The following is a 121,896-nucleotide window of genomic DNA, read 5'->3' as shown; positions in this document are numbered from 1 at the left end:
ATTCTCTAGCTTACGTCACCCTGATGATTTCATTCACTTAAACATGATGACACCTTTTAGTTCAGTGAATCTAATGCTTCTTGCTAGTTCCTAAAGAGCAGTACTTGGATGGTCAAGATGAGAGCCAAATGACAGAAACTCAAATGGCAAAACCGAGAATGTGCCCTTTCTCCTCTTAAATGTTCAGACCAAATTTTTGCACACTTGGTCAAACAGAAAGCATCTTTTCAAATTCACTTTCAAGTGAATTTTCCTTTGTATCAACCTGAACAATGACTAATTCATTCCTAAAGCTAAGGTAAGGAGGACAGATTTCATATGCTACTTTGTATTCTAGTAGAGCTCTACACATCAAATATCTAAGCTACAAATATCCAAGCTATTCACCAATTAAGATAAAACAGTGATTTTCCAGGTGTTGTCAATCTACTTCCAGTGCTATGGGAAAAATTTAAAATTTGTATATGAAGAAAGGCTCCACCTAGTTACGTCTGCAGCTTTTAAATCATGGTTTTAAAAACCCACACTCTTTTCCTAGTTATTACCATACAAGCTTGTTGTAGTAACATTACAAACGATACATAATAGTGGCAAGGTCCCTGCAAGGCCTTCAAACACTGAAGAACCCTCCCACAAAGATAAACACTACATCTTACATACAGCTGGATTGCTGCCAAAAGGCAGAAAGCTGAGCAGTTACAGAAAGGACCGTAGTTAAACAGTACAGTTGCTAAGGAATAATTCTACATCATTAAGGGAGACAGAACATGAAGAGCAAAGTTAGATTTAATGATTAAATTATTACTGAACCAATCTCCTCTTTTCCTTTGTCAATAGTTACACAAAGCATCAGGTTTTGGTAATAGGCAATATATATGAACAAAAAATATATGCATTGCACAAAGATAAAAGAAACACTGAAATTACAAAAAAAATTAATGTCATGTAGGAAATAAAAATGGTGTATTAGTGGTAAAATGTAAATGGAATTATTTTAGTAGTCAAAATAAATATTTAATAAAAAGCACACATTCATGACAAATTATCAAAATGAAGTACTTAGTGTTCGGAAGGACCTTATCCAAATTTCCTTGCATTAAACATTGCTAAATTCAGTGGTTTAAATATTTTCAAATTGCTCTAAGCAATCTTTCTTAAGTTAGTGTCATAAAAAAAATCATGAGACAAAAAATTCTGTCCAATGAACAGTAAATCCATTATACTAAACAAAGAATTTCCTACACCAAGGAGTCAATCCACAGTCATTGAAACACAGTTCACAAGAACTACTGCATAGCATACTGCTTACTGTACCAAAAGTGCATTTGCCAGTATTTAATGAACTGAGGGAAAAAACAAACAAAAAAAAACCCCTTTTTTGGTATATATGTATATATATATTAAAAAAAAAAAAAAAAAAAAGCCAAACCTCAAACAACTAGATGTTTCATAGTTGAAGAAAAAACATACAGTTTCTTTAAAAGTAAAAGCAGACTCTAAAGATCTTAAGAGCACCATAGGAGTTATCAAGTAAAACCGTACAAAACTTTGCAGTAAGTAAAGAACAAATACAATTATTGTATCATTCCATATTTAGAACACAACTGAAAATTTTAGCATTGCTGCTGCATTGTCCAATGGTCTAATGGATACATACCATGCCAGTGGCATTTTACTGACTTTTTGCTGAGCCTTGGAAACAAATAACACATAGAAAAATGCTTTTCTATGTAGAACAAAGGTATAGAAAGATTTAAACTGCAGATGTGCAAACAGAAACGTAGAAAATGTTAATACAAACAGATTTTTATGGCAGCAGTGCCTGGCTTATCCCATTAGTCCTCCACTCAGTTCTTTTGCTGACTCTTTTAAAGTAGCATTCCTGAATATCCCTGGCTTACAAATAATTTTTGAGTCATTTTCTCAATTTTAAGATTCTGCATTTAAAATTGTTCTCAGCCCATTATCCTTCAATCCCCGTCCATCCCCCTCATATTTAAAAGTTGTAGTTTTGTTGCATAAAACATTACTGTGAGTTAAGTGATAGACAGTCAACATTTTGTTCTATCTGCAAAATACTGAAATCACTTTCCAGTTGGTTTATATATTAAACAGCAATTAAAAATAGTACACCCCCATACTCTATTGTGACATAATAAAGTCTATTCACCATTTAATATACGTTCAATCTCTTCTAGTCTTTTCAAAGCAGCAACTCTCTTTTTCTCAATATCTTTGATTTCTTTTGTGGATTTTTTGGGAGTCTCTTTTCTTTCCATACTGTTTTTCTCTGCTTGTTTCTTATTTTTTGAACGTCCTTTATTGTTACCAGCTGTTGTTTGGGAGGGTTTCTGCTCATTTTTCACTTCTTTTGAATTCTGAAATGATTTTTTTTTTTCTTCTGCAGTAGCAACGGCAGTATCACCTGCTGGAACTGATGACTGCTCTGGAGCACTAAGTGATGCAATTTTACTTCTAACTATGTTTAGATGACGTTGAATATACTCTTCATGAGGTGCCAGTGCTAGAGTTTCCACCAAACATTTTTCTGCTTTTATTAAGTCTCGTTCTTCAAAATAAACTACACATAGATTATGTTTCCCTTGCACATTGTTGGGATCCAGTTCCAAAATTTTTTCAAAACACTTTTTTGCTCCAACTATATCCTTCTTTTGGTTCATAAGGATATCTCCTTTCAAAATTAGACCTTTGGTATGATCGGGGTAGTATTTCAGTAAGTCTTCCAGAATGGGCAAAGCCATCAATTCTTTTGCTGTCTGAGAATAAAGCAGTGCCAAATTGAACAAAGCACTTCGAAAGTTCGGCTGTAACTTTATGGCTTTCTTCATCCATGCCTCTGCTTCTGTATCTTTTTTGTCATCCATTGCCAGCATACCCAAATTGAAGTAGCCATTTGCATCCTGTGGTTCTTCTTTCACATAATTTAACAGTCTTTGTTTAGCCTCAGGTCTAAGCTGAGCATTGCCTATATGACAGAAAATACATTTACGTTTTATTCTAAACACTTTTAGGCCAGGCCTATAAATTGCTGTTTCTACACAAATTAAAATGTAACATCTGTGAAAGGGAAAGCGTTTAAAATACTACTTTTTATTTGTGTTGTGTAACAGTAAAAGTAAATGACAGTTACCTTCTTTACAGAACAAAACTACTCACAATAGACTTGTAGCCAAAGTAAGCATCATTATCTTATCATCTGTTACATTATACTTAGATTCAGTGCAACGGATACAGAAGGTGTCTCTACAAGATTAAAAGCGGTTATTTTCATGTATGAGCAACTGGAATGCAGAGAAGTCAGTTCTAGCAAATCACTTTTAACAGAGGCAAGCTTAGAATAAATATAATTTTCTTAAAGACATAGAATCAAAGAATCACCAAGGTTGGGAAAGATCATCCAGACCAATTGTCTGCCAACTAGGAATATTTCCCATTAAACTATGTCCCTCAGTACAACATCTAATGTCTCTTGGACACCTCCAGAGATAGTGACTCAAACACCTCCCTGGGCAGCACATTCCAGCATCTGACCACATATTGAAAAGAACTACAGTTGACAGAGATCACACACAGTGATGTTAGATTCAACCAGGAAATATATTCTCACTATTTCACATCAAACATTTAGAAAAAATTAAAAATAACTTTCTGTCAGATAAAAGCAGCAGTTCTGGCTTGTAGTACGTGCTATTTTTGTCAATACTTCAGTGAACATATTTTAGTAAGGAATTACAGGCACAGGCTTACTGAAGGATGGGGGAATAGGAAGCTGATTTTAACTATCTTCTTCCACCTCCTCAAACAGTTCTGTACCTTCCAGTAGGAGTAATGCAAAACTAGATGTCTAATACTTCTGCTCATTTGAAGCCTATGTGCTACTTCAGACAAGAAACAAAGCGTTTCTTGTACTGCCTAACTTACTATGTGAAAAGAGATGAGGAATAATCCATTTGGATCAGCTCCAATCAATTCTATAATCTCATTTGGATGATAAATTATCCCTAAGAAAAAGAGAAACAAACCTTACTCATCCTTTGCTAATTATTTTCAACAGTCTTTTTTATGGCAACAGCCACACATTTTCTCATTAAGCTAGCAGCTGTACATACGAAAAACAAAACTAATGAAAATCCAACTTGATAATTAGAAATACTGCAGAGGAAACTGTGAAAATATTTCCCAGTGTTAGATTTAAAACCCAAAGAAATCAGTTAGATTTTTTAGTCAGTGAGGAATGGATAAAACCAAAACAAATTCAGAACATTAGTGTTATACATTTCACTTTTTTTTTTTTCTTCCTAAGATTATTGAGGAAAAATTCTGAAGATGAGTTTTGTATAACGCTATTCTTAACAAGATGTTAAAGTGTAAAATAGCTTTCAAGGTGTTAATGAATTACAATATATGTATACTTTGCATATTCCACATGCTACCAATAAATTACAAAGATGACTATTACTACAAATACTACTGCTTTTCAAGAACACATCAATTCATTAAAATCCTATAAATGCAGAGATACAATAATTGCTTAATGAGACAACTAACTTACCAGATTCCTGCATTAGCAGAGCTGAGTTGAACAATGCCAGCTTATGCATTGGGTTGAGTTCTAACGCTTGGTTAAAATTCTTCAGGGCTTCTGTTGGATCTTTCAGTTCAATGTAAACAATTGCCAAGTTGTACCACAAGTCTGCATTGGTACTGTCTAGTTCTAGAGCCCTAAGGTAAGCTTCCTTAGCTTTCAGAGGCTTGTTCATTTTTAAAAGTAATTCTCCCCTGTTAAAGAATCAAATTTAACCTTCAGCAAGTTTAACTGATAGAAGTACAAAAACAATTGACAGTGTTTATTTAGAAGTTTGTTTTCCTAAAGAAAGTATATGTGAAACATTATTATTATTATTATTTTTTGTTTAAAACCCAAAACAGGACTTTGTTTATATACCATTCCAAAAGCATACAGCTCTCAGAATTTTGCATTCAGGAGATGTGTGAGTAGGACAAAAACGCCTACAAAAAGAAACCCACACAGAAGTCATCAAGGACTCCCGATACAGGCCCAGGAACAGCTACTGTCAAGGCATCTTAGAGAATCGTAGAATCATTTGAGCTGGAAGCGAGCCTTAAGCATCACCTAGTTCAAGTCCCCTGCAATGAGCAGGGACAGCTACAGCTACATCAGGCAACTCAGAGCCCCCCCTTCAGTCTGACCTTTAATGTCCCCAAGGATGGGACATCCACCACCTCTCTGGGTGGTTCCAGAGCTTCACTTTCTTCATCATAAAACAAACAAACAAACAACTTTTTCCTTACATCCAACCTAAATCTTCTCTTTTAGTTTGAAAAGATTTTACATCTTTTCATACAAAATTGTATGAACAATATACAATTCCTAGTACTGTAAATAAAACAGGAGTATATATTCAAGAATACATATCTCTAAAATTAATAAAGATACCTGCTGATGTAAGCCTGCTTGAAATCTGGCCTCATACTAATTGCTTGTCGATACAATTGATCTGCTTCTTCGAGACGAGATTCATTAGCTCGAATTAAGTTTGCAAGATTGATATAAACATTCAGGTGGTTAGGAGCAACTCTTGCTGCGTATTTTTTACCTGGAATAATCTGTCAAAAAGAATATATTCCCAAATGCCAATGAAGGAAAACATGAGAAACAACCAGTAGAGATCTAACACTTCAGTCTGCTTCATTTGTTATAGGATACCACTGGAGATCATCTGTCAGACTCTTCAGTCCAGAAAAAAAAAAATCATACAAACATCACACTATGTCTCCTTAATTCTATAAGTACATATAACATCACCTTAAATTTGATACAGACATTATCTGTTAATTGATCTCTGCTACTTTGTGATGTGGCTCATTAACAGCCAAGTAGACCTTGTAAAAGGTCCTCGCTCATACAAAGATTATCTCTTAAAGACTAAGATGATATTCTATCAGAACACTTTTTTTTTGGGGGGGGAAGAGAGGGGAAAAGGAAGGAAGGAAGATTTACCAGCCATTGATACAGCAGATGAAAAGCTTTCATGAGATATGAAAATGCTATGGCACTTTAAGTGATGTATTGTTTACTAAAGTCTTCACACAGCAAACATTTTAATGCCATATTCTCTGCTCAAGGGACTGATGATTTTCCTGTAAGTCTAAGTTTGCCCTTAACTGTTGTTGCCGTCGTTCGTGATCTAAAATATTCTCCCCTTTTCTCCCGAACAGCTAAAATACGTAACAGTTGCTAGGTGCAAATACAACCTGACATATGGTAAAGGTAACAGAGCACATGTTTATAAAAGCATGTTTCAGCAAAGGTGTTCTTTTTTGTTGTTGCTGCTTCGACTGCCTTGTCTCATCTCTCTAACACTGCATTTAAGCCTTCCCCTATGAGTTCGAATACTAAACATTACCAATGTATTGACTGGATGCAAAAATCAAAATAACTATGATTAGAAACTGTAAATTTGTATTTCTAACTTGCTTTTTTTTTGTATCCTCAATTTAAGAAAAAATAAATCCAGAAAAGTATAAAAACTTTTTTTTTTTTTTAAACAAAGAAGGTCCAAGTTAGTATTTTTAAACAGCATATGATATGATCTTATTTAAGAGATTTAAGCTTTAATAATAAGGTTTACAACAACAAATATCTTCAACAATAAATACAAAAATTGTATCATGAATATAGGTCTGAAAAAGTTGCCCCCTTTCCCATGGTGATTACATTATTAATTACCTGTGGCATCAATGATTTAGCAATCATATATGATTTCTCAGCTTCTTTTGTTTTGTTTAAGTTTTTGTAAGTTCTTCCAACATTCATGTGAGCACCAATGTCATCTTGAAGAAAAGAGTGAAACTTCTAATTTTTCATGCATTCAGTAACGTGAAAAAATATCTATGCTTTGAAAGTAGTGTTAAGAACAGGTACTGCATAAAGATCAGCAAAAAAAAAAAAAAAAAAAAAAAAGAAAGCAATTCTAATTTATTTTTCACCTTAATTATGAAGTTAATAATTTAACCATAAACCAACGATGTATTACAAATATACTCGGCCAAAAATTAGAGGTCATACTTTGATGTAGTCGTCTTTAATCTCCCACTGTAGTAGAAGCACATTAAAGTTATTTATTAGGTTTTCAGCAGGAAAGGTTGTCCAGCACTACCCAGAACTCCTTTAGAAAGTGTGAAAAAAGAGTAAATGTGCACTTTGATATATCATAGATTGCTTTTCCTTAGCATTAAATGAGGAAATTAAATAATAGTTAATTATGCCTCAAAAGGAATTATAGGTTTGATGGCATTCTGTTTGGATGAAACTTCACCAATAGCTTTACATGAATAAGTCTTCATTTTTGTACAGATAGAAACTTCTATTGAGGATTTTTTTGGGAGTGAAATTTATTATCTCTTAAGAATAGCATTTATCATACTCAGGAACTACGGATCAAGTAAGGGAAGTGGTTTGCTGTTCAACTGGTGCAAAACCTAACATTTTAAGGAAGCAAAGTTTAATGTAACATTAGGAGAAGTGAAAAGCCACTCAATGGCACTTAGTCAAAGCTTTTACCTGGCTGCACTTGTGTGGCTTGTATGAAGAACTGCAAAGCTCTTTCAAAATTCTTTTCATTTTCTAATGCGTGCCCCACATTGTTCCACAGCTTTGCATTGTTCTTATTTACCTAAAAACAATGAAATACATTGAGTCTCAGTTATATAACACTTGATTTTCTTCTTACTACACATAATCATAGAATCAGGAAGCTTGGATCATCTAAGATCATCTAGTCCAACATCTCAAGGTTGGAAAAACATACAGCAAGTTACAAATCAAGCTGCTACGTGTAAACAATAACAACACTGTGTACAGAGCAATTGCATTTAACTTGTTGCTCAACATACATTTACCTTATTAGTCCCTAAAAATCTGCAGAATTTTAAAATTCATTATAGTTGTCACGGAAAAATGAATAGATGGTTGTTGAAATTGTCCTATCATGCCATATGCACATTAGGAAAAAATAAAATTTATTTTATGGAAAATTTTTGTAGATTTTGTATTCGAACATATTGTGCTAGCACCCAGATAAAGAGAACACATTCAACTGTTTTAACACATTAAGAAAAAAATATCTTCTGTTTTTTGCACATGAATCACGCTACTTTTAAAGCATTCCCAAAAGCAACTAATTGATTTAGATACTATCAACACAGAAATCAAAGTGGTAGAACAAGCATAATTTCTCTTCACTCTTACCATGCACTGTCAGTTTTTGTGAACATTAACATAAAATTTCATTTATCCTTTTCAATTAAGATACGATACCTTTAAAGCTGACATAAACAATGTGTACTCTGATTCCCAATCCCAGTTTCTGTGCAGTGTTTTCAAGGCATGTGTGAACAGTACCACAGCCAAACAAACCCAAGAAATTTTTCTTAGCATGCTATTAAATATAAAAAACAAAGAATTATTAAAAGCACATAAACAATTCTAATTTATATTAAATGAAGTGTCTTATATGCTAGAAGCCAAATAAAATGAGAAACAAAAAAAATCTAAAATATTACCAATGTTTTCCACGCTATAAAACACTTCTTATTAGAGAGGTCTCCTGTAGAGACCGCTCAACATCCCATAAGCAAATAAAGCTCGAACAAAAAGGAGAAAGATTTAGTATTTTAACAACTTATTTTTTATTATGAATCACAGAATAGTCAATGTTGGAAAAGACCAGTCTATCCAGTCCAACTGTCCACCTACCACCAGTATTTCCCTACTAAACCACGTCCCTTAATACAACATCTAAACATTTCTTGAGTTACTAGGAGCAGAAATCCCACTCTGACCAGACTATCAGCAATGATCATCTAGATTGTTTTTGCTGTTTATTTTCTGAAGTTTAAACATCATTTGGTTTAGCATAAAGTAAATTTTAACAGATGGATCAGATGGATCTAACTGAAAACACACACTAGATACCTACCTAGCCTTCCTCCAGTTAAGAACATCGCTTTATTAACAAGCATTAAAAACCTCATTCTCAAGCAGACATACTTCTGTTATTCATTCACCCTTTCCTACTATTTCTTGGTCTTTGCAAAAGCTGTTCACAGTCCTGTGTACTTCACAAAGGCTTGATAAAAAAAACACAAGACTTCCCCTCACATACAAAATGCCATACATTTGACCAGGACAGTGCTTGGTTGTACTGCTGTTATTTTGTTTTTTAAATAAATTAATATGTAGAACAACAGAATTATGAGAGGTATTTCAACATTTAAGCAAAGCAGTTAGCAAGAACTGATGCATGCAGTACTCCATATCCTCACCAGGCTCATAAGAAAGCTTTTTTCCCCAATCATATCTCTGAAGTAAGGAGCCTTTTCCACATCGGAAGACTTTTTAGAGCACTGACTGCCTATATTTTTGTAGTACGCCACGCTGCTACCTAATTTTCCTCCCTGCCTGTCCTCTCCTGGATCCTTGTTTTCTGTCACATCACTTCTATTTTTTTCACATCATAGTGGGATTGTGATAATACTTTCTCCTCACTCCCACAGGGTATCATGGATTTCTCCTTATCCAGTGCTGTCAGCTTCAGCAGTGCCAATTAACACAAGTTATCCTGCAAGGTCTCACATCTAAAGACAGCAGACAACACAGACTGGGAACTGCTGTCTTTCAGTTGTCCAAGCAAGCAGTAGGATGGCACTGGGATAACAAGGTTAAAGCATGCATGTCAGGGAGAAGCATTCACAGATCAATGTAGAAGACAGCAAAAACTGAAGATACATTTGAAATATGTTTTTGAGCAGAATTTCCAAGTGAGAAATTCTTATCTAAAACATTCTTTAGTTAAACAAATACTGAACAGCTCTGATATTCATTCTTAGAACTTGAAGTCTGAATGTTTTATCAGTAACTAAGATATTTTCATGCACTGCAGACTGATATACATGCAGTACCTAAACTGTAGTCAGTAACCATCTCTAATTGAAGTATAAATCTAATCTAGTCTACAATGTTTTTGCTTAATCCTTAAAAATGATTTCAAAAAGAGTATCACGTTTCTTCACATAAAAGAGATGAGATAACTAGGCAGTCCATTTTGTAGCAATGTGCAGCTTGCATTCTAAAATGTTCAGTGCCAGAAGTATTTAAAACGTATTTTCTTTCAAATTAACCTTCTAAAACCCTCAGAAAAGTAACAACAATGCCTCGTGCTAGGAAGGAATCTCAGTATTTAGTATCAAGACTATTTTTCTTAAGAGGCAAAGGATCAGTGCACTAAGGTGCACTTTCTATGATCCTTAAACTCATCCTGTACTTCTATTAATTTGGTTTATGTAGTAAAATAAAAATACAAAAAATCTTATTTTCCGAAAACTTTTCTTAAAATTTGTCTCACTCTCCAAATCCAACCTTTAACAAATTTTAAACTGACTACTTCCAAATAATTACAAAAATCTCTATTTGGCAAAATGGTCTGACCAACCATGGCAAGCTGCTATCCACTAAAATAAAAACATACTAAAAAAAAAAGATTAAAGACCATGAAGCCATGATAATGTCTGCTTAATCAAGTCATGAAAATTTCACAGTAAGCAATATACTTCTATCAAAAGTGCTGATCTTCAGTAAAGGTTTTAAGATTTTGACCTAAAATCTAAAAACTAGGTTGAATAACTGAATTAAATACATTTTCCTGTCATTTTACAAGCTGTACATCACTTTCACTTCACAAATAAGAATGTAGCACCAACTGAAAAGATCATGAAGTTACGAGTTACGATACTATGGAATTCACATAGAACAGCAACAAGTAACTTCTAGTGTACCTTCTTTGTAGCACTACACTCAGAACAGTTAATTTTTAAGTAACAGTACTTAACTGGATGAATAACTTAAGATGTCAAGATTCTGACTGCACATCCAACATGCACATGGACAAACTTATCAAAGGTACCTGCTGATGTAAAGCGTTTTTCCTAATAAACTGTCTAGCAAACAGCTATCCCTTAAAGCAGCACTAAACTCTTCTACAGGGAAAACAGCTAATCTACTGTTCTGAAAGCAACACTGATGATGATGCATGTGTGCTTATAAATTAAAATATCCACTGGTCTCCTAAGTTCCTTCTTGTCATCTGTTCACACGACAGCCAAGCTGTCACTACTCCACATTCAATAATAAAAACTTGACACAGTACAAGAGTTGTAATATAATAACACCACTAAAAGATCTACAGGGAGAGCTAGCAGTCATAAATAGGCTTATCGTTTATTAAGCAAAGAGAGATGAGTTAAACCAGTTATGGATATACCTACCATACCTTTTATTTGATAATTTCTTCCATCCATGTGCTACTAAAATGCAGAATCCCATGCTAGGAACATACAACACTCGTTCCGCTACTACAAATCCAACAGGAAAAAATAGGTTTGATGCAGGAATGAATGGCAGCACTATTAAGCAGAGTGCCTAGAAAGGAAATACAAATGAATTAGTAAGCAAGATTAGGTGGTGACAGACTATACTCATAACCAGATCTGTTTTACAGTGAGACCATTCTGAAAATGAAAACTTGGAACTTGCAAATGACACTCCTCCTTATTTAACAATCAACAAATGTATTTGGTTTTCCATACTACAGAAAAGAGCAGCTGTATGACCAAACACTAAGATGAAATTATCAAGCACAAAACAGGATTTTAATAAGTTACACATACAAAAACATGGCAGTCCTATAATCTTGGACATTATCTTCCATAACAGTAAAAATTTTATACCAGCTTACACAATGTAAAAAAGCACTTATTTTTACAATGAAATTAATTTTTAGTTTCTCTTAAAAATATGAATAATAAAAACCAGAATCAACCGCTGAATTAACATCTATGTTAAAATACCACGCTACAGGCACAAAAAAATATCTAAAATGATAATGAACTCATGAACTTCCTTAACTGTAGCTCTTAGGTTGAGTACAGATAGAAAACCATCTGCTTCAAAGAATGTGGATACAACCTTTTGCTTTAAGTTCTGAGTGACTAAGAGCTTTACAATCTCTGATATCATCAACAGGTTTAAGTAGTTATTTCTAAATACATGGTATCCAAGTTACAAATAACAAAAACAAAAAATCCAAACCCCTACAGAAACTGAGTACTTCTTTGAATAAAATAAGAGGAATTTTCTAGAAATCTGTAATTTGCAAATTTGTACAAAAGAAAATCAACAAAAAGCATCTTCCAAGCATACTTCAGCAAAAAAAGTGCTGCTGTTTTGCAGACTTTTTAAATGCAAACCATTCAGAATGCAGTATACTTTACAATCTATAAGACTTGTACGTTTGTTTAAATGAATTAACTCATTTTAAAACACTGATTTGAAGAAGTCATCTCTTAAGATTTTAAGAAGTTAGTTTTCCCATTATTGCTATTTTTTTTTTTAATGCAGTAAGGACATTGATCTCAAAGCCCCAAGGATAACAAGTGTACAGCAGAACAGTGGAATCCACTGTTTTCCAGTGGGAAGGATTCTGCAGCTCACACAGCAAGTGCCTGGTAGCATTGAGTGCTTACAATCTAGACACGTAATAAAAAGAATTGTCCCTAAGTAACAAAGGTCTAATTTTTCTGATAGCAACACATCAAACAATGTTTTACTGAAATTCTCTTTCAGTCCCTTTGTCTCTCCTTAGTATACTGTCCTTCAAATACGATTTGGCTCAAAGCTTCAGTAGATAAAAATGTCTTCTTTTCATTTACTCTCTTTATCAGTCTTTCAGCAGGTGCAGATGTTCAGTTCAGTAAAAAAAAAAAAAGTCCCAGTCAAGGCAACTGAAAAACCCAGAAGAGAAAGAAACATTTAGAGTATGCAGAAAGCACAAAGCAAATGACAAAACTCTGAAATATGACCATAAACTATGATGAATAAGTGAACTGCCAGATTATTGCTCACAAGGAAATATTTCAAAGACTTAAATGTAAGCACAGAATCAAGTATCAAAGAATTTAGAAGTACTGATGTCTTGGTTGTTACATCACTTAAAAGTTCTAAGACTTTCTCTGAGAAGCCTAAAGATGCTCTCTCTGCTCCTGGCATTCGCACAGTAGAAAGCCAACAAGTTTTTTGATTGAGTACAGTCTAAACATAAGAGAGAGATGAGGAAGGATAATAATAAAGCATCTTTATTAGGAACACTTAGCACTTATCAAGAGATAAGCTTTTATTAAAATTTTGGTAGCTAACAAAGGCAAGTGTATACCCAAAATACTTCACATCAAAAATAAAAGCCATGATCACACCTTGATTCAGGAACCTAGTGAGAAGACACCAAAGTAATTCTAGATCTGTGCTATTTTTAGTACTAAATATTTTCAGTACTTATACTGCAACTTATTTTAAAAGGTCAATCACTCTGACAGTAAGTTGTCTGACAAACAGCAAGTATAAAATACTTTAGTTGCTTAAGAGAATTTTGTTTCTATTCATGTCCTTCATTAATGTCAAAATAATTGATTATTTCAAACAGCATAATTACATTAACATGCCAAAGCACGAGTTCTGATTTGTTATATACAATTCCATTTTTTGTTAGTTTAATATTATCAGTTGAAAAAATAAATTAGCTACTCCAAAGAACCAATTTATCTGTTTAGAGCTCTCACAGTTCTGTTATTTTGAAAAGGCAATTTTAGGACTTACTGCAAAAATAAAAACATGACAAAGTAAAAGAGAATGCACCAACTTACCAAAGTTATTCTTTGTGGAGATGACTGGTTTTAAATAGATTATGGCTGAAAATGGGTCCTTCAACTTCCACATCTCTTGTTACTTCATCCTGTGAGAATACTTGTAAGGAACTGTGGGATGTCCACTGTCACTTGCGGAAGTAGGAGGAGGAATCCATTCTTCTGTCTTGTGTTACAAGAAGTACGACATCCACATCCATATCCAGCAAATACAGAAAGACATACTAAAACATGCTTGAAGTCTCCTTTCTGTCTTGTGTTTTGGATCTGTCTTGTATTTTGGATCTGTCTTCTTTGCATTTTATTTGCAAACTGTATGGGAACTGCTGAATTATGGCCTGAACCTCTGATTGAACACCTGTGGCGAGCAACGAGTCAGCCCTAGGAGCACAGGTTAAGGCAATTCACCTGTGCTGCCAGAAGGGGTGGAGCCTGGCTCCACCTCTCCTAGACCCCTTTAAGAGCTGACCACCAGTACGGAAGGATCTCTTTTGGAGATTGCTCCTGTTGGAGTCTTCTCAGTAAGCCCAGGACAAGAGTAAGCTTTCCATCCATTCTTCTTTAGCTTGGTAACCTGTTTAGCCTAACTTTCTTGTATATATCTAAATTATAACATCTGTATATTCATTGATTATACACAAAATAAAAATAAACACCTCTATTTTTCCAGGAGGCTTGAAGTTGTACTGTTTTCAATCTCATAAGCGAAAGTCACTTGCGAATCTACCTTAGGCTTCAGTATCAGACCTGAAGGTCACATGAGGCTAATGGAACAGCCAAAACATGCTAGAGACTGGTAAAGTTCTTTACAAAGCCCTTTATAACTCCATTGGAATGAGACTCATTAAGAGTTCAAAATAAACAGTATGAACAATCACACTTCAATTGTGACTTGTTGAAAGCACCTTTATGTTAGGAGGAATCCATGCAGACAACACACCATGCAGAACTTACACCTGTCAGGGCAGTAATTTATTTTGGCTAGCAGAAAGTCAAGTTTGTATTGGAAGAACTGAGAATTGAGTGTGGAAAAATGCTTTCTAAAAACAAACAAAAACCAGAAAAACAACAACAACAAAAAGCCCAACCAGTATTCTAACATGGTTATCTGGAAAACTGCTATAAACTGTGTTAGATTCAATTTCTTCATTTCAAAGATGGTATTACAAACTCTCTAATATGTAAAACAGACGATCCATAGTGAAGAAACCTTGTAACAGAATATCCTGTCCACATCAGGATATTAATGGTTAATTGTAAGACAATATGGCTTTCACCTTACAGTGTTGCTCAAAGTTATAAAAACTAATTTTTAATATTTTATATCTCAATTCCTAAGAAATTAGCTTTAAGGCACTTAGATATTCCGGAGAAAATCAACATAATGCAGAAGATTATATACACAACACACACTTATATATGAAAGGAAAAGAACTTCTGTTAAATGGTGATTGTACTATCTTAAGCCTTACTGTAGTTCACAGGCTTTACTTAAAGATCTCAGAAGACCTTTCCTGTAAAAAAAAAAAACACTTGGAATTTTAAGTAATAAATAAGCATCCTCTAACAAAAACAAACTAACTTACAACAATTTATGCTGAAAACACCATTAACCCTTTTCTCTTCTGATCTTTAAAAAACAGGAAGGAAAAAGCAGTGAAATAAAGAGTCTAAGTTCAAGAGCAGTCTTCTATAAAAGGGTGTTCTACTTCCCATACTGTTATCAGTGCACTGGATTAATTTTTTTTCAGTTTATGTAAATATGAAAGTTAAACTACTTACTTATATTTAGATGCTGAAAAACGATACCATCTTGAAAACAATTTAGTTACTTAAATATAAACTGTCCAACAGCATTAAATTGTAATTATCTGGGCATGCCATTTTACACATTTATTACATAAATAAGATAATGTTTTTTACTTCACAAGCTGTTTCGAAAGTCAGAATTACAAGCATCATCGGCTACTGATTGTTCTTACCAATTTTCTAGTGAAACAATTTGCCTCACTCCAATGACGAAACAAACAAAAAAATTACATTAGAACTGTGTTAGGTCATGACATGAATTGAAGTTCGTCTGAAGTCTGCTCATTAGCAGAGAAATTCTTAGTGTTTAATTGTGCATAAATATTCCCACTGATTTGAAACTTCTGTTGGCTAGTTACATATTAAAAAAAAAAGCACATTACTAAGGCAAGCTTAGATTATGCCTGCAGATCTGTTGCAAACATAATTGCATCACTGACTTAATAAGGAACATGCTATCAGCTAATCACTCATCTTATGAGATTCTGCAGTAGCAGCAACCAAAACCTTTACTTCTTAGATGAAAAATATTTTTCATTTGATCCATTTCTTCCAAAACACTCCTTCCTGAGAATCCATTTCAATTCCAACGTCATATATTACCAAAAAAAATGGAAGTGATTTTTTTAGGTTGACAAATCTAGTTTTCATTTAGAAAACAGAAAAGACTAAAAAGGAGTGCTTTTATTAATGCTAAAAACTCCAGTTTTCTAGCCAACTTCTGAATATTTCAAAACAGCCATAATACAGTTGGCAAATAAATAATACCCATATTTATTCTTGTTTATTTTCCCCCATCTCATCCCTGACACATGCTTAATTACAATTCAAAGGGTTTACTGCTACAACAATTTTTCTCTTTTCTTACATGTTCACTCTAGTCCAGAAGAAGATACATCATAGTGTCACCAAAGATTAGGTAGGTGATGAAACATCCTAAGCCAGTTACATTCAGGGAGAAGAAGGATAAAAAAAAATGAATGCATCAATCATACCATCAGTACAGTCTTGGAGGAATCCCCAGGATATCGGAGACTGAAGACAATCAAAGATCCCAGAAAGCAAAAGAATGTAAGGGTGGCAACATTTCTGACATCTAACAAAGACTCCACAAGTGGGATAGTTCCCATTGTCCAGTCACAGCATAATTCTGAGGGGTTGAGAAGAAGCCAAGCATTTACAGGGAGGAGGTAGTTGAAAGTCAGCTGCCTTGCTGGAGATGGACTTACAGCAGCTGGGTTATCAAACCTAACGATAAATAAGAGAACAATGAGCTTTTAATGAAAGCAAATAATGATTGATTTTAAAGACCAGAAGCAAGCAACTCTAGATCACAGCTAGAACTGCCAATTACAGTTACATACTTAGGTCACTTTGAAAGTAATGTCTCCTATTTATTTCTGTGGAAACTACAACAGATACAAATAGCACAGTAACACTGTTTGACAGAGACAATTCTCAGCCACAGAACACAGTTTTTTTCAAAATCATCACCACCATCAGATTTGCACGGATGAGCTGATCAAGACATTCTTCATTTTGTGGTGTGACAGTTGTGCATGGACATCTGGAAGTGGCTTGTCTTTCACACTTGTCACCACTGCCTCACTGTGCTCACATCCACTGTCTGATCTCCATAAATACTCAGCAAGTGCCAATGGGTACCATTTTTTCTGCATGGAGGAATTCAATGACACCTTTGCATTTATGAACTTCCGTGTCAGATGCCATTTTGTCACACTTCCCCTCTGCTGCCATCTGTCACATGGCAAGAAAACAGCAAAATATTGGCGGGAAGATTCAGCGTCTACTGCCATACTACCAACATTTGCCTCTGATATTGTGAGCCAACATAATAAAGTAGAAGGTATTAGTTTCAGAGCAGCCTTTGCACAATAGTTCTTGCACTAATCTTCCTGCATTTGTAAGGTGTGTACCCTGGAGACTCATGCATGATGTTGCATCTTAGCACTGCAGGAGAGAGCCTTCTCTGAAACACTTTAAGAACTGGGAATGTTTAGGATATAACCATTCTGTTTTAACAAACTGAATGATTGCTTAAGGAAATAAACATTTGTTTGTTGATTGATTGTTTCAACGAACAGTGATTTACAGCCCTCTTTCTGAGAGTTGCTCCATTTATCATTCTAAAAGTTTTTGAAAGTTCTTTCAAGGAAAAACATTACACTTTTATATTATTTCACATTTTCACAGTAAATTACAGTTTTTCTGTTCTACCAGTATTCATATACATTTATCCTAGATTCTGTATCTGAAGATACACGTTTTCTCCATAGTTCACATCTAAAACAAAACAATTAATCATATGTAGACAAGGAAATACTTGTTAAGAGTTCTAAAGTACTCAGAAAAGGTTCAGACACAAAGTCAAAAAAGAAAAAAATCCATAATGAAACTTAATTTCTATATCATTAGAGAGAATTAGCAACCAAAAGTTTTTTTGAAAATAACATCTTTTTAGACACTTCAGGTAATGCATCTTTGACCATTTTATTCAGATATCATTAAGTTACATCTTATGTATCAGTACCCATAAACAAGACACTTTCCATTACCTTGTAAACACTGGAAGTTGAGACTGGATAACCTGGACTCTGACAACAACAAGAAGCAGTGTACTAAACATTAGGACTATGAGCTTCAACAGTGTTTGGAGCATGGAGAAAGGAATACTGCCCTTTCCTCGAAGAATCTGAACAGCTGTATCCCACAGAACTGGCAAGGTATACTGCAAAGGAAAAGGTGTTTTTAATCAGTGTATTCATTAACTTAGCTAAATAAAAAATATTTCATCTTTTTTGACTTGTTCTTCTGTAAAAGCATGCTCCAAATACTTAATTCATGTTTGTATGTGTTTCACATGCCCCATTCCCTAAGTGCACCATTCTAATAAAAACAATCCTACCTAGATATTATTGCTAACACTATCATAGCAGAACTCACATTCTGTTAGTACTGCATTTTGTACTGACAGATGAAAAAATATGTTCCATCCTCAAGCAGAGAATTCATTAAACAAAGCATGACCATGAAATAAATTTTACAATTTTTTTTTTTTTTTAATTATTAGCCCCTTTGAAAATTTGTCCCATGAACAAAATATCCAGGTACAGTAGAAATTCCTCATTTCTGATTAGCCATGGCTTTCAATTTTACTCCTCTACTCCAGTAACCTACCTGTCTCTTATTCTTAAGTGTTACAATCTTGCACATTATGTAACCTGATTTCTTCCCAGTGCACCAACTTCTTTGCCTGTGCCTTCATGTCTTATGGCTTCACGTACACTGGCTAACTGAAGTACAGACATTGCTAGGTTCACACTACACTTATGCTCTCATCAGAAGTCCCTGTTTACATTTTATCTGTTCTACTCAACTGACTTGTTAAAAAATTTTAAAAAAATCAGATTTAGATAAAAAGTTTCTATGAAAAGCAGAGGCTTAAAAAGTATGGACGTATACAGATCATTCCTTTAGAAATCCAGTTTGAAAATGACATGCTTATTCATTTGACACATAAAGCCAAATAGTTGCAAACACTGATTTCTTCAAGCACAAAAATGTGTAATTTTAGCCTTGAGCATGCTAAGGTAGACAATCTTTCAGCTTTTACATAATAACAATTCATAATTCAAATAATTAAGGAATAGTACATTTAAAATATTTTCTTACACTATTTATATATATTTTTAACTGCTTATGAGTTGACTGTTAAAAAGCCAGTAATTCTTTCACTAAAAGAAAAACGTTTCTCTAAAGAAAAGTTCACGTATGGACTTAGCAATGCTCAGCATGAAGCCTTTTAGTTTAGAAACTCAAGTCATTCTTAAAGCAACAAATTTTATTAAAGTAATACTGACTCAAATTAGACTACTCCAAAACATGTGGTTATTCATAAGAAATTCATGAAGTGCATCTTCAGAATGTATGTTCTCTACTTTAAATCCTTTAGTTAAAAGATTTAAAAATCAAATCTCCATCTTTATGCACCTCAATACTTTAATCAAGACTGTTACATACAGGTCTTTGCAAGCCTTAATAAACTAAAACATGACATTTTCATAAGGACATGGGATTCCTTCCTCAAGTAATTCGGTAATATATATGTTTGCTATGTAAAAGACAACTTAGAAGACATATGAATCCCTGTCCATGATGAATGTATTTTAAACATCAATTAAGTCAAAAAGAACATCTGAAGATTTTAATGGAACTATAGAATTAGCTTGAGCTGACAAAATCGGTAATGAAATATTATGCTTCTAAATGTTTAATATCTTTTTACAGAATTTTTACAGAAGAATTTGAATTTCAACTGCATCTTACCCCTTGAGCAATAAATACTTCATAGACACAGCATATCCCCACCACTGTAATTCCTTGTTCTTTACACAGTGTTGCAACAGCTACTAGAAACACAGTCAATGCAATGGGAGTCCACACTGCAAATCAAGAAGACACTGTTGATACCGTTTCATATTACAACAAAAAACTTAGTAAGTTAACTTGAGAGATGAAGACTAATTCTTTATGTTTGAACGTGCTCTATAAATTTACCCAACGTGTCAGTTGTTACTCAAGGCAACATTCCCAGTCTTATTCTACAGAAAATTATTTACAAGTTACCAGCTTTAAAACTGCCTCCCTTAAACTGAAAGAACTAATTTAAAGGCAAAGGTTGGATCTTTTGATAAGAAAGAAAAAAACCCCAATCTTTCCTAACTCAGCAGCATAACTTTTCAAATGTATGTTTTAAAGGCAGTCATAAATTTTCACAAGGTCAAACTGACTTGGAAAAGAGATAAGCCTCCTACATCTCTACTGAAACTCTGCAGCTTACTTGGGACCTACTGAAGCATCTCAAAATACTTCCACCTGCATTCAATGGAGTTAGTACAAGAATCTCTGTCATTAGACAACTCAAGGTTTAACAAAACATTTTAAAAAATGCTTTAGTCTTGAAGAAAATAAAAAGCAATTTGCGACTGGAAGTACTGCTACAGGGAATTATGGGGTTGATGGCTTTTGGGACATTCTTTGATACTTGCTGAATAACCAGCATATGTACATTGCCACTTTAAGAGCTCTTTATCACTAATACAGAAATTTACACATATTTGGAGGTCATTTACCTATGGTATTATCTGGTCCTTTAGATTTAGTATATGATAAAAATGCAGCTAGAAAAAAGATAGATGATAAAAGCTCTGCTCTGCCCACAACTCCAGTTACCTAAAAGAGAAAGAAGAAAAAAAAAGTTCTAGTCAGCTTCTAGTATTAGACTAGTGCATGCCAATATGTTATTGGGATAAGAATAAACACAATCTGTAAACTAGAAGAAAAGTTTAATAAGAGCAAGACTCCTTTCAGTTCAATCACTGCTGAACACAATCACTACGATATGGGCATCTGTCAGAGACCTGATGTACCACTGCTTACAAGTACCACCATAAATGAGATAATTGAGAAATGCTATATTGTCTTATCTTCAATAATACCAGCTACAAGTAGCACTTGAGGCAGAATTTGAGTAGAATAATGACTTTATTTGAAGTAATACTTCAAATAAACTGGCTTTCATCAACAAAAATTGGAAGAAAGATCTTGTCACATTCACTTACATACACACCCTGCAAACAGTGGCATATAGAAACTACAATTGTTATTTTTATCCATGTCTTTTTAAACTGACTAAATAGAATCTAAAAGAAGCACTCACCTACCTGATGCTATGGCAGCTCTAATCCGAGCAGTCAAAAGTTATCTATACACTGATGTCAAACTGAGTAGTGAAGCTAAAGAATGGCTCAGGCTTTACTATAGGTTTGACAATTTTCTGAATGACAATTTTGCTGGCAATATTAACATTACAAGTACTGCCCTCTCTCGGTAGTTGGATGTAGAGAAAAGGATTCTACGAAAATGTGGAGAAGCACTACTGTAGTAGCCACTGTTCTAACCATAGTATCATTTAGGACTGCCTAAATGATAATGTGTCTGATTACTCTTGGGTTCTTTTTGAGCAAACGAGTTGAAAGCAGCATACTATACCAAGGTAGACAGTCAAATTTGGCTACAAAAACCTCATAGCTCATCATGTAATTATGATGATGCTCAAATGTGACTCTCAGCCATCCAGATTGTGCTAGAAATTTTTATAGCTAGGTACATTCCTGGTCAAGCATGATTGATCCAGCACAGCATTAAAGAGAAAGTAATTCAATACCCAAGGTCATGGTGTTAAAAAAAAAAAAAACATTCAAAACTGACTTTGAAATCACTCTCTGTTGCTTCCGTTGGCAGTACAGTTCACTAAGTTTAAATTTACCAAAGGACTCACTGAAACATGCACAGTCACAAAGCATATTACAAAACTGATATGGCATTAGTAATTGTGTCAACATTTTGGGCAGTACAAAGGTACTTGTTTCAAAACTGTTTGGTCTCAGAAGTTTCAAAGACTCCTGGTCTGCACCTCAAAATTGTCCAGCATGAAGTAGAATTTAGATCTGTTGAAAGAGATCATAAGTAAAGCAAGTGTGCTGGTGTGTCTCCACAATCCTGAGCCAACAAAAGAGAGACTATTTCTGGATACAAAGGTGACTTATGAAGAGAAGCATTTACAAGGTTACTTGACATCCCTTGAGCTCAATGGGTGGTCATCAAAATGCTTCTGGCCTGAACTAGGCAAGCTAGGTAGAATATCTGAACTGGAACTTCAGAGACAAGTACAAGTGAGACGGATGACATTTTTTAATCATTTTTCCTCAAAAAATGATATATTACCTTCCCAACAGCCCATTTTTTTCTCTCAAGTCAAGCAGAATTTTTTTTCCCCTCTATTTCTGCTGTTCCATTAGATTTTCCAAGACAAATCCCTTTGTTAACAGACAGGTAAATGTTTGACATTTGCATGTATTACATCTCCTATTTCAAACTCTTTTGCAAAACAGTAAGACTAAATTGAAGGAATTAATTTCAGATACATTTCAAATATCCAATAAACAAGAAGTACCACCAAATGATATTGAAAACTAGGAATGCAACCTTTCTAGAGTTCTTATTAAAGTCTGAGTAAGTCACTAGACACCCAAGTCTAAGATTCTAAAATACAGTCAGTTATTACCTCATTTCCTTATGCACAAACTACAACTTTCAAATACAAGAATCTTTTCTTAGTTGCACGTAACATGGCATTCTCCATGCAAACACAAGAAAGAATAAAATATACTATGTCTCAAAATCAGAAGGCTTAAATTTAAATGTGGGAGGAAGAAATTATTTTTCTGTTGAGTACCTACATACAACAGCAGTGGAATCTCAAGAGTATATAAAGGTTTTAAGTACAGCACAAAGTTCTAGTAATTGTGTAGTCTTAAAGTGCCCTCATGTGGCTAATATCAAATACTGCACACATTACTACATTATTTTGCTTCAACCGCACTTTTTGGCTTCGTAATATATTGCCTTAAAGAATAAGCTTGCATGGTTTCACAGGCTTTATGCAACTCTTTGGTAATTCTACTGCAAGGTATTAAAAGCAGTTAACTGTGTTACTGTTATCTCAAAAAGAATCTGACAGTTCAAGCAAAATAAACAAATGGATTCACAGAATCATAAAATGAAAGAAGTGAAAAATGTATTACTCAAACACAAATCAGTAATCTAAGTCACTAGCAACTTGCTAATACTCCTATAAAGATGCTATCACATTTACTATAAATAAGCAAAGCCAAACTTTGAAACTTCAGCATGTTTTTTTTCAAAGAAACAGAAAAGCAAGCAGAACTAATACATCATCTAACCCTTGCTTTCCCCAATAATTTATTTTTTTAGAAATTTAACTTTTGCAATTTTAAACATGCCTTTATTTTCTTATAGAAAGGACATAACAATAGCTCAGATAGCAGCCAATTATAAACACCGCGAACTTATTTTCTGTAAAGATTTGCTCGAAATACATAGATATAGTCTTCTGAATTTCTACAGAGAGAGATTTCTGACTTAACAAAAAACAAAGATTAGAACTCTGGACGAACACGTCCAAAAATAGGAACTTCTGTTCAAAAATGGCAAGCTGTGTACAACAGGGCCAAGAAAAGACCTCTACATTACTTCAATGTTGTAAAAGTTATAGGATTATTATCTTTATGAGATTTCACTCCTCACCAAGAAGGAAAGCCACAAAGGACAAGGTTTCTTCCCTGTGCTCTAGAGAAATTCATTCAAGAATTATGGGCTGTCCAATCTGGAACCCAAAATGGTATCTGCTACTTTGAATGGTGATGGGTACGGTGGTGATGGGTGAACAGTTGGACTCGATAATCTTAGATGTCATTTCCAACCCTAATGATTCTACGCTTCTAATATTTACCATTTTCTGAAAATTATGTAGCAATATAAGAGAAAAAAGAGTTTTTGAATAGGCTTTGCAACGAATGTGAAGTGAAATCTAGGTGAGTCAACCTACATGATATGGAAGGTACAACAGAAAATTCTATGTATCTGCTTTATCACAGTTTGTCCTGGAAACTTGATTAATCACACAAAGTTTTACTTCAAAATATTGTTAGAAGACTAGTTAAACATCAAATAGCATAGAATCAGGCAGTTAACATAAATACTGCTTTCCACTGCAGAGAAACACTCCTATAGAATCAATGGAAAGGTAAGTAAGAGGCATATGTATTTCTTCATTCTGATGTTGGTTCAAACAAAGATACTAAGCTAAATGTAGTATAGCAGTAACAACTCTAGCAAGAATCTTACTAGCAGGATATACTGGTATAAAAAAAAGGTAGACAGAACAGGTTCTGTGATTAGCTATAAGTAATGGCTTAGCAAATGAACTGAATTCATGAAAATGAATTGAGAAGTACTGATAGTACTTGTAAAACACTAGATGAAACATCACAAAACACAAATATTATGCAAGCTAAAGCAGTCATCATCATAAAAGGAAATGGTCACAGAAAAGTCTCAAATTATTTAATAGCTAAATTAATGTTTCTTTACTTATTTCTCATTAGTTGCATGGAATGTCAAACAACTCAGAGCATTAAAGTTGGTCATCTCCATCACAATTCACAAATAGCAGAGTAAACAGTGCATAGAAAGAAAAAAAAAAATCGCACATCTTTTAGATTTACTGTTTATAACCATTTACACAAAATACAACATCTAAGCTTAAAAAATGCAGTTTGAACAAACCAAGCACATAACAGGTTTACCTACCGCTTCAGTATGTATTGGGTGCACTGCAAAGAGCAGTGATGCAACTATGCTGCTCTGGTTGTCCAGGAAAAGCTTACAGACCTTGAGGAAGACTACACAAACCACTCCATGAAAGATGATATTTAGGAAGTGGTAAGAAACTGCATTTAACTCGCTGAACAAGTAGTTTAAGCGAAATGTGAGAACTGTGAGGGGTCGGTAAGATTTATGACTCCGCTCCTGAAAGGAAATAAAAAAATGAGTCACAACCGTCTTACAACAATGGATTTATTCCAAAATATCTTTTTAAAAATCTGTGCCTTCAAGATTTCCCCCTACTATTCTGACATCTACCTTAAAAATAAAGACATGAAAATTAGTAATACTAACAATGAAGTATAGTGAATGAAATGAAAACTAAATTGAAAATACAGCTGTCAAAACAGAGAAGTTAACTCTAATTATTTTTTCCATCTTCCCCACAATTTCAATGTATTATTCAGGTACTTTGATCAATCTCGCATTTTGTATTTTAGAAAATAAAAATTCTGGTGCACTCAGATAAATGTATTACTTACATATTCTTAACATGTGTACCAGTCAATGTGCACATATGAAAAGTGAAGTTGCACATAAATATGAAAAATACTGAAACTGCACAAGATGTGAAAAGTAATTTAAAAGTCACAAACATTCAAATTAATCTGAGTTTTATTAAGTTTTATCAGATTTTTGTTTGCTTTCGAAGTGCAAAATCAGAACTGGAGTTTCGGAGCCCATGTACTCTGAATGACTACAGGGTGTCTGAAAAAGTCTGGAAGCTTTCCTTATACAAAAATTACATATCAAATGTAGATCTAGCAATTATTATTTCATAATAAAATTGGTATATATTACAGACATGAAAAGGTGAAGATTACACGGTGGAAAGTCTTTTAGGCAAAACACGTATGATAGTAGTTTTTTTTTTCATGTCTCCACCAATGGTATCATGTGTGACTTTCTAAATTTTACGTAAACCCTTCTGGTACTGCTGTTCAATGATATTTATTGACAACTTTAATGCCAGTGCAGCTTTTCAAATAAAAATGTAGTGACTCAACATTGGCTACTAACAAAAACTCTCAATTCATATCAATATACTTACTCAAATAAACATAATAGATTAAATTCCTATTCTCCAAATCCTAGATTTGATGTTTCAGTGTTATCTTTCCTTCCAGACAGACACTAGAAATAAATAGTATTCTAAGTGAATGTGTATGTGGGAGAAGGGAAAATTGTCAAATTTGTCTAATTTCTGTACTAAAATTAGGTAACATAGAAACCTGAAGTATTTTCTTATGAGCTCTTTTACTGAACAAGAGGAAAAATTACAAGAGACATCTACTCCTAATCTGATAGTTCAAAATATAAACATCATCAAATTCCATCCAACTGTATTAGTGTGGTTAAAACCACACTAGGGAAAAAAGTGTAAAAATTGTATTTTTGTTTTCCCCTATTTCCTCAAAGAGTTCCACAGACAGTTTACCTCAGACATTGGAGTCCCCCAGAAGTCATTCTGAAACAGATTTTTTAATGGAGTAGAAGGGTGCAAATCTTTGTTGTCCAAGATTGCTGAAACATCATCAAAAACAAAGCCACAAAAGAGACTGTTCCAGTAGCAGGCTGCCACCACACCAACTATTAGAGCCACTTCCTTCAGGCTTATTTCAGCCATCTTCTCTAAGAGCTTTCATGGACAAAAGCTGCAATATACAGACAGATAAATGGGTAATTTCACTGAATAAACACTATACTTGATAAATAAAATCAAATTAATACTTTCAGTATTTTATAAGTTAACGATGTTATGTACATAACAGATTTTTTTTTCAGAAGTCTTATTCATTTTACATAATTCAGTGTTTAAAATAAATATTTTCATTAAAGAGTCCCACCACCTAAAAAGCCCTCACACAAACTAGATATTTGTATTTCATATTGATACTGCTACATTTCACGTTCTACTAATAAGACCTAAAACTGGAGATGACTTGGGATGTAATTTGTAGCAAGAACCTGTGCAACTGAAGTGAATGTTGCAAACTGGAGAACTGAAAATTAGGCACTCTAGAACCCTGAGTAAATTAACATGCTGATGGTTTACATTATCAGAAGGGCAGACAATGGGTTAATGATTTTTAGTTTAAAAGTTGTTTCTAATAAAACGTTTCAAATGCAATTAAAATAACATACTGCAAACATTCTGAAGGACAGGAAACCTATAGAGAGTAATAAATAAACGCATTCAAGAACTGGTACAGAGTAACAGTAATAATAACGAAAGTTAAACTTACCATTGAAGATCTCAGTTAGCTTTTTTGCATATTCTGTAGGAGCTCATGAAAAAGTCATTTTTTCCTCAACTGTGCCAACTTCTCTGATTTCAACGAATGTTCATGATGTTCTATCTTAAAGAAATAGCATGTAAAAAAGACATTAGAAATGAATTTCATGTTATCTCATCTTGCATAAACTTCCTAATCCCTTGAAATTATTAAATAGCAATATTATGACTATTTCATATATAATACATAGATGGCCAAGTCAAAAGTTGAAAGTGTTATTTATTGGGTTGTTTGAAAACAATAGTCTTGGGCATAGCAACCACAAAATGACAGATCTCTATTCTTGGTAAAGACAGAAGAGGGGGGGGTCAGCAAAATTGCTATCTTGGACTTCCAGAGGACAGACATTGGGTGGGAGAGTCCCTTAGGAGACAGTCCTGTAGGGCAAAGGGCTCCAGGAAGGTTGGACATTTCTCAAGAAGGTTGGACATTCCTCAAGAAGGAAATCTTAAGGTGCAGGAGCAGGCCATCCCTGTGTCAAGACAGCATGAAAGAAGACTGCCTGGCCGAACAGCGAGCTCTTGCTGAGATTCCAGGAAAAGAAAAAAAAAAAAAAAGAGTTTACCATCTTTGGAAGAAGGAGTAGACAACTCGAGAAGAATACAAGGATGTTGCTAGGATATGCAGAGGGAAAATTGGAACAGCAAGAGCCCAGCTAGAACTTAATCTTGCCACCATTGTAATAGGTAAGCAAAAGTGTTGTTACATTAAGGAGGGCCAAGGAGAATCTCCACCCTTTACTGGCTGCAGTAGGGAACACTGCCAAAAAAGAAGAAGAAAAGGTGAGGTACTCTATGCCTTCTTTGTTTATGACTTTAATAGTAAGAATAGTTATCCTCAGGGCACTCAGCTCTCTGAGCTGGAAGACAGAGATGGGGAGCAGAATAAAATCTCCATAATTTAGGAGGAAACTGTTAGTGATTGCTACTCCACTCAGAGAGTCACAAGTCCACAAGGGCAGATGAGATCCACTTGAGGGTACTGAGGAGGCTGGCAAAAGTGACTGCTAAGCCACTTTATGTCATCCATCAGCAGTTCTGGTGAAACAGGGAGATTTGCCAATGTGATGCCCATTCACATTGCCCATAAGGGTTGGAAGGAGAGGATCTGGGCAACTACAGGCTTGACTGCTTGACCACGGTGTCAGAGAAGGCTCTGGAACAGATCATCTTGAATGTGATCACACAGCACATGCAAAACAATCAGAGGATCACACCTACACAGTATGGGTTCATGAAAGGTAGGTCCTGCTCGATCAACCTGATCTCCCTCTATGATTGAGTGACCTGCCTGGTGGATGAGAGAAAGGCTGTGGATGTAGTCTATCCAGACTTCAGCAAAAGCAAATACCTCTGCCATGGTATTCTTCTGATGAAACCTGTAGCTCATGTCAGGTGTACTCTTCACTGGATAAAAAACTGGCTGGATGGAGGGCCCAGAGAGTAATTGTGAATGGTAGTATACATATAGGCCTACATTTCTGAAATATGATGTTTCAAAAATTAAGGGACAAAGTAATACTGCCATGCAGAACCAACATTAAGAATTATTTAAATTCAACATTTAAGAAAATGCATCTCTAGGTAAGCTGTTTTTAGTGATCTGAAACTTCCTTGTTTATTAGCAATATAAGTTTACTGTCTGGTTGAAGCAGCAAGCCTTTGTAGATACTGCTTTGAGTCTCAAAGAGTCGAACAGGTAATTCTTAAACATTCTTACTTCAGAAACATATAATGCTACTCAACTGGGAAGAAAATGAGATAGATTCTTAAGCAATCTCTGTCCAAAGGAATGAGTTCATCCAGCCGACTGTGAGCTCAACTACTTTTTGAAGGTTTTTACTTTTCTGTACACAGAATATATGTTAACACAAATATTTTACTCATGCCTTAATCTTAGACAATTCTGGTGCTTTTAAAATCCTTCATTTTTGTTCTGAACTTGTTATTTCTTCCAGCCAGAACTCACTCTAATTTTACACCACTACTGATCACACTGTTCCTGACTGCTACATTGACCTGCATGCAAACTATACAGAAAATAATGCTGTTTTCATCTGGATGGAAGAGAACTCTTAGGCATAGAGAGCTTAAGATTTTAGCTGCATCCCAAGCCTGGCTCAAGTGGCTTTCCGATCATCAGAAAGATAAGTCTACAAAAATTTTTAAATCAGAATTTTATTTGTCACTTGCCCTTCCCTATTCCTGCACGTTTCAAATGTCACTAATGCAACTATGTGCTGGCATTTGTTCCTTCTAAGCAACTATTCGACCCACAGACACTCCCAGATAATTCTTAACTTACTAAATTCACTGTAAGAAGTGAACACAACAAAATACATTTTAGCAACAAGTCACGCAAAGCAGCGCTTGAGCTGCTGCTAGCCTGGTAGCCTTAAACTTTTGCAGCGCGCAGAAGCACAGAAGCACCCTTGGCAGTCAAGAGCACATAACAAATCTGGAAGAACCCCCCATTTTCCAGCTTATAGGGAAGGTGAGAGAAAAATGGAAAAAGAAAGGTGATGAAAAAATGCACAAAAAATGCAGCGCATACTTAACTGCACTCTGACATTCTAGGGTCTTATTTTCTTGGGATCTGTACTAGAAAACAATTAAACCAAGGAAATTACTTTTTACATCTGGTCTGACTATAAGGTAGTGTAACATACTTGTTGAATTAAAGTGTAACTATGGAAAAGATGTTTTTGTGCTTCTCTAGTTAAGCATGACAAGGAAAGAAAGACTCCACATCAGAAAGGCTACTTTTTTCTACTCTACAACTGGGCCCATCACCATACTGTGAATACGCAATGAGTTGAAAATGCAAGACTAAAACTGAGGGAGGCTTAGGAGAGTTCAACTGTACTTGTAAGTCAGACAAAAGCACATCTGCCATTAATCTCAGAAGAAAATAGTAATTACTATCTGGCAGCCAACACTCTCCATACCAATTAATCTGTTGTTACATTAGAAAGTAAGAAGCCATATAAGGAGTACACACGACAAAGAAACTCATGGATAGCAGATGTGCATGAGGTTGCTGAAGTCTTGATATGACTGGGCTGCTCAAGTGAGTCATGGTGAGTAGATACATTCCCTTTCTCACTCAACAGGCATGTTGAAATTTGGAAGCAACCCAAGTATGGTCTTGCAAGTGTTAGTATTCTACCATTTTCAGTGATGGATGTATTGATAAATATCTGTAAAACATGCTGCTCAGCAACTAGTTTGTTAAGAAAGGCTTGCTGTGAGGGAGAATACCCTGGTTTCAGTTGGGATAGAGTTAATGTGTAGCTGGTGTGGTGCTGTGCTTTGGATTCAGGATGAGAATAACATTGAGAACACTAGTGTACTGACATTTCAGTCATTGTTGAGCAGTGCTTACACTAAGTCAAAGACGTTTCAGCTTACTAAGCTGCCCTGCCAGCCGAGAGCAGATGGGGAGAGTTGAGGGGGGGCACAAGGAGCTGGAAGGGAAAAGAAATAGGACAACTGGCCCTAACTGGCAAAAGGGATGTCCCATACCATATCCTGCCGTGTTAAAAAATAAAACCAGGGAAGCTGGCTCGGGGGGAGCTGCTGCTGCTTGAAACTAGCTGGGCATCAGTCAGCTGACATGTCCAACCTTTTGGCTTGCCTGGGACACATTGAGCAAACAGAAATTATCTTGGGCAGCATCACAAAGGTTGCTCCAAAAGTAATGCCTCCTGTTCATTTCCTTGTGTTCTTTATATCTGTTATAGTTTACAACAACACTACTCGATAAAGATCTCATTTAGCAAACACTATTTTGCAACACAGTCACCACCATTAACTATTCATTTTTCCCTGCTACAAACAAGAGCCAGTATGCTGCACTCAAAAATCTGCACCAATGGAGGAGACCCACTGCTGCTGCAGTGACATCAACAAGTATTTGAAATATTTTTTCTCTTTCTTGAAATGTGACTCATATTTCAACAAGCAAATTTGATTTATTCATTAAGTAACAGTATAAAGTATATTTACTTTTCTTATGTACTCCTTTACTACCTTAATGAGTTTCTAGAAGACAACAGAGTGGCTAAGGTTTACTATTCACATCCACACAAAGGCAGACAATAAATTATATTCAGAAAAAAATCAAAATTACAATCAAATAAAAATAATTAATTCTCCATTTCTTCTTGATTCACACCTACTTTCCAACTTTTACTACTATTATAATGTACATAGGTTGCTCCAAAAGTAATACCTCCTATTTGTTTCCATGGAAACTACAACAGCTACAAAGAGCACATAACAGTATTTGATAGAGCAAATTCTAGCTACAAAACACTATTTTTCGACGTAGTCACCATCACTAGCTATGGATTTTCATCAGCGATGAACAAGAATCTGCATGTCACTCTTGTAAAAAGCTGGATGAATGTTTGACATGTGGCTTGCCCCTCACATCACTGTCGCCACCGCTGAAATGCACCATCCACAACCTCACTGTACTCACATCCACTGCTTCGTCTCTATAAATGTCCAGCAAATGTCAATGAATGCCAGTGGGTGCCATTTTTTCTGCACAGAGCAAATCAATGGCACTTTTACTTCTTACACACTTTCACATCAGACACCATTTTGTCAGTGCCCCTCTGCTGCCAGCCATTATATGGCAAGAAAATGTAATGGAATATTGGTGTGATTATTCCATACTACCAACATCCACCTCTGATACTGTACTTTAAAATTAAACTTAATCTTCAACATTTTTTATTGAAACAGAAAAAAGACAGCAACAAAAATACAGAACTAGTGAAATATTTGACTTTGTTTTTGTGAAACTAGCATATCAGGCTGGTTTGATGGCAGTGGCTGCAATTCTCAGTGAGTTCATCAGAGATTTTTCATGACATTTTGTTGTTCCTGTATTTCATCCTTGAAAACAGTTATTCACTATTTGGTATGTACGACCAAAAACTGATTACATGAATAAGGCACAACTGTGAAGTAAAGAATGTTTTTCTCTGGTAAGATGGGGCCCATAAAAGTAAAGAGTACGGTCAGATTTTTCAGTTGAACATCTGACTGCAACTCTCAGCGCTCCATTTTAACAAAATGGAAAGCAAGGCATCATGTTCACAGGACTCTGTTTAGTCAGTGAATCAAAATGCACACAATTATCTGCTATAACTTGAGTTAGCACCACACTTGCCTCCCTGTGCCCTGGTTTCAGCTCAGGCAGTGTTAATAGCACACTGATGTTTAGCTGTCGCCAAACAACGGGTGTGCTTCCAGGGCTGGGCCAGGCCACAGTGCTAGCTGTGCCATGGGTTGGATGTGTCTGGGTCAGCAGATGGTGACTGACTGCATCATGCATCACCGCTTTTGTATATTCTTTTATCATTATTACTATTTTTTCCTTCCTTTTTCATCCTATAGTCTTTGTATCAGCTCAGATTCCCCTTTATGGGATGAGCTGTGAGAGGAGTGAGCAAAAGGCTGTGTGGTGCTTTCTTTACTATGAGTGGTGAGGTGCTGGAACAGGCTGCACAGAGAGATTGTGGATGCCTCATCCTTGGAGGTGTTCATGGCCAGGCTGGATGGGGCACCAGGCAGCCTGGTCTAGTATTAAATGGGGAGGTTGGTGGCCCTGCATGTGGCAGGGGGGTTGGAGATTTCTGATGCTTGAAGTCCCTTCCAACCTGAGCCATTCTGTGACTCAGTGATTCTGTGCTGAGCTGCCTGTCAGGTTAAACCATAACAGAAAAACCACACTATTGACTGATCCAATGTATGTAAACAGACTGACTGTCCCTTCAGGGGCTGTTTTTAACCTCACCCACCTTATACTTCCACAACTGTACATCTGATACCCAAATCAGCCCTTGGGCTGTACTACTATTAATTCACGATCTAAGAACAGCTACACAGTCCCCACTTGACTGGACGAAATGAGGACTGACAAGTGCCTCATTTCAAAGATTTCTGCTGAATGTTTTAATTTGCAGCAATATCCAAACATGTCAGGAAAAATATACAGATGCAAACAATAAGCAGCAAGTTATACTTGATGATTGTGAGAGCTAATTATGGAAAAATAGAATGCCAAAGCTGTGCACAATACCTGCTTATTAGTCTAATTTTCTCAAGCTGTATGGCATAGAAAAATGTGTCTTCTACTCTGCTACTTTCATGCACATACAGAGATGTGAAGCGAAAAGGACAAACAAGAACCAGAGCTCTCTGGCAGGCTTGGCTTATAAGGCATGCTACATTCCTCCACTTTGCTGAGAATCCTCTACAAGTTTATTCAATCTTTTTCAAGAATTACAAACAATAGTAGGATATTACACAAAAGCCAAAACACTTTTAGAGAAGTAGGAGAATAAGAAAATGTTTCTCCCCAGTCACTACAAAATCCATGACACTACAGACAGATGAGGATAGCACACTGCAAATATCGATGCTTTATACAATGCACACAAATGCACACGACAACCAAACTGAGATGCTTTGTGTCCTCACTTTGGAAATTTGGAAGTGAAGAAACTACCTTCTCAGCCTATGAAACTAAGATATATTTAGGCAAGAGTGCCGCTGCAGTCCCTAGATATGCAGCAGCTGTTTACCGCTCCACCATTATCTATCAGCTAAGTAACATTTTATTTGACACGTTACATCAACAGTAATTTCAGAAGCCAATATATTTATGTTTATCATATAAATCCTATGCCTAATTTTAAGAACTTAAACATACATTTAAACTTTTACTTCTATCGGGTAATGGTATTTACTTGTTTTATCCCCTGAAGGGCATTCATAACTATGCCTTCTTTCATTATGTCTAATAAAAAGAAACACTAAGTTTCTTTTTTTTTTCTGTTGGAAGGAACAGAAAGATAGAAAATTTTAAAGCCGTGGTACTTCTATATATGAAAAAGCCCATACAATCCACCTAACCCTCCTCACCATTTCCTATGAAATTGCCAGGAATAAGTACATTCATTAAAATTCATCTCAAACAGCTGTCACAACTGCAAAGTTACTATCTTTTCCAATTTTTGTGTGAGAGCTCTTAATGTTCCTGAAAATACTCAGCATCATGTACATACTATTGTTATTTGCAGCTTTTGATAGTATATTACAAGCCAGCTCAAGCTGTCAGAACATTAAGAAAAACAAAAACAACCAGCCAAAAAAAAATAAATTTACTGTCCATAAGAGAACACTGCAAATATATTCTGAAGACCCAATTTTATTATTCACATATTCAAATGTTTTCATTCATGCTGTATTAAATGCTCATGGATACAAAATAACACCGGGGACTTCTCAGTCACATCAAAACATCAGCATTTTCAACCATCATCAAAAAACACAGGTTTCCCTCTCTACCTTTTGGAGATCTAAAAGCTGCAAAGAGATAGATACAGGTAGGCAAGGTGCTGAGTGCAACTTAGTAACACTAGAGAAATGAACACTGGTAATAACTGAGGCCTCAAATTATTTAAAACACACACAGACAAATGACTTAAATTCTCAGAAGTGTAAGAAAACAAAGAACTGTTAAAACTGCTGCTTTTTATTATTATTATTATTCATTCTTACAGGTGAGCAACAAATTAATGCAAGACTTGGTGGCTAAATTGATGAACACCACCAATAGACATAACAGACTTCTAAAGTAAGTAGTTTTGCTGCTTGAAAACTTAATTTAGTATCTGAGGTTCCAATATTGCCCTCACTTGTCTTGCCTACTTACTTTCACTTTCTGTATTTTTATTTGACTAAATCTAATACTTTTTCTAACTTGATATCCGTGTTTAATAATGGAAAGATATCACCATTTCCTTTCCACTGTTACCTTCAAACACAACCTTTATCTTATCTTAACAATGTCCCTCCAAAGTAGAACTCCAGTTTTAACCAACTTAGACAGTTGAGGTGTTCATGACTGGGCTTGAATCACGTACGGGAGAAGACAAACAGTATGAGGAACTCAGGACAAATTCAAAACACACCTGCAGTCCCTTTCCTCTTGTTAAAGCCCAGAGCAGAACAAATACAAGAGATATTTCAATGTAGTAACCTCCTGCAAACAGTACAACATTAAGAGGAATAGGTCTAATCTGAAGTACTTTTCATTCCCTACGAAGAAAACTGCCCCCAGCCTTCTCTCAGCAAAGCTATGAAGTATCAACTAGATGAGGAGATGAGAAATGACAGTTCTGACACTTGCTCAATGCCAGAGGAAAGATTTCTCAGAGGGCAGAATGAGGAGTTTGGTTGCCAACAATTAGTTAAATCAACAATTGGACATTTTAGGTTATTCTGATACAAATGAAGATCACAGTATAAAACAATTTAAACATGGATAAGAGATATTGGCTTAGCTCGTGGTTTATTTTCAGTTTGTTTCAACAGTCAGATGAAATACAAATACCTGAAATACATAGGTAGAATAATATATAACTTAAAATAACAGGAACAAAGACTCCAGTAAGACTTACTTTTCCTTTCCCTCCTTCCGCCCTCCTTTTTTCTGGGGAGGGGCAGCTACCAAACTATTCATTCAAACAATTAACAAAATAATATGCTTCATATTTACGCTAAAAAATATTACTTGTTTTTCATAGGATAATGATGCGAAAATAGCATCTCTAAAATAATGCTCAAAATGGTCCATAGCCTGTGTTCCAGAAATATAAACAGTAGAAACTGCACATTCATTAACTCCAAAGAACAGATGAACAAAAGCTACATGGGCAGCATACGCTGAAAAGACTCTGCTATGCATGTTCTTATTTAGTATGCTTGGTCTGTGTATGATAACTTCTATTTGTTTTTGTTTTGGAATGACATTCCATTTGAATTTCCATAATGCAGTTTCTGTACAAGGCTTTTGAAATAGCATACTGATATCAGAAACGTGGCTTAATATGGATGCTTGCCTCTTCCATCAGGATAGGTCAAGCTGTGTAATAAGGAGCTAAAATATTTTCTGGCTCCAGAACAGTAAGAGTGTGTTCTCATCCAAAGGGAAATTGCTTATATAAACTTCATCACACGTTTACATGTTGTGGCAGAACAAAAGAAATATTACTTCACTTGTTCCAAGACATTCTGTATTTTAAACATTGTCATTTTTTGTATGACTAATATTTTATCTTTTTCCCCACTCATTTCATTTTCAGTTTTCATAGTTTTCATGTCTACTTCAAAGTCTGCTTTAGTCCCACATCAATCTTCTCCATGAGCTGCACAAAAAAATTACAAATCCAGATGTGGTTAAAACATACACAATGATTGATTTTGTAACAGAAGACTATAAAATAACTTCCAAAAAGTCAAGTACATTACCAGATTGCTAACATGAAGAGAATTAAAAACTAAAAAACAAACAAATATATATTGTTATGTGTTCCTATTTAGAAGTATCTAATGAGAGAATTATAGAATGGTTTGGTTTAGAAGGGTCCTTAAAAACCATCCATTTCTAGCTTCCCTGTTGGCAGGGACACCTCCTGCTGGACTGTTGCTCAGAGCCCAGTCCAGTCTGGCTTCGAATATCTCCAAGGATAAGGTGATCTGTTCCAGTGCCTCACCACCTTCATGGTAAGGAATTATTTCATTAAATTTAAATTAACCTTCTTTTAGTTCAGAGACATTATTCCTTGTTCTATCACTACACCACTACACTCCTAGACAAAGATTTTATTTCTAGCTTTCCCACTGGCCTCCTTTACACATCAGAAGACCCCTGTAAGGTTTCCCCGGAATCTTCTTTTCTCTAAGCTGAACAATCCCATCTCTCTCTGTCTCTCTTTGTAGGAGAGGTGCTCCAGTCCTCTGATCATCCTTGTGGCCTCCTCTGGAATCATCATAACAGCTCCATGTCCTTCTTGCGCCAGGAGCTCCAGGCCTGGACATAGTATTCCAGGTGAGGCCTCAGAAGGGGACAATCACCACCCTCACCCTGCTGGCCATCCCTCTTTTGATGTAGCTCAGGATATAGTAGGCTTTTTGGGCTGCAAGCGCACATTGCCAGCTCACAGCAAGTTTTTCATCAACAAATACTCCAAAACCCTTCTCCTCATGGATGCTCTCAATTTATTCTGGCCCAGCCTGTAATTTTGCTTGGGATTGCCGCAACAGAGGTGAAGGGCCTTGCTTTGACTTCGCAAAACTTCATAAACATTATCAATGGATACTTTACTCTCTAAATGACACAGGGATAAAGATCTGTTTCCCAGAACCTCATCATACAGCAAGACAGCTTTATACTCTGTATATCACCTGCCCCACCTATAAAGTAACTCTTGCCAAGAATTTTTTTTTCTTGTTGTTTTTTCCTTTTATTTTTTACACTCAATCATGAATAACTTTATTTTTAGCAACAGTTTCCATCTTAGAAATATAATCCAGCCTCTCCTTCCCTTTCCTAACCACAAAGGGTATTCTCTTACCCAACAGAGAGCTGTAACTGACCAGCCCCAAGCTGAGAGATAAAGTCTTTACCTTCAATCAAGAGTTAAGACTTACGACATGGCTGCAACGAGTTACGTAACTACCAAGCGTGCCAAACATCTTGCGTCTTGTCAGCCCTCATTAAATATCTACACCGATAAAGAGATAGCAAACATGAATAAAGCAGCAAGGAAAAAAGAAAAAAGGTAAATGCAAAAGCTTATCGCCTTTGTCATTTGGTTAAAAAAGTGTAAAAGAAAGCAATTGCAGCTCTTAACACAGCCAATGAATGAATATGTAGGATATAACACACTTCAAGTAGGAGCCGGTTTTTTTCCAACTTGACAAGATATGTTCATGCCTACTTAGGCGAAGCTCCCAAACTTTCTGGGCTACCCATACTCAGATTCTTCGCTTGCCAGCAGCGCCCGATGGATGCGGGCAGTTCACAGATACGATCCCCTCCCGTGCCGCCCTGCAAACCGTCCCTTGGGGCCGAGTACCGATACTTACACACCGAGGACGTGCAGGTAAACGCATACACGTGCCGGCGGTACCGCAGGCGCAGCCAGGCGGACTCCTGGGAAGAAGCGCGCAGCCCGCAGCGCGGGGGCACGGGGCCGGCTTGGGGCAGCGGGGGGCGACGGGGGGTGAGGAAGGAAGGGGGCTGTGAGGAAGGGAGCGGGCCGAGCCGGGCATGGAACCGCGGCCAGTACCGAGGCCGCACCTCAGCAACAGAAACAACTCATTCCCGCGAAACACGGCCGCGGTAGCGGCTCCACCGAGCCCGGCCCCCAGATTCCGTCAGCAGAGTACCGGCCTACGACTCGCCAGCACCGCCGCCCACCCTACCTGAGCCCGCCGCGGAAGCGCTCTCCTCGCTACCCAGGGCTCGCGCCGGCGCTCCCACCGCACTGCGCATGCGCAGACCGCCCCCTGAGTGCTACCGCCCCTCCTACTGGCGGAGGTTGTCGGGAGAACAGCTCCAGGCCACAGGCGCCAAGGCACGCCGGGAGCTGTGGTCCTGGAGGGCCGCACGGCATCCTGGGATTTGCAGTCCGCCGCCGGGGTGCGGGGCGGCGGCTCTAACCCGCTCCTGCGGTGAGCGGCCGTCATCTGCGCCGCTCCCTGCGCCGCTCCCTGCGCTGCCGGGTCCGTGCCCGTGAAAATCCGCTGTGCCCTGCGCGGTTCGTAGTACTGCGGAAGCGTCGGTTTTCTCCTCCCCTACGCCTACCCGGCTTCCTCAGAACGGAACCGGCGGGAGAGTTTGATGGCGTCGCCTAGCAGCGGCCTCCGCCGCCATCACCGTTCCGGCGGAGCGGTGAGGTCGGGGGCGGCGGCGACGAGCGGCAACGGAGCTGCTCTGAGGAGAGCGGTCCTCGGCGGGGGCGGCCAGGGGAGCCGCAACGCGGGCGGGGGCTCCGGTGCTGGGCGGGAGCGTCCGGGAGGTGCCCGCAGATGGTTACACAGCACACCGCTGCCTCTGTGCCACTGAGGTTTCAGCTGTGCCCCCTTACGAAGGTGGATGCAAAATAAGGCTTTTTGCTAGTTTAATAGCGGTGAAATGGAGGCAGAGCTGTCTTACAGCAGCATCCTGGAGGGATCCTTGTCAGGACCAGAGTGTATCAATCGCAACAAAATAGGAGCCCTGCACAAGATCCTATTTTAGTTGTGGTTTTGTAGTTCACATGTAGTGTGAACAAAGCACATCTCCCACGTGCCTGTGCTATTTCCTGGTATTTAATGGCAGTCGAGTACATATATAGGACTCAGTTACACATTAGATGCATCTTTATGGAAGAGGAACTGCTGTTGGTCGTGGTGCTTGATTTCACTGTGATGAAATCTGTATCACTGCATGGATCACTTGGCAAGTAAAAGCATGAATTCTACTGACGGGAAGAGATCAGCTACGTTTTACGAAGAAGAAATATCAGTTTTATTGTACTTTAAATACATATCTACAATAGAACATACTGTGTACTTAGTTTGTGCCACCTGTGTCTTAGCGGAGGTGATGTCCCAGTAATAAAGACTATTTTACTTACATACATCTCTCTCTCCCCATAGATATCATGTCAGGAGTGATACTTTCTTAAATAAGTTATTCTGTAAGTCAGGAAGAGAAAAAGAGAAATGAAGGAAAGTAGGAAAGGTTGACAGTAGTAAGGCTGTGAATTTGCTCTCAAATAGTTCTAATTAACAGTCATTTTACATCCATGTTTTATACATCTTGTTGCTTAAAAAATTTAAAATGTTAAAAAAACCGAGGATCTTGAAATCAAGTAACATAGGATTATCTGAAGTGGTGAGAATGCCAAAATCACGTACGTGCCTGCTTGTGATTTTCTTGTATTTTCTGTTGTCATTTATAAGGAAGAAGAAAAGCAAAAAAAAGTATATATATTTCATCATTACCAGATCATGGACTATACAGAGTGCTGATTTCCTTAAATATTTAACAAACATTGAAGACTTGCCCAATGCTCTGAAGGACTTAACATATTCAAAGAAGATGACAAAATGGTGATTTTTGTCGTCTGTTAGGAATAAGGCTGGATTTTAAAGATTTAGAACTGTACTCTCAGATTGCTCAGGCAATGGGAATGTAATACCTGTTCAGCCTTTCATTAAGGAAGGAAATTTTAGTTTTTGAGTCTTTAAATGATGTCTAGTGAATGAGGGAAGTGATCTTGAAATATGCTTTATAATAAATCTTTGTTACGTATATTTACTGAACTTGATTTTTTTTTCCCCCAGATATATTCCCGTTATATCATTAGTTTATTGGATAATAATGAATTAAATGTCCAGCTTATTTTTATTTCTTTTTTAATTTTCTTAACCATTTATATCGTTTTAATAATGTAGTGATATGTAAGGTCTAATGACATTTTTTTTAACTTAGTAGAATCTAATTTTTTAAGTATTGACAATATAGGCCATAGATAGCTCCAGAAAACATTATGGATCATAGAATCATAGAATGGCCTCAAGGATCATCAAGTTCCAAACCCCCTGCCACAGGCAGGGTTGCAAACCACTAGATCAAGTACTTGATCAGATTGCTCAGGGCCACATCCAACCTGACCTTAAACACCTCCAGGGATGGAACATCCACAACCACTCTTGGCAGCTTGTTCTAGCACCTCACCACTCTCAGCAAAAAACATAATAATCCAAAGTTTTCAATCAATTCTTCCTTTTTCAGGTACTGTATTGTCTTCTGGGTGTGTGAGAAGTCATTGTGACCCACAGCAACCAGCAAGTAAGCTTTAGCATAAAGATCTGCATTAATTTGCATAAGGTTTTTGTCAGTTACTGGGTGGCCTGCTGTCCTTTATTCAGTTATTCTAGTCAACAGGAAAGGATGCTTAATACAAGAGTTTAGTATCCTACAGATGACTACAAAGAAGTGAATATCATAGCATCAAATGAAAGCGTTCGTTGTTCAAATATAATAAATAAGGATTTTGTGATTTTATGGAGGTTTTATTTTATGAGGTTTAGTTCAAAGAGCAGTAGAATTTAAGAAGAACCAAAGGAAATTTGGAAGGGAAAATTGAAGTTTCTCTTGTGTCCAGATATTCAACGTTTGAATTTCAAATTCTTTGATTGTGTATGATCAAATGTGTATGAGTTTTTTGTGCAAAGAAAAAATAGTTTTACTGTTATCTTCTTGTTTACAGTATGCTAAAATATGAACAGAAAATTAATTAGTACTAGAAAATCCATACAGTTATTAAAATAATTTTGTGCTTCACTGCTTAGCCTCCTTTAAATTATTTCACTGATTGGCAGCAACAATGTCTGACAATTGTTACTTCTATCTTTTGTTTCAGGAAATATAATATAAAATCAATATGGCACCCATTCTAGATTGGAAGAAGCTTATGAGAGTAGATCCAGATGCTCTGCCTCGGCAAGAAGAACTAGCAGACACATTGTTTGAGACTCTGTCCAAGGTACTCAAGGGGAAAGTGGAACGTACAGCTTTCGCTATGCATTCTTCCCTAACCTGATTTTGCTCTTTCTCATGCATAAATTATTTATTTTGTGAATTTCAGTGATATTTGTATAAAAACACTATTATCTCTTCAGGTTGATGGGAAAGACTTGAAAAATGAAACTCCTGAACAATTGATGCATCTATTTAAAATTACTCAGTCACTGATGAAGGTTTGTATTTGTAATTCTCACTTTCTCCAATTTTCTAGATACATTTGCTTTTTAAAATTTATTTATTTAAATGAAAACATTAATGATTACTCTTTTTTTTCTTCTTTTTTCTTGTGCATTGAACATACTGCTTACTTTTGAGATCATTTCATCAGAGGGAAGTGAAGTGAATAGGACAAGCATTGTTATGTGGTTAGGGAATCTTAGTTTTAAATGCAGAAAATGCAAACAATATCTCAGAAATGAGTTATTAATGATGGTTTTAACTTCAAACAAAGTTACTGTGGTGGGTTGATGTTTTGCAGTAGCTTCAACAGTGTCTATATGAATGGAAGAAACTACCCTAAAACTGATCCTATAAATCTGTCTCAGTGTCACACTCATAAACATACTGAAAACAAGAAATAAGACCTGCACAGCTCAGCACGTTGTTTTTAGAGAAGCTTTTTTTTTCCATTTCTTATTTTCAGCTGTGTGCTTTTGAATGTTTAGACAGCTTCATTGTAATAAATTACTAAAGAAAATATTTCAGCAATCTGAAGTTCTAAATTGAAAAAAATAGAAAACGGAAAAAAATAGAAGAGGTTTCTTTTTTTGTGGAAGAAACTTTTGTAAATGTTTCATAATCCTAAACTTGAGATCTGTGGGACACCCTCTTAGTTTGCATTAGTAGTAAATCATCTTCCTTTGCTTAGTGTGATTTTTTTTCCCAGATGAAAGCTCAAGAGGTAGAACTGGCGCTGGAAGAAGTTGAAAAAGCTGGGGAAGAGCAAGCCAAATGTGGTAAGCAAATCATATTATGCTCTTCGTAAAGGATTTGTTAAATTTATTTGTTAGGTTTGTTTGTTTGTTGTTTCTTTAAATTTAGGAAAATGAATGAAATCCCAACTGATTTGTAGTCAGTTGCTTCAGTAATACCAGATATTTAAGTTGATTAATATTGAGTTCATCATTGTTGCTTTGTGTACACTGCTGGGTAATTCACTGTACCTGTTCTATTTTAACAGAAAGTCTATTTAAAACAAAGATTATGAAGCTGGAAAGTGAATTACAGGTAATTTAAAGCATTTTAAAATGGTTTTAGTTTATAGAATGCTGGGGGGGGTGGTTCTTGATTATAATGTGTTTTGTTTTGTTTTTAAACACTACAATTTTAACCAGTTAAAGAGATATAATAGCCTTAAATTTTGGTTAACACTTTTTTATTGGCTTTTGAGTATTCACCAGTCTTATTTTTACAAAGAACTGTATATACAATGAAATTTATTTTAGTAAGTCCCATTTATTTTTAGCAATTTGTTTTTTTTTGTTGAAGGAAGCTAGTGAGGCCTTCGTCTTGTGTTTCCTGAATATTAGCCGTAGCATCTTTTTTTTTTTCTTTTTAAATGCATTTCTATTTTGAAGAACGGTTTGTTATGTCACTTCTATATTCTCAAGATGGCACAAAGTTCAGCTGGTGGTCGTGATACTCGTTTTTTGCGTGATGAGATCCGCCGACTGGAGAAACAGGTAGAACAGAAGGAGAGACAATTAATAGACATAGAGAAGGAACTGGAAAAAGAGAAGAAAGTGAATGAACAGGTAAGAAAGGCTTCAGTTTGATATCTCTAAAGCAGGTGAGAAACAATGTTTAAAAGTTTGACATTCTGACAAGAGCCTCTGGAATAAAAAACAGTGATGGAACAGAGTCACTGTTTTGTTTCTGGTCTTTGCTTTTGTAATCTGTGATGTTAGCTTTATATATTTGTATGTACATATGTATGTAACTATATACACAATAAAGGTTTTATTATCTTATTCTAGCTTGCTCTTCGAAATGAAGATGCAGAAAACGAGAACATCAAATTAAGGAGAGAGGTTAGTAAAGAATGACTGTTTATTTACTTAGTAGGTTTTACATTTTTAGTTTTCTATACAATTTTTTACATGATATGGTATTAAACTACATTCTATAGCATTTCCTGTTACTGATATGAAGAAGTTAGGAGATTTTAATCAGTTTTCACTGATTTTTATTATATATCTACTTGCGATCAGGATCTATGCTTGGGTTTACAGTCCTAAGATTAATGTTATTTGGACTTTGGTTATTTGAGTTTTTAGTATTTTTTAGTATTTTTATTAAATGCTATTGACAAATGTCTTAGATGGATAGCAGTCAGTTGTAGTTGCTTTTATACCTTTAAAATCTGTAATCTTCCAATAAATGGTAACGTGTAAAATTAATGTTCCGGTGCAAACTTGAAAATCATTCCTTAGGCTTTTTTATCTATGTGTGTGTATGTACATATACACATGCATGGGTATGTAGGGAATTCTACTTTGTTTTGCTTTTATGTTGATTCCTACTTAGTCTGTATAAAGCAAAGGTACTTTCTAATATTTTTCATGCTTTGTTCTCTTGCTCTTGTTCTCTCCTTTTTAATCAGAAGAAAAAACAAATAAAGAGAAAGGTGAGGCATTTAAATTTTTAAAAGCAGACTATAGGAGTTTAGATGAGTTTGACTGTCTTAGCCCTTTGTGTTAGCTTGCTAGAAAAAAACTTTGTTTTCAGACCTTCAAAACAGATTCATTGCTGGATTGCTTTCTCTGCAGAATGAACAGTTGCGTCAGGATGTAGTTGACTACCAGAGGCAAATAGATTCCCATAAAGAAACAGTTCTATCACGAAGAGGAGATGATTCTGATTACAGATCTCAGTTGTCCAAAAAGAACTTTGAGCTTGTCCAGTATTTGGATGAAATTCAGGTAAAATGAATGCTGTTGAGTATTTATTAGACTGTTACTGACAATATGTTTTTCACAAAAGCTATGCCAAATAACATGCCAAATCACGTGGATTAAGGGATTTTTCAATGCAGTTGGGTTCTGTGATGTATACATTTTCTATCTGTAAATGTTTGAAGAAATGAAGCTTAATAAACCTACTGACACTGGGATATGTTCAGCGCTTAGCCCATAGGATTTGTTGAATTTGAGGAACCAGAGGTGAAATACTCTATTCTGGGGTAATTTATACTTTAAAGAACTACATTTAAGGTAGCTTTCAGTTTCTGGTTATTCATTTAAGATGCACATTTCTTAAAAGCAGCGGATTCTTAAATTTTGCAGAATTTGACTGAAACTAACGAGAAGTTAGACATTCAAAACCAAGAAATGAGGAAGAATCTTGAGGAATCAGTGCAAGAAATGGAGAAGATGACTGATGAATATAATAAAATGAAACTAATTGTGCAACAATCTGATATTGTTATGGATCAGTTAAGAAAGGAGAATGAACAGTACAAATTTCAAGTAAGAACTAACGTTTATATTATTGAGTGTAATTTGTTTTATATTGCATTCTCGTATTTTAGCTTAATTTAAAAAACATTCAATATATCCAGTTAAAAACATGTGCTCTGCTGAAATAACACTTTCTGGAAATAATATGATCTTTAAACTTGATGCAAATATTTAAACTTGATTGCAGATCACAAAATACTTTCATACAGTTCTAGTCAGACCGTGTTCTTAGAGCCAGAATTTTACCTTACTTCTTTAATGCTGTTCTACTAAGTTGTATGTGTTTGGTGTAGTGTGTTTGTACATACGTGTTTTTTAAGTAAAGCATTTTTTTTTTATGTCAGATTGATCCAAATTACATTTCTAGGTTCAGGAACTTTCAGACCAGCTGAAAGCAAAGAATGAGGAAGATGATCCTCTCATGGCAGCTATAAATGCAAAAGTTGAAGAATGGAAGGTACTTTTAATACCTTTTTTTATTATTTTAAGGATTACTTCAAGCATTCTGATGGTATTTTATTTACCTTTTCAGAAAATCTTGGCTTCGAAAGATGATGAACTCACAGAATATCAACAAATGTTGTTTAACATGAAAGAGGAAATGAAAATGGCCCGACTTGATGTAAACAGAAACAGTATACTGGCCCTTCAGCAGGTACAGTCTATGTGATAAGTTTCATGCTGTCTTGCTCCAATTATAGAAGGGAGTAATATATGTGTACCCAATGGCAAGATTACAACACAACAGGTCAAATATTAGCCTGACCAGCTTATTACAAATCCTAGTTTCTTAGGGAGTTGGGAAGATAGATGATAGAAAAGAGATAGGAAATAAAAGCAAGGAGTCTTTGTAGAAAGCAAGAGAGAGAGTCACCATCAGGATTCCCGAGTTGTTCGTAGTTCAGACGTTGATTTTCAGTAGTGATGGGTCGTTAGAGTTGTGTTGTTCAGTTGATGAAGACTGCTAACAATGACAGTACAAACTTATTTGTAAGTCCAGTGTGGTCGAGTCAGCTCTTCTTGGAGTGATGGCTTCTGGCTTTGGCATCTTAGCAGGAACTCTTTTGTTCCTGTCTTCCAGGACATAAATCAGCTGATAAGGGGGACCAGGGAGGCTCCCACCTGTATCATGTTTTCACAAGATACAATGTTATCATTCCACAATCTCCTGTACCAAGCAAGAGTAATTTGCTTAAAAGCCAGGTCTTCCTTCAGTAAACTCTCCTGATCTTTCAAGTGTAAAATTGTCCACAATGAGATGATGTTGATTGCCACACAGCAACACCCACCACTCACCTCCTAGATAAGTCAGCCTTACCACAAAAAATGCCTCAGAAAGCGAGCTTTGAGCCAAGAAAAAAGAAGGGTTCAGATACGTGCGTAGAAATTACCATTCAGTAGGTAAACTACTGACCAAATAGTTTAGTCTTTCATAGTTTGCAAGTACTAGAATATTGTGTTACTCATGTTTGAGAATTATGAGGCAGATTGATTTATTCCACCACAAAATTACCTTAATCTGCACTAAGGAAATGTCTTTTTCTGTATGTACTGAGCTTTTGATAGTCAGTTCTATTGCTTTTATATTTATCTTTTCTAACTATTTGCAGAAAGATTGCTTTAACATCTGAGCATCCAGAATTTAGTGTTGATAAATTATAGTTGAGTTTATCTTCTAAACCTGTCAAGGAAGAAATTCAGCTTGTGAAAGCTAGCTGAATTTAAGTATCTCTTTTATTAATCTAAAATAAGATAATTCATTATAATTTTGAATTTCTCAATGTTCTTGACAAACTTTTCAAAATATTCAAAATAATCTCACTTCTCATTAGGAATTCTGGAATGTATATTATGGGCCTTTTCAGACTAAATAGTTTAATGAGATATAATTATGCAGTCTTACAGGACTGGGAACTGATAGCTTCTCAGTAGAAAATAAAAAAACTAACTTACGTTCAACTTATCCTCTGATAATCATAAGTTGAAAGCAGCTGAAGAAATATTTGATAAGCAGTCGAACATTCTGTTTCTAACTGATTAGATGGCTGTAGAATTTGATTTTTGGACAACAGTCACTAGCATGCTATTTTGAACAGTTTGTGGAAATAAACACATTTTAAAGAGAGTATATAAAAACTAAAGTTAATACATTGTGTTGTAACTCAAAATGGACTAAGCTTGTTGTAGTTCGGTGTATATGCAGATTTTAAAGGGTTATGTTTAGCTTCTTAACAACTTTGCCAAGCATGTGATATATTTTTCCTTTAAGAAACCTTGAAATTTTGTTTTTCATAAATTTGATGTTAAGCAAGTTAAGCAACTCTTGAAATTTTTATATCATATAATTATTTTCTGTAATTTTTTTTTCAAGTCTCTATTTTTCTTTTTTTTTTTTTTTTTTCCTTAATGACACCAGAAATAAAATTGAGCCTTCTGCGATATTTCTAAAGTTTGTGTAAAAGCATAGAAATAATGTTAATGGAACTTTTATAATCTATGTCTACCAATGTATACACGTATGCATGTTAAGTAAGATTTGGTTTGAAGTATTAAAAGTTGAACGATTGGTTGAAAGTTAGCCTGCAAGTTATGTGTTACATACGATGGATTGTTAGTCTTCCCAATCTTGAATATATAACTCTCAGTTCCTACCACCTGTTAATGAGGAGATAGTAAGAAATCTGTTTGGTCTAAAACTTTTTATCATGCACTGGCTTAACTCTTAGAGAACTGTTCTATGTAAAATTGATAAAATAGTGCCTCAGAATGTTCGTGTTATTCAAATGCTTTATTTTTACTCTTTCTTTTGTTCTCCTTGCTTTGCCTTTAAATATGCTACTTCTAGCTAATATCTGAACTCTATGCTGTAAGTATAGTATATATGCTTGTTGTGTAATTATTATTATTTTTTTTGTCATCGTTACTTTTCAGTTATCATGTACTTCTGAAGAAATGTGTTCTGTACAAGTAGTTTCTGTGTCAGTAAAGAGGGATTTCTTTCATAGAGCTTCTCTTTTTCTGTTTTTTTTTTTTTTTTTTTTTTTGAGTGTAGAAGAGTGAGATGGCCAGTAAAGAACTTCTTCAATTTTTATTTTTTTTTTTTTTTTGTAGGGTGTGCAAGAGCGAGATGCTCAGATAAGACTGCTTACAGAGCAAGTCGAACAGTATACCAAAGAAATGGAACAAAATGCATTTCTTATTGAAGAATTAAAAAATGATCTCCAAAAAGATAAAGGTAAGCTGAGCATGTTATTTTAAGATATGTTAAAAGGAAATTAAGAAGGAGTAAATGTTATAGAAACATAGAATCATTTCAGTTGGAAGGGACCTTTAGAAGTCACCTTTACAATTCCCATGCAATGAACAGAGACAGCTATAGATAAATGGCTTACTCTGGGAGAAAGCTTTAAAAGTCTCTGCACTCGTTCTGCTTTCCATATAGTCTCTAACACCGAAGATTTGTTCATTTTGCCAGTCTGGTTTTGCTAATCAAAGCACCACAGAAGAAACGTACCAACAGATTAGCTTAAAATTATACAATCATAGAATTTATTGAGTCGGAAGGGTCCTTTAAAGGTATCTGGTCCAATTCCCCTGCAATGAGCAGAGACAGCTACAGCTAAATCAGATTGATCAGAACCTCGTCCATCCTGCCCTTGAATGTCTTCAGGAATGGGGCATTTGCCATCTCATCTTGGGCAATTCATCCCAGTGCCTTACCACTCTTATTGTGAAAAATCCTTTTCCTTATATCCAGTCTGAATCTCCCCTTATTCAGTTTGAAACCATTTCCCCTTGTCTATCACAACAGACTCTTGTCTGTTTTCTTCTTTCTTACAGTCTCCCTGTAGATAATGAAAAGCAGCTATCAGGTGTCTTTGGAGCCTTCTCTTCTCCAGGCTGAACAGCCCCAGCTCTCTCAGACAGACTTCATAGGGGAGATGTATTCTTCAGAAATACCAAAAAAAAATTTGAAATATATAAGTAATATTTATCTCTTGATTTTTTTTTGTTCATTTCCATTTATCATATATGCAAGTATAGTTTAAATTACTTCACAGTATTTCAGTGGGCTTTAGAGGTAACATCAAAAAATAAATAATATTTTTATTTTATTTAGCTTTATTTATTTATAAAAGTAAACCTACTAGTCTTTATAGGTTAGAGTGCAATATACAAGAACTCACCTCTGTAAAGACCTGCAAATGATTTATTACATACAATTCAAAATAAATTCTGATGTCTCTTATATGCATACTTCTTATAAAGGCTGTTTTAAGGAACAATTGGAAAAAAAAAAAGCTCTAATATGTAGCCTTTTGTACTTGCTTAAAAGAACAGGTAATGAAGATCTCCTTTATAACATTATTTGAAGTGTTTCTTGATTAGGTAGAATTTCTAACTGAATTGTCACCAGATAATTGTTTTTCTTTCCAGGTCTCTCAACTGTTGCTCAGCAGAATCGCCTAGGAGAAATGCAAGAAAAATTAAAACTACTAGAAGAGAGAACTAAGGAGGCTGAGAAATCAGCAGATCTAGCAGAAGCAGATGCTAGAGAAAAGGATAAAGAACTTGTTGAGGCTCTGAAACGAATGAAAGACTATGAACTGGTAAACAGTTGGTTCAAGTGGACAGAATATTTCATCATAGTTTTAGCAAATCATTTTCTCTTTGCGTTTTATTGATTGGGTTCTAAATTAGAAATTAAATGAATGTCTTCCAATGCTATTTTTTTTTTCCTTTTATAATAACCTTACTGCTCACTAATTGCATGTAGTTTGTTAACTGTATGTAAAAACGTTTTCAAATTGGCCATATTAACATATGAACATTGGCTGAATGTGAGTGAAACCAATTGAACATTAATTAAAGAGTTATAGAATGATGACATCATTTGATCTTTTTCCTCTGATATCATCACTCCATCATAGAAGGCAACCAGATTGTTCAGGCATGATCTGCCCTTGGTGAAGCCGTAGTGGCTGTTTTTGATCACAGTCAAGATGGAATCTTTGAAAAATCCTATGATAAGTGGACTCAATTTCAAAATGTGCAGAGGCTGCTCTGTAATTAGAGGACAGATTTGTAGGATTTGCTTTTATTTGACAGCATGCTGTAATAAGCACATGTAAAAGAGTGATAATAACTGAAAAACATTTTCTTGTTAAGTATTTAATATTTGATGTAAATAATATACATATGTACATAAAAATCAGGTTCCTCAAAAATTACTTTGACAATTAGATAGCGTGCAAAAAGTGGCACCCTTGGTAAAATTTATATGCCTGAGGAATTAATTTCAAAGATATTTGAAAATTTCAACATTGAAAGTCTTGCTATCCTTTAATGCAGTGATGAAGAATCACTATGGCATGTTTTCCTGAAAATGTTTGCATGAAAGAAGTAGGCATTGCAGTTAGAAATTTGCCATATGCTATGGTCAGCATTTACTTTAGTGGACACTGAGTCAGCCCATCAAGAGAATGCACTCACTTGATCCCTGTAGTCTTCTGGAAGGATTTCTTCACTTGGCTATTGTCTTTATTTTGTTTATCACAGGTCTCTTGTGATTGTTAGCATAAGTTCTGAATCATAGCAGTTTCTTCTTGTTTTGTTTTCAAATAGTATCATCAACTTTGTTACAATGAAACACAGATTTGTAATTTTTTTTCTGAGAGCTATTGGAGGCTTTGTTTATAATTCCCATTTGGATTTTTACAGGGAGTATATGGTTTGGAAGAGGCTATTGCTGAAATAAAGGATTTAAAAAAGCAAATCAAAATACGAGATCACGAGATTGAAATGTTAATTAAGGAAATCAATAAACTTGAACTTAAAATAAATGATTTTCTTGATGAAAATGAAGAGCTTAGAGAGCGCTTAGGTACGTTATATTTATTACATTTTCAATTACCGATTGTGTAAGAATGTCATGGACTTTCTTTACTATACCAGGTAATTACTTGGAAATACTTATGTGTATTTTGCTAATAGTTGCAAGTAGTTTTAGATAGGACAAAATGAATGAATGTATACTTCTCAATTTATCTTACAGACTCCTTTGGCTGAAGAAAGGAGATTTTTCCATTGCCTTTTAGGTTTTGATTCCTTCTTGATTGTAGATGATTTATTGGCTTCATAATTTGGTATTTAGAAATCAAAACATTGAAATTGTAATTCTAGATTGAAAAACAGGAAAAAAATGGACAGGCTTATTTTTATATGGGTATATCAAAACATAAGTACAGAGAATTTTAGATGATATTTTATTGCAGTTTTTTGAGCAATTGAAGCAAAATTTTGATTTCTTCTGCATAATGTGTGGAAATGCATATATATTTAACCATCAATTTACTATTTTTTTATTCTCCCTGACTGTTATATTATTATTTAAATGGGCTATCTACTAATGACCATTAACATTAATATTCCTTCTTAATGAATGATTACACATTATGTGTGTATACTGTGTTTCAGGTCTTGAGCCAAAGGCAATGATTGATTTAAATGAATTCAGAAACAGCAAAACACTGAAACAGCAGCAGTATAGATCTGAAAACCAGATTCTTTTGAAAGAGGTAAGTGAAAAATCATACTTTTATGTAACTACTGCATTCTAATACTGTGAACAGAATGAAGTACTGATTTTTAATAATATGCAGATTGAAAGACTAGAAGAGGAAAGAATTGAACTGAAAAAACAGATTCGTAAATTGGCTCAGGAGAAAGGAAGAAGAGTTGCCACAACAGGTAGGATATTTTTTGTTACAAACTGTCTTGTGGGAACATTGTCTATAGTTAATAATGCAGCTCTGTTCAATTTATGGTGTTGATTAAGTTAGAAGGTAAAATACTTTTCCCTGAATCTATAAGATGAGGGGAATGGTTTTATGTTTCTGTAGTCTTACAGCCCAATAGATTTTCAACTTGTTGACTAGTAATGCATCACTGTCACTGGTTTGCACTTCTTATATATAGATTATCTCACCATGATTTCCAGTACGTCTTCCTAATAAATACATTTCAGAAATCTTAAAAATTTCTACTCTGTGCTACTTAGGCAAACATAATCCGTTTGAATGGAAAGGTTTACAGCTTCTTACTCTGCAGGCAGAAAAATAGAACTCGGATCTACTAACTGGAATATATTTACCTGTTTGAAGACCAAAAAAAAAATCATAGTCATTTATTTCTTGTACATTTACTTGTAATTAGCACTGGAGGCTGGTGATGTGCACATAACAGACAACTTCACTGAAGAGAAGCAAATGAGTAAGAGGGAATTTGATTTCTTGAACACCCATAATATTGCCGAAGTAAAGGCAAAGGTAGGTTTATAAAGCAAGCTCATAAGCGTTTACTAGGTATCTGTTTCAAATAGCAATAATGTTAGTTTGTAAATGTCTGTTTAAATATTTTCTAAAATCTTTTACTAACTACTTTTAAAAAATCCCAAATTACTATTTTTAAAAAACTTTTCTTTGAATACTAATTAACATTTTTTATTTTCTGTGAGTATAGGCTAGCAACACATATAACATGGAAATGAGAAACACACTTACAGATAGAATAGCATCAGTTAGCCTTTTGAACTACGTGAAAGATATAGCTGAAAGAGTGAGCCTGTGGAAAATCTACCCTGAAGAACTTCTGACAGGCTTGGGAATTTAAATAACTTGGGAAAAAAAACTAGAAATACTTCTTTGCTTCTTTCATTTGCTTCTTTGCTTCATTCACGAATACTTCTTTCATTTAAATTTAAAACATGTGACAAAGTTGCAAGTTATTAATGACAATTATAATTCAGAAACTCTTAGCATAAGAGAACTTTTTCTATCACCAGAACTACTGTTTACATTGGCATCAGGGATATTAGGTAATATAGAAATGAGAGAAATATCAACAAACTCAATATCAGACTATACAGATTTGTTTTCTGCATATCATGGAATGTGGCAGGCCTCAAAAGTAAATAATCAAAACTACAGAAATAAAGAAGTGTGTGTAACTTCTAATTCTAGCAAGGAAGATTTTTGTTTAGGGCCACTTCTTGGCCTATTCTTTTAGAATGACCAGCTATCCAGAAATTTGTTGGTTAAGAGTAAGCTAAGTAGTTATGCAGAATTACAGCTTGAGTAATAAAATAGCCAAACTGAGCAGGTAGTAGATTGTAGGTTTTTTTAAATTAAAAAAAAAAAAAAAAAAAAAAAGAGAAAGAATATTTATATAAATTTTATTTATAGTTTAAATAGCTTTTCTTGATGGCTTTGTTGCTGCCAGGCTATTTCTTTATTAGTTGCCCATGATGTAACACTTCATTTTGGTTCATATACTATATAATTTCACTGTTGAATGTAGTGGATTAGAATATTTTCAAATGTTTCATACTCACTTAACATTTCATAACTGCAGAGTCTTAGAATTTTACTGCTAATATTCTTAATCTGCAGTTTTAATTCTTTTTTTGTTTCTTTAGAATGAGTATCTTGCAAATGAGTTGAGAGAGAGAGAGAGAGATTTGGAAAAGAACAGGACTATAATAGTCAAATTTCAATCTAAATGTAAGTTGGAACAATGTATTTTAAAAAGTACAGAGTGTTATCAGATACCTGCAGATTGCTTGTTTGTTTATTTGTTCTATTTTTTGTGACTGTGACCACAAATATTCACCTTTGCAATTTCTTTTCAATGCAGTTTAGTTTGGTATCTTTCACAATGATTGAATTTGCAATGTACATAGAATTCTTTTATGCAATTTTTTTGATACCATTGTATGGAAATTAGGTTTCTGAATTGATCCAGATGTTACCACAGTGTTTGCAAACATAAATAGCATTTGTTAAATTAGAATTTCTTTGGATTGTCCTTAATGCCATTTTAAAACAAAAAATTGTGTTTATATTTATATGTGTATGCGTTGTCTGTTAATAATGCATGTATATTTCTAATTTTAAAATTAAACCAGTGGTAATAGAAGAAACATAGTTTATTCACACTAAATGCGTTGAACAAGATTCTCTTCTTTTTAAGAACTGGACCTAAGAAAATCTTTAAGTCTGTGAGAGATCTTATTTAAAATGAATGGCCATTTTCCTTGTTTAATTATGCTTTACTTCTCCAAGAAATCTTTGGGAAATTAAATCCAGTTTCTACTCGTGTACACATGTGTGCTATCTGAGGTGCGTTGCGTGCAGACTCTGAAATAGAAACAATGCTAATTTATCTATACAAGGATCTTAATGTTTCCTAGAGAGTTTGAATTCTAAAAATTCTTTTTGGCTTTTCAAAATAGACTTGGTGACACTACTGAAATTGTTTTACATTTTGCAGTTCACTTCTCAATTTTGCAGACAGTCAGGCATGTTTCAAGATGCAGAGAATCTCCTCAAGATTTTTTTGTGTTTATCCGTGTATTTATCTGTCTATATCTGTGTATTTATTTAATGTTTCTAAACAACTTCTTCCATGCTAAAGCTCTGGAATTTCACTTGAGAGACAAATGGTGGTAGGAAAACTGAATGATTTGAGAGTCCTTATTATACCCAAAGAATTTAAATGCTCTGTTTTACCAGTCTGTACCAAGAATTCAAGCAATCTCTCTATTCATCATTGTTACACACAAATATTTGCAAGATAGCTATGTTTCTGAATCTGTGAGAATTGATCAGACAGGCTACTAAAAAGCTTTAGAAAGTTTCAGGAAACATGGAATACTGAAAAGTTCATAAAGTCAGATGTCTTCCCATGAAGGATTTTCTCTATTGTGTTATTGGTATTTCTCCAGCAAAAATCTTCTAAGTTAGTTTTGTCTATATGTAATATGAATAATGTTATATATAAAATCAAGAGATATTATGAAATGTTCCAGTAAATAAATCATCTTATAGTGCTTTTAGACACATTAACAATATTTATTGCAGTAAAAGAATTATCAGAAGAGAATAAACATCTTGAACAAGGAATGAAAGAAATACTGCAAGCTGTGAAGGAAATGCAAAAGGATCCTAGTGTGAAGGGAGGAGAAACAGCCTTAATAATCCCTAGTTTGGATCGTTTAGTTAATGTAAGCTTACTCTCTTACTATTTCTCCTTATACGACTTTTAGGATATATTTCTGTCTTCGATTATTGTATAAATAAATAGTAGCTGGTATATACTTCCTTACAAGTAAAAGTGGGATTGCATAATGTGATTCCTCTGTGAAAATAAATAAATAAAAAAGAACAAAAAGATATAGCAATAAATAAATAAATAAATAAATAAATAAATAAAATTGATCAGATAGCATGAAACTAACTTGGATGAATTTACTGTCCTAGGCATAAAGCTTAAGATAAAAGTTAATTTGCATGTATTACATCTATGCAGGATCTACAGGAAATATCAAAGAACATTATTTAATCATTGTACTGAAAAATTAGTATTTTTAAAAGGAACATATGATCATTTATATCATAGTATATGGTACATATATCATCAGCAAAAAGATGAGTGGATTTTAAAAAGTTAAAATGTCTGTTTTTCTAATCTTTCCTCTACTTCTTCTCTGTTGTGTGAATTAAATGTTTGCTATGCTAGGCTATTGAGTCAAAGAATACAGGGGGAATCTTTGATGCTAGTGTGCACTTGAAAGCTCAAGTTGATCAGCTTACAGGAAGAAATGAAGAATTAAGACAGGAACTAAAACAGACTCAGAAGGAGTCAACAAATTACTCTAATCAGCTGGCAAAAGCAAATGAAAAGGTATACAGTTTATGTTTAAATGATTTATTTTGTACTCGAGGAACGGCTGTTTGATCATTTATAACAAAAGCACACAATGTCTAAGTTGCTGAAATTAGGTAATGTAAGCAATGTAATGAAACAAATCTTTATTGATTGAATTTATGAATTCAAAACATTTTAAGTTCAAATGTTACTGTTTGTAATGTTATTTTGGCCTTGGAATAACCCTATGATCTTGAAACACAAAGAGTGGCCTTGCTATCTTTTGGAAAGAGCTGTATCAAAAAACGCTTACAGATTGCTTTCTTCGAAAAGCCAAAACTGATTAAGTGTTCTAAAAATGGTGAATAATGGTCAAAAATGATTCTTCTGTGTCATTTTTTTGTATACTACATTCTTCTGAATTCGAGGCCAGGAATGAAGAAAGGAATTGTATCTTAGAAGAATACAAATTTAAGTTTGCCCTTGAGGATAGCTTTTGTAATGCAAAAAGATTGCAACTAATATTCTAGAATAATGTTTTGTGTACTGTTAGACTAGAGGACTGGAGAGCCTTTAGGAAATGAAAGAGTGAAGATTTGTTTAGAAAGAAAAATTTGTTTACATCAGATAACCACTGCAATAATTCTATCCTAAACTTTATCTTTTAAAAAGTTAAAATCTGCCCTGATTTTTGAAGTCATCGATCCATTTAGCTCAAGATACTATGCATTTAATAATATATGGAATCACATTATTTTTAAAAGTTTGCTTTCTATGAATGCTTTAGAATGTAAGTGGAATTGAATTACATAGTTAATGACAACTGACTTAAAAATATTGGCAAGCCAATATATTCTCCATCAGTTGGATATTTTTAATGGAATAAAAAGTGTTACTTTATTGGTTTTTTTTTCTTCTTTAGATTGCACAGCTGAATAATGAAATTTGCATATTACGTCAATCAGAATGTGCCAATGTTATCTTCAAAACAGTGAATCTTCCAGAAGGGATGGTTCCTTCAAGTGTTAATATGATTAATTCTTTGAATGAATACTTAATACATCTTATACAGGTAATGCATTTACCCCTTGATATTGAGACGTATAGCTCATTCCTCCAAAATCTACTAGCATGTCATGCATGGACATGAGAAAGATCTCCAAAATTGTTTTGAAGTTTGACATCTTGAAGCTCTTTGGACAATTCTGGTTTTGGGGTTTTTTTAAGCTGTAAAAGTCTTGCTGTGCTATAAACCCAAAAGATTGTAATTACGTATTTGACAACAGTTTAGATTTCTTGTGTTTAAAATCTGAATTTTGATCTAAAAATCTACTTTACAGTTCAACAGCTTTACTCTATGAGAAATTCTCTCATTGCTTTCTGGATTTCACAGCTGTATCTGAACGTGGAATCCCTATGATTCTTCGAAGAACAGAGTAAAAATAACTTGTCTTTTTACTATTCTTATTATTTTGTCTTTGATAACTTTACTTTTTTATTAGAGAATATTTCTTAACGTTGTAAGATAAAGTAAACATTTGTTTAGGAGTGTGAGAAGAGCATGGCTCTCCATGTATATTTTCAATTGGTGTTCTTTGTGAACCAAATACGTGGACTAACAACATCAACAGAACAGTTTTGCACCTGGTAATACATATGACAGTATTTATTGGACTTCCTTTTTCACCTGTTGCTTCTACAGAAAGACATTTCATATCTGCAATTCACAGAATTCATGTCAGAAGTATCTATCATAAAAAGTAAAAGAAAAAACTGTAATTATGACTAATGCTTTTATGTTTAAAGTTTGTAATAATGCCTTCCGTTTTTTTTACTTGGAAAATAATCTTTAGGAACTGGAAAATAAAGAACAATTACTTAAACAATTAGAAGATGCAGTACAGGACTATAAACGAAAATTTGCAGTAATTCGTCATCAACAAGGCTTGCTTTATAAAGAATATCAAAGGTATTGTTCTTCTCTGAATTCTTCGGTTCAAATATGTACATGTTTAATAATTTTGAGTCAAAATTTACAGCTACACTGGAATGGTTCTTTGGTTACTGTCAGAAATGCTGCTGATCTTGTAGCCAGATGTCCTGTATATTCTTTAGTCCTGAAAAAACAGAGAATTCATACATAAAACTTCTTCTGTATCTTTTTCTGCATAATCTAAAATGATAATGGCATTGTACTTTCTGCATCTGATTTCTGATATTTATTAGAATCTTGTGTTGCTGGCTTTCACATTGCATACAGTCTTAGCAGTTTCTTTGAGGGAGGAAAAAAAAAACAGAAAATGGTTATCCAAAGAGAGTCAGACATCTCTCCAGATTTCAGATCTTCAGTACTTTATGCTTGTTTCTCTCAATTCTTTCGTATGTTTAATTGAATCTAATTTCTATGAAGTTCTTCTTAAAGTCAAAGGACCCTAATTTGCTAAAAGCTTCGAGGTCAATCTGCTGATTTGGGTTAACAGGCTTCTAGTTGAATGTGTTGTATCCTTTCTGTTTTGGGATTGGAATAGCAGTGACTGGATGACTTTTGGAAAAATAGTGTTTCATCTTGTAGGAGCCTCTGTTTGTTTACTGTTAAGATTTCCCAGATAATGTTAGCATTGAGGCATTAAGGCGTATTATATATTGCCTCATTTTGATTACTTGATCAACTTGATTACATACCTCAGTCACAGGGAGGGACCTGCAGATAAAGACCTGGGTGTCTGTTGGACAGCAGGTTGGCCGTGAGCCAGCGGTGTGTCCTGGGGGTACATTAAAAAGCAGGTCAATGGAGGTGATCCTCCCCCTCTACTCTGCCCTGTTGAGGCCTCACCTGGAGTATTGCATCCGGTTCTGGGCTCCCTGGTACAAAAAAGACAGGGGTTTCCTTGAAAGAGTCCAGCCATGAAGATGATCAAGGGCCTAGAGCTCCTCTGTTATGAGGAAAGATTGAGGAACCTGAATCTGTTCAGCCTTGAGAAAAGAAGACTGAGAGAAGATCTGATCAATGTCTGTAAATACCAAGGTGAGGGAGACAAAGCAACGAGGCCAGACTCTTCAGCAGAGCGTGGCGACAGGACAAGGGGAAATGGCCAGAAATTGATGCATAGGAAGTTCCGCACTAATGTGCTAAGAACTTCTTCACAGTAAGGATGATGGACCACAGTAAGGGTGGTGCCCAGAGAAGTTGTGGATACTCCTTCTCTGGAGATATTCAAGATTTGCTTGGACACCTAGCTGTGCAACTTGGCCTAGGGAGATATCTTTGGCAGAGGGGCTGGACTAGATGATGTCATCTCTAGAGGTCCATTCCAGCCCCTACAGTTCTATGATTCTGTGATAATTCGAGGCACCTCTAAATGTGTTACAGGTTGAAATAAGGGGGAGGAGATTCTTTAATAGAGGAGAGTAATTTGGGCCACTGCAAGGCTTAGTGGTTTTGTGTTTTTATTTTTTTTAACTGAAATAGAAAAGTTAGAGTGGGAAACGATGATGTCTGTGCATCTGAAACAAAAATGAATGCTATGGAAGGAATGACTTTGAGTTAAGGTTACAGCCATTGCTTGCCTTTTTTTTTTTTTTTTTTTTTAATTTGGACCTCTGATGCTGATCTTGGATATGAGGATTCTAAGTTTAATTTTGCCTATTTCCTGAGGGAAATTGTTAATCTAGCTGCAACCCAAACAGAGGAGATAAGTTTTCAGTTTTCAGTTATCCACCTATAAGTTATAATACCTTTAAAAAATTACATTATTGCTTTAAAAAGATGATAATCTTGGTTTGCACTATTTCAGTGTTGCTGGCTTAGATACAGTTTTGAAAATCACCAAGTGCTTCATGATTCTGAATGAATGTATTTAATTACTGTTTTAGAGAAAAGGAAAACTGGCAGAAAGAATCAGAAGAAATGAAACAGGAAAAGAAAAAGCTGGAGGAGCAAAAAGAACAAGATGCTACAAAAATAAAGGAATACTCTGTAAGTACTTTTGTTGCTTCCTCTTTAAAAACATATTGATAAGTAGAAGCTAATAAAGAGTGATTATAAAACAGTACTATCATTTATTAGAATAGCAAAATGTTGCACAGGGAAAATCTGCTCAATTCAAATCTAATCAGAAGGGAAATTATTTATTTATTATTGAAATGTAATTAACTGTCAGGGAACTGTATATTCAGTATCAAGAATACAAAAAGTAAACTATACTATTATATTGTTAAGACACCTATAGCATTTTACTGTAGGCCTAAAAAGCAGAAAGCATGCTAGTTGTTAGGAACTAGATTTTTGAATCGCTTCAGGCCTCCAGGAGGCACAAGAAGGACTACTCTTCTTCATTAGGGTTGGAGAAATCTGGGATTTTTACAGCTCCAGTTCCTTTTCCCTGTCTTCTTGGCTGATGTGTACAACAGTAAAGCTGAAGCTCAAGTGTCTTCTGTGACCTGAGTCACTGTAGTTTCTTTCCACAGCCCCTCCAGGATTTATATATGCGTACAAACATGTGCACACACGAATGTACCTATGAGAGCGCAGAGATCATGTGGTTACTTTACAGATCTTAGTTCTGAAAATACGGGTCTCAAAGCAGGTCATTATTAGTGTTTGTTAAGTACTATGCTAATTTTATTTAGTCTAGAAGATAATTCAAAAACATTTTATTATGATTAGAAATATATAAGGTTAGTAAAAGAATGAAAACAGATGAATCCGTAGAGAATTATTTTTATTCTAAGTTTGGAAACTATTCTTCAGAAATTAATGACTTCGAAGATTTAGATTTTTTCTTTCCTTGTATGTTTATGCATATATTTAGTCTGCATGTATATTTTACTACAAAACTAAATTATTTCAGATTAATGGAATTATTAAAATTAGTTTTGAAAATGTATTTTTACAAAGGAAACTTGTCAACATCAATGGATTTGAATTCTACCATATATCTGTACAAGATTCTTGTTAAAAAAAATGTATTTTTACAGAATTTACTCAGTGCACTTGAGCTGGATCCAGATGAAACAAAAAAATGGCTTGCAGAAAATAATAGAAAAATAACTGTTTTACGCGTTAATGAAAGGTCCTTAACAAGGCAGTATACCACTCTACTTGAGATAGAACGACGTCTTAGAAAAGAAAATGAGAAATTGAAGAGTGAAATTACACATATGGAGACTGCAGTTGAAGGGAAGATTGGACATTTGCAACGATTCAAGGTATATTTTACTTTTACAGTTTGGCTGTAAATATACTTTTTTAAAAAACTTGAGCAGTACTCGTTTGTTGAATACTTCATGTAAGTGCTTGCTCAATGCTGTTTTGTCAAAGCATTCTTTGTATAATATGAGATCTGTTTTCTTCTTCTGAAATAGCTTCAATAAGTTCTTTATATTGACAGTGTCATATGAAATCATATCACACTTCTTGGCCCTTCAAGTTGATAGCACCTGCATTAAGCCATCTTTATAAAGTATGTTTTTACAAATGTGTCATGATGTAGAGGTAACTAATGATAGAATCATCTGGACAGTTCTGTACCAGCAAAATTTTGTCAGTGTTTGTTGGAAACAGTGCATAAAGATGTATATTAATGTAGTAAGTTAAAACAGTATCGTATTCTAACATTGTAATAACTATTATTCTCTTTTTCTTTGAAGTAATTTTTATCTAGTAAATCTCATTAACTCATTATATTGATTATTTTCATAGGAAATGGCTAGCTTCAAGATTGCAGCTCTACAAAAAGTGTTGGATGGTAGTGTTCCACTGTCTGAACTAGAACTGGCTAATAAGCAGTATAATGCATTAACTGCTAAATACAGAGATATGTTACAAAAAGATAATTTGCTCGTCCAGCGGACAACAAACATGGAACACATGGAGGTAAAGTCTGTGTTACCTTTGAGCCTTAAGGTTCAAAACTACACCTCACTGTACTTTGATTCTGCTTTTTTTTTTTTCTGCTGGGTTAATAGAAAGACAGAACTTGTCTTCTGTAGCATTGCAAGTCCTAACACTAAAATTACAAGTTAAAACATTTCTATGATGAATATGAGATGTTGGAGCAAGTCCAATTATTACTATTTTAATTTGTTTACTGGTAATTTGTCAGTGTATTAAGAAACATGAAAAGTCCCAGCTTTCATTCCACGCTTAAAAGGTTCTTTAATTTGTTGCTGGTATTGTTTTTGATCAATCTCAAACATGTACTTAGGTGCAAAATGAAATATCCTCCAGAAGTACTTCTCCTCTTCCTGCTGGAAATGATATGCTTAATATGACAAACTTAGACCATCTAGAATTAGACATAGAAATCTAGGAACCAAAGTCACTGTAATGCTAAATATTTGTGGTAGTGGTAATTTGATAGTAAAATTCAACAGAAAAAGCTTATGAGGCAACTTAAGCTATTCTGTTCCAAAACATAAATTTGTACTTACGTAAAATGTGTTAATTTTAGATTTTATAGATAATAAACATCAAGTCTGCTAAAGTTTAATAGTTTGCTGTTATGTTGCAAATTTTCTGTCATGTAGCATGAAAATGAATCCTTAAAAGCACAGATAAATTTCTTGAATAAGGAACTGGAAATCACAAAAGAGAAACTTCATACTATAGAACAGGCTTGGGAACAAATGACTAAACTGGGTAAGTATGGAGGTCGAATTGCAACATTAAAAAACAAATGGTTCTGTTTAAAAGTTGTATTTTACAATGTTTTAAAATTCATGTATCTGTTTTAAGAAAAAAGTCAACATTATTTTGTATCTTGCATTATAATAGTCTTCATTTTTTCAAATAATTTCTGTGTGATTTTTTTTCTTCTTTTGTTTGGTTTCATTTTACTTACCTATTCTACCAAACCCAGATTGTTTTCTTCCTCTGGAAACTATTTTGCATTGACTTTTGGATAGTTGGGTCAAGAGTTTAAAAGACAGAACTTGCAAAGCTATATCTACTGATTTTATTTTTTTATTTTTTTCTAACTCAGTTGTCAGTTAAAGTACTTCATTGGTGGTCAGAAAATGATCTCTTTTTTCTGGATTCATGTTCTGAAACAAAATGTTTTTTCTTAATTATATTTTACATCTGTTCTCATTATTCAAGAAGAACTCATTCAGTTATTTTTCTTTCAAAGATTTTTAATTAAATTTCTTGAAGATTTACCAGCTGAAGAAAAACGAAGTAAACGCTGAAAGCAGTTGTTAGTTTTCTAACCACAGTTGCAGATACACACATTTAAAATGGATAATAATATTTTATCCTAATCAGATATTTAAAAAAAGTAATAAGGCAATACTTTTTAAATAGCTGTGCCTCCAGTTTAAAAATCAGTATAGCATCATAGAATGGCTTGGGTTGGAAGGGACCTCAAGGATCATCAAATTCCAACCCACCTACCACAGGCAGTGTTGCCAGCTGCTAGGTTAGTACTAGACCAGGCTGCCCAGGGCCCCATCCAATCTGGTCTTAAACACCTCCAGGGATGGGACATCCACAGCCTCTCTAGGCAACCTGTTCCAGCATCTCACCACTCTCTCAGTAAAACATTTCTCTGACATCTAATCTAATGTATGTTTAGATAAAGTTTATATAAGAAGGATAAAGAGAGACTCCTTCAAGATGTAAATAATTTTCTTAGTTGAATCAGCCTGTGTATTCTGTAATGTAAATATTTTTGAATATAGGGGATGACAGTGCCATGGACAAGGCAACGAAAGCAATAACCAACAGTGAGATTTCATCAATTTCTAAGAAAATTGCCATGTTAGAAATGAAGGAACTAAATGAAAGACAGAGAGCAGAACATTCTCAACATATGTATGAACAGTTAAGGAATACTTTAAAGCAAGTAGAAGAACGCAATTTCGAATTGGAAACAAAGTTTGCTGAGGTAAGTGTGTTCAGAATTAACAACATAATTTGACACACATTAGAAGCATTTACTTGAGTTTTTTGAAAAGTATTACTCAGTTATGTATCATTTTGACTGACAAATTTATGATGCAAAATACAGATGCCTTTTATGAGCTGCAAATTTGCATGACTGAACATCTGTTAAAAAACATAAATACTGACCGTTTATTTCAAATAACATTTGTCCTCTATAAAATACATGATGAGCAACTTGACATAGTTTTCTAGTTTATCAGGAGACTCACAGGAAGAAGCCTATTCTTCACCCGTTTCTTATGTCTAATTCATACAATCTTCTCTGCTAATTTTCCTCTTATTATTGATTTCAATTGTTAGAGCTTTGTAAGTGAATGTCATGATTCTTTTGCAGACTATGTTCTTATGTGACATGCCAAGAATTTTCTGTAATACAGGCATAGAAGTAATGTGCTGTTGAAGCTGATGATCCTTATAATTACTTGTTACATCAGATTTAATCTTGGTGGATTTCTTTGTCTGCAGTATTTCTATTTAAAGTTTGTTTTATAAATTCATTATTTAATAGTAGGAGACTTTATTCAATTTTTTAAATTCTAATTTTTCTGATATTCTTAGAGCCTCTTGTGATGGAATAATTTCTTCTTTTTCATTAATAGCTCAGGCATTTTCTCAGGTAATTAATGAAAACTGCGCTATCACTTTGAGAACAGGAAATCTTCACATTCTAAACTCATAAATCTCTTTCAATGTGACCTTGTTTTCTTACCCTTTTCACAGTTCCCATAAGAACATCTATTTGAGTAGTTTGATTTTTTTTCAGAGTACTGCCTCAAATATATGAAATCCAGATAATAAGATATACCAAATGGTTTTGTTTGTTTAGGAAATTAATTATTTTCTTAATCATAGAATCACCAAAGTTGAAGAGACCTCCAAGATCACCTACTCCTGTCCACCTACCACCAATATTTTCCCACTAAATCATGTCCCTCAGTACAACAACTAAACATTTCTTGAACACTTCCAGGGATGGTGACTCAACTACCTTCCTGGGGAGCCTGTTCCAGTGCTTGAACACTCTTTCAGAGATAATTTTTTTGTAATATCCTACTTGAACCTTCCCTTGGTGCAACTTGAGACCATTCCCTCTTGTCCTATCACTAGTTATACTGGAGAAGTATCAGATCACCACCTTACCGCAACCTCCTTTCAGGTAGCTATAGAGAGTGATAAGGTCTTCCCTGAGCCTCCTCTTCTCCAGACAGAACAGTCCGAGTTCCATCAGCCTCTCTTTGTAAGACTTGTGCTTATTATTTTATTGATGAGTTGTATCAAATTAATCTGCCAGAACTGTATTTGGTAAATTAATTCCTAAGGTTCTGTGTGTCCCGTAATGTTTTTCATGTGCCCCATCTTTCCTAATGCTCTTTGATGTGATACTGTGTTTACTCAATATTTAACAATCAGGTTGTTGATAAAGGTGTCTTTAAAAAAGAACAAAACAAATATGGTATTAGGACTCTGAACAGTTATTGCCAGTATTTCTGTTATTGATCCCAATATGCTGCACAGTAAATTAAATATGTAAGTAAAACAGTTCATTTCCTAAAGAGCTTATAGTTTTACTATTTTTTTTTCTTTTTTTTTTCTTTTAAAAGCAAGATCTTTGTTGGAACGATTTTAAGAAAATTCACTAATTAAAATAGGGTTTAATTTAGAAATCTGTTCCACGCTGATCTGTATATCTCCCCCTAAATGCATGCAGTGCTGTGAACAAAAATATATTTAAGCAGAGAGAAAATAAACTAGTTTTCAAATGTGGCTGAACAGTGTTTTGTAATGCCTTTAAAAGAAGTTACTTTGGGCACTTTGTTTTCTTTGCAGGTTTGGGATCAGTTGTGTGCTTACAATATCGTTCTCTTTTTTTGCTTCTTTTTTTAAGCTCACCAAAATCAATCTTGAGGCACAGAAAGTGGAACAGGAATTAAGAGATGAACTGTCAAATAGTGTAAGTAAGTCAGTGAGTGATGCAGACAGACAACAAATCATGGACCTAGAGAAGCGTGAGATGGAGCTCAAGATGGAAGTATCGAAGTAAGTGCGGAGGTAACAAATAAATAATGCAGTGCTTGGATTTGTGAAAAACAACTACAACAACAAAAAACTGTACTGGCTCAAATACTTGCATATAACACTTTTCAATGTTTGATTTTTTTTTGCATTTATATATGCCAAATTTAGAATGGAAATTAAGTGTTTAATTCATTTTTTTTGACTCGTGATTTGAACAAGGAATTAAATGCTGGCCTGGATAGATAATCATAAGTGTGTCCTAAAATATTAATTGCTACCATGTTTAAACAAATTAGTTAAGGTTTTTTTCCTGTTTCTATGCCACAACCATCCACAACAAATAACATAATCCTGCTATCTTCCTAAATTAGCAAAGTCTGTGGATATGTGCAGTGATTCTGATGCTGAAAATGGGGCATTAGACTTGGGGAAGCAGGGAATGTAATAGAGAATGAATCCTGGTGCGCATTTACATCTTGAACTGGGAGAGAAACAGAGAAGGAGAGAGGTACTTCAAGGAAAAACCATGACTTTGTTTTCTTTGAGAAGATTACTGGTAGGAAACTTACAGGAAAAATCCATCATAAAAGGTGAGAAGCAATACAAAAGAATTTTTCTAACAAGATTCCTGAGCAGTAAAGAAGAGTGCTGAAAAGCACTGAAAAACAAACTTCAAATATTTGATAGGAGGGTACAAAATAAACATCTTTTCTTAGCATGTTCAGTGTAGAAAAACTAACAAGTTATTAGGTGGTTTGAAGCAACACAATGCTCTTGTTTTTCCTGTAAGGTTGAGAGAACTGTCTGATGTTGCAAGAATGCAAGTTGAAGCTCTAGAGGCACGTCAGCAATGCAGAGAGAAGGAAGTGGAATCTCTTAGAATGCAAGTTTTAGACTGTCAGGTACAGCAATATTAATGTTTATTAGCACTCTGCTTTGAATTTTTTTTTTTCTCGGGGCAAGGAAGAAATGAAATAATTTTACAGTAAATGAGGAACCTGTGAAAGTATTTCAGAAGGATCTTACCAAACCAATCCTTTGTTCATACCCTTTCAGGAATTTTGTGTATTTACTTTCATAATTGTGTATATATTTTTTTTCATTTCTAGTTGTACAGCTAAAAAAAAAAAAAAAAAAAAGATCCTGAGCTTATTTCTGTGTTATTTACATATATTCCTATATAATTAATAAGGGTCAATTTTTAAACAGAAAATCAAGAGTGTTGGTAGTGTTTTTTTATGTTTTTATTTTTATGAGACAGGCTTTGACTTGTGAAGCTTGAAGATAAAGCTCGCTATCTTTTTCTGTTACAAGCTAAAACAATTTCTTGGGATTGCCTCTGTCTTCTAGAATGGTTTCAATCCCTGGATATAACACTTCTGCTGGCTTTTATGTTATTATATTCGGTTTGCTTTTCTTCCCTACTCCGTGGTATTTTGGAAGGAAACAGTTTTTAAGATTGGTATCTGAAAAAGTTCTACTTTAAACATATGGCTGTATTAATAAGATTGGGAAAATAAAAAGTTTTTTTTAGAGGCTTGTATCTGTGGAATAAAAATCATGCAATATATAAAATACAAAAGGTAATAGCTGCATTAATACACTCCATTAATATACCTGAAAAATTATTTTGATCTATAATTTTTTTCTTAGGCACAGTCTGATGAAAAAGCAATTATTGCTAAACTGCATCAGCGTATCATAGCCCTTCAAGACAGTGAATCCATTGCTATAGGCAAGTTGGAGACTCTAAAATTGAAACTAAAGAAAGTGGAAATCCACAATCTGCATTTAGAGCAGAAACTTAATGACAAAGAGCATGCCTTATATTTTGCCCGACTGGAAGGAAGGAATAGAGCAAAACATCTACGACAGACAGTTCAGTCTTTGCGGAGACAGTTTAGTGGGGCTCTACCTTTAGCACAACAAGAAAAATTCTCGAGGACAATGATTCAGCTACAAAGTGACAAACTGAAAATCCTAGAAGAAGTCCAGCGCGCCCAGCAGGACCGTCGAAATGCAGAAAACAGAGCACTGGAGGTGGAGTTGAAGCTGAAAAGTTTGGAAGAGTTATTAAATGCATTGAAGGATACGAGAGGAGCTCAGAAGGTTTGCTTTCTTACAGCTTTGAGTAGCAATCTGAATCTAATTTAGCATTTATGCTAAATTTCATTTCAGTGTGTTTCCTGAACCTCTGTTTAATGTAGAGCTTCAAGATCTCAAAATGTACTGTGTCAGAATAAGACAGCTGTCATTATTGTTTTTCCTATTTTAAAAAAGTAGCAACATGATTAGTTATTTGCTGTGTAAAAGTCAGTGCAGTCAGAGTTACTAATTTTCTTTTTCTAATTAAGTGGCATAGGAAATAGGGTCTTACTGTGAATTAAATTGCATTAAATTTAATTAAATTATGAATTAAATTAAATTATGCACTAAATTAAATTAAATGCAGAGTAATATTCTGAAGTTCTGTTACATGAGCTTGTACTGAAATCTTTGCTACAAATTCCTGACTTCTAAATAGATCCAAGGGAAGTATGCTCAGAAATGTTATTATAGCCATATAATTCTACTCAGCCATATTTTGCTATTGTAAAAATACTGCTTTGCAATTTGAATAAGGCATTCTCACTTCTCTTCCAAATCCCTGTGTAGTTGGTTAGGTCATTTGAAAATTATTTAGAGAGAGGTTTTAGTCAGCGTGGGTGAAACATTTTGCCTATCCAATTGTCTTTTGTGCTTTTCATAATTCCTTTTGCAGTTCATAATCTTACCATGGTGCCTCATTCAAAGGAAGAAACTTAAAAAGGCAGAATATTTCCCTTGCTTAGATAAATGCTGCCCTTCCTCAAAGTGTAACTGCATCTAGGTGGCTTGTAGGCTTGGTAGATGATAATACTGTTTCTCTTTCATTATTAGGTAATAGAATGGCATATGAAGATGGAGGAACTCCATCTGCAGGAACTTAAACTCAATCGAGAATTAGTCAAGCAAAAGGAAGAGATGAAGTATTTGCATAACATAATTTCGGAATACGAATGCACAATCAATAATTTGGAAGAAGAAGTTGTGCAGCAGAACAAGGTATGCATTTCTGCATACTACTTGAAAAACAGCATATTCTTTAAGTGATTTTGAAGTTATTCTTGGTAGTAAGATTTGCAACAGATGTTTTTATCATAGTTCTGTAATAATTTTTAATAGCAAATGGGCTATTAGAATAGCACTTCATTATTTTTTTTTCTGTTTAAGTTGGTTATAAATTCTCCATTGCCTTTAATAAGTAAAATGCTTTTATCAAACATTTGTTACAGTTTCACGAAGAAAGGCAAATGGCATGGGACCAGAGGGAATTAGAATTGCAGCGCCAATTAGATGTATATGATCAGCAACAGAATGAAATACTTAGTACTGCACTAAAGGTACACGCATTGAATTAATTATAAATAAATTAAGAAGCACATTTTTCAGAGCTGTTGTATAATATGAATACAAATTTTTCTGTACAGTGTGAAGAGGCAACAGGATCGGTTCCAGACCCTAGTTTGCCCCTCCCACAACAACTTGAGCTGGCTTTGAGGAAGATTCAGGAGCATGTTCGAACAATTGTGGAAACAAGGGCAACCTGCAAATCACTAGAGGAGGTAATTAAATGTGTAACGTACCATATAAAGGATAAAGGTTGTATTTCTATGTCCATAATTATATTTCTCTAACAAATACCTTTTATGAATGTCCATCAGATGTGTTGATTCCCTTAGAAACATTTTAACTCAGAAAAAATGTAGATAATATATTTATTTGCAGTTATGTAGTTCTTTCAGTTGGGACAGATTATTGGGGAACATTTTTGATTAATTTAGATTATATCTTTACTAGGATAGGATGTTCTTGTACAGCATTCAGTTTATTAATTTCAAAAACACCACCACATTAGTTTTGATAGTACAAAGTGGGACAGTACAAAGTATGTAAGCAGAAGATACCCTGGAGCTTTCTTGATCTAATAGTAATTCCATACAGCCAAAATTACATACAGAAAACCTTTTGATTGTAAACCCATTTAGACAAATCTTGTTAGATTTTTTAAAATATAAGCTCTTTTTTTGCAGCATTTGAGTTCTGTGAATTCAATAATTGTTTTCTGTTGTAGAAATTAAAAGAAAAGGAAGCTGCTCTGTGGAAAGCTGAACAAAATGTTTTATCGAGGGATAAAATTATAAGTGAACTTAGACTTCAGTTACCTTCAACGTCAGAAAAAGAGAAAATAATAGCTGAATTATGCAAAAAAGAAGATGATCCAGAGTACCATCATGCAATAAAAATTGCTCATCAAACTATTGCAAATATGCAATTACGATTAAATCAGAAGGAGGAAATGTTAAAAAAATACCAAGATCTGCTTGCTAAAGCAAGAGAGGTATTTATGTTTTGCATAAACTTTTTTTTCCATTTGTAAGGTTTTTGTTGACCTCACTGCTAGTGGAAATTTTTTTTTTTTGTCTCAGAACAGAATACTGTTACTTGTTTTGTTTCTTTCTTTTTCTGTAGAAAGTTCATGTATAATTTATTAACTTCTTTAAATAAGAGGTTTGCTTAGTCAAGAGGTTTATGTATATGGTCTATGTCTAGGAATTAAATTAGTATGACAGGAAGATAATAAAAATTTGCTGTGAGAAGTGGACTCCGTTATTCCAGAGACTTTACAAGTATTTGCACCAGTGATCTGTGGACTGCATCTTGTAGTAAATTTGGAAGACATATGAAAGAAAAGCATTTATGGAAAACACACTTCTTAAATATGCTGACATTTAAAATATACTTTTAAAGTATAACCTTGTGTTAAAGCATATTATTGTATTCTTAAAGCAAATTCTATAATTTTTAGATTCTTAAAGCGTATTTTGAAACAATAAACCTTTTGTTTAGGAGATATTTCAAGACTAAAGATGCCTCTGTTTTAGTGTATTTGGATCAGAAGCACATATCTGAAGCATCATTGTTTAGTTAACGTATATAGTTATTTTATCTGAGAAAGATCAAGTTCTAGGATAGGAAATAAAACAGAAGATGCAGTCTTAAGAATGAACCTACTATGCTCTGTCAGCTAGTAGACATTCAACCCATAGCATCACATTAAAATTAGTCTAAACAGCCCTGAAAACTATATAGTATGAATATCACTACCCATAGTGAGACACAGTTGGCGAGGAGCACAAACAGCTTTTGGTGTTTGCTTTCTAGCTCCTGTTCTTTTGCAGTACACTACTTACAATATATTTTAAAACTGTAATAGTCCATTTTTTTCTAGTAGTAAGTGCTGAGAAAAGGGAAAAAAAAAAAGAAAGGTATAATCATTAACAAGATGAGAAGTCTTTTGAAAAACAGAACTGGAGGAAACGATACTGAGCAATAACTGAAGAATCTATGTGGAGGGTACTTCAGTTCCATGTGCATCAGTAGAATCACATTTTTATTTTGAACTAACAGGAACAAGAGGAAACAGCAAAGAAACATGAAGAAGACATTAGAGCTCTACACCAGAAGTTAGATTTGTGTACTGAGAATTCTCTTAATAAATTGAAACAGACTGCTTTGGTGAGTTATGTGTATTTGTGGGATTAGTGAAGTTGTTCCTATATTTTGAAATTGGTTACTCAAAAGAACAGTTTTATAGTCAAAATTAAGTAATAGTGATGATGAAAAATAAATAGATGGTCAATACAGAAAGAACTTAAGATATTCCTGAATTTGACATTGATGAATTAGAGGACAAGTGTAAAACACAAAGTTTCTGCTTTAGACTATAAGATCATTGTTCTTAATCTAATCTATAGATTTAAAGGGGAAGAAGGGAGGTTTATTTTTTCTTTATTGTTTTCAGTCAGTTGCATTAATTTCATTTTAATGCAGATTTTCCTTTGACAATTGATGATAAGGTGACAGCCATATGTAATTGGTTATTCTGTAGATTTTTCCACCTGCAAAATTCTTTTCAAAGTAGCATAGGAATTGTATCTCAGTAGATAAATTGCTAGATACTAATGTTTGGTTAGAACTGAATTTAAAATGCATCACTAACCTTTGATTTAAAGCGTAAGGTGTTTATCACACACATTTGTTCTTTTTTACAGGAGTTAATGGAAGATCCTTCTTTATCACTTAACAGCAACAAACACTTCCTCCGTTTAGCTGAAATGGAGCAAACTGTAGTAGAACAGGACAGTTCTCTTGCTTCGCTTGTTGGTAAATTAAAGAAAACATCATCTGATTTGGAGAAACAAAAACAGATTACTGTAATGAAAATCAAAGAGTTTGAGACCATCAGAGCCCAGTAAGTTTTTAGACTGTCACCATTAAGTCACTGTTGGTCAGCTATGCATTGCTGTTACTGAAGTGGTCTGTTGAATTGAGCGTATTTTAGCTGATATTTAGGTTTAGCTGAAAAAAATGTAAGAGTTATTATGGTTGGTAAATGTAAACTATTTTTGCTTTGAAGATCTTCATTAAGGCTGATATTGAAAAATGTAGCTTGAGAAAATGTATTTCAGTTGTAAACTTCGTGCCATCCAATCAAAAACAAAGTATTTAATTAGTCTTGGTATGGGAGTTGTCTTTAAGGTATTGTTATACTTCCTCTGCACTCTCTACCACCCATTTGAACTTGCTGCCTGACAAGTTTAAACACATGGGAATGTAAGACTTGTTAAAAAGAAAAAAGGTTGATGGTTTCCGTAGCAGTCAAGGACAGGAAGAATTAAACTAGAACATTGTTACAGATTGATTTGTCAATTTTTCTTGAATAATTTCCTTATTAAGTGGAGACACTCTTTGCTAAGATTTTTTTTATTATTATTTTTTATTATTTTTTTAAATTTTTTTTGCTATTCTCAAACTGTATACCATTTTTTTACTCATGAGATGGTAAGGCACTGGAACAGGTTGCCCAGAGGATGGATGCCCCATCCCCAGATGAATGCAAGGCTAGACTGGCTGGGGCCTTGGGCAGCCTGACCCAGTGAGAAGTGTCCCTGCCCATGACAAGTGGGTTGGAAATAGATGAGCTTGGATGTCCCGTCCAACCCAGCCCATTCTGTGTTTGTACAATGATTTGTTTTAACAACACAAAATACAACATTGTTGTTTTATTTGAAGTTTGCTAGCTAATAATTAAGCAGTGTGCCCTATTAATGCTTATTTTACATTAGGCTTCAGGAAAAGCACACAGTTGATGTGGAACTACTGAAAGATGAAGCAAATGGATTGAAGAAAGTGCTGTCTCACGTGGAGAAGGAATTAGCCAATGTAAAAGCTGAACTAGAGGCTCAAAAAGAAGCAAATAAGAGAGCACCTACAACAATAATGAAGAGCTTAGTGGAACAGCTGAAGAACCAGTTAGCCCTAAAAGAGAAGCAGCAGAAAGTCAGTCAACAAAAATTACATATCTAGGTCATAAACAAAAATTAATGCTTAAAGTGGCTTAATGTTTAAGAATTATATGTATGCTACAGCAAGAGGTGAAATATAATTGCATAATTTAACATAAAATACAGTTGCATTTTGTTGTTTTCTGATGTTCATATTAGCAGCTTCTTCTGGTATTAGAACTTGCATTTTTTATTTTCAGGCTTTGAGTAAAGCACTTTTGGTACTTCGAGCAGAAATGACTGCTAATGCTGAACAGCAGATAATTTCTGCAGCGTCACAAAAAGAGGCATATATGAACGTTCAGGAGATTGTTGACAGAGAAACAAAGAGGCTCATGGTGAGTACAAGCTAATGTCTTTGTATTCTATTATTATGTATCTGGTATATCTTGATGGTTTGTGTTTGTTTTTTTTTTTCTCTAGACACAAATAGAAGAACTGAATAATCAGATTTCAAAACTTACAGATAACCTTAAACTAAGTAAAAACAGGGAGAGTGCTTTGTTAGATGAAAGGGATGAACTGAACCAAGAACTTCAGAGGAAACAAAAGGCACTTACTAAAATGATGAGAGAAAAAAATGAAATCGAAATGGAAAATGAAGAATTGAAGAAACGGACCAGGAGGCTAACCAGTGGTATTCAGGTAGAAGAAATTTTTTAAACTGTATTTCATCTTGGTCAAGCTTTTATACTAGATGGGCTGGCTTGATGGAGGGTTAACTACCTTTGACAGGCATTGAGACCAATACTCAGTTTAAAATTGTATGTTTGCTATCAGCTGGGTTACACATGAGCTTATTAGTTTTTCCTGTTGGAAGTATGTCTCAAATACACTGAACAGGCTAAAAAATATGTTTTCCTTGTAACAAATTTAAGAATCTGAAGAGATGAATTGCCACTTTTAAAGCTGCTAAGAATGGCTAGCTTGAATTTTGTGATCTTCCTGTCTGCCCTCACTTCTCTGTTCGGAAGTATAACTGTCTCAATTTTGTTTTTGAACTCAACTACTTACTACTGAATTAAGTTTAGAATGCATTTGTTGAACGAATTGTTGAATGAACTGTTGAAGTAAAGATAATTTTTAAAGGATCATTTAGGTTGTAAGCTAATTCTACCAATTGGAATTCAAGTCTTTATTTTTGGTGGGGAGAAAAATACTTAGGTAGTGGTCATTAAACTTTAAGTTGAGAGTAATTTTTCAGAACAGAGTTGGTGAGCAAAATCTGATTGATGAACTTCAGAAGAAAGTTAAGAAATTGGAAAATGAACTTGAGAAGAAGTGTGAAGAAGTAGAAAAAAAAAGTATAAAAGAAGACAAGGTATGTGATGAATACAAATACTGTGGCTTTGAAAGATATCATCCTAAATGTAGGCAGTTCAGCTCTTTCCACTGCCTCCTAAAACAACTGTGAACTAGCCAAACTTGATAAAATCAAAAGCAGTTACATGTCAGTCACTTTTTTGTATTCTGTGTAGAATACAAACAGTAACAAAAGTTACTGTTTGTTGCTTAGTACTAAGTGCTTCTACTTTAATGCTTTCCTGCCCTTTTTGTAGAATTAAAAGTCCACAGGTTGTAGAAAACTAAGATTTTATAGATAGCAGTGAAATTGAGTAAGTAAGTGAAGTTAAATGTTCATTTACAAAATCAGTGCCGTGATAGAAATGTGAAGTACTTGAGGAGCAAAAAGTGTGAAGTGATTATGTGTCTGTAAGTGGTTATTCTTCACAAAAGCAGTCTCCGCTTCCAGGAAGTTATGATCTTCTGGAGATGTGTTCATTTTACAATTTCTCTGCTTGTTATTTTTCCATTTTCAATTACTGGCTTATCACAGTAATCATTCATACTCTTTACAATATTAAGTATGATTTCAAGACTAAAGTTATGCTTCCAGTTAGTTTGAGATTTTTTTTATATACTTACTGCTTAGTGTTTAAAGACATTTTTCAAAATCTTTTTTTTTTCCTCTTTGCAAGAATTTACTTTCTGTCTTTTAGTAACTGTAACTTTAGAGTGAAGACAGGACAGAAAGTACAGGAATGAAATGAAGGAAAGGAAAAATCCAGTGACACAATAAAAAGGTTGTTTACAGGATGATTTTTCAGTAGTCATTTGTGATCACATACATAAAGGTCTTAATTGATGCGTATTTTATAAGCACTTAATTGTAACTGTAAGAAAGTACAGATGAGCAGCTTTGCAGCAGGAACATAAAACCTCCTAGTGAGCTGCAAGGAAGAGGATAGCTGTCCTGTAAATTGGCATAGAAAAGCCCTTCTTTTTCTTTAATTTTACAAACTTCTTTACAAACCTGTAATTTAAATTAAAAGGATATATTTCACAAGTTTGTGTAAGTTTTTTAAAATCTGCCACTTTTTTTTTTTTTTTTAAGTGAACATTAAAACGTGAAGATGAATTTGATAATATAACATTAAATTGCATCAGCCTTTTATGCCAGTTACTGCAGCAAGTTTAGAGTATCCAGCTTGGACTGATTATAGTTTGATGTTTCAAATTTAAAAATGTAAAATATGCTGTGCATGGTTTTCCAATCTGTTTGTTTGCTTTAAGAAAACAGTTTGAAAAGAAATACATAATTTGTGTATGTGCTTCACAGACCTCGAAAGAGGAAATAATTAGATGGGAAGAAAGTAAAAAATGGCAAATCAGAATGGAAGGGATGCGGAACAAACTTAAAGAAAAGGAAAAGGAAACCGATACGTTAGCTAAACAGTTCACTACATTGAAGGAACTTTATTCCAAGTGAGTTGTTTTTAATACATTCTGCTACAAAGTGATGGCATAGGAGAAATCCAAATATTTTTGCCACATAATCATACCAGCTCATTACAAGATGGATGCCTACATTAGATACTGCTATTGAGATTAAAGTAATTATTTAATTTTCAGGCAGCAGGCCACTCCTTTAAGTATCCTTTCACTTGCAGAGAAAACACAAGGTTTCTTTTCTTCTACACCTATAGAATTAACTGTCTATGAATGCAACTAATTTATGTGCCTTATTATGCTTCTTGTATATGGTGTTCTGTTGTTTCCCTGTAACAAGTAAAAGTTTCAGCGAGACGGACTGAATCTTACCTCAGTGTTATTGAATCAGACTATTAGAATTGGATAGTGTGCCACTGTTTGTTATGCTACTGCAGTACTGACAATTATAGCATGATGAGACAGAAACTTTTTTAAAACAAAACATAACAAAAAAAACAACCACATTTGTATGGCTTCCATGAAAGTTAAGTTTACTTCAGTACAGTAATGGCAGGATTGCAGTGATGATGGTTGGTGATGACCTCCAAATGATGATGATAGATAGCAGTGAAATTGAGTAAGTAAGTGAAGTTAAATGTTTATTTACAAAATCAGTGCAGTGATAGAAATGTGTAACTGTTAGATTGTTGATTGAAATTGCTTCAAAATGGCATTTGTCTGAGGTTAGAGCAAATCTTTCAGAAATTTAAGATAAAACACAGTCAAGAACAACAAATGACTTGTGACATGTCTGCTGTTAACTTCATGGTCACTATTTTTTCCAATATTTGTGATTTATTTATTTATGTAAAGCAGTCACTATTTGTATGGTAACTTTAATTAACGAAAAGGGTGGTACAGTACAGTGACAAAATAAATTACAAGAATTATTTGAGGTAAGAAATAAATTTTCTCCCAAAGAAAGCAAGTCAGCAAATACAAATAACATTTTAGCTGCTATTTTACTGCATCTTGCAGGACTGAAAAAGAGAAAATTACTCTTCAGAAGAAACTGAAAAATACTGGTGTTACTGTTGACCGTGTTGTTGGAGTAAGAGTTTCTGAGACTGAAAAAGAACTGGAAGAACTAAGGAAACGGAATGTAAATTTAGAAAATGAAGTTGCTCACATGAGGTGAGAGGCATTTCAAGAAAATCTGTAAAAAATATGAAATCATAGAATCATAGAATTGCTCAGGTTGGAAAAGACCTCATAGATCATCAAGTCCAACCACAACCTAACCATACTACCCTAACTAACAGCCTTCTGCTAAATCATGTCCCTGAGCACCACATCCAAATGGTTTTTAAACACATTCAGGGATGGTGACTCAACCCCCTCCCTGTGGAATGTATTCCAGTGCTTAACAACACTTTTGCAAAGAAGTTTTTCTCATCAAAATGAGAAAAGATCTGTGTAAAGATCCATTAGTTCTGTGATACAATAGTGATACAATTAGGAAAAAAGAAAACAAACAAACAAAAAAACAGACTAGGTTGCAAGAGCCCTATGAGTCTATGAGGAACAAACTTAAAGCTTGTGCATGTACAGAGATTATACAACATTGTTTCATTATTTTAAAAGTGAAACAGTTTAAAAAAACATACCACTCCTTTTAAGTAATGTTGTAATAATTTCTAGTTGATGAAAGATTCTGGAACTTAGATGTTGTAGTTATGCAGTGTATTCCTAATCATTGTATCCATTATTGCAATGCATAGTGTACCTCAGTAATAGAAGGTGCACACATCTCAAAAGAGCAGATTCCTTTTCCCAAAGTAGGTACTCTTGATTCAGGGGATTAGCTGAAATAGTGTATATGGATAACACTGATTTAGTATGACTAGTCCATTAAAATTAGAAGTTTCAGTCCAGTAATCCAGAATTTCACGTTTGTTTTACATAAAGATATGCTCTTCTGTATTAATAGCCATTTTTTATTTTGGCTTGATTCATTTTTGGATGTAGAACACAGCAAGCAATTCCACGAGATTCTGTTGTAGAAGAATTACATTTAAAAAATCAATACCTTCAGGAAAAGCTTCATGAATTGCAGAGACAGTGTTCAAGAGAGACATATTCTAGGCCCTCGGTAAGCTAATAATATGATTCTATTATCACTGCACCTACTTAACAAAAATATTTATTATCTGTTACTATTCTGTATCATTTGGGAAATTTTATTTCAAATAATCATTGTTCTAAAACAGAATATGAAATACTCCATTTCTTGTATAGAAAAAAAGAACTAGTTTCTGAGTTCTGCAGGTAGAAGCTGAAATTCTCCATTTCCTATTGTGGAGAAATAAGGGATATATATTGTCAAAAATATGAGTCTGCAACTGAGTGACTACTTTATTCACCACGTTGATTGAAAAATGTGGCACGCAGAGTTTGAGGAGATTTTTAGCTGCGTTTCAGTTACATTAGATGTGGTTTGTTCTGCTTTGATTTGTACAAAGTTAACTATATTGTGAATATTGGGTTACTACATTTTTTTAATTCTTCAGGAAATAAATTCAACAGTACAGTCTGTTTCTTTATTTCTTCTTTTGTTTTACTGTCTTCTGCTTTTCTTGCATGCTTCATTCTGTCCTCAACTTGAATTAGAGTACATATTATCAAACTGAACTGAACAAGTCTCTTCCTGTCAGTATCAATAAAAAGAAGTATTTGAATTACCTCCAAAAGAAATCTGTTTCAAATAGGGATGAAACCAAACATCAGACTAATCTTAGCACTTCTGATAACAATGAAATAGATGAGGAAGCAAGCATACAAAGTTCCTTTGTGCATAATGAAGGCCATGAGGCTACCAGGGATGCAGGCACAGAAGTCAGTCCTGAGCAACAGCATCCTGAAGATAATGAAAAGTGCGAAGACACAGATATTTCTCGGGAAGGATTGAAAAACAACAATACAGCTGAAGATAGTGAAGAGAATTGCACTAATAAAGAAGAAGATGTAACCCAGCCTGAGAATGGAAAAACTAATTTGGAATTTGAAGAGGAGGACAGAAAGCAAGAAATATGCAAGCAATCAAATGTTGATGAAGAAGAAAGTGTAGAAGAGCTTTATCCTGACAGAAGGAGCTGCAATCACTATTATTCGGGAGAACCTTCTAATCAAGTTAATGATGATGAAGGACAAAGAATAAATGTGAATAATGAAATGAATCAACACACCGCAGAGAATAAATGTGAAACTTACCAAAGTGATACAGAGGGAGTTGAAACAACCCCAGAACCCTGTGAAATGCCTGAGGTTTGATACTGTAGCAATCCTCTTGCATTTTTTCTGTAGAAGTGACATAGAATAGTTCTGAATGATCTGCAGTGATATTGAAGTCATTACCAAATGGTCCATAAAAACAAATCTTACACTTTCACAATTCATTTGTATGTCAGTTCACAACTAAGTTGTCAATTCTATAGTTTTGATGCAAAAAGCTTACAAATAATCATAATGATGCATGCAGCCCAGTGATCATTCTTTAGAGACATATGGTGTGATATTACATACATTTAGAAAAAAATGTCCTATATTGAAACAGTACATTATTCATATAATCTTAATAGTGCATTAATAAGTAATATGGTTAATTCCATAATTACATAAATAAAACCTACAGATTATTGTATCGTCAAAAGGATTTCCTCTTTACTAATATTGGCTAATAATTTTTCATATACCTACACTTGCAATTGGCATGCAAAGTACTTTTTATGTTATAGCCTCTGTGGGTAAAGTCTTAAAATATAGGAACTTATTTGTTCTATGATCTATTTGACCTCATTTAAATTCTTACGCTATATGAAGTATTTAATAAACATATCAGAATATGTCCTTAAAATTAGATTTTGTTCCCAGGTAGTGTCACAGCAGCTTACTATACTCAGCACCTTTTGTGTCTTTTAGAAAAGACAAAAGTTCATTTGTAACCAATAGTTTGATAGCTAATTGTGGTTTGGCAGGTTTTTTTATGAGTTTATGCTCATTTGTAAGCTTTTTGTAAAGGCTAAGAAGTTTAGAAAATATAAGAAAAATAGTTAGAATCACAGAATGATACAGTCATTAAGGTTGGAAAGGACCTGTAAGATCGCCTAGTCCAACTGTCAGTGCATTGTCACCATGCCCGCTAAACCATGTCCCTAAGACAAAATAGGTTAGATATTGTTCGTTGGTGATACAACTCAGATCAGTTATATATCACAAAATTTCTGTGATGAAAAAATTCCAAAAAGATGGCAAACATTTTGTTTTGATTTTTTTTTCTGTGAAAAATACTAATCATCTCTTGCTGTTATCAGCTACAACTGGTGCAGCAAATAGTGTCCTATGATTTAATAATAATATTTTTTTCCTCTGTTTTCTGAAGACATCAGGTGTAGGATCAGATGATCAATATCGAAGAGAACAAGAAGTTCTAAAGGAAAATCTAAGATTATCATCTGAAAACTTTGAGCTAAGATTCCAGCTAGAGCAAGCCAACAGAGATTTGCCAAGACTTAAGGTAACATCTCTTTACTATATGTCCCCTTTAACCTGGCACAGGTTAGTGGATTTCTTAAAAAGAAACTGATGTTTTTATATTTTCTGTGTTCCTCATGTTCTTATGTAAGATAAAAGAAAGCTTGATAGAAATTATTAAAAATTTCATTGTAATGGGAATTTTTTTTTTTTTAATAAAACCAACTGTAACTTTGTTACTGTTAATCTCAAACTTAAATCTAAATAAATAAGTTCCTTATTACTTTGTTCTATTAGGACCAAGTAAGTGACTTAAAAGAAATGTGTGAACTTCTCAAAAAGGAGAAACTAGATGTTGAAAGAAAACTGAGCAGTGTTAGAGGGGTGAGTATTGCAACATTTTTCATCACAGTTACATTAAATAAAAAAAATATTTCATTTAAGGTAAATTATTTTGAATGAACTGAAAGCAAATGGTGAATGTTCTTGTTTAGTTTACTGTTGAAGTGTTAAATAAATTAATAAAATTCAATCAATAGGACCATTAGAATGAATAGAGCTACTATATTAAATATTTGCAGTATTGAAGCTGTTTTGTCATTTGCATTAAACCTGTCTTCAGAAACATGTTTGTATGAAAAAGAGGAGTTACAGCCTTTGTAATATTATAACAGCTTTTTTTTTATTTGATGCAGATGTTAATGTAACTTGTTAGTGAAGGTATTTTACTATGCATGACTACACAAATTTTACGTTAGCCATTGTCAGCTGCTTTAATAGAGCAATATTTGAAAAGTTACAGGAAAAAAGGCTTCAGTAATGCTGAGTGCCTTTCCTTTTGCTGACTTCTCAGATTTATTTGTGTGAAGCAGAAATGAAGCAGAATTAAGCAAGTGCCTTGAATTATACCAGGAGAATGAATTCTGCTTTGGGGTACCTGAAAAGAATTGTATCTTAGGCGGTTGTAGCTTTTGGAAAAGGCAGTTCAGTCTGTAAAACTGCTTCATTCAAAGATTCTGAGGAGGCAGCAAATTCTGAAACTTCCTTTTCAGGCCCAAAGATTTGTTAGGGGTTTTTCTCTAGTTCTGTGTAGAGACACAGCACTCTGTGCTGTGTACAGACACAAAACTTTTAATCTCTTCAGTGCTTTTTGAGAAGAAAGAAGTAATTTTCACTTCCAAAACTTGCCTCACTATGTTATGTTTATGTAGGGCTCCTAAAATCCTTCTCCATTTTCTGCTCTACTGTGGTTCTTACCTCTGTGGAAAGGAGGTACTTCTGGCCCCAAAATTGGAAACAGCAGCATTTTTAAATCATTATTGTTGAGGAAGTCCATTGCTGCAAAGAATATAAGGAAATAAAGGAATTTGAACACTCTTTAAATATTTTTTTACCTCATAAGTAGAATGTTTGAAGAAAAATAGAGAAAATAATTGTGGATTGCCTTTTTTTTTTTTTTTTTAATTTACTTATGCTTTAAGCTGTATTTTTTCTGCCACTTTAATTTGTAGAAGTATGATTTAAAAAAAGCCCTTTTTTGGTCCTTTAAGCTCACAGGTAGTCATTACTTTCTCTTTCCCCTTTAGATAGTGTTGCACACTCAGTTGGATCAGGAAACTGCTCTACAAGAAAAACAGTTAAAAATATAAAAAATCAAAACCAACTAAACAAAAAGAAACTAACAACAAAATAAAACTTACTACTTTGATTTATCTTTTTAATGTTTTATTTTATAAAATACATAAAATTTTGAGATTTCACTGCAGCTTTTTTAGATAACAAATTGAGGGAGCTGATAATTTGATTTGGAGGTGAATGACTTTTTGGAAAGTTAATTATGCAAGAATCTTGAGGATTCAAGTTATGCTAAACTTTAACAACTTTATAATGAATATAAAACAATGGAAAATATGCCATAAAAATAAGAATTGAAGTATCTTAGAAGGTTGTATTTTAGCTTTCCTTTTTCTTCTGCACAGGCTGGCAGAAGTGGAAAGACAGTCCCAGAATTGGAAAAAACTATTGGTTTGATGAAAAAGGTGGTAGAGAGAGTCCAAAGAGAAAATGAAGATCTGAAAAAAGCTCCAGCTGTGGTTTCTAATGAGAAATTACTTGGTCTTGAACAGGAAAATGAGAAGCTAAAGGTACTGATTTATCTTAAATAGTATATTCAAATAGGAGTTCATACACAAATCAGTAGGAAAATTGAACAGCAAGCCTGTTGTTGATGTTGACTAGTACAAAAGTGCCCAGAACTAAAATTTCATTTTAGCATAAATACTGCATGATTTATGGAAAGATAATTTGTATGTTAAGATACATTTAAATATGTGATGAAATGGTCAGTCTGCAGTCTGTACTGTACTGTAACTATCAGTTACATTCAGTGATTGTAAGTGATGTACTTCAAAAAAGGAAATTTGAGGTAATTTAAATGTTTTAACAAACTATTTACTATTTAGTCTGAAATGAAAAAAATGAAGCTTGATCTTGGGGGCCAGCTGAGTATGCATTACGAATCTAAAACCAAAGGAATGGAAAAAGTCATTACTGAAAATGAGAGGCTACGTAAAGAGCTGAAAAAGGTATGATCATTGCAATGATTATTTATATTATGATTATATATGATGATATTTATTTATATATGATATGATTTATGATAATTTATTTCCATTAGCTACTTATTGTGCTAAGTATCTTTTTTCTTTTTAAAATGGTCGATGTGGTGGATAATTTTCTAAGAATTTTTATTGCTACTTACAGAACTTTTAATTTCATGTGGAGGGGAGACATCTAAGAAACAGGCTGAGACAGAATTTGGAAGCTAGTGGTCTGGTATACATGTATCTAGGATACACTGTCAGCTCTATCTCACCATCTTTTTAGGTAATGCAGTGCTTCATATAAGGTTAAGTATCATACAACTTTTTTTTTATTGAACAACAGGAAGCTGACAGTGGAGAGAAGCTACGAATAGCAAAGAACAATTTGGAGATATTAAATGAGAATTTAACTGTACAGCTGAAGGAAGCCATTAAGAGGCTAAATTTGGCTGAAAGCACAGGCTCTCAGCTTGATGAAACTGACAGGAAAATCTGGAAATCAGTTGCCGTAGCAAGGTATGGATTAAAATTATTCTTCATTTCTCAAATATTATAAATACATATAAATAAAAATACATACTTATATTTTCATAATTTTTCTTTCCTCTTTTGAAGTTGTTTGTAATATCATGCTTATTGTCTGACTCTATGGTTCTGTAATATCAGTACAAAAATTCACCAGAGATCTACTGTCCTTAAGTATTGGCCTTGTTAGCTGGTTCTGTAGAGAAGCTGTGTTCTTCCTTCTTCAGATCACCTTTAGACTCCGGGATAGCTTTGACAAAGGAAAGATTTTGTGTTCCTTTCTACTTAAATGTACTGAATGTGTGTTCAGCATTTTTGCTGAACATAAAAAGCACGGACTTTAGTATCTTAGCAAAAGGATAGCAATACGAGTGGGGAAAAAAAAAAAAGATCAAAAACAGAGGCCTGGAACCTTCATTTTCCTAGCTGCATTTGTGTATCTACATTTAACCATGTGGCTGTGCAGAGGTTGTTTGTAAGCCCACTGGGATTTCTGTGTTCTTTGCGACACGTACACGTAGGTGTTCTGAAGGCCCTAAAATGGAGTCAGCCTGGTGGTCCTGTTATTCGTAGTAGAAGGGAGAAAAATTGAGAAACTAGAATTGGATCATGTTTTCCAATGTAAAAAGAAGTGTGGAATCACCCTTTCCTAGATTTGTAGATAAAATTCAGACTTTGAAAATCATCATAAAAAATTACTGTTGGTAATAATAGTGAATGTCTACAATTCTTTACCAATCACTTCTGAAACTGAGGTACTACTTGCATCACAGTGTGACACCAATTTCTGCTCTACAAGTTAGACATACATTATTACTTTATTGATACTTCTGCAGATAGTGCCGATGCTTTTTCTATGACAAGCTACTTATACAGACTGGAGATCTTAACTCAGTAGACTGAAAAACTTTTAATGGCATTCATTTCTTTGATGGAAGCAAGTTGCTTTGAACTGTTTTGTGGTTTGCTTACAGCAGGTATTTTAGTGAGCAATCACTCCCAAAAGCATTGCTAGTCCAAAAACATTACTGTTAACACCTGCTGTCACTAATGAGCTGCATACAAAGTTGATATTCAGGTGTCTCACTTGCATGTTTAATGATGAACAGATTGATACAGAACACTGATATAAGATACATGTGAAAATGGAGAACGAATAATTTTATTCCTCTTTGAGGGAAAAGTTTTTAATTGGGTATTACCTCTTGTACTTGGCACATCAAAGAACAAGAAATTGAAATAGTGCGTATGCTAGAGGGAGAAAGAAACAGCATCTATCCTGCAGAGGCAAGGAACAGAGCAGGTTTTCGTGGAAAAATACTTAGCCCTGGACTTCTACATGATCTAATAACAAACTAAGCTCAGGCTGCAAAAATACTTCAATGTTTACAGAGATAGAAAGTATCTGCAAAAAGTTTATCTACCTCTGGCAGCAACCTTGTAAGGGCAGAAGATTAACTCTACAGGAGAGGCATCTGTCTGATTTCAGACAAGGTCAGACTGCTGTTGAATTTCATTCTCTCTAGTCTTCCATTCCTGTGGAATCCCCTGGCAGAATTTGTAGAGCTTCTCTGACACACAGCTGAACCATTTCACTTCACTGAGACTTTAGAAAGCTGTTCCTTTATTTCTCCTTCTACCTAACTACATAGTGATGTAAAATGTCTATATGCAAGGTCAGATGACTGCTATATTTAATGCAAGCAAGAGGGGAATAATGGCTGCCAGCCACAGGAGGAAGAAGAACACGTATTGAAGATGTAGACCCTTAAGGGCTTACGTTACCAGCTTAATGTTTGAGTATAGTTTTTCTTTTAATTATTCACCTTTTTGAAAAAAATTTGTATTAGCTTCTTTTTAGTTGATCTACGTAGTTGTGTACAGTAATGTGTATACGTATGTGTATGCATGAAAACTGCTCCAAAAGTAATGCCTCCTATTTCATTACATTGACCCATGACACCGGTGGCAAACAGTGGTGGTATGGAAGTAGAAGCTGAACCTTCTTGCCCATAGTCTGTTGCATTTTGTTGCTATGAGACAGATGGCAGCAGAGGAACAGCATCTGATATAGGAAGTGCATATGAAGCAAAGGCATGTAACTGAATTCCTCTGCATGGAAAAAGTTGCACCCATTCACATTCATCGACATTTGCTGAACATTTCTGGAGACCAAAGAGTGGATGTGAGCATAGCGAGGTGGTGGGTGGTGCATTTTAGCAGTAGTGAAGTGGGTCACCTCCGCTGGTACAGATTTGTACAGCATACAATGCAGGCTTTTGTTCATCACTGGCAGAAAAAATGCACAGCTAATATTGGTGACTATGTTGAAAATAGTTGTTTTGTAGAACAGAGTCTCAGCTGTCATTTAGCATTACTATACTCTCTACTTTCCATGGAAATAAACAGGAAGCACTAATGTATATACATATGGCATCATGATTAATTATACTTGACTATTTCAAATGGTGTGAACAAAAACTTTTTATTTAACATGGTTTAAGATTAACAACATTTTGAAGTAAATAAATAGCATCAACCTAGAAAAGCTCACTGGAGCACTTTGTCATGTAGTCCACCTCACGGACATATTGTCCAGATCAGGTAAGTGGTAATAAAAAGTCCTTGGGCATCACCTACATGATCTTTGGGATTTTACTGTTTGGCATGTAGGAAGAGGTTAGAATCCACATCTGAAAAGCCTCTTCAGCAGGAAGACTGGATTAGATATCTCTAGCAGTGTCTTGCAATCAACATTTCCATGTTTCTACCAAAACAATTCTGTAGCAGGCTCAAAGCAAAATGGATTCTTCCTCAGACTCCAAGACAGAACATCATTTCTCGTAGAACACTTTTTGAATACTTTTTCTGTTCAGTTTGCATCTCCTGCATCCGTATTAAGCTTTTTTTTGTACTACATTGATTTATTTTCCACACACACAATCACAACAAATGAAGTAAGACCTGAACAGTGCATCATCCAACTGAATGCAGCAAGAGACATGCATGGTTTAGTAAGAAATAGCCTGGTGTATACATGCAAAACCATAGAGGATTCCAGTAACTCCTTGTTAGAGTATAAACACGTAAGGTCAGCAATGGTAGAACATTTGGAAGAACCTTTATTCTAAAATAAAAAAATACTAAAATGTTTCATTATTATTATGCTAGGAGCTTCAGCTCACTTATTAAATAAGATCAGTGAATATTTGAAGGTCTCTGCTCCAAACATATTTTAGGGTGTCTTTTACATCTTACCTGCTTTGAGAATATCCTGATTTCTATTTTTCGTAAATGTGTTAGCATTTTCTCTTATCTTTTCCTCTTTAAATATTAATAATCATGATAATCCTAATACCAGGATGCATGAAACAAAGATGAAGGAACTGGAAATGGATATTGCTAAAAAAACCCAAAGCATTACTGACCTTAAACGGCTGCTTCAGGAAGCAACAGAACGTGAACACAATGCTGATAAAAACTTACAGGATCTAAAAGAACAAGTGAGTAAAAATCTAAGACAGATGAGTTTAAGAATACATTGATTAATTTTAATTTCCTTCTGTCCATACTGACAATTTATTTTTCGCTATGTTTTTAATTATTTTCAGTTTTAGTTTTCATAATTGTACATTTAAATATTTTCAATGTTTAATAAGGTTTACCACTTATCAGTACATATTGATGCCTTCCCCTTCTTAGGGGAAATAATATTTCTCTCTATATTTTTTAATTATAGTTTCACTGATCATCTAAAAGGCTATAACTATAGATACTTCATATTGTCTTAAAATCATCCTAACTTGTTCAGCAAAGTAATTTTCCTACAGGGACTTTCTACTTTCTTCAAGTCTTTTTGGGGGACTGACTTTTCCACCCTAAAGGGGATTTTTGTGTTTCTTTCCAATATGGCATCGTAGTACACAGTCTTTAGAATAAGTCTTACAAATATACTTCACATGTGGAAGAGTTACTGAATTTGACTAAGGTACACTTGAAAAGATGGATCAGATTTTGAATTTCAAGTATGCCAGAGATGTAGGCCTATGTCTGTGTACGTGGATTAACCTGGATTAGCTTCCATCTTCTTGTTTACTAAGAAGTGCATGGTTTTCTTCCTTGGACATCTCGCATTGGCATTTCTCAGAGTAAAGTGCTGAATATACAAAAGTCAGGCATTATCTAACCAAGTAAATGTGTTCAATAAATAGAAAAAGGACATGGAATGGAGTTTTGTAAAACAATTACTTCAAGCTTTGTTTGCTTTTCTCTTTCTGGTTTAAAGTCAGCACTATTAACATGAACAAGCCTCTCCTGAACTGTTGGATCCTGCTTACCAATAGCAAAATTAAGAGAAAATACTTTTATTATGTGACATTTCTCTGGGGCAGCACAATTTCAGGTTTGTTTTGTCTCAAATACAAATGAAAGGATGTGGTCAATGTTCATTCCATTTCAAAGAAATAGAGATCTTCTGTCAAAGAGTTTTAGGTAATAATAGAACCAAAATTTATACCTAATAGTAGCCTTTGAGAGTTCATAAATGATCACTGTATTAAAAAAAAAAAAAAAATCTAATTTAAAAGACTTTATATTTTTGCTCTTGTATCTTCTACCGGAAGATACATCTACAGGCTAACTCCCTCTCTGCTTCTAGTTTATGACTATAGATCATTTCTAGTCAGTGTACATTCATTTGAGTTTTAATTGCAGTTACTTGCGTTTCAAATGACACAAAGAAACTTGAGACACCTATGTACGCAAACAAACATGTCAGTACCTTTAGTGGGTTATCACTTTCATAAGTATTATCTATACATTATTCTGATGTCTCAACTTATTCCTAGCATTCTTTTAAAAAATTTTTTTCCATCCTTCATGAAATATGCAGTGCAGCTTAGCTTTAAGAGGGCTGCAGATAATTAGAAACTTTGCAGAAACTGGTTGTAGGTTATTACCTTTTTTTTCTTCGACCCTTTGTGATTACCTAGTACTTGGTTACACCATTAGTATATCATTGTCATTTTCTTTCATTTTATTAAACTATGCCAAAGAGAAGTAACTCCATGTGAAATACACCATCTGTGCATACTCCTCTCAAGACTGACTTTTGTTTGTTTGTTTGTTTACCTTTTCTTTCAAGATTGAGCTTCTCAGCCACCTTCCTGAAGGTGCGAGGACAGAGCAAGGCCTCATCAGGGAGCTTCAGCTTTTAAGGTACTGTATTCCTCAGCCAACATATATGAAATGAGAATGATCAACAAAAAGCCACTGCGATTTTTTTATTATGTGTTACATATTTCGAAACATGTTAATATTTTAAAAATTATTTAAAAATTCTTTTATATTCCAGATTAACTAATAGTCAATTAAAGGAAGAAAAAGCAGAACTAGTACGCCAGATAGAAGACTATAAGCACCAGATACACATGTACACAAGTGAGGGTCCTGCAGCTGGTAATCATTTCCAATACCTAAAATAAAGATTTTTGTGTGGTTTGGGCCTAAAACTATTTTTAAATAATATGTGTAAGATGATAATATAATCCAAATATTTCTGTAGTTCTATTAATGCCAATGTGCCATAAACTGGAGCAAATTAAGGTCCCTGATGTTTGAGAATTTACCTAAGATATTTATAAAGAAGTATTAGTAAAAATTACTTTGAGGAAGAGCCTGGAATCTTTGCAAGATTTCCCTTTCCAAGAAGTAAATATTTCATGCTTTATAAATCTCAAATACTGCTTGTAAGACTTCAGTCATTCATTGAAACCCTCCTGCTTAATCCTCTTGCCTTGGGTTCCAGGCTGCCAGAAAACAAGTGTCTATTTCAGGATACCAGCCCTGTGAATGATTTAAGATTCGCAGCTGTCAGAAAAAGCCACAGCAAAAGCAAGGAGTGCTGTAGAGCAGCACACTGCCATAAGACTAGGAAGAAAAAAAAAAACAACAGAACAAAAACAACACATTCTTCAATCATGAATATAATCAAGATCGTTCAACTCTCTTTTCCAAATTTTCTGTATCTAATTCAGAGAAACTGCACGTGTATTTTTCAGAAACGTGCTAATAGACTGGTCATTTGAATACTGCCTTCAGTAACAAGAATTATACACCATTACCTAATTTGTGGAAGAACCAAAGAATAGCCAGGATGATTTGAAATTTTGGTGGTTGTTGATCACAACTGAGTTTACACACTGCATCTCTTTACAGTTGAAACAACTGAAGTATTATTGTAACAAATTTATTCATGTAATTGATTATACTTACCTGAAATTTCCTATCAAGTCAATAATTTTTGCAGGGAATAGTGAAGTTTCAAAGAAGGATAAAAATGATAAGTTAATGACAGAAGTAGCTGACCTCCAGGCACAGCTGAAAGCCTCTGAGTTGGAGAAAGAGCAGCTAAAGGTGAGTTGCAGAAATGATCTGGCAAGATAATGAGCACAACTATAGTCAGCTAGAAGAACCTATTTAATATCCCAAATAACACTAAAACAAGTCCATTTCTCACCACTATGCCTAGAAACTAATTTTTGTTAGTGAATTTTCCCGAGTAGATTTGTCTGTAGTAGAACGTATGTTCTCTGAAGAAAAAGGCAAGAAAGCTGTTGATGACAAGTATTCCCTAAGTTTTGGTTACTCCTTTGTTCTTTGTAATAGGAAGAAACAAAACAGTTGAGAAAAGAACTGGAAAACTTCAATCCTTCCTTTTTTGAAGAAATTGAAGATCTGAAATACAACTATAATGAAGAATTAAAAAAAAATATTCTTTTAGAAGAAAGATTAAAGAAGCTGTCTGAAGAGTTTGGCATGCAAGTAGATAGCCCAGCCAATACTTCTGTTGATTAGGCATTTAGTTTCCTCAGCACTGACAAGGAAAATAAATTCTAGGGCAGTTACATAATACTGATTTGTCTGTCATTTCAGGATAAAACAAAATAAATAAACAAAATATTGAAATTTGGCACATTCTACAGCTTGCTGAATTGATTAAGTCAATGGATTGTGGTCAATATTTACATACACCGGTCAAAATAAAAAACAGTTTTACCTCCTCCATCTACTCTGCAATATTATTCAGAAAACTAATTGCAGTGAGACACGTTCTTAAGGAAAAGTCTGAATTTTCAGCTCTAACCAGAAGTTCAGAAACTCTGAAAGCAACTTACATATGGTAAATTCCAGATCAACAATACTGTAATTTATTCTTTCTGTCTTGCATCTCAACAGTAGACAGTGTTGTGGTCATCTCTCTTCTTACGACGTTAATTATTTTTACCTCAATTATAGAAAATTCAAGAATAAAGAATGGAAAACATTTTTGCAGTACATCAGCCAAACTAGCAGTATTTTTGTAGATAAATGTACAGTTACTATGTGAATTTTTTCATTCTGTATACTTTATACATATGGATGTAAACTTTTATAGCGCAAATAAAAGGCCACTCAAACCACTATGCATTCTTACTTTATTATTTGTGCCATCTTTTTTCAAATATTAATATGTGCTTCATAAATCTAGATGCAGTCTTAAAATGGGTACTACGAAGTCAAATCTCTCACTAAGAATCTTCAAGATAGAATGAGTATGCTTCCTTTCACTTCCTCTGATCTTTGAACAAAAATTGTGGAAGTAGATTTAGGATGTAGCTTAATTATTTTTTCAGGTACTAGCATAATGCTGCAGCTTATCAGTTGAATAATACCATAAAATATTTTCACCCAAGAAAGATATAAACATTTTAAGAAATCATCGCACTTCAGACCTACTTCTGGTGCTACCAGAAATCTATTCTTCACTGATAAAAAAAAACTAGATCCTGAATCTGAGTTCTACATGTTGTTGTGTCATAATAATTATCTTTAGAAAAGCACATCCTAGGGAACTTTCACAATTGATTGCATTCATTAACTAAGCTGCGAGGATCAGCCAGTTAGTTAGACAACGTGCTGTTTAACCATTAGCAGTTCCAGAAATGGGTCAACAAGTTAAGGATTTTTCAAAAGTAAAAGTAAACATGCTTGAAGCTAAATTCTGTTCTGGATGTCACATACGTTACTACTTACAATAAGTCATTTAAGAAAAACTTCTAACTATAGCATATAGAGCTTGCTCTTCAAGCAGGAAGATTCCTTTTTGGAAGGAGTTCTGTGATAGAAAAAAGCAGAATGCAGGACAGAGAGCTACTAACTTAAAACAGAAAAGCAACTTCAATCATCAAACTTGATATCTTTGAGTCTGTCAAATCTTTGACCGTCTAGTTTTGAAAACTGATGAAACAAACTCTTTGGTCCAAAATCACAGTCATAGTCATTTCTATTGAAAGAAATAACAACAGGCTGAGAATTCAGGTATGTCTCTGCAAGTGGCCAGCATAAACCAAGATGATGGCGATGGAGCTAAAATAAGAAGAAATAGATCCATTTAGAGATTCTGATATAGCAGCCTGAGAGTTCCCAATTTGAGGGGAAAGGAGGCTTCAGTTCTAGGATTCTCTGTACTAGATAATTCTGATAAACATTTAATAATTATCTGTTAGAATAATATGACTAAGTGAAGCACAAAAAGCAAACAAGAACCACTGTGTCCTCTAAAGCATCAGAAATAAAAATTAACTTGCTAATTAATCAAAGATTACATCAGCAATCCTTATTCTCTAAGTCAACATTACAAGAAGTGAACTTTTTAAAATAAAGTTTTAAAATGTTGACCAAATCCTGTGTAGACAGGAAAATTAACTTATATTCTCAATTACTATAAACATAATGTAGATAATAAAAGAATGTATTAAACCATCAGCTGTACTGAATGCTGTTCAGTGGCTTGCTTAATTCTACTGTAACCAAATTTGCTAGGATTACTAATAAAGAATTTGAAAAGCAAGGTAAAAAGTGAATGATAAGCCACAATGCCTCAGCTACTACAAATTATTATAGTGCTTTCTACACATCTGTCTATCTATTTACCTTGATTAAACATCCATCACGGCAGTGCCAAACAATTCCTTCAACTTTACCCTCACAGCAGCCTTCAAACCATGACACTATGTCACTTTGTTTCAAAGTAGGAGGATTCTTTATTTCAAATGCTCCATGTGGTACCAGAAGATGTATAGGTTGCTTTTTGCTTCCCAACCCTATGTTAAAAAGAACAAAAATCTTTCTGCAGTTACATGTTTTAACATTTACCTCACTTTTATTACAGACATCTAAAAAGTGCTCTATAAAGGCAGATTTCTATTAGACTCTACAGCAACACACTGTTTTTAAAAGACCAATTGCACATAAATATCAAATGTAGTCATCTTCTCCTCATGCAACTTTTATTTACAGAATATAAGTTAACATGCCTCAGATGTTACAGTGTTCAGTTTCATGCTCATGTTCACCTCCTCAGTAACCATAGAGCCACTAAATTCTTCATGCTTCAGATCACAACCCAGATCACAAACATCTTAGTTTGTGAAATTGCGTATTTTCTAATGAATGTGCAATAACACTTAGGCAAGGCTGTTTAATAAAAGAAAAAAAGCACTGCCTCTTCAGTGACCGAAGATTTACACTGAAAACTAAGACCAAAATTATAAAAAAAAAAGTTGTTGCCATTTGTTTAAATTCTAACACAATGCTCAGACCATGTACTATTTTTCCTGTCCTTCCTTGGCAATTACCCTTGCAGCCAAGCAAGGAAGTTAAAATTCATTTGTGCTCATGCTTAATTGTGTTTTCTGTTAACAAGCTTTGAAAGGGAGAAATAACAGACAAAATTTAGTTTTGAAATTACATTTCCTTAAGAAGATACTAACAATATTTAACTATTTTGAAGCTGCAACTCATGACTAATTCCAGGGACTAAAAAACATCTAAGGCTGAATAAAATTTTCTATTTTAATGAACTAAGCAGCATCAAGAAAAGAAGCACCCTCAAACAATCTTAAACCATTTTTCAAGCTGACATTTAAAACAATTTTTCCAGTTAGTGTGTTTTTTTTGTTCTGGGAAATTCTCATTAAAAACGAGATGGTACTCATTAACTGTCTGAAAATCACAACAAGGATTAGTTAAAACCTATGCCTTGACTACTGAGAAAGCAGAGTTCTTCAACAGTACAGCTGTTTTTCAGGTGTCACAGAGCTCTGCATCAGTGTAGCAGAAACCTGAGTTTTAGGTATGGCATAAACTGTTTTCTACAAAATAGGTATATGTAACAGGCGTATATTTTTTAAAATCACAGTTACCTTCATGCAGGAATTTTTATGGTTCTTTGCATGAATAAAATTGCTGCTCTTTGTTGAAAAGCTACAGCAAAGCATTTTTATATTAGCTCCTGAAGAACATGCAGGCAGACAGGTTTAACAGATAAATTTGTAGCAATTTTACGTTCTAAGCTGAGTGCATTTTGGGTACCAACCTGAGAGTATTCTTTGAGCTAGCCCTTCCTTTCCTTCCTAATAAATGTTACATATTTAAACATGCCTTTTCTTCTATTTAAAGAGAGAAAAAAGAAATATATACAAAGAAAATTAATGCCTTTCCAGCTGAAATATCACTGAATATTTTATCCTTACAAACTTACCATATGGATTTGCATTAATATTTGTCCCAATAAGCTCCAGTGTTTGTTCTAGAAGTTCTGACAGTGATACTGGTCTAATTTCCAAAAGCCCAGGGTCAGCATGGTGTTTCAATACAAGTGCCACTTCAGCCTCATAATTTACAACGGATGTGTGCCAGCAATACTGCTTACTGTTTTTCTCCACGGGCACCCAACCTATGACAAAACATTCCATTTTACCAAAGCAAGTATCTAAATTTATCAAATGCCAATTAAAACTGTAAATGCATTAAAACCAGACCAAAACAACGACGAAAAACCACAACAGTTACCTTTGCTAAAAACAGAGTAACTAGAGAAACAGTTAGATCTCTTAGAAATATAAGAAGAATACATTCATGGCAATTTTCTAGTGTGAACGTGCAAAACTTCAGCTGAACACAAACTGTAATTATTTTCAGTATGTCAGAACAAAGTCTTTCTGGATAATGAACGAATAATATTTGCATTGTTTTCCATACGTGTTAGCTACTATTTTTACTAATGTGATTCACTTCAAAACAGTATTTTTTCACCATTTAACCATGTGTACCTGGCATATGTCCGTTTTCATCAGGCAAAGGATTGCCATTAGAGAATTCTATTTCCTTGGCTGGGATCCAGGTATCTGGAACAGGCTTGAAATCCTCTTCAACATTCCAAATAAATTCTAGACATATAAATGCAGCATTTAGAATTTGGCAAACTGTTAGAATTACATTTTGATCCTCTGTCAATGCGAGCATTAAAATACTGTGATCTAAACCTTATTTGAAAGACAGTAGTACACATTACTTTGTAAAAGCACCAATGCTTGATTTTCAGTCTAGAGTCAGGAGGAACATACTAGCCTTTAAGTAGTTAAGATTAAGAAATAGCTACCTGGATAGCCTATAATATATTTAAACTAGGACAAGAGAAGAAAAGATGAGTGACATGAAAAAAAAATGGAGCTGGATAAGTGACATTTCCAGCATCAGATGAGAGGTGAAGTATCCTGCAGAAAAAAAATCTTGACTGACCTTTACAATCTTCCACTGAATATAAGAATCGTTTGAACCTTTTTTCAGCTTGTTTGTTGGGTCTTCTGTCCAGCCTGGCCCATAGGTATGGTTGCCCTACAGATCCCAAAGTTATAAAAACAGTGGTTTACTTAAGTAATCATACCTTGCATAGTACAGAAATCAACTGCATAAAAGTTAAAGCATGAAATTGTTGCTTATTTGTCACTACAAAAATTTTACATCCAAAGGACTGCTTTAATTAACGAATTAGTTATTGTATACAAATCTGAAAATCTACCTGTAGAGTTTTGTCTAGTTTAATACAAAATCTTCTTGCAATTTCAAGGAAAGGCAAGAACCCCAGTGATGCAATAAACCAATTTCTAATTTTCCCCCAACCTTCATAATTTTGACCCTACTCAAGGAAATCAAACAGCCTCTACATAAACTCTAGCATGCAAAGTACATCTACTGCTAATAATTTTTGAAATGAGGCAAGTTAACTTAAACTATACTTCATAAACATCAGAGAGCAAAATTTCCAACAATTTTACAGACATTTTAATATAGTAACTTTTACTTTGTAGTCAACTAAAACAGGCCACTAGTCAGTATGAGAAACTTGTATATTGATCTTCCTTATTACCTTTATAGGTAGTTACGTAACAGCAGGTTCCATCCACCTTTTCAGTAGGAATTGCATTGTATATATCTGCCTCTAATGCCTTTTCATTTAGGGTTTCAGTTGCCAAAACTTTAAACGGCTGAAAAGAAGACAGGTATTTTAAATCCTAATCACTGCTACATTACTGCATTGTTTTCATACATTCTTGCTTCGTAGCGCTGGACTTTATAAATTCAATACTATATGTTATATTGCTGAATTCTAATACTATCAAAATGAACAGTTGTTTCTGCAAGACAAGTTTGAAAAATAAATGCTGTAAGACAAAAAAAAAAAAAAGGCAAACTATTTGTAAAGCCTGACCCTCCTTTCTATTCTTGATTAGTATTTCGAGATCACTTTGCCTCCCACTTTAAATGGGGTATGTTATCTATGTGGGTTCCAGTCTAACACAACAGAATTTTGAGATATACTTTCCTATATTACTACAGTAATAGAAATCCAGCATGACTGCCAACTCCTATGTTTTGGGTTGGAACTGAATGACAATGGCACCACCATCAGTACAATGCACATATCAGTGATTTGCAAAGTGGCAAGACACTGCTACAAAATACTTAGTGCCACTGTTGTTAACAAAACATTTTTCCACTCGGAATAAAGAAATAAGCCACCCAGCAATCTGAAATAATATCCAGCCATGATTAGTTCGCATTCCTATGAGGTATCATCAGTAGTACTTCTGTAACAGTTTTAGTGAAACCGTGTTAACATTTGTGTTTGGATTAACAATATTTTCCTGTACAATAATCATCCCTCCCTCCTCTCTCCCTAGTCAGCTTTGAAGTGTAAGCTGGTCACTATCTCTTCCTGCTGGTCAAACACAAAGAAGCCTTCATCATGAAGATGTCTCTAAACACAGAATTACAAAATGAGAAGCTTCCACATACTTAAGTTACATTGCATGACTATTTTATAGGATAGTAGAATGCCCTGGGTTAGAAGGGACCTTAAAGACCATGTAGTTCCAATCCCCTGTGGCAGGCAGTGACACCACCCTCTGGATCAAGCTGCTCAGGGGCACCTTCCAGCCTGGTCATCAACACCTCCAGGAACAGGGCACCCACAGCTCTCTGGGCAGCCTGTTACAGCACCTCACCACCCTCTGACTAAAGATGTTCCCCCTAACATCTAACCGAAATCTCCGCTCTTTACTTTGAAGTGGTTCCCCCATGTCCTATCACTATCAGGCCATGTATGAAAAGTCAAGTCTCCCCCTTTTCCATACACTTCCTTTCAATACTGACTGGTTGCAATGAGTTCTCCCTCAAATATTCCATTAATCCTATCTGTAACCGTAACATAAACTACATACAAAGACAATATTTTCAGATAGTGAAGAAAACATCAGTCAGTTTTCCTACCAGCACTGTCTTTCTTTCCTAGCAGCCACAGCCCCAGTGCTGTCTTTACCCACATATCTAATCCCATCTGCTTCTCATCTCCATATGAGTGAATAGCAATTTAGGGAAGGACCCGAACACGACCATTATAGGGCGCAGGTACTGAAAGATTAACAACGCAGTTACTGATGCATTGGCATTATTTTCCTTCTTCTACTCCTTAATCAGACAGCAATGGCAGAAAACAAACAAACAAAAAAACCAAAACACAGACGGATCCCAGCTCACCGCGCAGCCCACAGGTTTTTCACTCTAACTGGACAGCAGAAAGTGGAAGCCTACAACCGCACAGATGGATGCTACCGCCCTCTGACATTTCTCCCTCGAACCCCGAGTGCTCCCCTGCAGCCGGGCCGGGTCCACTTAGGCGACACCTCCGTTGCCGCCGACTCCCGGCCTCGGCCCATCGAGCCCAGCGCCTTCCGCGGCCCGCGCTGCCCGGTCACCTGGCGCTCCCGCTTGGCCGACGGCTCCTCCTTCACCTCGGTCACGAACAAGCACGGCACCTTGCGCTGCACCGCGCCCCTGCGGCTCATGGCCCCGCCAGTCCGATCCCGCCGCCGGCTCCGCGCCCGGCCGGAAGCGCGCCCGCACCGCGCTGCGCCATGGGAGACGTAGTCCGGCTGCGCCCGGCAGGAGTCCCATGGCGGAGCGAGGCCACCTCTGGGGCGAGCGGGAGTGTCCCGCCGGGACGGGGCTCGCGCTGGGTCTGAGGCGAAAGCCGTTGGCTGTTACTTCAGCGGCTGATCTCGCTCGGCGGCCTTCACTCCGCCTCCGCGCGGGCATGGAAGCGGTGTCCCCAAGGAGCGGAGGCTTCTCGGTGTCAGGTTGTACCTCGGGAGGGACGGCCGCCTCCTTTCGTTGCCCAGGTTCTCTGCGCTATCAGAGCTAGGGTAGTTCCTGGCAGCGGTAACTGTTTCGGTGCACGCTCCTGCCCACTGATTGTTCGTTATTCATTGTCTTAATCTGTTCTCCTTAATTTTCTTAACTTTCCTGAGTGCTGAGTTCAGGTGGAAAGTGTGCACAACTCCTAGAGCCCTTTAAATGTTGTCCCTCTGTTAAATCTCTTGCTTTTGCTGCCCACATTGAGCCTACCCAGCACTTTCAAGCAAAGTCATCGCAACCCAGGACGGGATGAGAATGGAGGTGTTAGTTGGTAACACAAGTGTAAGCTGTTCTCTCTGCTTTAGCTGTGGCAGTGGACATCATGGGAGCAAGAGAAAGCAATTAACATAAACAACATCAGCAGTCAGCGCCTTAGAGTGTACTGACAGGAAGCAGCAAGTGTCTCAGTCCAAAGAGAGATACGGTAAGAAAAACATTGCGTACAAGGATTTTAGGGATAAGATTGGTATTTATTATATCAAAGATTTGTTTTGAAGACCACAGCTTCTGCAGTGAGAAGTCGGGTATCATTTAAACTATGCCAAATGGGTCTGTTCCTTTTTACATCAAACTTTTTGAAAGAAGAAACTTTGCAAGAAGAAATTTTGAAAAGAAACTCTTGGAAAAGGTTCGATTTTCCATGCTTAATTCTCGAGCAGTGCAAATAGGAAAGATGCCCAAACCTGAAATGCTATGTGATGTCATCTGATGATGTCACAGGATCTAGAGGAGCAGTGGAAACCATGGAAACGTAACATTCTGTCCTTGCTAGCCACCATCCTTGACAGTTAGCAAACCTGGCCACCTCCTTAGCTCTGCTGTACTTAGTTTTAGCTACGCTGTCAGTTGGAGTTTTGTTTCAAAACAGAAGCAGAGTTGAATTTCTGAAAACCCAATTTTTAAAGAAAACTACTGTTTTCAGGATAAAATTAAGATTTCCCTGTACAGGGATAGCTTTTATGTTTTAATGAATGTTCTGCCTGAATAAAACAAGTAGAGTAGATGCATAAGAAGTGAAAATGGCTGAAGGTGGGAATGACCGCTATTTTTATTCTCCGTATGCACAGGTAAATGCTATAGATTTTGGAGTGGTCACTGTCCTTGAATTCTTTGATACATGCATATTTAGATGGAGATTTATTACCTAACGTTAAAAGTTGCTATTCTTTATCATGGCAGTATCTGTAAATCAATTATCTGATTTTTCAGAAGTGAGAAGAGCGAATTGTCCTAATAATTCCTGTGACTAGGGCTCAGATACTCAGGAAGCAGAGAAGTTTAAAATCCCTCTTAAAAATCACTCATCACTCATTTCTCTTTATCTGTTTTAATTTCCACTTACACTGACTACCTGAATTTCTTTAAAGCCTGTTACAGAAATTGAAGCCATTCATAATGGGTTTTGTCCTTCAAATAAATATTTATTTTCCAACTGGTAAAAATCCAGGGCTGGATGCAGAATTCTTGGTTATTGCATCTATTTGAGCATTAGTGTTTTAGGCATTAATGCTTTGGAGACATGCTTTGGCTCCAAATCCCAGCATGTCTCAGTGTGTGAACCAGCTATATTGACTGAATTCCAAAAGCAGTGTGGTGTTGAGATGCTGCTCCTTGATTCTGCCCCTTCAGCTGCTAATGTTTGTAGCTGAGTGAAACTTATTTCCCCAAAGCAGATGGGAATATTCCAATTTACTTTGGAGAGAATTCAAGCAATTTGAAGTCTTTGTTTTCCTTAAAAAAAATAGATAGACAAATTCATTAAGAAATAGCTGGTCATCTGGTGTTCACAACTCTCAGCTGGCCTGTAGTTCATATCCCAAATATAAATTGATTTTTCCATCTTTAGAGTGTTGTTCTTGAGCATATGCCTGTTTGTGATTATGAGTTTCCTTGAGACATGCTGGAGAACGATAGCTCAGGTTATAGGGAAAAGTGAATTGTATAATCAGAGACAATGCTAGAATCAAAAAACTTTAATAAGGCAGAGAATAGAATTTTGACTAAAGAAAGGGACTTTCATTGGGAATGTGCTAATTGTGCACTATGTATACAGACATAATCTGGAAAAATCTTGATCAGTATAATCCCAGCATTATGATTGTATGTAGAAGTGAAGCAGCAATAATTAAATAACTAAACAAAACAATGTCAATACTTTCTTTTTCTCATTAAGCTTCTGTATGTCCTATGAAAAAACAACTGGCAGATGGCACAAGCAGTGTAATGATAGTAGTCTCAGAACGTTAAATCCTGAACATTTTTGGTAACTTGTAAATATTTTTCATCATAGTATTTTTATACTTGGCTGCTCTATGGTCTCTCACAGTAATAAAAAGAAGTTTTATTGGTGGAGATTCTCACTTAAAACAGCCACTAATACATCGTATATGGGAATTTAATATGTCTATATATGAGAATTTAATATGTCTAAGCCTCAAAATCCTTCTCCTCATTAGGATTTCTAGTGAAGATTCTGTCAAGGTGAAAAACATCTTAGCTGTGATACCTTGTGTACATTATGAGACAAGGGAGGTGTTTGCACAAAGGTAGAAGGGAGTGACTTCCTTCAAGCACAATTTTAGCGTGAAGTCAAAAGTGGTTTTCTTGTGCCAAAGTGGTTTGGAGTAGGAAATTAAACAAAAGAGTTTTATTCCTTTGTTTAGTAATCCATGTCTGACAAGTCTGTACAAGGATTAAAAGTTTTTAAATTGGTATATTTTCCATTTTTTAAGGTATCTTTATGTTTTTGAGTTTCATAGTCCTTATTTTTCTACAACTCCATGTGTTATAAGAGAGTATATGCGTGAGATTTGCACTTTTACAGCAGCTTTCATTTGAGATGGGTCTGATTATCCCATTCTGTAGAAGAGGAAACTCAGGCACACGTAAATTAAATAAATGTGGTATACAATAAAAATATTTTTTTCTTCCCAACATCTCATAAAATGCCTGCAGTGGAATATGTTGCAGTAGAGTATGTAGACAGATTTACTCTATTCTTATCTGGCAACAGTTCTGTATCATTTGGCTTAAGTATAGATAACTTTAAACATTTTAACAGACCACTGTATGGTCCTCCTAAGTGTTAGTCATCTGTTCCTCGCAGTACAGTGTGTTAGTCAGTATAGTCCACTTGTATTCTTACATTTACAATGTCTGAAAATGTTTTGTCTCACAGCAAAACTACAGCAACATCTTGTGTTTCTGGGAAACGCAGCCATTAGGCTGTGTGAGGATCAGTTGCATCTTCCATCATAGCAAACCTCGTAATATAAATGGACTTTTTCTGCCACCTAGTAACAGTAAGTAGAAGTATTTTCTCAACAATTTGTCTACTATAGTAAGTAAATATTTGAAAATATCCTTAAACTTTCACTTTCATAGTGCATGTTAACATCAAGAAATGCACCACTGCAAATAAATCAGGCGTGACCAGCTATCCCATCAAGTTCAAAGTGAATGAAGGCGTTGTATTGGTATATGGATGGGTTTCTGTATTAATTCATGCAGGTGGAATGTTACAAATCTTCATAGCCACTCGTTACATAAAAGATGAATTAGAAATGGCAATTTAGATTGCTAAGATCTCTGGAGTACAGATTTTACACTAACTTTTCGTCTGTGCTGTATTTTTGGAGTAGTAGATGGTAAGTCATCTTATTTTGCAGTACATAGAAAATATGATTCAGATTTAGTCTGAAGATTTTGTTTTATAGGAAATCATTAATCTTTTAGCTTCTGAATCGATAGGGTCTTTTCTGGCCTCACTCTAGAGCATCATTCAGGGACTAAAGTATTAAAATATTTTCCTTCTCCAAAATGTAATAGTTGACACTCAACTGTTTCCCAGTGAATATCACCAATAGATTGCAGTTGTGTGCATTATATAACTTTCTGCACTCTCATTTTCATATATTAAGTTTATACACGTGAACAAACCCAGTAATTTTCTAAGAAAGCATCTGAAATTATCCATTCTCTCTGAGGAAATGATTAATGTAGTTTATTGCCAACTACTAACGGACTAGAGAAGTGAGAAACTAAAAGCAAACTAAAACCACCTTCCCCTCTGTCCACTTTCTTTTACTCCTCCCCTGAAGCAGCACAAGGGAATGGGGGGGTAGGAGGTTGCAGTCAGTCCTTAATGCTTCATCTCTGCTGCTCCCTTATGATCACTCTTTGCCCAGCTTGGGGTCACTCCAGTGAGATGCCGTCCTTACTGAACTGATCCCACATGGCCTTCCCGCAGGCTGCAGCTCTCCAAGCACTGCTGCAACACAGCTCCATACCCCAGGGCCCACCCTTCAAGCGCTGCCCTACATGGATCCCCATGGGCAGTAGTAGTGATGTTTGTATGAGTATCCATACTGGTTTTAGTGCAGTTTCAACATCCACAACATCAGCCTCAGCCTGCCAGAGCTATTGTAAACTTAAGTACGCTTTTGGGAATGGTATGAATAGTCAGGATGCCCAAAAACACTATGGATAAGGCACCCTTTCTAAGAGTAATGCCCCCAAAATCAGAACTAGAAAATGGACCTGTTTAATTTTACTGGAATATGTGTAACTCCACAGTTTGGGTGCTCACAGTAACACTGCAAGTACTAAAACTATATTTATTTATTTCAAGACTTAAAAATCTTGTTAAAGTTTGATTTGGCTTATTGCTTAACAGTGCTAAATTCTTCAAAATTGGTGCCCTGTGGAGCAGTACAGACCTGCCTGCTGTTTAGCATGCTTAATATATTTCTATAAGATGAGTCCTAGAATCATTGACTTACTTCAACCAAGATATTACTAATCATATATTTCCCTATGTTGTAAACTATCTATGAAGAGATTGGAAGAAAGAAAGTTACTGACTTAGATTTGTCTATCTTCTAGCAGAAAGAGATATACAGGCTTTTTAAAACAGCATAGAATGATTAAAATGCTTCTCTCAGTTAGCAGTATGTTATCTTTTCCTTCAGAGGAGCTAGCATGCATATATTTTAATTCTTTCTGTGTTTGGAAGATGCTCTTATGCCTGACTCTGAAGCAGATACATGTTAAAAGGCACAATTAATCTATTTGCAGATACTTTAAATATGATATTTATTTCAAAAGTTTACCTATTGGTCTGAACCTGGATTTCATATTGCAGTTCCCTCCTGAAAAAATCAGTATCACGTTCTTTTCTGCAGATACTGTATTTCAACAGGAAGGCCAAGAAGGAATTTTGAATTCAGCCCATAGTCAAGAGTCACTCAAAATTCAGGAGGCTTTTTTAAGACCAATTCACCCTCCAGTGGTTGTAAACCTCAGCCATGATGAGGACGATGAAGAGGAGGATGAAGAGGAGGATGAAGATAACAAGAATAGTAAATAAGTTTTATTTTTCTTCTTACAAGGAAGTAGAGTGGATGTTTTTCACCTTTTGCAATGTAGTTCATAACTGATTTATTCTCACAACCATTAATGCTTTTAGGAAAGAGTTGTTGACAATTTTTTGAAATTATTTTCCAACAAAAATGTTAGTCACCAGATGATGACTAAGCCAGTATTTTCTAACTCCTGTGAAGCATCTAGTTTTGTGTTTTGATGCTGGTATAATTCATATATTCAATTTTTCATCAATTAGAATTTAAAATATTCAGATGTCCGTCAAATACTATAATGTAATATACAAGTTCTCAGTTTGAGGGTGGTCTGATTAGTTGGCATTTTCTCATTTAGAAACGCATAATATCTTCCTCTTCTCACCAATATTCTTATTATTTAATAGTATGTGTTGACTGAGGACTTGCTGTGTGGCTTAATGTTAGCCAACACTACTACCAGTTAGCACTGAGGAATGTTCAGTAGGGGCTTTACAGTAGCAGGTCAGGAAACAATTTATTTTCATGGTGAACAAAATGGTTTTGATCCGTACAGCTCCAAGTATTTTCTTTCTTTGGGATTATCTGATGTTCTGGGTTACTTATGCTGTAAAAATTGCAAATTTAGGAGGTACTTCTTTTTATGGGAAACATTTCTGAACAGGAGTTAGGACTGTACACAATCATCAGTGAAGGCTTGTTTACAAAAGATAGTTGTGTGCCTTCAGCTCAAGTCATTTGTTCAATTTGATTTATTAAACTGGCTGAAATCCAGTGGCCAGTCTCATTTTATTACAAAAAAGTTATTAAATCTAGTAAAGAGAGTTCATGCAATATGCTTCACTGATTTACACACACATTTATATTTCAAAGCACATACATTAAATAAAAAACATGCCACACCTGAATTTAAGCAGTTGGATGTGTCTACGTAGAGATTAGTCTTATTAATCTTAACTGAGATAGATAAGGAACACTCACTTCACCAGCTGTGCCAGCAGACATTACAGGTTAAGAACATTGGGCAGAGGCTTTGTGACAAGAAGTCCCTGATGACAGGTTCATTCAGATTTCCTTGTGAGAGTAAACAAATGTTTTGCAAATGAATACTGAAAATGATTTTAAATCACTTCAAGTCAACAAAAATTGTCTTTTTAATAGGAGCTATAGCTGATATTTCATTGCACTTGGGAAAACATAACATTTTAGAATAATCATGACAAAAATGAAATTCATTATGCTATTAGATAATTAAGAAACATTAAGGGTCTTTGTATAGCACGAGAAGATATCTAGTAATCTTTCTAAAATGTTGCCTGCAGATATTTCTGATCTGTTGGAAAAGACTGCTGAAGACATTGAAGAGGAAAGAGCAATAAAGGAAATGTGCTATAAATCTGGTAAATATGAAATTAGTGACCCTTTTATGAACATATAATAAATATACAAATAATAACAATAATATAATATACAAATAATAACAATAATATAATATACAAATAATAATATAAATATATAATAATCTAATAATATAATCAAATAATATAATTTATAACATATATTATATATAATGTAATTATACGATTTTTTCCTCTTTTGGGGATATGTTTAGGAGAATATTATAGGATTCAGTACCCTCAGGAACACCAGTCAACAGAAATGGTATCTCCATCTCCATCTTTGGAAAATGAACAATTACCAATGGAAACCATCGAGCATGATTTGTGGAAAGGCAGGTATCTTTATGTTTGTGGGCAAAATTTACCATGTCTCAGGTTAACCTCAGTATTGTTGCATTTCCTTAGGAAACTCACATGTTATACATCAGAACTTAAGTTACACCATGCACTATTGAAACACGTAGTAAAAGAGAAAGAATATAAAGCAAGCAGTTACAGGAAATTGCTTTGAGCGAATTACTAATTCATAGATGGAATAGAAGATGGAAGGAAGAGAATGACATTTTCATTTATTGTGCTTATACACATGGAGCTAAAATGTTCTTTCTTTGCCTTTCCAGGTGACAGTAATACAATTCCTACAAAATTTAATAATGTGGAAAGAGAGAGAGAGACTTCAGGAAGGAAAATATCAGTGCAGTGTATTAGCAGAACACATGATAAATCCTATGAAAATGAAGGTAATTAACATTGGCTTCTCGGTACTGAACATCATGTGGTAAAGAAAGCTGCCAGAAATCAATATGCCTGCAATAAACTTAACTTCTTAAATATAAAATAATAATTGAAATAGATAGCTTTTTTTCTTATTGCTCATGTAAAGATTGTAAATACCATTTATGATTCCATTTGTTTTAAGATTATAGTAAATATAAAAAGCCTTAATGCTGATTACATTTGACTTTTTCCCTTTTATTTTGGACAAAGAAGTGGCTTGTGAAGTTAACAAAGTAAGTGTAGGAATGACTACAAGAGACGTTACTTTCAGGGCAATCTGTGTATGTTTACTTACCAGTATTTGCTCCTTTTTCTTCATAAATATTAAATACTGGTAAAAATAATAAGAATTACTGTATTATTCCTTTTTCTCCTCTTAGTTTGTCAATGCAAAATAATTCATTATCATGCTAGGGATGCTTGGTCTAGCTTTGAGCAAAGTGGTGTGCATGTTCTAGCTTCAGACAAGTATGAAACAGTATAAGTGTATCTTACATATTATCATAGAATCATAGAACGGTCTGGGTTGAAAAGGACCACAAAGATCATTCAGTTTCAACCCCCTGCTATGTGCAGGGTCACCAGCCACTAAACCAGGCTGCCCAGAGCCACATCCGGCCTGGCCTTGAATGCTTCCAGGGATGGGGCATCCACAAAATCCTTGGGCAACCTGTTCCAGTGTGACACCACCCTCTGTGTGAAAAAATTTCTCCTAATATCTAATCTAAATCTCCTGTCTCAGTTTAAAACCATTCCCCCTTGTCCTATCACTATCCACCCTCATAAACAGCCATTCCCCCTCCTGTTTATATGCTCCCTTCAGGTATTGGGAAGCCACAATGAAGTCTCCCGAGAGCCTTCTCTTCTCCAGGCAAAACAAGCCCAGTTCCCTCAACCTGCTCCAGCCCTCTGATCATCTTAGCTGCCCCCCTCTGGACCCGTTCCAAGTGCTCTATATCTTTCTTGTGCTGGAGGCTCCAGATGGGGCTTCACAAGAGCTGAGTAGAGAGGAAAATCACCTCTATCTCTCTCTGCTGGCCATCCCTTTTTTCATGCAGCTCAGGATATAGTTGGCCTTCCAGGCTGCCAGTTCACACTGCTGGCTCGTGTTCAGCTTCTCATCCACCTACTTCTTTTACTATGATTTATGTGCAGTATATGTCTTTCTTTCAGGTGACTTTTACTGTCACTAGTGAAAAGCTACCACTGAAAAGCAATTCTGTAACTAAATTATACCCATGTGTATTTAAAGCTTTTAAATGTCATGTTTATCTTTTTTTTTTCTTTTTTTTAGGGGCGGGGAGGGGGGCTTGAGGGGGCCTTAAGGAATTGCCTATTTGGTTTTATCATATTTTGTGCATTTTTTAATTAATTTCAGTGAAAATATAATTATAAAAATTGTTACATTTAATTTTTCAGTATGTTCTTTAGTATAGATGATTTTCTTCAGCTTCATTTTCTGTAGGAGGTGATTATTCTGCGGCACAGAGAAACAAATATGTTAATAGACAAAGAAGTGAGGCACAATCTTTTGAAAAAACACCAACTGCATCAAAATATTCAAATATAAAAGGTACTTAATTATAGTATATTTTCTGATTTTTAAACATAAGATTCTATTTTTTACAGTAGTATTGAAGATTTTCTGATTCTTAATGGGAAACATTCTGAGACAGAATCAGTCAGAGTAATTGCACTTGTTCAAAGTACTGTTGGACTTGATTATTGTTGAAGTTTGAGCTTCCTATCAAGATTTTTGAGACCTTGAACTCTGCATCTGTGGAAATGAAGCAACTTTTGTTTTTATTTTGTGTGACTATTCTTGCAAAATAATTAAAGAGTAAAAGAATGTTCCTTACCTATGGAGACTTGTGTAAGAAGTGTGAGATTAGGTTTTCAACACATCATAGCATTTCTTGGGAAGGAGTGCTTTTTGAAAAGTAAATCTGTGCTATTTAAATCCTTCAGCAACAAACAGCTCTGAACGGGTGAGAAAATACCACTTCAAGGGAGTAAAGAAAAAGAAATGGATTTCTGAGGAGCAAAGAAACTCACCTAATCCAGGAATAGGCAAAGGTATTTTTAGAAAACAGTTGGCTTATCCATTTCAATAAACTAAACTATTAGATAATTTAGCAATACCTCATTCTATTCTTTGTGTTGCACATGGACAATCTATATTTTGAGAGGATTATCTACACAGAATATTTTTTTAATTTTGTCTTCCAGCCTTCAGTTTTTCTCTAATATGTCAAATTTTGACTAATATCACAACATTACTTTATAAATTTGTTTTTCCAATTTTAGGAATTCCCACTTCATACTCAAAAGCTACAACAAATTACCAACGAAATTATCAAAGGAAGGATGATGAAACTGCTTCTTCTATTCATTCTGTGAGACAGACTGAAAGAAACACTTACTTCAATTCTGCAGAACCTCGAAGGTCAGCGTATGTGTTCTACCGTAATACCAGAGTCATACAGGAACCAAGGTTTAATGGATATACAGGTGAGTTCCTGCTTACACAGAATTCTTAAAATGACTCTTAAAATACCTAACTGTATTCTGCTGCTTTCATGTTTGTCATTGCAGGTGAATATTCAGGTTTTTATATCTAAATAAGAATACCTATTTAGGTACTAAATGTGGGCAAGAGTAAATTTAATCCAGCATAATTTTCATAATTAAATTGTAGTAATATCCATTGGCAGAGATACAAACACATTTAAACTTTGTGCTGATTCCCACTTCTTTTCTTTCCTTTCTTTCTTTTGAAATATAATGTTTAATAGACCTCGTAATATTTCTCTTTAATTTATCGTGCTACTCTAGATATCAATAGTAATAGTAGTAGGAATTGTTTTCCAGTAGAATTTTAGTTTCCTCTCAAAAAATATTTATTGTACCACTTCTTCTCCTGGCAGGGGATGGAGGAATGACCTTTTATTTTTTTGTCTTCGTCTTTCCAACTACTATTTCATTTTACGTATGATTTATGATTATTTTTCATAATTTATGATTATTTTTCTTCCAGAATAAACAAAGTCTTGGACTGTATTTAAACTTCTGTTACCAACTAAAGTTTGCTCTGAACTTTTGTGATTAGTATGTTCTCACATGGTCTGTACTGAATGGAGGACCAAATTCATTCTCCCTGCCATTCTTTCAGGGTGATGTTCTCCTTCATCTTTTTGCCATCTGTCTTCTTGATAATACCTACCATGTCATGAATTTTACAGGAAGCTTAGAGTGGGTTTTAGAATCTCATATGTTACTTTTTTGCTCTTTCAGATGTAATTAATTTCATATCTTTCACTTATTTTTAACTTTCTAATGCAGCTTCACACAATATACTAACATAATTTCAGTTTTATTTCCAATCTTCATCAATATTTTGATAATTGTGGGCTTTTTGTATGTCACTTCAATGAAAAATAGAGTGATAAATAATTTAAATAATAGTAAAATAATACATTGCCAGTTTTGTTTAAGTTGGATCTCCGTTTTGAGGTGCCTTCCTGTCTTTATTTCCAATAAAAGGAACATCCCTTGACAGATTATTGTTTTTAGATGACAAAATGTAAATGAAATCAATCTCAACATCATTGTTTAGTTTTAGGGACTAACAGTTTGGTGGTTTTATTGATGTTTTTTTTTTTTCATTTTATCATTTGTTTTGTTCAAATCTGAAGAGGTTTATATAGGAATAGCAGAGTGAATGTTCTTGATGGAAAAGATATATTTTACCAAATTTCCAGTCTAAAAAAGGGATAGAGCATTTCAAAGGAATTTTGTCCAGAGTTTTTGTCATACAAAGAACTATCACCATTTTTAGTACCTTTTCTCTGAAGACTACCTGAGCCATTGGGTTTGGAACCAGAAATTCTGATTGACACAAATGAAAGATTTTGAACCCAAACTGGAAACTATGGTACTTAGATGGTGGAAACAGAAAACAGAATTATTATGTGTTTACTTGTTGGAATTAATTAAATTAACCTGGAGTTAAAAGAAAATAGGGGTATCAGTAAAAAAGTATTTTTAACCAAATTTTATACAGAATGATTATTCAATAACATATTGCCTTGCACCTGATGCTTTCACAAGCAAAGATAAAAGAGTATGTTGGGTTTATTCTAAAAGCAATTGACTCTTCTGAAGGATTTTCAATTCAGAAACATTGATTCTGAAGAATCTGTGAGCATCATGGAAATGGTGAAAGATTACAAACGTTTTAATGTACCAAACATAAGGTCTGTATTAAAATAGCTTGAATTTCAGGGGTGATGTATGATTCATCTGATCCATCAATTGATACTTTTAAATCACATAGCAGACTGAAAATGTGGCTGAAATTAAGAGATTTTTTTTTTTCTACAGACAGGTATTCTTCAGGATCTTACAATGCACCAACTTGGAGAAAAAGAAATCCACATGCGAAGACATTCTCTAAGTTTAAAACAACCGTTCAGGTAGATTTGTTGTAGAAATAGTTAAAATTCAGTGTTTTTATTCTCCTCATTGAGAAAATGTATCTCTTAAAATCTCTTAAAACTTCCCCAGCCAAAGATTGCAAGATTGTAAGCAGCGTTGAATATTCTGAAAGAATAGTTAGTAGTTTTATTTGTAAACATATAGTTTTGTCTATAGCTTATGATTTCTAATTGTCTATAATGTTAGTGATATGAAAACAAAATACGTACCTGCTTTTTAAGTAAGGAGGTACATGAAGTGAGTTTTAGCTACTAGTACTGGAGAAAGCAGGAGAGACTGTGTATATGGACAATCTATTTCTCTCCCTATTTGAGTGCACGCTTAGTGTCTGCAATAGCTGTAAGAACCTGAGTCCAAATTTCTGAGTGGAATCAAGCTACCTAAAAACTCAGAATATACCCTAAGAATCTTTAATACATTTTACATCTGTCTTGAACACAGCGATTAGAACTTGTATTTCCTTTCCCCCAAATAAACAACCAGTCTACATACTTCATTCAAGGAAGACATTTCCTTGTTATCTCCCATCTGTTCCCCAGTGGTCTAATAGGGATTTCACTCGGCAGATGCATGGTTAAAAATGTGGAAGAGCAAAGCAACCTCTCAGTTCTTGAAAGCTTTACCTTATAGCTTGATGAGAAGGTACTTCTCTGAAAATGAGAAGAAATAAGTTGTTGAAGGCCTGCTGAGCACTGCCCTTTCTTGGACAAATTCTTTCATTGCTGTATTGTATAGAAGATGATTGTTAACATTTTTTTCTGAGCAACCACTTTGATCCTTGGAATGATTACAGTCCAGTTATAGGAGATTAGTCTAAAGTGGGTCACAAAAGTGCAATTCTGCAATCTTGTCTTTCAAAGCTCTCCAGGTGGCCTGGTTGTTAGCATTTGGGTGGCTTCACCCAGGGGAGTTCAGGGTTAACGCTGTTTTGATTCCAGTCAGAGATGATTGCATTCTGTTTAGGCACCATGTAGATGCAAAGCACTTGAAACCACCTACTATCATCTAGGCTTGCTGCCACGTCTGGTTACTTCATGCAAGTACTACACAGTTCTCAAACATCTGCTTTGAAAGGTTTTGGAGAAAAAAGAATGCCACAATTTGAAAATAGATTGATTTTATTAGTATGAAATATTTTCTACTGCTTCTATGATTGTTGAAAGTTTAATTCTTAAAATATCTCTGTCAGAGCATATAGTTTCACTCAAATTATACACAAAATGCTCAGTATATCTATTTTGTCCACAGAACCAAGCAGAAATGGAGATGAAGAAAAAAGGAGAATGATCTACATGCAGCAGAAAGATACGAAGCCAATACTTACTTTGAAGAAAAATTTAAGTTGAAGAGGGAAATCACAACTAGACACCAAAATGATAAAATAAGATGCAGGAAGTACACTCTAACATTCAAAAATGAAAAGAATGTATAGTAAAAGTATGTTCTGTATGCGCACCTATAAAGATCTTCAGTCTGCTCACACAATTTAATCTGCTTTGAAAATTTGGCAGTTGAAATGATTTTTTTACAGACTTTGGCTATATACTGGAAGACTGATAGTAAAAGATCCTTAAAAGATACTGTCTGTTTTGTCAGACAGTTGCTTTAATGCATAATTATTAATATGAATAGATATTATTAGTTGTACGTGGCATTTCATAGGACTTTGAATGTAAGCAGCAATACTGATGCATTCTAGAAGATGTCTGTGTTGCTGTGAAAGCCAGATTCATAGATGACATAATTGTTTGCTTGATGTTTGGGGGCTCAGTATGAGTTTGACCTTGACATTTCATCATTTTTGCAAGAATTAACTGAGATTTGTTTCTACACATATTTTAAACAAATGTATAAAAGATTTGATAAAGACAGAGACTTTAATATTGCTTTCTGAAAAACCAAACTGTCTAAATATTTGTAGTGAACAACAGCTTACTGATATTTCCCTAGAGGACATAAACTTGTTATAACATCTTTTCTTCATTTCAGTGATCTTTGTTGTTGTTTTTCTGTACCGTGTATCAATTTGATTTCCTACCTGTAAATGGAGAGAATGGGATTTGATCACCTTCATTCTGTGCTTAGTTCAATATATCAAATGTTAAAGGGCAATGTGTGAAAATACATTGACTGCCACACCAGAAGGCAAATGTAAGCAGGAAATAGAGCCCAAAAGAGGATCTTTAGAAGATAAAGATAAATGCACTCAAAAAGTCAAAATACCTTTGAATACTGAAAATTGCATAACTGTGTGCCATGTAACAGAAAGAGATGTGTTTCAAAGAGAGTTAAGAAAAAGGGGGCCAGGAAAAGAATTATCTGTTATACATGGAATACTGGTCAGTAGCCAATGGATGTGCCTAGTACTGAATAGTTACATATAAATGGAATTATTTCTTTGTCTCAAACATTTTTCCTTTTTTTAATTTTATGCATTTACATGACCCTTGGTCATACTTAGAACATAGTTTTGGAGTAGAGCCCTTCAAACTTGTTTGGGGAGCGCTGTGGTCCAGTGGCAGCCACAGCTGTGCATATAAAAGCATTTTGTTTCCTTGCAACATTTGCTTCATTTTGACTGAACATGAAATTGTATCAGATGCCTTCTAGGGTGCCTTCTCGTTAAAATTACTGTATTGTTCTATGAGAAATATCGTCATACGTTCCTGAAAATATCTTGCAAAAACAAGGTAGTGGCAAAATTTTTATAGCTTTTAGAAATTTAATTTTTAATAATATGAATGTTAAAAATGCTGTAATTATTGCAGTTGAGCATTGCTTAGCTGAGAATAGATTGCCTATTTTAGCTGAGATACTGAAAATGTAAAAGACACGAAACATCTTTTTAAAATCAATTACTAAGCGTACTGAAAATGTCTCCCTCTCTCTAATTAAATACTGGATTTTCGAATTGTAGCACACAGTGCCTTGCAGCAACATTTTGTATGTTGTCTGCTTGAGGCATCTTAAAATCTGGATTTGGAGGGCTATTCTGCCCAGATATTTTTTAAAAACTTGAAAAATACTCTCATTTTTTTCTCTGCTATCTAAATGTAAATCTTACATTTAGTGATTGTTCAATCTCTCTGTAGCTTACAGTATTATATTTAACAGGACAATAAATTGAGCAGGGCTCGAATATTATTCTGGTCTGTTCTCTCTTTTTTTTTTCATTTAGTAAAAAATTATTTCAATATTTAACTTCTGCAATTTCATATTTTTATTTTTTGTTTGGTTCTGAGAGTAGCAGAGCAAAGTTCTTACTATACCTTAACAGTTTTATTTTCTTGTTAATACTGTTTGCTTGTTCAGGTGTTAAGACTATTGATTTTCCTTATCGATGTACAAAAAGTGGAATTTTGAGGTGTTATTGCAATTAGTAACAATCTGTTTGCCAGAAACTTACCCAAAATTACTAGAAAGAGCAGCTGGGGATAGAATTTCTATGTTGCCCAGTGTTTCAGCATTGGGTAATGACAGAGTAGACAGTGCAACATTTTTAGACTTCCCTGGTAAATTCGTACTTAATGAAACATGTGGGGAGTACTGAATGGTGTGGAAAAAATGTCATTATGGCTGACATAATTTGGATTTGAAGCAGTAAGAAAGTGAGCTCCCAGTCTCCAAATTTATGAACAGTGAATGGGAAGTAAGTTGGTTTATTACTGTATGTATTTCCATCCAAATACATATGGTGAAATCTGAGAAATCATTATGACATCTGAAAACATAAATATTCCACTTGATTCTCTCATTTAATCGTATTTAAACCAATAGAGCAGTGTTAATCTGTGTATTTATAATAGTTCTGAGCTAACATAAAAGGAAATGAGTCTTAACCCTGTTTTCTTTTACTGAGTGTGGAAGCAACCAGTGACCAAAAGACAGAGAGGTTAGAGGAGTCTAATGGTCAGCCACCTGGAGCAGAGGCTGTGCTGTAATGTATAGCATTGTTACTATAATATGTTTAAAACACAGTGTTTGTGTATTTGTAAGTATGAAATAAATGCATCTAATAAAAATGAATTGTGTATGGAGTTTTATCTGCAATATTTACTTTGCTAATAACAGCACTGTAATTAATTAGATTAAAATAAATTCCACTGAGGTTTGACTGCAGAGAGTTGACAAGCGTAAAAAGTGTGCCTTTATGAACTAATCTTTCACATCTAACGTTATTTGCAGAAATCTGTGTAGCTGAAATCAATAAAACACCTTGCTCTCTTCAGTTTCTACCTCCTACTCCGTAACCAGCAGATCTCTGTTCATCGAGAATTGAGTGATTTTTCTGCAGCACAGCAAACCCGAGTGGGTGCATGTCTGTGCTTAAAGGAAATCGAGGGCATTCAACACTCCATGCACTGAGGCCTCAATAGAAGATTTCTGTGTTATCACACACGTGACAAAACCCCCACACTGACTTAAACTGATAATACTTGAAAATAAGATCTTCTGTAACATGCCAAAGATCAGAGACAGAGGGTTACTGAAGGAGAATTGAACTTGCCATACCATGCATGCTTCAACCTCATCTGCTGCTGAGTTGAAAGGCTCAGGGAAAAGAAATGATCTGTTGCTGTCACTTTATACATGTTAAAATATGCTAATGTTTTTCCAGATGGTTCTTCTAAAAGCACATCAGATATGTAGTGTAGGTGAAGCATATTAGATAGTGAACAGATAAACAGTGATGCCATCTGTATTTTATTAAAAGTTTTCAAGGTTTCCAGGCTGAGTCTGCATTCCTGAATAAATTTATGCAGATAAATTAAAACCACTGATTCTGAGGATCTTAGCAGCAGTGATAATAATAAATAAGCTGTTCATTTATTAATATATCAAAATATGTCTCAAGTCAGCACATATGAGAATAAAGATGAGTTATTGTAAAATAAAAACAGAGCAAAATTTTCCTTCCTGTAGACATTGCTTAAAAAGAAAAAAATTTAGTAATTTCCTCCTAATGGAGACACCTTTCAATAAAAGCTGCTTTGTACAGCAGTACTTTATGTAAAAATAATAATTATATAGGGGCTCTGTAAATTATTTAATTAAAGTTGTAGTCACTAGGGGTCAGTACAGTCCCAGGAATGGGCTCAGACTATGAACACAAGTGGACCTTCATTACAGTGAGTTTGATTCCAGCCTTCCAGAGCTCAGCCTCTTTACAGTGTTCTGCAACAGCTTTAAATTACCACTAATGTGCCCTGGAGGTTCATTATGCTTCCCAGCCGCCAACTCAGGGAGAGGTACAGCAGCCTATATTCAAAATAACTAAATACCTATATTTTTTAACCTTAAAATGATGATGTTACTGTACTCTTACCTTATCTCACACGCTTTCCAAAAGGCATTTCTGTTACCTTCCAGACTGGACAGCCATCTCAAGGAAACAGTCTTTCCAAGGAGAAAGTTCTGTTCTGAAACTGAGAACCTACTTTAACTTTTCTAGTCTGGAAACCTTTTTGATATTTTATGCTCAATATTGATTCCCACTGTTGATATGAACTTCTTTTTTTTTTGTCTTTAAAAGATTTATACCACCTATTATGGGACATCTGAAGGTATAAAGAGAAAATTTAGGATCAATAAGCAAACTCTGTAACTACTCAGAGCTGTCCTAATTGACAAGTTACGCTCAAATAAATTCGACTGGGTAGCAAAGTTTGCCTAGGTTTTGCCTACAGGAACAAAATGCAGTTGTGGGTGTAGGAAAAGTAGGAGACAGAAAGTTTCATTGTCAACAGCTGCCTCAAAACTGTCCCAAAGACTTCTGAACTATACACTCTGGAGAGTCCACTTTCAGTCTGCAATTCAGCATCTAAAATCCTCTGCTGATTCTTCCCAGGCTTGCACCTTCTCTCAGTGCTCCTGGAAGTCTCCCTATGGCCTCCTGGCATCTCACAACAGTGCCACAGGACTTTCACAGTGCTGCTTCTTTATCTTAACCTGAACTCTTGGACTTGCTCCAGAAAGTTTTGTTGTTGTTACTACAGAGAAAAGAGAAAAACATTGTAAGGAAAAGAATTGTACCTGAGTAGGATTAACTTTTGTATTGAGTCAGCTGTGATATAAACCACAACTCTGGGTCAGTGAAGGAATATGTGGAAAATGGAGCTTAAACTATAATGTTTCCAAGAAATGGAGACTGGTAAAGGTGCAGATGACTGGAAAACTGGTAACAAAAACTATTCCTTCATTCTCTCTTCAGTGAGTCTGAAATTGAGGAATCTCAGAAGGAGAAATTAAATGCCTTTGCTTTTCACATACTGTTTCTCTTTTCAGATGAAAATAATGATAGAAGTGCACTATTGTGGTATAGTGGTAGTGAGAGTAAAGCTCTTGTGTTTAAAATACAGAAGTTCTGCTGCTTCTTCTCTCTCCAGTTTCCTAAGAAAAAGTTGGTTAGGCAAAAGTAAACAGCAGAATTTGCGAAATGTTGCAAGATGATAAGGTTCTTGTAAACATGGATGCTTTCATTAGCCCTACCTCTGCTCCTGACGGTCATGTAGGCAAGGATAAAGTAATAGTAATAAAAAATTAAATAAAATTGATGTTCATATAATCTGATGGTAAATATAACTCAAAATAACTTCATAGAAAAGAATGCCTGTGTGTTCATTTGCATTCCAATGTAAAATTAATGCTGCAAATGTTTCCAAATCAAGTTTTATCCAAAATGAGGCCAAGACTACAGTTTCTCTTCCTTCCTACTAAAAAAGTCAGTTTTCTTGTCTCAGAGCACGTTTCAGCTCATGCTAAACAAAAATTAGATCAAGAAATATGTCAAGCCTGAAATGGAAGCGTACTGCCACAGTCAGTTTGCAGTGGATCAAGTCTCAGGCTGTGGCAGCAGCAGTCAGCGAAGAGCTTACACACAGGTAAGACTCATAGAGTTATTCCACTCCTGTAGTTGCTAGTGGGCAGATTTTCTGAGCAACAGAATATTTCAGTTATTTAGAAAGTTAATTCCCAGTTATTTTGACTCTTCTTTTAAGAACACATGTATAATTCTATGTTTTTTATTTTTTGTTTATTTATTTATTTTTTATGACACATTTTGCTACCCCTAGACAAAAGCAGTATCTTCAAAGGTTGGTACCCTCACTGCTGCTGTTCGTCCATTGTGAAGGTTTATTAATGAATTTCCACTGTGAGGAAAGAATGTGCTTCTTTCTTCTTCACAGCTCCTCCTGCACTGCAAGGAAAACCTGAAGAGCAGATTTTGAAGATGAGAATGCTTTAAAGAAGTATGCAACAGGCAAAGCATACTCTGACATGACCCACTGCAATTCCATTGACTTTAGCAAAATTATTCATATCTTAAAATTCAAATGTGTTTTGACTAAGCACAGCAGAGAACTCAGTGGCTTCCAAGGTTTTCATTACCGTATCCACTGTGGCCTTCCAAACTGTTATTCCTCCTGGAGGTGAATGAAAATGTAAAATCCAGCAAGACTTTTTTGAAGTCAAATTTGCCAACTGGACATATAAGATACAGAACTGAAGGAGCAACAACAATTATAGAGATGTGACAGTCATTTATGAATAGATGAAAATGGTAAATAGATAAGAAGCGCCTTATGACAGCTATTTCAGTTGGCTACTTTCAACCAAAAACTTTCTTCTCTTGGCACAGGGAGCACCTGGTTAGCAATACAAGACAGCAGCATTGAATAGCTTGTGCTCCAAAGTGCCAGTCCATGAACATTTGTAAAGTAAATGTTTTGGGTGGTTTGATATTCAGTTTATTCCCACTTACATTTGCATCATTAGTTCTTTCTCACTGGCCAAATGGCATGCAAGACGGATACAGCTTGGACAGGCGGCCTACTGAAGTAAACAGTGATATAACTTCTCATGCCATGGCCAGATGTCAAGAATAGTTTTAGACTGTTAAAAAAATGAAACAGTTTATGGCTATAGTTTTGTGGAATTCTAAAATATTATAACCACATTATTTTGCAAATTACTTAAAATTTTCTCTTAGTTCAGTGTTTTGTGAAGTGACAGTCGTGTTCCTTAGTGAAAACAGCACATGACAGTAGCACTGAGATTCCTGGTGCACTGACAGCAAAATTTCCTTCAGGAAGGGTTGCTGCAATGTTTCAAGTCTGGAAACTGACAGATGTTGAACATTTCTTACCTCGAGGCCACAGATACCGGCTGTTTGATTTAAAGCATTAGAAGACTATCACCATGGCTAGGACTGAAGTTGATGCAGAATAAATAGCCACAGTAGTTGAACTCTTCTGATTTCCTATTGTTTTATTTGCCCTTGAGTGCACTGCACTACTTTGAACAGACACACCTCAGGGACTCACAGCAGACTCTCATCCCCTGATTGAAGCATGACTGATCCGACATTTGGTGTTTTGGAAAAAGCTGGTGTAAAGGCCATTATTTTATAATCACCAGGACAGTACACACTAGCGCTATTTCAAACCAAGAAACAGCAGTGCATAAGGTGCACTCTTAACAGACTAGCAACACTTTTTACTGGGGGCAAAATGGAAATCGTTTTTAACAAATCAGATTGTATCATTCACCTCTCGAAGATTTTAGGTTTCTAGAATGGTGAAAGACAACTTCCTGATGTAGCTGGGAAGAGATCCTATTATGGGAGGTGCCCTGCTAGACCTCTGTTCACAAACAGAGAAGAATGGTGGGAGATGTAGAGGTTGGGATCTTAGACAATATTAGACAATACTTAGTTCAGTATTATGAGAAACCTCTGAAGGAGTGGTAAGATGGTGGAATAAGTGCCCAAAGAGGTATTGGAGTCACCAACCCTGGAAATATTCAAGAAATGTTTAGACATGTTACTAAGGGACATAGTTAAGTGGGGAAATACTGGTGGTATGTAAATGTGGACTAGACGGTCTTAAGGGTGATTTCCAAACTTGGTGATTCTATGATTCTATGATATATGACTTTCATCAGAGCTGTTGTAGAGAAAATCAACTGCTTCATTCTAGTGTAAATATCAGGCAAACAATCACAAAGAGTTCATGTCCTGAAAATAAATTTTTCTGTACATATATTCATGTTCATACATACATATATAATTTAAATGTAAGTTGTTTTGCTGTTGCTAAAGGAACTGTTTTTCCACATGCCGCATGACTGGATTAATTGAGCTATTTGTACTATAAATTTGTAACCTGTACCTCCCTTTCCATGGAAGTGACAATGTTTGCAATTTTTCCCAGTCCCTACATGCATAGTGTAAGATGGCTGAAGACATTCTTTCTTCAGGGAAACTAACAATCCAAATATTCCCATAACCAGATTCCTAGAGTGTTAAGAACAAGTAGCTTTAGAGGAACTGTAGGCAAAGATATAAAGAGTAATTGCATTGCAAAGTTTCTTCATTTAGTGGTGATCTCATGGCTTGAAGTGATTGATTTTTGTGTTCTTTCTAGATATATCTTCCTCTCGCCTAGTATAATTGAAACAATGAGCTCTATAGCTTTTTTTCTTTTTCATTTTATTTGGTATACTAAACGAATTCAAAATCAGGTTTCAAGTTCTTTCATGCTCTATAAAAAAGTAACAACACTGAAGACAGATAATTGGTATTTTTACTCTTTTAAAAATTATGACATTTCAAAAAGGTTATGTTCCAATATTTCATTTTGTAAAAGTGTAATGTCATCCCCTCTTGTCCCCTTGTCATGTATGTGACACTATTATTCCTAACACCGTTCCTATGAATCTTGTAATGCCACTTTTCCTGTATTTCCTTGAATTCTAGGACTTTCCACAGATTATTATCAAAGAAATGAAAATTTGCTTTGATTTAAGGTTAAAATAGAGAGTTCTTAAAATTAAGGGGTAGAAAGCTATAATCATGCTGTCACAATTGTACATATTGGAGCATTCTGGGGAAGACACATTCCCAAGTATTCCCAAAGAAAATTTGTCCCACAGACCTTTGCCATCAGGGCAGTAGGCCACATGAACTTGTGTCCTTTCACCTGCCCCACATATGGAGGACACATCATTGTCCCCATGACAGTCATTCAGTAGAATGCAAATTCCAGTTCTGCTCACCCTTTTCCAGCTTTATAGCACAGTGTTATTGGATCCAAAGCTCCCAGAGCTTTGGGTTTCAAATTTTCGGTCATCCCCAGTATGGCTTTGCCCTGGGATTTTGAACTAAATTTTTGCTTTCTGTTCTGAAATGATCCATGCCACAGATCTGAAAATCTTTATCCTATTTAGTGTACTTGGAGAAAGTCACTCATGTTTCCTATGGGAGAAAAGTCCTTGACAGGCAGAAGCCTTTGGCTGTGACTCCTTTGAAGTCATTTTCTGAAATAGTACATATCCACAGAATATTTCTGTTTTGACAAATTTACTTTTTCTATAAACCAGGTGGTTATAAAATTCCCTGCTACCCTAAATTCAATTTACTGAATGTATTATTCATGGCACCCTAAGTAGTACCTCTTGAAGCTGACCTGTACCAATGATTCCATTCCTTACACAATCGATGTTTTCCCAAGCATTTCTTCCTTTTTGCTTTCTCTCTGTAAACCCTGTGATACATTCTTTTTTGATGAAGTGATCAGCACAGAACAGTGGTTCAGAGGAAGCTTTCTGATTGATATGATGGAGTTCACTTTCAATATCATTTTCAACATCGTTCCGTTTTTTGCATCCTAACATTCTGTTTGCTCTTTTGATCAATGCTGTGCATTGAGCAGAGGCTGTTATTGACTTTTTTCAGAGAAGCATCCAGGTCCTTTTTCCCTCTGTGGTGGCAGGTAATTTTGAGACCTACTCCCATTAGTAGGTCAGATTATTCTTGCCAATGCCCGCCATTATCTGTTTTCTGAGCCCTGCAAGGCAGGCAGGCAGGCAGTGGTCCTGCAATCAGGCTTCTCCCACAGGAGCACAGCTTGATATTTGGTCTGGGACAGCGTGAGCACACCACAGCTATCAAGTAGAGGTGTGGAGATAATGCCTTCCCCACAGAGCCATGTCCTTCCTCAGCAGCAGTGCGACCCTCTGAGTCTCTAGCAATTACACAGTTTGGTTGTGAGTCACCAGAGGAGCAGAAAGGAAACAGAAGAGAGGATGCCCTTTGTTTCTCAAAGAACTATGCCTCAGAAGCTGAGATTTTCTTGCAGACTGTATAAGGTATGAAGAAATTCTCTCTGGTATACAATTGGACAGCTAAGGATGAGACTTGGCAAGGTAACTTCCTTCATTTAAGTTGCTAATTACATTTCTATAAACATGTCTATGAGTGTCACTTAAAACTTCCATTTCTAAAGGCTGACTCTAAACACGAGTACAAAACCCACACACCCAAAGGGTGAGGAAAAAAAAAAGACAACATTATAAGATGCAGTAATAATTTTAAAAGTTTTTTCTATAGAAGGAAAAAAAAATAAACTGACGTGATAGGGACTTAAAGTTCTGACCAAAGAATGATCCTGCATTGGAACAAAGGATTTGGGAACATAGTTGGATGGCTATGTGACTAGAACCATGGGCGGCATGATTGTTTTAAGGAAAGCAGTATTTGCAGCTAGAGCTGTTTATCTTGTTTTGGTAGGGAGTTGACCTTGACAGTTATCTTGTTTTGCAGAGCTGAGCTTGCGTGCAGGCAGCTGTTCCATTTGGGCTCTGCATCACACATTGGCCGTGAGGACACAGCATGCCAGTGGAAAAAC

At 35.0% G+C, this 121,896-nt stretch overlaps 4 protein-coding genes and 1 long non-coding RNA gene across 16 annotated transcripts; 2 read left to right on the top strand and 3 right to left on the bottom strand.

The window, feature by feature from the left end:
- Nucleotides 1-768: 768 nt before the first annotated feature.
- TMTC3 (transmembrane O-mannosyltransferase targeting cadherins 3) lies at nt 769-38,677 on the bottom strand. 5 transcript variants are annotated; one of them, XM_010708869.4, is made up of 15 exons: nt 38,525-38,677; nt 27,183-27,296; nt 26,375-26,591; nt 24,862-25,080; nt 20,760-20,859; nt 19,954-20,069; nt 18,183-18,355; nt 16,602-16,854; nt 11,373-11,521; nt 8,363-8,483; nt 7,607-7,718; nt 6,773-6,876; nt 5,480-5,649; nt 4,574-4,800; nt 769-2,986 (listed from the first exon to the last, which is right to left on the bottom strand). In XM_010708869.4, exons 3-15 carry the CDS (start codon nt 26,561-26,563, stop codon nt 2,163-2,165), a joined length of 2,757 nt encoding a protein of 918 aa, XP_010707171.1. In that variant the 5' UTR covers nt 26,564-26,591; nt 27,183-27,296; nt 38,525-38,677; the 3' UTR covers nt 769-2,162. The 5 variants fall into 5 exon arrangements, with proteins under 5 accessions (XP_010707171.1, XP_010707192.1, XP_010707183.1 ...); XM_010708890.3 differs by having other exon boundaries at nt 27,183-27,292; nt 38,525-38,630; XM_010708881.4 differs by lacking the exon at nt 38,525-38,677 and adding an exon at nt 38,186-38,489.
- Nucleotides 38,650-91,062, top strand: CEP290 (centrosomal protein 290). Of its 8 annotated transcripts, XM_085222481.1 has the most exons (55): nt 38,650-38,993; nt 40,884-40,940; nt 41,515-41,637; nt 41,774-41,851; nt 42,565-42,634; nt 42,859-42,905; nt 43,289-43,432; nt 43,655-43,708; nt 44,447-44,599; nt 44,963-45,145; nt 45,504-45,593; nt 45,669-45,791; nt 48,248-48,371; nt 49,574-49,746; nt 50,858-51,020; nt 51,614-51,714; nt 51,799-51,886; nt 52,352-52,464; nt 53,613-53,697; nt 55,057-55,199; nt 55,715-55,879; nt 56,766-56,915; nt 57,697-57,812; nt 59,717-59,819; nt 60,821-61,051; nt 61,545-61,718; nt 62,372-62,483; nt 63,524-63,729; nt 65,674-65,825; nt 66,595-66,706; nt 67,458-67,913; nt 68,724-68,888; nt 69,119-69,226; nt 69,314-69,448; nt 69,958-70,224; nt 71,295-71,402; nt 71,939-72,138; nt 73,013-73,226; nt 73,432-73,569; nt 73,655-73,876; nt 74,436-74,552; nt 75,852-75,997; nt 76,982-77,137; nt 77,972-78,095; nt 78,614-79,267; nt 80,382-80,516; nt 80,771-80,857; nt 82,453-82,617; nt 82,936-83,058; nt 83,420-83,592; nt 86,963-87,104; nt 88,745-88,818; nt 88,955-89,058; nt 89,909-90,015; nt 90,268-91,062. In XM_085222481.1, exons 3-55 carry the CDS (start codon nt 41,536-41,538, stop codon nt 90,454-90,456), a joined length of 8,064 nt encoding a protein of 2,687 aa, XP_085078607.1. In that variant the 5' UTR covers nt 38,650-38,993; nt 40,884-40,940; nt 41,515-41,535; the 3' UTR covers nt 90,457-91,062. The 8 variants fall into 8 exon arrangements, with proteins under 8 accessions (XP_085078607.1, XP_019469178.2, XP_010707151.2 ...); XM_019613633.3 differs by lacking the exon at nt 78,614-79,267 and having other exon boundaries at nt 38,654-38,824; XM_010708849.4 differs by lacking the exon at nt 78,614-79,267 and having other exon boundaries at nt 38,654-38,859.
- LOC116216730 (uncharacterized) lies at nt 59,412-79,513 on the bottom strand. Its single transcript, XR_004160046.2, has 3 exons — nt 79,214-79,513; nt 71,887-77,808; nt 59,412-60,360 (listed from the first exon to the last, which is right to left on the bottom strand). It is a non-coding gene; the product is annotated as an uncharacterized LOC116216730 (long non-coding RNA).
- On the bottom strand, nt 91,060-98,174 carry RLIG1 (RNA 5'-phosphate and 3'-OH ligase 1). The gene is made up of 7 exons (XM_010708862.4): nt 97,740-98,174; nt 95,852-95,969; nt 95,224-95,319; nt 94,755-94,871; nt 94,184-94,378; nt 92,575-92,744; nt 91,060-92,007 (listed from the first exon to the last, which is right to left on the bottom strand). The coding sequence occupies exons 1-7, from the start codon at nt 97,827-97,829 to the stop codon at nt 91,819-91,821; spliced, it is 975 nt and encodes a 324-aa protein (XP_010707164.2). The 5' UTR covers nt 97,830-98,174; the 3' UTR covers nt 91,060-91,818.
- ZC3H11D (zinc finger CCCH-type containing 11D) lies at nt 97,937-114,231 on the top strand. The gene is made up of 12 exons (XM_085230036.1): nt 97,937-98,120; nt 98,568-98,602; nt 101,357-101,480; nt 103,362-103,538; nt 104,858-104,935; nt 105,148-105,267; nt 105,556-105,675; nt 107,178-107,285; nt 107,681-107,788; nt 108,020-108,223; nt 110,096-110,187; nt 111,458-114,231. The coding sequence occupies exons 1-12, from the start codon at nt 97,937-97,939 to the stop codon at nt 111,494-111,496; spliced, it is 1,389 nt and encodes a 462-aa protein (XP_085086162.1). The 3' UTR covers nt 111,497-114,231.
- Nucleotides 114,232-121,896: the final 7,665 nt, after the last annotated feature.

Source organism: Meleagris gallopavo, chromosome 1, assembly GCF_905368555.1.
Source record: "Meleagris gallopavo chromosome 1, MGAL_WU_HG_1.1, whole genome shotgun sequence".
Lineage (NCBI taxonomy): Eukaryota > Metazoa > Chordata > Aves > Galliformes > Phasianidae > Meleagris > Meleagris gallopavo.
The sequence above is the reverse complement of the archived record's forward strand: the minus strand, read 5'-3'. Positions and strand labels throughout refer to the sequence as shown.

What these genes read in the sequence shown, in the direction of transcription:
- TMTC3 (XM_010708869.4), bottom strand. Translation starts at nt 26,563, where the DNA reads ATGGCTGAAATAAGCCTGAAGGAAGTGGCTCTAATAGTTGGTGTGGTG. An exon ending in AGCCACACAAGTGCAGCCAG is followed by an intron (nt 6,877 to 7,606) that starts GTAAAAGCTTTG and finishes CTTTTCTTCAAG; the next exon opens with ATGACATTGGTGCTCACATG. An exon ending in AAGCAGGCTTACATCAGCAG is followed by an intron (nt 4,801 to 5,479) that starts GTATCTTTATTA and finishes ATTCTTTAACAG; the next exon opens with GGGAGAATTACTTTTAAAAA.
- RLIG1 (XM_010708862.4), bottom strand. Translation starts at nt 97,829, where the DNA reads ATGAGCCGCAGGGGCGCGGTGCAGCGCAAGGTGCCGTGCTTGTTCGTG. An exon ending in TTACGTAACTACCTATAAAG is followed by an intron (nt 95,320 to 95,851) that starts GTAATAAGGAAG and finishes TGGGATCTGTAG; the next exon opens with GGCAACCATACCTATGGGCC. An exon ending in TATTAATGCAAATCCATATG is followed by an intron (nt 92,745 to 94,183) that starts GTAAGTTTGTAA and finishes TTTTTAACATAG; the next exon opens with GGTTGGGAAGCAAAAAGCAA.
- ZC3H11D (XM_085230036.1), top strand. Translation starts at nt 97,937, where the DNA reads ATGGCGGAGCGAGGCCACCTCTGGGGCGAGCGGGAGTGTCCCGCCGGG. An exon ending in GGATGAAGATAACAAGAATA is followed by an intron (nt 103,539 to 104,857) that starts GTAAATAAGTTT and finishes TGTTGCCTGCAG; the next exon opens with ATATTTCTGATCTGTTGGAA. An exon ending in AGTTTAAAACAACCGTTCAG is followed by an intron (nt 110,188 to 111,457) that starts GTAGATTTGTTG and finishes TTTTGTCCACAG; the next exon opens with AACCAAGCAGAAATGGAGAT.
- CEP290 (XM_085222481.1), top strand. Translation starts at nt 41,536, where the DNA reads ATGGCACCCATTCTAGATTGGAAGAAGCTTATGAGAGTAGATCCAGAT. An exon ending in TTGAAGGAACTTTATTCCAA is followed by an intron (nt 75,998 to 76,981) that starts GTGAGTTGTTTT and finishes TGCATCTTGCAG; the next exon opens with GACTGAAAAAGAGAAAATTA. An exon ending in GAGATTTGCCAAGACTTAAG is followed by an intron (nt 80,517 to 80,770) that starts GTAACATCTCTT and finishes TTGTTCTATTAG; the next exon opens with GACCAAGTAAGTGACTTAAA.